This window comes from Rhipicephalus microplus, chromosome X (genome assembly GCF_043290135.1).
Source record: "Rhipicephalus microplus isolate Deutch F79 chromosome X, USDA_Rmic, whole genome shotgun sequence".
Lineage (NCBI taxonomy): Eukaryota > Metazoa > Arthropoda > Arachnida > Ixodida > Ixodidae > Rhipicephalus > Rhipicephalus microplus.
In genome coordinates this window covers 299,652,753-299,796,931 of record NC_134710.1, presented here as the reverse complement: position 1 = coordinate 299,796,931, position 144,179 = coordinate 299,652,753, and the positions used below count along the sequence as shown (strand labels likewise).

At 45.0% G+C, this 144,179-nt stretch overlaps 3 protein-coding genes across 5 annotated transcripts; 2 read left to right on the top strand and 1 right to left on the bottom strand.

Annotated features, from left to right (window-relative positions):
- The first annotated feature begins 8,465 nt into the window (after positions 1-8,465).
- LOC119161395 (cholesterol 7-desaturase nvd) lies at positions 8,466-24,296 on the top strand. The gene is made up of 4 exons (XM_037413833.2): positions 8,466-8,595; positions 10,055-10,243; positions 13,498-14,093; positions 24,132-24,296. The coding sequence occupies exons 1-4, from the start codon at positions 8,466-8,468 to the stop codon at positions 24,294-24,296; spliced, it is 1,080 nt and encodes a 359-aa protein (XP_037269730.2).
- Positions 24,297-32,315: 8,019 nt separating this feature from the next.
- Positions 32,316-46,846, top strand: LOC119162376 (cholesterol 7-desaturase nvd 1). Its single transcript, XM_037414777.2, has 5 exons — positions 32,316-32,512; positions 37,785-37,911; positions 39,138-39,326; positions 44,233-44,837; positions 46,512-46,846. The coding sequence occupies exons 1-5, from the start codon at positions 32,360-32,362 to the stop codon at positions 46,674-46,676; spliced, it is 1,239 nt and encodes a 412-aa protein (XP_037270674.2). The 5' UTR covers positions 32,316-32,359; the 3' UTR covers positions 46,677-46,846.
- A 20,413-nt stretch (positions 46,847-67,259) lies between these two features.
- On the bottom strand, positions 67,260-126,521 carry LOC119161394 (cholesterol 7-desaturase nvd 2). Of its 3 annotated transcripts, none has more exons than XM_075881510.1 (7): positions 126,448-126,521; positions 100,646-100,856; positions 96,948-97,086; positions 90,941-91,129; positions 90,221-90,474; positions 73,197-73,541; positions 67,260-67,530 (listed from the first exon to the last, which is right to left on the bottom strand). In XM_075881510.1, the coding sequence occupies exons 2-7, from the start codon at positions 100,778-100,780 to the stop codon at positions 67,369-67,371; spliced, it is 1,224 nt and encodes a 407-aa protein (XP_075737625.1). In that variant the 5' UTR covers positions 100,781-100,856; positions 126,448-126,521; the 3' UTR covers positions 67,260-67,368. The 3 variants fall into 3 exon arrangements, with proteins under 3 accessions (XP_075737625.1, XP_037269728.2, XP_075737626.1); XM_037413831.2 differs by lacking the exon at positions 126,448-126,521 and adding an exon at positions 119,625-119,747; XM_075881511.1 differs by lacking the exon at positions 126,448-126,521 and adding an exon at positions 101,023-101,222.
- Positions 126,522-144,179: the final 17,658 nt, after the last annotated feature.

The following is a 144,179-nucleotide window of genomic DNA, read 5'->3' as shown; positions in this document are numbered from 1 at the left end:
CAGGAAAGCTACCTCAGTAGCAAGCAACATAAGTGAGAGTTACGTGACACATGAATCCCCAGCTTTGTTTATGAAATACGCCTCTCCGATTTCCCGCGCTATACCGTGTCACTGAATCTAGCTTTAACTACGGTATTCCAAACAAGGGCGCGCAGCCACACTCTCTACAATATGATGATTGGTTAGAGAATGGTTGTTAATTCCTTTAGAGAAGCTTTGTGATCTACAATTATATAAATAAATTCTAAATAATACTTCCCACACGACAGCGCAGTGCCGTCCACCACACGATGTCCACACTGTGAAAGAAAATGATCAGATGTGTGCTCATCTAGTCATTTTTTTCCACCTCACGTGTTGTCGTAACCGCATACATATGTCTGTTTTCTCCAATGAAGTTTCAGTTGTTAGTGTGCGCTGTGTCCACGTGTCTTCCTTTCGCACTTCAAATTTTTTCGCGCAACTAAGTTAAGATGAAATACCAACTCGCCCAGCAGAACGTGCTCCTCAATATAATGTGTGTAAAATGTTTTAGAACTTTATGCACCCACTACGCAGCCGTGAGGGAATACGTGCAGTAACCAGTGTGCCTTGTGTAATGGTTGGCTGTCTTTAGACCGCGAAGTCACGTTGGTAATAACGTGTTGTGATGCTTGATGACAATGCACGCTTGTATCATGCAATATAGCTGCGATAATAAATGTTGTGTTGTGAAACCTGTATGCAGGATACATGTATTTGTTAAGCATGACAGTTATTTTCTTTGCATTTACAACAAGAGGAAGTTATTCATGCTTTATTTCCAAGCAGATGCATAGCTGTGTGGTAGAGCGCTTGCATGCCATGCAAATTGCCTGCATGATTTCGATCATCACTCAAACCCGAAAATTTACAATATTTGTTTTATTTGCATTCTCTAAATTTTCGATCATTGACGAGACGATTTTTCACGGAGAGCCACCGATGCCTACGCCGGAATTTCTGCAGAATGAGCTCTTTACCACTGTTACGGTAATGATGCATTATTGGCAAAATGGAAAGCGTATTACATTTACAAAGTACATTTTTAGTGTCCCGTTGGCAAGAAATATTGTTAAATGCCTCCGTTCCCACGCGCACAGAGACCTATAGACACCAGTTTTAGCAATCGTTCTATAGCTCATTAGTCACAATACTTGTACATAACAAGCTAGCATACCAATCACTTTACTTCTTAAAAGTTGATTATCAACTCATTTAAGTTATTCAATGCACACGCAGTTCATACGGTCAATAGCAAGTGAATATTTCGTTTTGACTGACTATGGACGCTCCGTTGACATGCGAGAAAAGTTTTAAGCATAACACACTGTGAAAAATATCTTTACAAAACTCAAATTGGGTTCTTTTATGCTATTTATTTTTGTCAAGTCGGAATCGATAAAGCAGAATATTTACTTGCACTGTACTATTTCTCAGACCGTGTTGACCATAGGTTCAAGATAAGAATAATCGCATGCAAGACTGACGTGTTTCAAAATGATTTTTACAAAAAAGAATTACAAGATGGAACCAGCTGCCTTCTAGCATTGCCTCTACACTCCCAAATATTTGTTTTATTTCATGTTAGAATTGTTCCGATTTATATGTTAGAACATGTTCCGATTTATATATGAATTTCTCTTGCAGATTGTGATTCAAGTGACTGATTATTTGTTTGGCTGACTATGTATTTTTTGTATTCTACTTTTCGTAAATGCTCCCCCAATGTAATGCCAATTGGTGCTGTGGGTAATGAAATAAATAGATAAATAAAAAAGTGTCGATAAGTAAGCAATAAATTTAGGCACAAAGAATGTATCTCTTCAGGAAAAGTGGACTAACAGTGACATGTGCCCACCACAAACTTTAAATATGATGCCAAGTTACATTCTAGCAAATAGTTGTTGAGAATAACTTGAGATATAATGAGGATAACTTAATTGTACAAGAATGTTCAGGGGGTATGTACTGCCTTTATTTTGGAGATGATAGTGACTGCATGCTGACCTTTCAACAAACAGGTATATTTCTAGCTGAAGAATGATTTGAGCAGCTATATTTTTTGCCGGTGACACAGGCTGAACTAATATAGATGAATCATTTGAATGGCTTTATATAAAAGTATTCATATAAGGCCATATATGAAAGCATCCATATAAGACCTTATATGGATGCTTCTATATATAGCCATATATGGCCATATACAGCAGCACCCATATATGGGGATATAAGGCCCATATATGGCTATATCAGGATTTGGACATATCAGGTTATATACGGCCCATACATGGGGATTTGATATATGGGCCAGATATGCCCAATTTCTGATGTAGCCATATATGGGGATTTTTATATAAGTCCATATATAGGATTTTTGTAAGGGTGATCACTGCCATGGTGGCGCGGCAACCATATGCGCCTGCTCTCTCGCCCTCCCTTGTTCGCTCATGATATAAGCGTGTGCGCAGATTGACCATGGCCAGACAGGCAATGTTCGCCTTGCAGAAAGAGGAGGATGGCACATACTTCCCTATAGATATACATATATACATACACTTATCCGTAAATGACCATTACGGTAGCGGTGACGGCAAAACACCAGCCAAAACTGTCCATATAACTGCTATCGCAATAAAACTTTGTATGTATCGTATCACGGAAAGTGTTATAACGGGCGAGAATACAAACACGCACACATAGTTTCACTTTCTCACCCACAATGTGGTCGCTAGCTTCGGCGCACTCGTCGACCATCTGGGGGCCTCCTGGCGCTGTTAATTGGGGCGCAACTAAAGCAAGATTATAATCTCACCCGAAAGCAGTCGTCGAAGGCATTCATTGAGCCTCGCAAGGCTGTTAGTTCGACGAAGTTTTCGTCTGCAGCAGACGATCTGCCTACAGGAGCTGCGGCGGCTGCAGCGCGGTTGAAAATGAAATCCTCAAATTGACATGGCACGTGAGAAGGCACTACTCCAAGATCTCGAGACCAATACAAAGATTTTGGAGTACCCGAGCACATATGAAAAATAAAACAGAATTTATATGTACGCCCTTCATTGGCACTCGTTTAGAGGTTAAAAAGCCACCTATAATTCAACCACGTAGGGATATGAAACCAACGGCATTCGCCCTTTGTTACATAAAAGGCAAGCGCTATAAACAAGCAAGCCTGATAGTGACAGTCCGCGTAGATTGGCGGTTTCTTCTTCAAGCAAACTTGTTCGTGAGAATTTAGCGCGTTGCATTTTTATGTTCTCTAGCAACAACGTGCAAGGTATAAAACGACTACGCTTTGGCATTGAAGAGCGTCTCGTTTACGTGCATCTGTTATGTCGCGCCTGTCGCAATACCCTGTAGTGTAGCTTCTATTTCAGTCATCATTGCATATCAACAAGTGACGAAGATCGGTAAATATCCTGATGTCTATATTTTTTTTGCTTTGGGTCTTCAATACCTCACTAATTTAGCCGCAGGCTTGTACGTTTTGGAACAAAGTGTAAATGTAAACATTCGACCTGTTGATGAACTGAAATAGCCTTTTCTTTTTATCTTTGTCTACCCACGCCTACACTCTCAAAAAAATGTCTCAGTTTACAAATGAATGCAGGAACAGCGCAACCTAGAAGTAGTTACTTCGTAACTAAGGAAGCGAAAAAAGAAGGACAGAAAAGAGCGCTGACTTTCAACAAAGATTTAATATCGGAGTGATATTACCACTCTTATATTAAATCTTTGTTGAAAGTCAGCGCTCTTTTCTGTCCTTGTTTTTTCGCTTCCGTAGTTACGAAGTAACTACTTCTGGGTTGCGCTGTTCCGCCTTTCAGTTATGTCCTACCAATTTGCCCAAGTTTCCACACTTCATAACTTCTCAGTTTACAGATGAACTTGCTGGTAAATTGGTGCCGGAGGATCTCTTTTATTAAAAAAACAGCAGGCTCTGTTTCACGGAAGCTCTGTAGATTTATTTTTTGTATTACCATACACAGCACGCTTTCGTTATTACGTGCACGCCATCTTTCTGTTCCTAAACACGGCAACTCTGTTATCCTTAACGAAGCGTGACTCTGTAATTCGGAATACAACATTTTCGTTGTTTGAAAAAAAAGGGGGGGTTGCCGGAGAATGGGCTGCCCGTAATTTATTTAGTTATTAAATAAAAACAGATACTTTCAAATCTCCTGTCCCCTTAAAGGAAAAATTTAGACACAGTACAAAGCACAAGAATAGAGCAACGTAATTTTCTTTTCTAGTGTTAGGGGGTTTTTAAGGGTCTAAAAGTTTCCTTCAAGTGTTGTGCCAACTATGCCAGCCACAATTTTTTCGAGGTCTCCTGTCAAAATTTCTGTTTCTCTTTACATTTTCTTGTCGGGACTCAGAGTGGAGAACAGGTGGTTCCCTTCAATAGGCTTATCTGTACTTGACTTGGAAGTTTATTTTTTTCGTTATTTCAAAGAAAAGGTTTGCTGCACTGACTATAAGGTACAGTTAGTTTTGTAGGTAACTCAATTTGCAAATATGAACGGAGGCTTTTGTTAAAATTGTGGGCAGGTGTGAAACATCAGTAGTGTGAAAAGCTGATGTTTTATAGGACAGCTGATGCTTTTTATGTTCTGGAAGCAGAGCGTTCTACATATTCAATATACACACCGAGGATTGATGATGTTCCATATTGCATGGGCGTTTGTACGTTTGACAATGCTGTTTCAACTTACAGTATAATGCTGTTTGTATGTACTATGCATACGAAACTCCTGCTGCGGCAGGCTAAATGTATAATGGCGATTTATTCAACAAAACATAACTCATTTGCACACAATGAACAGATGTCGTTAACCGCCTTGTTACATTTTGAAGGTCCTCAGACTGCCACTTCAGCCCTTCGTTTACTCCTGAAAGGAGTGTGAAAATAAAAAAGTGATGTGAAAATTTCCGTTGAGCAACAGCGTACACACTCGGGATTCTCGGCATATGTATATGACCCTTGCTGCGCACACTACCATAATTCCACAAACCAGGGGTACTGTGCTACAGGCATTGCCCGACTGGCTCTGCTCACGTTCACAGTTAACAGCATCATTTTCATAAATTCTTGTTGCTATCATAGGGTGAATATAGCACTAAAAAATTGGAAACCGCACACGCCAAAGACCATCGTGTGTGTGTGTGTGTGCGTGTGCGTGTGTGTGTGTGTGCGTGTGTGTGTATGCGCGCGCGCGCGCGAAACACACACACACACATGATATGTTTCGTGCATCAGTGCACGAAACATATCAATGCAGAAAAAAAAACACTACCTAACGAGCAGCGCCAGCTAGCGTTTTGTTTGCTTGTGTTTTGTTGCTCCTTGCGTTAATTTTGTATGCTGCTTAGCACAGGCCCCACGTGGACGAGTTGTCGACCTTGGTGCTCGTATAGCATAAGCAGCTGTTCTGCCGAACTATACAGGCTCAGGGTACATCTTCATTTATATTAGTGCATTATACCCTTTGTTTTCCCCACAAAATGAGTGTACACAGCGGTCCTCTGCAAATTGGAAGATTGAAGCGCGTCACGGTTACTCGGCGCTGCAACGGCTGTAAACACCTTTGCGCAAGCCCTGTTCCTTATTTTACAGCTGTATAGATGACTGCATGGGTTTAATTATGGCCACCAAGGCTTCGTTAACGTACACCCAAAATTTGAATACACAGGAATTGAGGATTTTCATCTCCATTCAAAATGTGGCCGCCATGGCTGGGATCTATTCCCACGAATGTCGGGTCAGCAATTGAGCACCATAACTACTACACCGACACAGCATTTGAATTCGATGGCAGACCGGGCACCGGTATTCGTCTAACGTAAACGACAAACACGAAGTACAGGAGATGGATTCGCCTGTATTCATGCAAAACACTCCTCTTGTACACCATGTTGAATAAACTAGGAGTATACAGGTGCGCTCTTACATGATACACGAGAGGGCCAGCGAAGGCCAGAGAGAGAGAGAGAGAGAGAGCGAGCAGCGCACACGCGCCGCTTTTTTTATAACCCTCGGTCCGTGAACACGCCCTTTTATAACCCCCGGTCCGTGAACACACCCGTGAACACGTCCGTGAACACGCCTCAGCGACGCCGATTCGCGTTCCCTGCAGTGCACACAGATACCGCTCGTGTTCCTGCAGGACGCGTACTGCGCTTGAACGGTATGCCAATGAGCGTCCCTGGGAGGCCATGTCCTTGCTCTGCCGGTCATGACAGGACGTTGGGTGCTTCGGAAAAACGCATACAGAAACACACGTGTGCACGAACGGAAGACATAGCAGCGCAGGGCGCACCACGGAAGGCACACTTTCAGCGCGCGAACGTGTCACTCTACAAAGGTTTGACGACGAGGAAAGAGCAGAAAGTGACAAGTTCACCGAAGCCAGCAATAGTGCTGTACGGCTGCCGTGTGCGTCCACATTTCGTTTAGCAGTAAACAGACCAGTACATACAGTGATAACACCTGACACAAGAAACAAACGCCCACGAAAAAGAAAAAAATGACAGCATATCCCCGGGGCGAGTGGTGGAGAGTGGGGCGAAGCATTCCATCCGTCCATTGGTTCTTGCTTCCGTCGGTCCATGCATCTGTCTGGGTAACCGTCCATGCGTTCATCCGTCCGTTCAGCCATCCGTGCATCCGTCCATGCATCTGTCTGTGTGTCCGTTCGTCCATCTAGTCAACACTCCAAGAACCACCATCTCGCATCTTTTCATGATATATTCCGCATATAGAAGCACCGCCATCCAGCGGACATTACAAGGACTAAACGAGAGTTGGCACACGCACACTTTCTTACTGCTTGCGCTTCTTATCTACTTACCACCTTTGACCACCCCGAGTTCATGGTATATACTAGTTCACTGTATTCATGGCACTGCGGCCCAACGCTCGCTAAACATTTCTAAAACCTAGGAGGTTACGCTCAGCGAGTATAACCTAGCAACCCTTTCTTGTCAGATAGTGCGCAATGTGCATGCCAGTAGCTGCTAATTGGGAATGAGAGACAGGAGAATTCGGCTTTTAGTTAACGCGCACGCTCCGAATTGTTTATTGTTCAACAACGCACAGGAGAAATCTCCCACCGGCACCACTTTGCAGATCAGAGCGTAAGACTGGTTACGCACTCCGACTACGACGAGGGACGAACGGGTGCCGCTTTAAGGAGCTTCACCCCTAAAAATACAAGCACTTGCTTGCAACATTCGTGATGACAGGATCACTGACCGCCAGCAATGGCGCACAGTCTACCGCCACGGCATGGGGAAGCCTCGACGTATCTATTTTGGAAAGCATGCAGCCGCTTTCTCCGTGAAGAGTCCTGGCTAACCCACAACGTGCGGGCGGCATCTTTGATAACACAGCGCCTAAAAACAATCACAAGTTAACGAATCGCTACGCGCGAACAAGAACCACAAAATATCGCACGATGTCTCACCACCGCCGCCGACGAGTCCTTAAGTGTAAATGGCGTTGCTTTTGGCTTCCCGGATGCTAGCGCACCACGTCACAAAATACATCAGCTTGACGCATAGAGTTTCCCAAAATTAACTAGAGGAGACTCTGGCGCTGCGATCGTTGAGCGACCATGGGAATGATGGGTAGTACAGACATTTGCCTAGTCTTCGTACTTGCGCCTTCGTTTATTGCTGTGTTTAGGTTTTGTTTTGAAAGAAAGATTCAACCCTTTTGAAGTTCGTGACCCAATTCGGAAAGGTAAGTCTAAAAGAATAAGGTGGTGAAGCGCAACCGCTGAACAATTGCGCATTTTTGTTTCGTGAGAAAACAGCTTCAAGCCACGCGAACGCACGCGGAGCCAAAAGCAGGCCAGAAGTATGAAGTTAAGACAAATGTGTGTACTACCCACCATTGCCATGCTTGCTGAAGCGCCATGCGTTGCAGCTCCCATAGACACTAGCACCAGAGTTCCCTCAAGTGTATATTAGAAAACTCCAAGGCTTGACGTAATTGTCTTCTCTTTTACGGAATGAGCACAGGAACGACAACTTGGAGTTTTTATTTACGGTCTTCCCCACCGTTTTATTAAAAACACAGCACGAGAATGTTGTCATACGTTAACTTACGCCATTTTTCGAGAAACAGATCACAGTCTGTGGTTTTCACGGTCAGTGCCGACGTTGAAACACGGATATTTTTTACAGTGATAATAAAACACTGTCTCACATTGACCAAGCTGCTCGCAACACTGCCGTACACTTGGTCATAGCATAGTGATGCATTGGCAATCCTGCTTTATTCGTGACTCTTTTTGGGAGCGCTTCATTAAAAAACTTATGGACGCGACATTCTTCGAGAAATTGCTGTTGTGGTGCATGTGTTTCGATGTTCGTACGAGGCATATTTCACCCGCAGTAACCACTAGAAACCTCTTTAAGCCTATTTTGTTACATATTTGAACATGCAGCTGATTCCTGGCAGCATACGGCATCCTCAAGAAGATCTGCCACCGGTGTATCCCAATGGCTGGTTTCCTATAATAGAGTCTCAAGAGCTCAAGGTGAAACAAGTAAAACGAGTTGATGTGCTTGGTAAGTTGGAGTGTATCAATATCTATTTACCACGCAGTGATGTCTCACAGAAAAAGATAACCGTATCAAGAAAAAAGATTAGCGCAGCTAGCACAAATTCATTCAAAATGGAAGCCCGTATTCACAAACCACCTTCGCATTTACCTCACATTTAACTCAAGTTCCTGCACTTAAAAGCAGAGAAATGGTAACAGGCTAAAAGATAAGAGCACGATTGGTTATTGCATACACTGGCCTACTTTGTTGATCAATCGCAATATAGGCTTAAAACCGATAAGGAAATCTTGGGGTAAGGTTGAGGTTAGTTTATGAATATGGGCCTGGGTCTCAGCGGAGCTGGTAGGCCCATTTTACCTTCTCTTGCTAACCATCTGCACAAAATGAGTCGGTGGCCATTCACTGCGTACGAGTTGATCATGTTGATAAATATATCTACGACACATGGCTAACCTTGACTATAACAGCTCTGCAATAATAGCTTTTGTAGTAACAACCGAAAAGAATTTCAACAATCAGGTACCGCTTTTTTTCTCAATCGTTGGTTGTTATTCGTTCACACAAAATTTGATAATTTAGTTAGTAGCCGTTTCCAACTAAGAATTTATTCCACAGATCAGGGGAATCATTGGTGGCATCCTTTTGATCACCAATAAACTAGACTTGAAGGTATTTTCCTGGTTCAAAACTGATTAACTGCAGTGACAGTACGCTATCTCCCTTCTCTCCCTTAGTGAACGCCACCATGATATTTGCCGACGTTTTGAAGCCATCGTCTTGACGCGTGCGGCATCGTTTTTACCAATTGCGTGGCTGTGGCATGTGCAAGCATCGCAGGCCTATTTTTTACCGCTCTTTTGATGGCATGGCAGCAGTTTTACTTCGCTACCGCAGCTTCCTAGATTCTGTTGGTTTTTTTTTTGTTTCAATGGCAAATGATAGTTCACATACCGTGACTGACGAATGGAGCGAAGCGTTCATCAGCCCGTCCGTGCTTCCGTCCGTCCGTTCGTTCTTGCTCCGTCCGTCCATCTATGCGCCCGTCCGTCTGTCGTGTGTCCATCCGCCCGTATGTCCGCGCTTCCGTCCATCTGTCCGTCCGTCTTCTAGCCTGTTTGTCTGTCCATCCGTGCATCCATCTAGTGAACACTTCAAGTACGGCAAACTCGCATTTCGCATCCCCTGTGGCACATACCTGCTCCGCGCGTCCATCCATCCGTCCGTCTGTCTGCTAGTCTGTCTGTCCATCCATTCATGCGTTCGTCCTTGTGTCCATCTAGTGAACAATCTAAGTACCACCATCTCCCATCTCGCATCCCGTGGCATCCCATGGACAGACCCACGCCCTAAAGATCTTCGCCCCTAAAAAGTACATACATACGGGCTACCTAGGAAACTATCTGTGGGGAAACCTAGGAAACTATTTGTTGAATTACTTGTAATAATAATGATTTTCGTATAGGACTAGAGCTCGTCGCCTTTCGTACCGAGGACGGCGTGGTACACGTTATGGACGCCTACTGTCCCCACCTGGGTGCTCACCTCGGTGTGATGGGCCGTGTGGTGGGAGAGTGCATCGAGTGCCCCTTCCATGGGTGGAGGTTTGACGCAAAGGATGGCGTTTGTGCCCACGTGCCTTACTCCGCAAAAGGTATGCTTTTATAAGTTCTCCTAATGACGGACGCTAGCGTCCACGTTTGACTAACGTGTGAGTGTTCAGAGTTGTTATTTACTTCTACAGGATGTCCCACGTTGTATTACCCAGAGTTTAAAAATATGCCGAAACACGTAATCACGACGCGACCAAATGCATGTTGCTAACCGTTGCCTGGAGTTAGTCCGACTATTTTTGGTGTTGTCAAATGTTGTTTACATAGATCTGTTTAATTAACTAACTTTTGAAAGGACGATCATGGATAAAAATTTCAATGGGAAAGTTGATCGGTTTGCAAAACTTCCAAATAAATAGTTTTGAACTTCATATCTGTCAAGTAATAGTGTTTTTCTGCTAACTACAAATGCCCGCGAAATACAAAAAAAAATACCACGTGTCAAACCTGCACGCGCATCAGTGCGCACGATTATTCTAGTGCTCCTTAACGTTCCGCGTATGAACCACATGCTCACCTCGCACCGGTTCATGCCAGCGATAAGCGGTCACAGAGGTTATCGTTCTTGTGGCGTATAGTATAGTGTCTAGAAATATACTGCCTAGTGTGCTGAGCGCTGGCTATGAGATGGCCCCGCAGCTGATGACTGGCGGCCGCGCCCTTATGGTGCGCTGCCGTGCGAGTGGGTGCATTCGCGTTCAATCCTTGCGCTCTGCCAGCGCTGCGAAGCTTTCAGGAGGCCGAGCCGTGCGAGGCGAACTAATATTTTCCTGCATTTTGAGTGTTTTTTACCTAATGCTTTATTTTATAAGAACTACTCGATTGCTTTCACAGCACTGGCCCTTTGCAATACCAAATGAAGAAGATTTCGTGGCATACATTTCGCCATCCGCTACTGCCCGCAAAAAAAAAAGAGGCAGATGCCACGTAACTTGGGAATCAATGCTATGCAAGGTGACTCTGTTGTAATATTTTATTAGGTGAAACATTATGAAGTGGCGCTAAATATATGTGAGAAATCGGATGGTCAATACTAGAACCAGCGTTGGCGTTTCACGAACATCTGGCTCTTCTTGGAAAGTATTTCGAAAACCTGGCGTGGCTCTGTAGTAGAATACTTGGTTTCCACGCAGATTGTTTGGCTTCGATTCCTCTGCTACGACAGAAAAGTTTATTATTTGCATTCGTAGGGTCAACGTTGCCAATGCCAGCTTAACGCTCACGCATTAAAAAAGATGTGGCGAGAAGGGTTTGATGGCGTACGTGACGGGATTGTGAAATTATTAAAGCCAGGACCAGCGAGTCATATTCATCGACCCATCTTAACCGCCCACACTAATTTTGGATTACTATAAGTTAAGGGGGGGGGAGTGATCGTGAGGGCACCCAGACGTAGGTGATTCGATAGATAGATAGATAGATAGATAGATAGATAGATAGATAGATAGATAGATAGATAGATAGATAGATAGATAGATAGATAGATAGATAGATAGATAGATAGATAGATAGATAGATAGATAGATAGATAGATAGATAGATAGATAGATAGATAGATAGATTCTCAAAGTGGTTGCAGTACGCAAAGAAACTAATTTTAAAAATCATTAACAGTATAACCAACAGAGTTAATTTTTAATGTGCTTTGTTCTTGAGAGCAAAAATTATCACAGAAGACTCAAAAACCTTTACGCCTTAGCCTGCATTCCATTAGGATTCAAGTGAAAACAAAGAATGATAACTTGCCAATGAACAACCTGATACCCGACGCATATGATGCTTAAAACGTTGTTGGAAAGGGAGACCGACGTTGAAATGGGAGAAAAAATGTGTGAATGAAATTTGAAAGCGTATTTTAAATTTTTTTAGATAAATATCGATATTTGAAGTTATGCCCATACGGCGATTTCGTTCCCGACACCGTTCACCCAAATCAGAAAAGATAGTTCGATGGAGTCACTATCAGAATGCTTTTCTCACACGACAGCCTTTGTATTCAGCCTTGTGTCTGCCCTCTTTATCCTACTTTTTCATTCAGGAAACCGTGCTGGATCCGTTAGTACGGGGAACAAGACATTTTTTCCTTGTTCAACCAATAATATCTTGGACACAGCGGCACAATACACGTCCTTTCTTTGCATTGCTGCTTAGCTTTTAACATCTCAGGGTGTTGCAGTGTAGATATGGCGCCGTCGAACTTTACAGTAAATCAGAAGGCAGCTGTCACACACTTATATTTAACGTGGTGAGGCTTCGGCAGCAACAGGACGAGAGGAAATTCGCGCGTTCGTGCCCCCTCTCGACACGCATCGCCGCTTGTGGCATCTGAGTGCAGTCATCACGTGCGGGGCCGCCCTCTCTCGTACGGAATGCGCGCGCTCAGCACACTAGCCAGTACATTTCTAGACACTGCACTTATAGAAAGACATGTTCATCGTAAAGCCACCACCATCGTTTCGGCCCTGCCGATACAGCACAATGGGACAAATGCTATGGTCGTTCGTACGCGGAACGTTAGGGCGCACTAATACCATTGTGTGCACTGGCACACAAGTGGGTTTGTCACGTGATATTTTTTGCATTTCGCGGGCATTCGTAATTAGTAGAAAAACACTAACACCTAAAAGGTATAAAGTTCAAAACTGTCTAATCGGATGTTTTGCAAATTAATCCACAACATTCTCAAGAAAATTTTTATTTATCTTCGTTTCTTGAAAAGTTTGTTAAATAGACATATCTAGTTAAGCAATATTTGACAACACAAAAAATGGTCTGACTAACTCCAGGCAGCGGTGAGCGACATGCGTTTGGTTGCGTCGTAATTACACGCTTCGGAATATTTTTCAACTCTGGCTAAAATTACGTGAGACACCCTGTCTAAAATAAGAAACAATCATCCCCGACGAGTACAACATTGCCTCCACCAGTGATTCCTTCTTTCAGTAAACTTTTTAACGCAAAACATACAAAAGGTGAATTAAGGCGGTATATTAGGATGAGATGGTAGCAACAGATGAAAATATCTTGAAGACGGGTTGGAGCTAGCATCTTCGTCATGTCTTTTTCGAATTGCAGATTTGAAGCAAGACACTTGTCGAAACTTTGGCCTCAGTAACACCCCATGCGCAAGAAATCTTCACATACACGAAAATGAAGCAGTTCAAGTCAATTGTCTTATGTAAACCTTCTTTTAGATATATTTACTGAAAGTAGAGCACACTTCTTTTGGCCATTCAATCGCGTGTCTAGAGCAATCAGCTCTCACTCGTCAGCACGCTGCTCGCTCTTTTCACAGTGCCAGACTTCATCAAAATAAGAACGTGGACCACGGCCGAACTTCTGGGCAACGTGTTTCTGTGGTACCATGCGGACGGGGAGGAGCCCACCTGGCAAATAGAAGACGTTGCCGAGGTGACGAGCGGCCGCTGGAAAGCGTGGACGCGGTACGAGGAGACGGTCAGCTGCCACATCCGGGACTTGGCGGAGAACGAGTCAGACGTGACACACTTCGGCTACTTCCACGGGCCTAACGTGTTGCTGTCCCCGGAGGAGTTCGCTAAAAACGCAGGCGACACCGCCTGGGGTCATTTCTTCACGCATCTGTGGACGGCCAAGTGGTACACGGACGAGCACCGCTGCTGCGTCGACATCGAGGCCAAGATCCGCGTGCTGGGTCGATGTCCACGCTTGTTCGACAACGTGACATACTTGAGGCTGCAGGGACCAGCGCTGCTCATGGTGCGCGTCGAGAGCGCCTTCGGTGCCCAACTCACGGTGGTCGCTGTCACACCACTGGGTCCGTTCCGAATACGCGTGGTGCACACCATTCACTACGCACCCCGCACCAACACGATCTTTCGCTGGCTCGCCAGCAACGTATACACAAAATCTGTGAGTACGCTTAGACATTCAACGAGTATCAAACCTAATAAATAATATATTTGTACTGTCAAGGAGTTCTCTGCACCAAGCGCCCAATCCTGTCTTATCTCGTTCTAAAGACGATAGTCATTTTTGGGGAACTTCAACGCGAAAATTGCCCCACCATGGTGGTCTACTGGCTAAGGCACTCCGCTGCTGACCCGCAGCTCAGAGTTGCTCAGAGTTCAGCGACGCTGACTGACGCTAAACTCTGAGCACATGGGCTCAGAGTTCAGCGACAACATTTCGGCCTCCATTGAGGCCGAAACGTTGTAGGCCCGTGTGCTCAGATTTGGGTGCATGGTAAAGAACCCCAGGTAGTCGAAATTTCCGGAGCCCTCCACTACGGCGTCTCTCGTAATCATATGGTGGTTTTTTGGGCGTTAAATCCAACATATCAATCAACGCAAAAATTTTGGTGTATCTGTCTGTCTATACGTTTGTCTGTTTGTCCGCCCTTAACGGTACCGGGTACCCTAAACGGCACCAGACGATACCCCAAACGGCCAACCCCAGCAGCGCCCACCAATATTGCTCAAGAGTTCAGCGTTCATACTTGTGCGATTGTCACTGAAAACGCGATTGTTGCCCACATCTGAGGCATTATAACAACACGTCAACTGTTTGTACGTGTTTTTACTTACTAGAAAAGACATACATAAGTAATTCCAATGACCGCGTCGTTTATCACGCTATGCTGGCCATGCAGCGCTTGCACAAAAGGGAAAGTGTTTCCGACGCTTTGCTAAGACGACACGGTAGTGGCGCCTACTTGTCGCCTTGCGTTCTACACCTTATCAGCACTGTGACGGGCGTGCCCGCCGTGCGCTTCGTTTTCCAAGATAACTGCCAGATAGCGCTCATGTTTCACGCGTGACGTGACTTGATGCGCTCGTTCGCTTCCGCTGCACGCCCGAGGCACTCTAACGTAGCGCCTCCAGAATACCATTCACCAACTTTCTTGCGCAGAACATCAAATAAACGTTTTGTTCACTCTCTCCAGAAGCAAGACTGTACTCTTTCGACGACATTTGCAGTGTGAATGCATATACGGGGCCAATTTTTTTCTTGTGTATTCTGTATTGTGTATCTCGTGTATTGTGTATCTTGTGTATATCTTGTGTATCTTGTGTATTGTGTATCTTGTGTCTTGTGTATCTTGTGTATCTTGTGTATTCTGTATTGTGCACCACAAATACTTTGTCGGGCTAAAAGCCAACTAACATAGCGTTGCACTCTGCGAAACAAAATTTAATTATTTAGTTATTTGTTTTTTAACACCAACAGTAAATATGTGCCCAAAAAGTTGGTGTTCCTTGAAATGCAGTTGTAAAAGATTAATATTAAGTCATTTTGATGGGAACAGAACTGACTACTTGTACAGTCCTATCATCTTCGTGAGTTCCTATTCTCATAAACGTGTTCAGTGAGGAAAACAGGAACTTGCAAAGTTGATAGGACTGGACAAGTAAAAAGGCATAATACCATAGTATATTAGCTGCTCAAAAGCGCACAATTCATCCATTGGGAGTGGAATATGTTTCATTTGATAATGCACCCTATGCGCCTGCTCGAAAAGTGATACTGTGAAGCAACCAACATAGCTATTCTTCAGCGTTATGATTAGTAACCGCCCTCAAGTTCATCGGTTTATAGCCTTCGTGCTCGTAAACTCAGAAGCTCGAGAAGTGGAATATACAACTTCAAGTAGTCAATAACCGAACCTAATGCGAATCAAACTATAGGTACTTAAAATAGTGTAGCACAAACGTATGATCTATACTCATTGTAGTCTTTATATTTTATATGACAATTCATACTAATATTGTCATCAATTGTGCCAATCTGTTGTCTAAGAATACTGAAACGGTTTTTCAATGAAGGTATTTACGGCTAGAGAATTTTGCCATTTCTGTGAAAAAACCATGAGCACACATCAGTGCAACAGTATTTTGCGCCTACCATTTTACTCACCACCGATGCATCTTAATGAAGGGAACATACGCATGCTGCTCAAATGACTGTCAGAATCACATGTGAAAAGCCAAGTGCATGCGGCAAGTCAGACAAGATGAAGCATATCACAGAAAAAAGGCTGTTCAAATATAAGACGTTAAATAAGCATGCGCTAAATTCAACGTATGCTTCCTGCACAGATGCCTCAGACCTATTTGCACGTTTTTTTTATTGAATACAGCGCGAAATAGACACCCGTGTGTGGCGTGCTCACTAGCCTCACTTGTCATCTACCGTCACAGAGTGGAAAGATTCCTCGTACTTAGAAAGTTTATTTCTGTAAGCGCATATAAGCTACCCAATCATTCCACTCACAGCTCAAGCAAATCGCCTAATATGAAGGGATCTATGGGAAAGTTTTATATTTATGTTACCTTCCTTCTTAGAAGTGCTTTTCCTACACTAACTCACCGATCGATCACGTTAATTGAAAATCTGCAAATGGGACTAAGCTCTTATTCCGGTGGCCGAGTCTGACAGCATGTGGTTGAGCTCTGCACTTCTTATTTTGTTCTCCGGTAATTATTATTTGTTCTCCGTATCGTCATGCACAAAAAATTGAGGTGAGAAAAAGAAAACTCTCTAGCAATGGCCACCGGTAACTCATTCTATCGTTACTGGGTAGCGTGAGGGGGGGGGGGGTTCTTTTTTAGCTTGATGGGTCACCAGAAACATGCGGATTTCAGCATCGATCAGGTACTGGCAGCCCGAACTGGTACTCTAGAAAACGCTCGCTGGTTGCTTGCTCAGGCACATGGCGTTTCAGCTAGACATCTCCCCGAAGTGGAGCTCATGAAGTACCAAGGGCATGTTTCTAGCGTTAAAAAAAACCGCAAGATCAACATAAGGTCACGCAGCTCGCGTCCACCTCAAGCACATTGCAACAGAAGAACATGAGGTTCACTGTTCACTGGAGGTTCATAAGAATAGATATTTGAGCCAGTTGGTACGCGTTCTTCTCTGTAGTTAACGTAGTGCACATGGAGGATGAAGAATAAGAAAGACAGGACGTCACCTGTCCTGTGCTTCTTATTCATCGTACTTGTCCTGACAGCGCTGCATCAAACGAAGATAGACGTTACTAAGTAGAGTACGTAATCACGTCACGCAATCTCTCTCAGGAGATTATTTCTCATTAATACAACTATTCGTGACGTGTGTTATTGCGAACAGAATTTGTTCAGGGCTAAATAAAAAATTTCTCGTTACTTGATTGAGAGACCTAAATCTATCGGTCACGTGAATAACTTCTCAGAAAAAGAGCTGGCTGAAAACTTTTCGTCTATACGTGGGACTTCCTGTAGCGATGCGAACGTTTGAAGCTTCGAAGTTACACACAAAGCCTAATTCGTTGTGTTAATGATCAATTAGTTTCTAAAGAAGTCATTAGCACCGTTTAGGGCGCTTTGCAGTTGTTTCATTGGTTATAGTGAAGTTAAGCGTTCGTAGTCACCGATTGTCGAATTTCATTATACTACTTACGAAACCTTGGATATATTTAGAAAGCTTCCGCACATATTTGCATTGATCTGCATCTATAGTAAAAGTTCTAAAGCACATCACATGCATCGAAAAAAGTACACACGTTTCATGGTGACCCGAAATATCAATTTAAAAAATTGGGACCCTTACCCCTCCGAGGGTAGAGACTAGTGAGAAAGAGAGAGAGAGAGAAGTAAACGTTTATTTTGAAAAAGTGCCGCGAGCAATGCCCGGTGCCACCCTGAGGTGGGAGGGCTCCTTAGTCCAGGAACCCTCTTGCTTCTACTGCCCTCTTGGCCCTGGCGACGAGTTGTTGTTGATCTTCCAGGACCTCGAGGGCGAGCTTCGCCTCCCACGTTTCGGTTAGGTCTTCGTCGTCCGTCCTGCTTCGTTATCAGTCGTGTGTTGTTGCAGGTTACGTCTGGCAATACACTGGCATGCAAGAAGCAAGTGCCCCAGGGTGTCCGGTACGTTGCAAAGCGGGCACATAGAGCTATATCTCGTTGTGTAGAGACGGTGCATTAGGGCCCCATGTGTGTATGTGCTGCTTTGCAGGCGTCTCAGTATTACGCGAAAGAGAAATATTTATTGTGGTAGAAAAGCTGAAGCGTTCAAGAAGAATGGCGATTTGGGCTAGTTGGTTTGAATTCATGATAATAAGGATTGAAGCGCGAGCACGAATGTGCTAGAAGAAACAGACGGAAGTCGAGGTACGGAAAGCAAAGAGGAAGGCAGCGCTCGTGTTGTCCTCTTTGCTTTCCGTACCTCGACTTTCGTCTGTTTCTTCTAGCACATTCGTGCTCGCGCTGCAACCCTTATTATCATGAAACGTTCACATGAACCCGTTTTCGGGCCTGCTTCTCGGTGTTAGGAAACGGAATAGCTGCTTATCTCACGACACTGAGATGACAAACAATTTCATATCATAGTCTATCACACACCCAGCAACTAATTACACAACATGGGTACGGAAAGTTCCTTTTGAGTTTAGCCTATGTCTTTCAAAGTTTCCCACGGGAGCAACACACAGCTTTTTCACGAGATTCGTCGTTGCAAGTACTTACGTAACTTTTCATGCAGAATCCTTTAGAAGGCAACTTCTTGCTTGACCTTTATTTCGTGGCTTTTACCCTTTACGTGGGATTGGCCCTGAAACCAATGATTAATAAAAGGAGGAAGATTTACAATAGAGACGAAAAATGTGGAATTAGTTGGTCGTTTATCATATAAAAAATTAAGCATGGTTAGGTTACATAGCAATAAAGGTAGAAACAGCATACTAATATGAAACGCAATAACCCAGGGAGAGCTTCCAATTTCGCAAGCAGGGAAAAAATTGAAACAACCAAGGAATCACAGTCAACCAGGGAAAATTTTCGCATTTGTCTAAGCATACCTTCTTGTTGCTTTGGTCCAATGAAGACACAGTTTGAACAGCATACGTGTAATACCTTCTTCGTTTTAGCTCACCAGTATTCAGTAAGGGGGTCTATGCATTTTGTGTGGTGCATGCTTGTTCTTCTTCGCCTTGTCTCCGTGGTTCACGCCCACTGTGAGGCATTGGCGAAGAAATGGCTGGTTTCATACGTTCGAGCTCTCCACTTATCTGTTCTTTGCTTAATTTTAAACGAATAAATGATGAAAAGCAGAATATGCCCTATTTTTATCGCAAATACGTGCCCTAGCGGTTCAGGCACGCAAACGGACCATTCCCTAGACATATACAGCGCCACTGTACACTTAAACAGCTGAAGTGCAAGAAGGTCACAACGGACTAAGAAAACCACAAGGACAAGCGCTTCTTAGTACGTTCTTACCGTTATTTAACTTCATCAGTTTAAGTCATGGAATACCCACTAGCCCGCTCCCACACATTGCCACTGTAGAAACTGCACTTCATCTATGACAGCGCTATCGTACGGACACGGCCACTTGGTTTCCCCCCTTTGGTGCTGCCCACCGAACGCTGCTCTGAGAGCCTGAGTTCCCATGGTCTGGACTTTTTGTTTAGCAAAGTCATCAGGACGCTTCTGAAAAGTCGACAATTCTAGCCAAAAGTCACTGAACCATGATGATGACGATATTTTTTCTTGAGTCTTCAGTTTTTTTATTTGACAACGTGCGAGAAGAGAATACTTTTTATTTAAAAATTATTTGAAATCCATTTCTGTTTGGCGAATGAAGTTGGACTGTGCTGCTACTTCCTGTCTACGCCACTGTTCATCCGTGAGCAGCTGCAGTCCACCTGTTTGCGGGGAACCGCGATCCGTTTGTAGCCGCTTTCCCTATGGATTCGAAACTTTATTTGAAGTCTTGAGGTGCACGAGCCAACGTGCAGAGGGCCGCTGTCACACCGGGACATCTCTACCTGGAATATAACTAGTGTTCCGATTGCACGCTTAAGATCGCAGTACCACAAGCTGCTTTATCCTGTATGTATTGACCTCATTCATTGAAGCTTGTTCCGATTACAAGCATTCCACTGTTCTCACAGTTTCCTAATTTTTTATGTCTGTTTAATAACACACTATGCCTCAAATTTATATGTCCCCGAAAAAGTCACCAAGACTCCAAAAAGATAAAATTGTCACTAGCACGACTGAAAAGAAGCTACATTTAGCGACTTTTACACGTTAATACCATTGGCGAGTTGTCTTTCAAACCACCGCATCGGCTTTGGCACTAGCGATGGGCGACGTAGGTGTTTCTTTCAAAGCTCCCTTCAGCCACAGTGAGCTAAAGGCGCGGATAGTTTTACGTGGTTCTGAAGAGTGCTTTGTCATCCTTCACATCGAAGCGCTCTCATGAAGATGTAGCGTCATTGTAAAATAGCGTAAAAAACACAAAAACAAGTGGACACAGCATAAAGGCAGTAGAAGCGCTACAACACAAGGCTGGATCCCTTTGGTTGGATTTGTGGCCGATGAGACTGAATAATTTAGCGCAAGGAATGCGATGAACACAAGAAACAAGACGAGCCCGGCAGCGGCCTCTCGTACTGTGTGATGGTCAGTGCACGGTAAAAAAGAAAAGATGGTTGAAATTTTGCGAAGCCCTTCACTTCGGCATGAATTATACACTGGTGTTGGCACGTAGCACGCCAGATATTTTCATTATTCTTATTAATATTTAAAACGAACGTTTGTATTGTTTACGGCGTGTTTCAAGAAATGTGTGCACTATAATTGAAAAATTACAGAAAGAAGTTATCTGCGTGCTACCTGCGGCGCTCCCCTTACTGCAGCTGAATACACCTTAAGACGTGTACAAAGAATAATTAAGCCAGTTCAATAGAGCGAAAATTCTGTAAGCCGGGGTGCTCAGATTTAGGTGCACATTCAAAAAGCCCTGGTGGTCGACATCTCCGGATCCCTTCACTACGGTGTCTTTCATATTCATATGGTGGTTTTGCAACGTTAAACACATATCACCTAAAAGAATGACGATTGCAGCTTTCCAAGACTTTAGGCCAGCCTTTGGCACAGTGATAGGGGTGGAGGGGACGCATTCTTCCTTGGACTTCAGATTTTTTACTGGTCGATATGTATTTATGGTGACAAGCGTTGGCAGCAGCACAGTGCAATAACTCAATGTAGGAAAAATTATTAAGCCCTAAACTGCTAAAACAGTATTGAGAAAATTAATTTGTGACAGCTTAATTACGGCAGTTAGTATAAAAATAAACACAATTTCCTTTTCAACCAGTGAAACTAAGCGGTCGATTAAGATCAGTGAATTCAAGTACTTGCTACAAATTGTTCATAACCCCTTTGAAATATATCTCAAAGGTGGCCCCTGGTAATTACCGCGGGGTGATGAAATCTGGTTAATTTAGCAGACGAAGCCGAAACCGATGCACCAAACAGCGCATCTACCATTCACTTGAAAAATGACCTCGCCCTTGTCAACCATCAATCAACATACTTCGTTCGTGAAAGCACTTTCCTGCCGTGTGGCCGCTTATCGAAGCTCGCTTCCTCCACATATGTGAGGGAAACAGCGCCGTCATGAGCGCGTTTTCAAAGTGAATGACAGATACGCTGTTTAAAGCATGGTTTTGGTTTTGCATGCTAAATTAGCCAGATTTCATCGTGCCACGGTGATTACCAGTGGCGGTCTTTTCAGAAATTTTAACAGACTATTCGCAGTAAGTACTTGAATTCGCCCACTTCATTCGACCATGCACTTAGTTTCTCTGGTTAAACAGTAAATTCTGTTAATTAGTATATAATGCCGTAATTATAGTTTGTATACTTTTGAAGGTGCCTTCAGCAACAGTAAAGGGAGCGCAGCAGGTAGCACGCAGATGCCTTCTTTTTGTAATTTTTCAATGACAGCGAACACATTTACTGAAACGCACTGTACATCATTCATTCACTGAGACACATACCTTTTGCCAGCTAATTAAAGGCCAGTGAAATTCTAATTTACTCCTAAATAACAATAATAGTGGCTTATGCGACGATGTAATTTCATTTCGCGACATTATGTAGATTTTGGCCACAATATAGCTTTTCAGCTACTTTGGTGGCATGGGCAAAGTGGCAAAATATTTTTGGAGCAGGCCTAACGATATTGCCCGTAGCAAAAAATTTTTCGCCGTTTCTTTCAAAAAAAGAATCACTCCTCACTTGTATTAGATGAGCCCCTTTAGACCGGTGTAGTGCATGAAGTTAAGCAATGCATAATACGCTGGTCAATATATGTCGCAGTCACTTATGCACAACTAACTAGTCCATCAATCAAATCTCTAAAGATGGATTGTTCTCCATACATGCGCTTTATTAGATGCATGCTGCGAGTTTGGGTGTCCGGTTAAAGCAATGAGGAAGCACAAGATCCGCGTCTTGCCCTCGTTCATACGACAAGGGGCACAGGCACAATTTTGTTTTGGTTTTTGGTGCACGGGGGGGGGGGGGGGGGGCGGAGGTGACCTTCTTAAAATGGGTCATTATTTGCTCTATACGGCATGTCGAAAAACATTTTGGGTGGGGTGGGGCATGGGCCGGGAGTGCTACTCCCTGGCTATGCCACTACGTACGACAACACAACATTGCATATCTAATGTTATTTTCACTACTTAAAACGTTGCGACTCCAAAAACACTGTCAACCAAGAATCCAAGCAAATGTGTATTTTATTTATAAAGGTATGAATGAGAGCATTCATTTGCGCGTGGACACGTATTTATTTCCGCGACAAATATGTATATCTATACATGTAATCTGAATGTAACAGTAATCAGTAGATGTTCGTAAAGGTATATTGAGCACAAAATGCAGATCCAAACCTCCTCAGTGAAGCGTGGGAGACTGCGATCTCTAAGTCGGACCTCTTCGACCAGCTACAACTCGTCGCGCGGGCATGGCAGACGGTTCAAGCCAGAGGGTTCATGGAATAAGGGACCATCGGAGGCCACATTCTGTCTTTGACCACCCAATAAACGTGAGAGAGAGAGAGAAAACTCTCTCTCTCTCTGTTTGAGCACATTTATTTGCGTGTAATGACGTATTTATTTTGCGACATAAATCTAGCTTTAATATGAATCGAACGGTTATCAGCAATGATTCTGCGTAAATAATCTGGCAAACGCATCATTTTTGACTCAAACATTGCATGATTTTACAAACAGTGGGCTTTGCGGAAAGCGGTTTCATGAATTGTACTAGTATGTTTTTTTAAGCGAGCTGTTAAGCATCCACCCAGTCGGCCAAAAATGAACTCAGTAGCGTCTTGGTAAAGAGCGTTGACTTTCAAACCTAACAGCAGTCTGGAAGAACAAAGAGGCATCGCGTGCTGAACACACGATGGCAGGATACGACTATAACCGAGTAGGGAGCATGAGTGGGATTACTCCTTCGCGCGACGCGGTTCAAGAAGTTGCAAGGACGATTACTTCATCGGTGTGCAGAGCCCGCCGTAGCCTGTCAGTGAACTTTTGCTTTCTCGCGAGCTCTTTTGTTCTGGAGCAAAATTGTCAGGCCGCATTAAAAAGGGGGGAGATTGAGCAGCCATGACACACATAATTCAGCTGCACCGGCTGATACACAATGAAATTATCACAACAAATTACAGTAGTAAGCTTTACAGGAACTAGAAGTATGAAATTTTAGTATTTCATGCACAATGCGTTAATACGGCCAAATATGCATGGGTGGATACAGGAGGGAAGAGGGGGGTCGGTTTTTTTTATTTTCGTCCCCAAGTAGATGACTTGTGAGATCATTCTAAAACTGACCTTTATTTTGAAAAAAAAACCTATGTATATGCCATGAGGATTCTTTTCCATCAAAATGGTTTTGCGCACAAATTTTAAGACGTGCTTCACGCAGCTGGTATATCCATACCCACTCAATGGACCATCTTTATATTCTTACGTATTTTAAGCTGCATGATGCGGACTGATGTAGTCATTAGAACAATTATTCATATTTCTTTATAAGCCACCGTAGTATGTGTAATTGAAGGCAGTTTAACAGTACGTTCCCTGCCATTTCTTCTGCTTCGCAGTTTGAAAGGGATCTACTCGTGTGGAACCACAAGAAAATGCTGCTGAAGCCACCGCTCCAGAAAGGAGACAAAACTATTGCCGATTTTCGAAAATGGTACAAGCAATTCTACAGTGAAAGCAGCCCGACGTGGCAGGACATTAGGCTACGAACGTTGGAATGGTGAACGTTATATTGCGTGATATCTATAATAAATAAAAGCCCCGTGCACCTTTCAATAACATTTATCGGGCTATCGTTGTCGGCTCATTTCCTTTATTTACGAGGTTTCACAACAAAGAGCCGCAGTCTACAAGGTGTGACAATGAGCGTTTTTTTTATGCCATTTTGACTTTCCATATACTGCTATCGTATTTACCACTTTCAAGACCCATGGAGAAACTTGGCAAGGAGGACAATAAATGCGTAAATAGATTAATTAAAATTCTGGGAAGAATACCCCATAATTATTTTGCCATCCAATATATCGCGTTACATTTTTAATACTCTGCAGTAATTTATTTAATTATTTGGTTTTTGTACATAGAAAACACAAAGACACGGAGAAAATAGGGAGGAAACAAGCTCCCATTGCTTTTCCATTGCTCCCATTGCTTGGGCAATACTTTCTCGACGGGGGAGAAGGCTGCGATGAAAGAAGCGCGTGCAAGTGGAGTCTAGCCCGACCCTGGTTTGACAAGCTAAATATCTCAGCTTCTTTTTGCCTGTTCCAATGTACTGTACTTGTCGTACCGCCTCTGCCTTATTTTCTATTTTTTGTTATCTTTGTTTACTCAAGTACGGGAAAAGAAATAAATACTAGCGTCATGAAGGTGCATTATAGTATTTGTCGAGAACCACGCAGGCTACGCACCGGCAAGCACGCCATACATGCAATTGTGTCGAGGCTGTTAAGATGAGTATATCATCAGCTACCTTTCAGACATTGTATTGGGTGTGTCTGTAGCCGAGTGTTTTGTAGAGTCTAGCAACTGCACAAGAACGGGACGCAAAAAGGAAAAAACGATGATTTTCATATTAAAAAGTTACTATTTACAAATATAAAATCACGCTCGCCACAAGATGTTTGGTAAGTTAGAAAATGCACAAAAAGAAAATCCGAGTGCCCACGCCACCTTGAAATGCTCGCACCAAACGTTATAAAATCATACATATTGACGGCCTTTGCTTGGCTCTAAGTCGTGATTTATTGGTAATAACAAAGTGGATTATATCCTGAATGGACTGCATATACGCATCAGGCCACGTTTTGAGAAATTTCTTTGAGCCAATGTTGCTAAACTACAAAAACCACGCTTCGAATAGAATAGTGCGACATCACGCGCTGAAATTTCAGAATGGAATTCACAAAAGAAACTTCGAGCTTAATTTTCTTCGCCATTATTAATAATATATGATAGTAAACCATGAGCTACGACGGCGGTTAGCCGCTGCCGTTGCTCCGTAGTAGAGCATCGAAAGCGTTATTCGAAGGTTGCAGATTCGGATCTTGCTGGTGGCAAGTTATCTTTTCGTCCACTTTGTTTATTCTCGTTTACGTTGCATTTGCTTAAACTAACAACCCCGATACTTGCTCTGGCATTATTGTCTGTTAGTTCTCAATATTGTTGTATCTAGTCTAGAAAAACAAGCCCTTAAATTTACGCTAACAAATCCTAATGTCACTGAAAGAATGACAAGGAGATCGAAACTTGCAGCGCACTCCTCAAGCAGAAAGACACATGAAAAGAGATAAGAAATGGTAGCGAAGGAAAGGCTGGGAGATTAACAAAAATAATATACACAGGACGAGGGCGGACTAACAACAGTCGTTGCTTGACACATAATTCGCTCTGCTCAAACAAAGAAAAGGACGCACGAAATTAACGCCCAAGTATATATACACAGGCGGAGTGCGAGTTCCCACAATTATTACTCTTTCGTTTGTGAGCAGCACGCTCCTTTCGCAAACGCGGCCGCTGCAGCAAGCGAAGCCACCTTCATACTCTCTATAATTTCAACGCATACATGCGTTAAAGCACAAGGCGCAGATGAGCTCTGCAGAAACTCGCAAGGAAGTCCATAAAAATTTTGCTGAATGAAAAGCCTCTTAGTTGCCAAAAATTTTGTCCTAGTCCGCGGATTGAGGCCGGAACCAACGCCGTTCTGGGGTGGTAGTTCTACCATTTGAGCTAGGCAGGAAGCTAGCGATTGGCAGCATGAAGCTGAATTCATCGACAACTCGAATCACAAGGGCACAAGTAATGCAAATGAGTTCTGCAGAGACGAGCAAGGTGGCGGAAGGGTTAAGAAAAAAAAATAGACAACCCGCCGTTCAAACGTTTCACAAACAGCACGTTTGTGCCACAAACGGGTGGCTATTTTCCCTTTCTTCAGTTTCTACTGGCGTGGTATGATGCATCATCTTTCGCCTAGTAGAGGTCCAAGCTCATCGTAACTCTCTGGGTGACGACCTTTAACGCACGCCCTCCATGCCATTTGTTCCATCTCGCTAGTTATAACAGGAACACGCTCAAGCTAGTGATATGAGTACTGCCTACGGTAAATGGTGTATGTAAATAGCTCACCGTTAGCAAGCTGATGTATGTATACGCTCTGCAGCCGAGCCGCTATGCACCGCGCTTAGCGCAGCGATTGTCGCAGGTTCGAGTCCTGGTGACGAAACTTTCCTTCTAGCTTTTTCCTTGCCATCTGTTTGTGTATAATTTGTACAGTCATTTGCGTGATGGAAATACGTCAGTGGACCGAGGTTGATCTCCGGCATAAAACACTTGCATGTTAAAAAGACCGGCAGTTGTTTTTTGTTGTTGTTGTTGTTCAGCTCCATTGGCGAATGGTCGGCAACATTCGCTTTGCTGCAACAAATCAGCGTGAACGCAACAAATGACTTGAACGCACCTAAAAACGCTCTCCGCCGATTTCTCAAAGGAGGCCTTCCGCTTTGCAACCTAATCATACTCCAAATATGCACTCTTGCGACGAGTATACTTCGGATTGGAGTAAATTGTTCGAAGAAGCCGTACGTTGGCGAATCAAGTCGGACGTACACTATAGGCTTGTAATGCAATACTACGCTCTTTGTTATTTACCACTTCTATTACAAACGCATGTCCGACATCGAGGCCATGCTGTTACTGCACTTGTTGTGCGACGCTGTGCTTCTTTCTTACGGCCGTTTCTTCAGGTCTAGAAGGACGTACTTTTCGCAATCACGTGTTTCATCTGTTTTCGAAAGGAGCAAAGCGTGAGCACACGAGCAGTGCACCATTAAAAGGAAACATTCGCGCGTTTCAACTGTTTTTGATGACACTGAACTGATGTTTTCTTGAGTTTCTCTAGTTGCTTGTAAGACATTGCTCTGACCGAAATCTTAAGCACGGATATTGCCACGATCGCTGAAAACATTTAGGCTGAATGCACAGTTTTTTCTCTGATTTTCATTTATATCCAGCAGGTTACCTGCGTGCCTAGCCATAAGCGCGTCCTATAAAAATTTCGTCGACCGTTATTATACATCCGAATGCGAATTCTGAGCGTATCTTCCTATTGAGGCAACCCCAATTGTGTTTGAAGTTTTGGCTATTCGCAAATGTAGCAACGCAATATTCGTTACATATTGCCACAGATATTGCCAGCGCTCGAGTGTTAACATCACTCTGTGCAATGACCTCGTCGCAAATCAAGAGCAAGACCGACAGCGTTCGTGTGCTATGCACGCCACTTCTTCATTGCAGGCGCTTCGAATCAAGAAAAACACTGACGGCCTCGTTACGACAAGCGAAAGCAGCCGCATTACACGTGTCAGCCCTGCATGCACACGAGCTCCGACCAAGAGGCCAGCGCGCCTTGGAGGAAGAAAGAAAGTGAAATTAAAGGCCAGTGGTTCGTGTTATGGACAGACTCCGCGTTCTCTCTCTCTCGTACTCGTTCACTCTATCGGTTACACTTACGCCAACCCAAAACAGCGACACCGCTCAACGCAGAAACGGGTACCCAACAGCTGCGCTCTAAAAAAAAATGCTGCCCATTGCGACACTTCGCAATACGAAATGTGAGTGCACGAAGCTTTACGTGCGTTTTTCCTATCGGCAATACGTTGACGCAAAAAAAATTGAGAGGCCCGTACGTGCAGGTGGAGGCTGCTGCTTACTTTTATTTTAATATTCCTTTCAATTATGTTTTTGTGCTGTTTTTTTGCTCTTTATTTTTTCTTCATTTTATTTACACGTGCATATTTTTGTTTTTACATATCGGTGGTGCCAACTGCAGTTGCATATGATGCTTTATTGTAATTTTATTCCTACCTCTCTTCTACAGCAAAGCTGTCACGATAGGGGTTTGCATGTGTGGCAGATTCAAAATTACCACCTTTATTGACTGGCACGCGGTCAATCACCGCTCAAGCACTCGGTGAGGATGGTTCACAGGAGAAGCTGAAGCAGGCCGCCCCTAATCTGTGTTTTGCCGCCCGTATGTTCTCTTGCTAATTTTTAGTGGACCAATGTGGCAAGTAGTGGGACTTGCCTGATTTCTGCGGCACGTATTTCTACTGAAAACACTTACACACCTTTATCTTAAGATGCGAATGAGTTTAGTAAGCAAGGTACTGCACGATTCATGGCCTATCCCTCAGAGTGGGTTGCGTCTGGATGATGAGAAACCAACGAACCAAGTAACGAACATATTCATCAGCTGATCTGTAATGGTTGAAGAGTGAGAACGATACAAGTATAGAGAACTACAACAAAGAAAGAGGTAACAAGTAATAAAAACGGAAAGACACAGAAAAAAGGAGAAAAAGAAAGACACAAAAAGATAGAAAAGTGGAGAAACAAATTGGTAGATATAAAGACAAAGATAGATGAACAGACAGCCTGAAAAAACTAATAAAGAGAAATTCAAACATAGCCATGTACAATAATGATATCTGAGGTTTGACGTCCGAAAACAACAATAAGTTTATGCGAGACGCCGTAGGGGTGGGTTCAGGTAATTTCGATAATCTGGTGCTTATTTTTAACGTCCACTGCCATCTCACAGTGCACAGACATCTACCAGTTCACCTCCATCGAAAGGTGACCGCCGCGGACGGTATTGAACCAGCAACTTCATAGCCAGGTATCGTATATAGTATAGCCGGGGGTGAGAAAGAGTTTGGTGAGAGGTTAAAAACCTATCCAAGTCGAAGCCAGCCAGATGTCCACCAGCTGTGCTGAGAAATAGCCTTGCTCGACTTAGTGCAAGCTGGATTAATATTTTATTGTTTTCATTTTCGTGCATGTTTTTAATTTTATTCATTGCTTCGAAAGTGAAGGTTGCAGTGTAATCAAAAGGACCTCGGCAAAAGACGAGAGTCGCGTGGCACGGGAAACATGCGCATACGGTGAGGGTATGTATCGCAGGAACGGGCGCAAAGAGCTACGCTCTATAAATGAGGCTTGCATCCATTACAGGGCACGCTACATCACGTTGTCTTCAGTTAAATAGCGCTTATTTGTTTGCTTACGCACTTCCCAATAAGTGTGCATTTGTTCAACGCTAACGTTTCTGATTTTTGCGAGGCTAAGTATACGTTCACTGACTTTATGTGATAAAGGGATCACTGGTCGCCATTGCGTATCTACTAAACACATAAGGCCGCGTCCTAAATATGAAATCCAGCTTCACCAAAAAGATGAACTTGTTTTGTGAATTTATTTTTTTAAAGGGATTCATATTACCTGTCAGTTGAACACCTAGCTTTTCTAATGAGTCAGCGTAAAAATGTATCAATGTACAGTCACTTAATGTTCCCTAACGCTTCACTTAGGTACGATGGCCTGAAGAACTGTATTACAGCCTTTGAGGCGTTGTTGATGCTATAAAACATGCGCCATGTGTTAAGGACTCCTTCCTCCAAGAACGGTCGTCTTGGAGGAAGGTCATCGAAATGACTGGGTGTACATATGAAAGTACATCGGTGGGTGTCAAATACTTGACAGTGGCACCGAAAGAGTTGTCTACTGCAGTAGAAAACAAAATAAACCTAAAGCGGGCAAAGGTCCCCGTCTGCTTAGCCGCCACTGGTAAGCAATAAAACGCCCTCTTGATTGACTAATAGGCCACCCCTGTACTTGTGAAAACGGTTACACTATTTTGTCAACTTTCTTTTCCCGTTTTTATGCTCTCTTTCATGTCAATTTCGTTAGAGTTCTTGCTGAAAGAAAACAAAATAGTGAATTTGATGGCTTGTTTGGTTTGTTAAGCCCTATATTACGGAGAACTAGCAGACGATGATGCCAAGAGAAGTATAACAAGGAATGTTATTAAGGTAATTCCATTGCAAATGTAAAAAAAGAAAAGTGGATGACAAATGACTTTGCATAGTTATCTTCTCATCCACTTCTCTTTTTTTTAAATTTACATTGCACTTACTTCTAATAGCATGTGCTATATTTCTGTTGGCATCATTGTCTCTAAGTTCTCAATAATGTAGAGTTCTGGCTGGTGCTGAGGTCCCGTATGCATTTATAGAAGCTTTCGACGAACTTGTGTGCTTTTAGTTTTGGCCACTTCCTGCACTTAGAGCTGCTACAAATATGTCATTCATAGAAACCACCTCAGCTGGTCGGTGATTTCAACTTTTTATGTACCCATGGTGGGGTCAAAGTTTCGAAATTAACCCTAGGTATCTTCATGCTGACAGGTTTCATTTTGAATGTTCATTGTGGGGTGAATGCCACCGTTGTCACGCGTGATTATGCATGTTAAATTACAAAAAAAAAATTAATGCTGCAGAAACGCCTGTTCTTTAGCAGCACGTGATAATATCTTTATGTAGTAAGAGTTTATTATTTATTTGTTTTTTATCCCATTCACGAGTATTCTCTCCTAATATTTGGCGTATCGTGTAAATGAGGCTCTGTGGTTAGGTTTTGTTGTTTTTATTGTGCATTCCTTTTGTTCATTTTTTATGCCATTGACCTGTTTTGGTAAAGAGATGTGTATTCTTGACTGTTTGAATGCAAACATCCACGTCAGCTATTACATACATCAATCTTCCGCGGTGTCACAAGACACGCACCCCACAAATATTGACAGTGTGAACCACTAAATTTGAAATATGCTACTTTGGATGCGCGAACGGCGGGCGTCACGATGTGTGCTACATTATCTGGCGTCGCTCTAGAGTAAATCAACATGGCGTCCGCGAGCTCTAAAACATCAGTGTAAACTGCCGATTACACTCTCGTAAATTTCAGCTCAATTACGAGAAGGCTAGGCATACTCATGGACACGGAGGGCTCTCTCTTGGTCATCTTGACGCCACATAATATCAGAAAGTGGCTAGTGCAAGTGCTTGATCCGAAAATGCGTTGGTAAGACAGGGGTTTCACCCAATTAACGCTTACTTGGTAGCAATCTATATTAAGAATTCTGGATTGGTTTTAGGTAAAGTACTCGTGTTTTTTTTTCTCTTTCAGGAATATATCCGACCATTTTGGGCACATACGACCTGAAAGAAAGGCGAGCACACAGGTGACAAGGAGTTGCCTCTGGTTTGCTTTCGGGGGTTTAGTGCAGGGTCAACTGTGACTCCACTAGCAATATTAAAGCAATTAAAACAATAAAGGAATTAAAGGAATTGTCGTACCACCAGTGGCATCATATATTTTTGTAGTAAGCCCAAACAATCCTGCACTACATGCATAAAAGTAAGTGAAGATCGATGCATCAATTTACTTACCGTGTGTCTTATTTGGATGGAAGAATGAAAAATTTTCGTATCTGAGTGTAAGCAATCATACAGGCGTGTCCAACTAAATAAAACTTGAACTCTCATTTGCCCGCAGATCACTGCTACACGTAAGTTTTAAAGGGTACCTCATTCAAAAATGAGCGGAGGATGGTGACGATTGTCACATCGTCAGTGTGGCGACACGAATAATACCAATGCTGTGGGGAGCCGACACAATCAAGGACGTGACTGCTACGTGGTGTAACGATCACTGCACCACTCAGCAGCTGTACTTCACTAAAAAACAAATATATAGGGGAGGAGGGAGGCAAAAACAGAGAGTCAACAGCCTCAGTTGTGCCTCGGGATAATATTGCGTCCACGGCACTTGCGAAACAGCAAGTGCTACGGGGGATCGCGAGAAAAACAAGTGGTCAGTTCAGTGACCACGCGCTTAGCAGAATAACGAGTCTGAGCGGTCGCTTTTTCTGGCACGCAGTAACGACTCCGTCATGCATAAGGCACCGATGCACAGTGACACGTGCGATGAGGCTAGAATTTCGCTGGCGCTTCGTCAGTTTGACTACGTCCTGTGGGTTGCCCTGGGAGGCACCCTAGCATGGATTGTTTGCCGTCTCTTATCATCGCGTGGCTCTGCAAAAAAGGTAACGTACAGAATTTAACGTATCTTTCCTGCTTGTCTGGAGAATACGCACACACACAGAGGAAGACACACACGTGCACTACAGACTACACATTCACACATAGAACACACCCACAAACGCACGCACGCGCTTGCGAGTTGGGAGAGGGAAGGGAGTTCTGTTGATTGATAAAGTCTATAGTTAATTTAGTAGGTGATCATTGTTGATTGTTCAAACCCATTGTAACCCACTTCGCCAAAAGTTTGGGAATCAGTGGGATACTGGGGTCAATGTTATTGACAGAGCCCTGGAAGATTCCCAACAACTGGCCTATATTTCTGGCAGGTATTCACCTATCATATAGAATCAGGTTGTAGACAAGATAGCTTGTTACCACATCTTTCGGCGTTGTTGGGCGACCACTCCGCAGTTAATATGCAATAGTAAAATGGCATGTCTTCGAAGGAGAGGGCAACCTTTTGAGCTTGCTATTGCATTGTTTCGGACATTTGAGCGGAAGTGTCTCTTGTTAGATTATCCTGAAGAAACAAAAGCTTCATGACGCCCGGTAAGTCCACTTACATGCAACCTGTTTATACATTCGCGGTCTCACATTTCGCCTCAAATCGAAACTAGTTATGAGAAGCAGGTGAAATTTATACTTTCAAGAGTACTTAAAAGGTATGAAGTTTTTGTTTCTATTTATGTTTACGTTTCCATTCTGAGCGAATTGTGACACAGCCAGGAAATTTTTCGCTCACCCTAGTAAGTAGCTGAACACTGTCTTTATGCTGTACATCGAGGATTGCTCGAGGTTTGGTATGCAAATGAGCTAGTGTTGTGTGTTTGCTTCGTGTGCATTTGTCTTACCTCCTGGGGCTGTTTCAGTAGTATGAATTCATACCAACTTGCCCAGTTGTTGGTTCTGGATGGCTTGCATAGCCACAACACGCCTATTTAAAAGGTGTCGAAACACGCCCGCGGCTTTCTACCTCTTTAATAACAAGAGTACAGCTAATGAATGTATAAAAATCAGGTGAAGCTTCCACTTACGCAAAGCTTGAAATAGCAACACTTGGTGATTCTGAAGACTAATCTGATTGCTTCTAGGTCATTTCTAGACATCAGCTAGGTGAAGATTAGTTGGTTCCTCATTGATTCAGAGCCCAGAGAGGTTCGAGTCAAACCGCAGAAAGTTTCAGACATGATACGGTTTTCCAGACTCCAGAGGCAGAAACTTGCGCTGCAACCAAGCATTCACACCTTTCATAGATATATGTGCACGTCATCTTTGACGTATATGCCTTTCATCACTCCGGTGGAAGGCATATCTTCTCGCAGTCACGGTCACCTTGCCCGTTCCCTAGCATTAGACACATATTTAATTGGCCGTGCGTAACAAGCCTACGTACGCCACACGGCTGCGGGAGAGAAGTGTGCATGCGCAGTAACCAACGCACCCAGAGATGCGTGCATACGCCCCTAACAGGACGCTGGGTACGTAACGCATCCCTTACTACGGTGCGCTCTCGTGAGATATCGTGGAAATCAGAAACGAGAGCGCATGATTGTTGTAGGGGTGTTTGGACGCAGACAGCAACATCGAACCAGATGCAAGCAGCGTGTATACTTCACATTGAAAGGTCATGTTTTTGTGCCAGACATGGTATATTCAAGAGATTTGTTCCGGCGTCGTGCGAGTATAGAAAGACATAGCCGGTGTCTCAAGGGACCGTCTTCTAGCAACAGTCTTCGATAAGCTATGTGCGGGAAGGTGACTCGCTCTGTCACGGCTTTCCGTGAATGAGTCAGTGAAAAATTAAAACAAAAAGAAGGAAGAACACCAGGGTACGCGCGTTTATTTATGCTCCAACAATGCGCGTTGAGCGTTGTGCGAGGTTCAACTCCTTCAAAGTGAACAATACCTGAAATGCGACCACTTGCAGTGGGGTATGCTGAACCTCATACACAGCCTTGCTGGATAGAACGCTGTGTTTGATTCAGCGTAGTCATGCCCCATCAAACGCCCTAGCGCACCGATAAGGTTGAACGTACAAGGCAAAGGTCAAACATGCGTTCAACTCACATGCAGGAACGACGCTAAAATACACCCAGCGGACACCACTGTCTGACTTGTATGCTGGTAGCCGTTACCCAGGTAATTGGGGGGTTCTCCCTGCAGATCACAGAAGCCGCGTTATTGCTGGGACCTACCGTTGTTCTGACGTCGGTGGCGCTGATGAGCATACGAAAACACTTGCATTTTGCATACAAGTTACCTATGTTAAACACATCAGAGGACAATAAACTGAAAATGTTGTCTCAGAGTTCGCTGTCAGCGTACGCAACGTATTTTGCACAGCTTACGCAAATGTTGCGGAAGCCCCACTACAAGTTTCTATTCTCTCGTTGTATACGTGCGCATGGTCGTAGGCTCACCTCCATCACTTCGCAGTAATTTCTTGGGCTGACTGCTCTCTTTTTCATTTTTAGTCGACGAGTAGTGGGTAATGGAATTCGCCCAATTTCTGCTGCACATATTACTTTGCGCTGCTGAACTGTAGTTTTGTTTATACTTAAACAGGGGAACATACCCACTTGATGACGACTGTTTTTTTTTATTTTATGTGGGCCAGTGTAAGGCTAAGTATTAGAATTTCGGGGGGCACATACCCGTTTATGACGATGATAGATTTCGCGTAGGTCGCACAAATAACCTTTAGCTTCGCCATGTCGCTTTGCGGCTTTCAGTGTATTGCAAGCATCACTACGCTAGAGAAAGTGTTGGCAGCATTGTGCAAATGAATTACGACTGGTTTGAACATCGCCGTTTCAAAACAGCCCTCTAAATTACCAATGGTTCATGGTCCCGTCACCTGATGCGCCAGAATACTTAGCTGTTCTAGCGTCTGTTGCCACTGCGACCACCGAGCATACTCACATTTATTACTCAGAACTTGTGATTGTGACATTAAGGCGACAAGACTTTCGAACCCCCAGCAGACGCTGACATACACCTCGTATCATGCCACCGGCTGTGCCAAGTAAGAGCTGCTGGATAGACTACTTGCTGAGTGGCAAAGCTCCAACATAGCGCAGTGCCTACTGCAGTCTGTGTAGGTCCACTTGAAAAAAACGTCTTTATTGCAATAGGAATTGCTTTGTCAGTCACGCCACATTTTACGGTGACTGTTATGTTCCTCGTAAAGTATAGGTCGCTAACAGAGCCCAGTGTCATACATTATACAGCTGTATGTGGAAGTGAAATTTTTGAAGGACTGCAGGTCACGGCTGAAACATGTGGTGAAACGAGCCTATACCGTTTCTGTGGTGCGAAGGCGCATGGGGTACGTTGTAGATGGGGCTGGAGGGGGCTTTTCGTTGCTTCATCAGGAATCGCGAACTTTGTTGAAAACTGCATGGTCACTCGCAGTCATTAAAGAGATAAACAGAAGATTCATACTTTAGTTTGCGTTGTTTTTACACCAGTGACGCTGTGTTGAAGAGATATATGTCGGAATGCTGCTTTGTTTGCTACAGAAGCCATGTTCTCTTACGCCAGTCTTTTACCGAGTGGCACTAGATCATATCCTCAAAGGGTTACCTTCCATCGTGTAACATTGCACTTTCTAGCGATCGCATTTATACTTAAAGCTTGTTGCAAGGGTTTGACGTTTTTTTTTCCTTAGAAAAATGGAAGGCCCACTAGAAGTTTATTAGTGGTTTTGCATTTAAGGGTTCGTCGATTGCCTCTGATAAAATGTTACACCACGTCAATGCAAAAATAAGATAAAACTGTCACAGAGTGAGGTCTTTTCTTCTGTTTCTATTTTTTTTAAGTATTCAGAATAGATTTAGCCGATACATTTCTTTATAAAGTAGTAATTGCTATATTATTATCTGAGGTTAAACGCCCCAAACCGACAATATGATTATGAGAGACACCGTAGTGGAGGGCACTGAAAATTTCGTCCATCTGGAGTTTTTGACCGTGCACCCAAAGCTATAAGCACATGGGCCTAAAAAATTTTTGCCTCCATCGAGAAGCAGCCACCACAGCCGGGATTTGATCCTGCGACCTTCGGGTTAGCAGTCGAGCGACACTACCACTGAACCACTGCGGAAGGGATTCTTTATAAAAAACACATTTAACATCATAGAATAACCAAAATACCTAAATTGGTCATGCAGAACGTGAGTTTGTTGAATAAAAAGCTGCAGACATTGAAGTTTTTACATTTCAGACAGACAGACAGACAGACAGACAGACAGACAGACAGACAGACAGACAGACAGACAGACAGACAGACAGACAGACAGACAGACAGACAGACAGACAGACAGTTACCAGTTCACGGGCCCTGTAAGTTGAATTTGCGGAATGCTCTCTTTCCTCTCCTTCTTCCAATCGCCTCATTCCGTTCCCATGTGCATGGTAGCAAACAGTTAATCTGGACTGTGAACTGCTTTAACCTCCTTACTTTTACTTCTCTGCCATTTATTCTATTCGGAATACCTATGTCAAGAGCCAATCTTTTGCAGCGACACAAACGTGGTATTACAGATCAACTTGCAGATACCAAATTTAGGCTTTTTTTATTATACGCACAGTTTAATAAATGTGAGCGAAATTGTAATTGGTGCCACGGCAGCCCGACAATTTTTTTGCCCTGATGTTTTATGCGATGCACCATGCGATGCCGTGCCTTCGTTAGCATAGAGCTTCCTAAATATTCACAATTTGGAAATCTGGTGCTAGTGTCCATGGGGGCTGAAACGCACGGCGCTTCAGCGAGCATGAGAGTGATGGGTAGCACACGGATTTGTCTAATCCTCGTGCTTCTGGCTCCGTGTGTGTTCGTGTAGCTTGGAGCTGTTTTCTTACAAAATAATAATGGGCAAATGTTCAATGATTGCGCTTCACCACCTTATTGTTTTAGGCTTACCATTCCGAATCGGATCACGAAGTTCAAAAGGGTTCGTTCTTTCCTTCAAAACAAAGCCAAAACACAACAATAAACGAAGCTGCAAGTGCGATCAGCCGCCCGAAAATATGAAGACTAGGCAAACGCGTGTACTACCCATTATTCCCGTGGCCACTGAACGATCTGAGCACCAAAGTCCCCTCAGGAAACTCTATGATAGCTTGGACACTTGGAATGAAATGAGCCAGTTACTTCCAGGAAATAAATAAAAGCATAAATTCGCCGGTTCACGCGCACCTCCGTATTTTGTGTTAAACTATACGCAATTGAGGAATGTTCACTCCCCTTCAACTTTGTTGTGCTTATAGAAGCAGCTCGTCAACAGGCGTCGCTGCATCTCATCTGAGCTTCCCCCGGTGTTTCCAAATGGATGGGTTCCACTCCTCCAGTCTGCAAACCTTCAAGTCAACGAAGCAAAACCTGTTACCGCGATTGGTAAGCGAGAAACGCCTTAGATTCAAGCCAAGCCGGCTTCTGTTTTCTCATTCAAGAGAAAGTTTTCGTTTTCTAAAAAAAGTAACTCTGTGCCATATGCCCAGAAGTGTATTCTTGAAAAATTTTACGTAAAGAACAAATTAGCGGCAGACAAGAGTTTATTTTTGTGACCTGCTTACTGCAGCGCAGTAATCGGCGTAAGTGAAACTTTCATAAAACTGCGAAGCAAAGTGTCAAGCCATAATATTAACCTATAGTAGCAAGCAGCGCGAAAAAAACAAGGCGTAGAAAAAGGAAAGAAATGACATGAACAAGTGCTGTAGCAGCACTTGCTTCCGTCATTTCTTCCTTGTGTCTGCGGCTTCTTTTTCCGCGCTGCTTGCTACCATGGATTCATACTGACGGGCCCAGCTATGCACGCTACCACACAATAACAAGCTCACAGTTGTTTTACACGAAGAACGCGTTCCGTAATTCGACCGCAATTGTCAACACCTCCAAAGGCAAAGAGTGTTCGAACTTAATATTCTGAAGCAGTCATTTTCGATGATACACGATGTTAGATGTTATTGGCGTATTTAGCGCGTCGATTTATATGGAAGAAAGCGTGTGTGAAGCAGTGTCAGTAGAGCTGTGATCTCAAGTTGTATGTGCTGCGCTTTCGCTAAAGAGCAGGCATTGTGGTTTTGACAGTGAAGATGTGGCAATCACCAGCGCCTGTGTATATTGCGTGGAAACGAGGATAGCCGGTCCTGTAGCGCCCTTTGGCTTGTGTCGATTGTTGGTCAGGTGCGATAGTTGTGTATTGACTGGCGGAGTGTACCTCCACGAGTCAATATAGAACATAATGAGCGTAAAGTACATAACTCCATATCGTTGTGTAGAAAGAAACCTTAGCGTGGGCTTACCTTACTGAACGCTTTTTAGTTTTGTTGAGAATTTGGTTGAGCTTATGCCAATAAAAACCGCTCCGCTCAAAAAGAAACACACCGCAACCACACGTCTAGGCGCGCAATAGTTTCCGAAGGTGCCTTGCTTTAATATGTTTTTACCACCACAGTTACCCCGCTTTGCCACATTCTCGCACAAATATTACTGTTGTCGCACATCTGCATGCCTGTTAATTTCTTGGAACAATTTTAGTTTGCTTAGGGTTCTTGGCAAATGTCCTTGTTTCGTAAATATGGGTTTTCACTTTCGTATACCTCTCGTTCTGCTGCCAAAAGGTCAAGACTTCGTGGTGTTCCGCACTGAGGACGGTGTTGCCCACGTGCTGGACGCCTATTGCCCTCACCTGGGAGCTCACCTTGGGGTGATGGGCCGTGTAGTGGGAGATTGTATCGTGTGCCCCTTTCATGGATGGAAGTTCCAGGGTGACACCGGAGCATGTACGCACGTGCCCTACGCAAGCAAGCGTAAGCCTCACACAATTTACATAGCGCGTCACTCTGTTAAGATGATTAACAATGTAGCACACTGAGAGTTTAAGAAAAATGAGTTCGAAAACCTGAGAAAATATGGGTCACTAGGTGTTTCCCTACTTACACGGAAAACTTTTAAGCGCAGTGGCAGTCAACATAAAAAAGAGTTGAAGTGGTGGCAAAATAAATCAATCATTGAAAAAATACGCTAATTAATTATTATGGTGCTAAATGGTCCACTGAAGTGAAGTATTAATTTACTTGCTCAAAAGTTATTGCAAACTCACAGACAGTAACGCCAAATAAAAGTATAGGGATGTCGTTAAAAGTAATTGTAATGTAATTGTGAAGAAAGAAAAGTTGACAAAGAGATAACTTGCCGTGGGGAGACACCAAACCTACGGCCTTCAAATAACGCGTCCGATGCTCTACCAACTGAGCTACCACGCAGGCTATCCCCCCCCCCCCTCCACTTTAAAGTGTATGTATGTGCACTTCAGCGTGGCACACCTGTTACCAATGCAGCAAGTGTAGAACACTCATTCTCTGCCTGCTGGCGTTAAGTAGCAGGTAATCTTATTACGAGTTGGAATTTAACCAATAATCCCTCGCATACCACCTGAAGGTATTAAGTTAGCTACAACGAGACCTTTGCTCTGAATGAAAGAAAGAGTAGGAAATTCAAGGGATTCTTTTTTTTCGTTAGAGACAATACTAATACGAAACGATCGAAATTCCGGCCGAGGAAAATATAGGGATGTGATTAGGAGTAATTGTAATGTAATTATAAAGAAAGAAAGCTGGATAAAAAGATCAGAAAATTTTAGAATAGTGATATAGTCGGGGTGATGATAGTTTTGGTTTTCCTAGAGGATGTTTTCAGCAAGTGAATTACCTTTAAGCAATCAAGTGACAGTGGTTAGAGACAAAGTTGTTGTTTTAAACTCACTACAAATAAATAAGTTTCTGTAAGACAGTATATCAGAACGGCATGCACTATAGTTATACCAATATGTATGCAATCATTTCTTTTATTTCAGAAGCTTTTTGATAAAAAAGTAGTATAGAACGCAAGTGAAATGTTCGTTTCGATTTGCAAGAGATTTATTATTTGTACTATAAAAAGAAGCGTTAGGCTTCCAAGTATTAGTGTGCAGTTGTTTTGTCTACAAAACAACGCTCACTTAAGCACCCTACACGTTATCTCTTGCTTACTTCATAAGCAATTGTTTTTACTGACTTAAATATACGTTTAAAAACGAGAACTTAGCAAGACTCAACACAGTTTGGTCACAAGTGTGAAACTAAGAATGCGGCAGCAACAAGGCGTAGTGCTACGCGAAGTAAGGCTAGCACGCCCACTTTTTTAGCATGAAACATAGCAATACTCTAAAAAAACGCTGGCTCAAGAAAATGCGGCATCTGCCGTGAGCGAAAACACCTTCTACACACACATGACTTACACACAAACTGACGTCAACACATTATTTCAACGTATGACTTCAGTCCATGACTTGAACATAGACACTGCAATGAAAAGAGATAACGTAGGGAGAATTGCGTTATCGGCTCATCCCTTGTAAAGAAGCGCCCCCCCCCCCCCCCCGCACTCTTCATGCGCCATTTGCACGACGACGGCTTGCTCGTTCCATCACTGCTTGAGCCACGTTCGTCAGCCGTGAGGTTTCACTAGGGCATAAACGTACGATGCATGAGGCGATGTTATCGATTTTGATGTCACATGAGAGGGACCTGAAGGCGCAATAAGCAACTGGAGTGCTCATATCATTTCTACCACAAAGAACTACACGATCTCCCGCTAAAGGTAACCATGTTTAGATACGAAGCAGCGGGCGCTACCACTTACACTGGCGACGGTACTGACGCTGGCGCTCAACGCGGCGTTGCGAGGGAGAGAAACAAGGGGAGGCACAAAGCACGCAGTGATGGAACGGTGCTTCCTGCTGGAACATGCCAATCATTGCTGATTGGCCATGAGAGACAAAAGAAATCACTTAGATACAGAGACCCGCAGTCCACTTTCAGTCACCACGCATGCTGCGAAGTTTTCTTGTTTAACAATGCACAGCAAAAATCTCGCACTGGCGCCAAATTGGAGGTCGAGATCCAGTGCCTATATGAACAGGGTGGCCAGTGAATAGTTGTGCTGTTTGGGCAGTCAAACTTTTCAATCAAGAAACTCTCTAGCAGACGCTGCGTGCGTCAGCATTGTGAGGTCAACAATGAGGAGCAGTGAAGGCGAGAGAGAGGGGGAGGGGTCAGACATGCACAATGGGGGTGTAAAATCCGCGGGAAGGGATGCCTAGAGGAGATAAAAAGACCGGAGTGAGTGTCGGCTAGCAGACACTGCCTGTGTCTGCGTTGTCACGCAAGAGAGGGGAAAGCGTAGCAACGGAAATAGAGGGAAGGGGACGCATTTGCATGGTGGAGCACGGATACCACCGGACCAAGCTCGCTCATAAGATTCTTCGCATGTAATAATCATGTCGGCAAGTAGTCCATTTGATCCTATTGGCATCTATGGTCGCTAAGATTTTTTCGCAGTTTACGGGAGGCCTTGTTTTTCAAAAGCGCTGGCTTTGGTGGCCATAACTTTGAGCTACTACTTTTTCTGAGCCGCGTTTGATCCTCCAAGTATTGTGGCTCTAGTATCTGGATCGATCTAAGGCCTGTGTAGGACTGGAAAACATCCAGAGCAGCGGTAGTCTCAAATTGCTTCTCGGTAATTTTTTTAGGAGATGGCAGCTCGTAAAACGTCACGCACTACGTCACGCCAGCTGGCGAATAAGAGTGTTCCGCAATTGGTGTCAAGTTTGCGAGCGCCGCTGGCTAACGCTGATAAGTGTTTTTTTTTTTTTTTTTGCACGAAAATACCCATTATAGAGGACGAGAATATGACTACCACTGTAGCTCAATCAGCAGAGCATTAGACACATTGTGTGAAGGTTGTAGAATCGGTCCCTACCGGTTGCTAGTTCCTTCCCGACAACTTTATATTGTTTGCGCTTCTATCCGGTTTACCTCAATACAGGTAAAGACTACGAATATTATCACCTATACTTTTTTTGGCCTCACTGTCTGTTCGATTCATTAGGTTGTGTCCAAAAAAGAAACACAAACCCTTGACGATTCTCTTTGGCATGTCTTGTGTAGAAGCACAACTTTCATAAAACTCTTCTAAATTATGGGACTTGGCGCTAGTGCCTTACAGGTTGACGGCATATCAGTTTCGATGGGGACTTGCGTTCGTTGTAATGTCCCTAATTGTGTGTTCACTACGTTTCGGTCTTACACCAGGAATATCATCAGCTGAGTGAAGGTGCAACTGGCTTGATACTATGCGCTTGCTCTATTTGTTTAGTCAAACATAAGTTTGCAAGCTATGTATCTCCTCAAGCGTAACATTTGAGCAACAGACGACGCCTGCCAGTTCGTCGAGTGCGAGTCAGCCAAATGTCCAGCCTGCCAATGGCACTTGTACTCTTGCCGCACCATGGTTCAGGCCCACTTGCTGAATGCAGGGCTACATAACATGTTGTGTACTTTACGGACAGCGTTTAGTAAAACCGAAAAAGCAGTTTTGACAACAAATATTCTACTGAAAATATTCCTTGCTCTTGGCTATTGATTAGGCACGCTTGCGCGATAACACTTGCATGTAAAAAAAAGCTGGCCAAATTGTTTGGGCTAATTATTAGATAGAACTGGAGTAAAAAAGGATAGGATAGACCGTCTCGAGTGAAATGATTGCATATCATAAAACAAGAATGTACCAACTAGCCCAACATAATGTATATAGCTGTTCTATTGCATGCACTGATCAGTTTGAAGCTTAACTGGCACAATGCCCTGTTGTCTTCAAGTGTGATATTGCTGATCTAAACAGCTGTGCTATAGAGCGCTTTAGCGACGCTTGTCCCATTCGGGTGGTCCAACGTTCGGCAAGCACGTTAAGAGTGACCCTTTCCAGCTCAGAGTGCTCTGAGCCACTCACTTCTGACTTCGGAAACTTAGCAAGATCTTGTGAACCGGTTCCGCTGTTCTCATCTTGGCGTGATGTCAAGAGCCCTATCTGCAGGCTGACGGCAAGTGCGATGGCGTCTCAGGACGAGAGCACCGTGTTCGTTTACAGCAGAAAACGAGATGACGTACTTCTTCCAGCCTTTGGGTGTGCTGTCGAGCGGCTGCATGCGGCACTCACGGACGCTATTTCTCTAGCTCTGCCTCCGCTTTGTTGAAATTTAAGTAACTAAGTAATATTGCCCCGCTACACGTACCATAAGCAAATAACACTGGCAACGTGCATCCTTGCGGTAACCGCAGGAATCCCTAATTTTCCTCCTACCTCCATATATACGGCCTTTTATGTGTCTAACATGCCTACGTAGCTTATCGTAGCTGCCCTTACGTGCCACTATCAGAGACTAGCGCTTGCGGGACCCACCGTACTGCACCAAACTGGGCTACTCCCTTCGCGGACAGCCCCGCTTACGATAAAAGCTCAATGGCTCAACCTCTGTATTCCCCTACTCCTTTCACATATGCACCTGAAACATCAAACCGATAACTCGGCTGAGTGGGCGTGGCACCTGCAATAGCACGCTGCAGGTCACTCCTACGTTACCTGTAGACACCTCTCGGCAATCTCCCCCGTTGTTTTTTAATTATTTGCTTAATGTGTTAATTAACTTTCCTTACTTTTATCGGCATATAACGTCTTTATGAACAGTGTATGCCGACACAATTTCCTGTAGTTTCAAGAAGCGCGCAATGTTTTTGTGACACTTGTATTTTAGTTTTTATTTCACAAAAGTCATACGGGACCACAGTGCTAATCTACATCCCTTTCGTGTGTTAAAAAATAACACTTTTGTTCCAGTTCCGACATTCGCAAAAGTAAAGACGTGGACGAGCCTAGAAAAGTACGGCCTTATATTCATCTGGTATCACGCTGAAGAGGAGCAACCCGAGTGGAGCATCGACGATTTCACCGAGCTCAGCAGTGGGGTATTCAAACAGATGGCGCGCCACGAGACCAAAAGCCAGGGCCACGTGGAGGACATAGCCGAGAACGTGGCAGACACAGCACACCTGAACTGTGTCCACAAGGCCTCGTGGCTGCTGTCGGCCGAACAGTACGCACGTGAGGCGGCCAAGCCCGACTCCTGGATAAGCCGCTTCATGTCGGTCACCTGGGAAGCGGCATGGTCACCCGCATACTTCAGTGCCTCGGCTTCGTTCGCCTTCGATATGTCCCTCTTTGGTTGGAAGCCTCGCATCCTGCACTGCCGTGGTGTCATCTCCCAGTGCGGTCCATACCTGGTTGTTGCACGCATAGAATCGGCGTTTGGCTGTTTCGTGTCCATGATGTCGATTACTCCCGAAGGACCATTTGAACAGCGCATCGTTCACCGAATTTTCGCTAAACCAAGCATTATTTCTTGGATATGCTGCATAGGGATGGAGTGGGGATACGCAAATATGGTGAGTCGAGCCTTTTTATTAGATCCCTATGAACAGAATAGTAGAATTCAAGGTCACGAGCCTGTCGTGGGTGACGTTTTTTGGGAAATAATGCAAGCATGGACCTAAGTAACACTAGCTGGTGTTAATACATTAAGCTCATTCGACCTTGTTCCCAGGCGCTGCAGGAATGTGTGTAGTGCATGAGTGGATCAGTGGTTAAGGTGCTCGGAAAAATGTTTGAGGAGCGCATTGTGTGCGTTGTCAGTGAAGATAAAAAACAACCAGGGGGTGCAACTTTCCGGAACTCTCTACTACAGCATCCCTCATACTTGTAACATAGTTTTGGTATGTAATGCACCACATATTACTATTGGAACGTGTATAGCGTTATTTTAGTTGAATCAAACATTTTTATGCATCGTTGTTGTAAAACAGTCCCCTATAATTATTGGCCATCAGTTAAGTGCATAGTAAACGAACGTCGCCTAGAAAAAACATCACGTGACTCTGAAACTAAACCCCCTCTCCATTAATTTATAGGGTATGTGTTAAAATTGTAAGCATGCGCCATCATAGGGCACTTCTCGGACCAGTTTAAGAAAAAAAAATGTTTCAATTGCTTGACGCCCCCCCCCCCCCCCCCCCCACTCCTGCCTCCTAACTTGGCAGCTTTTCTGAAAGACCAAGGTAACATTCACATATACAGAGCACAAAGCATACAAGGGAATATGTTGGAGGTAATATGAAAACAATATTGGCAGTCAAAAGTTGTTCCAGCTATAGTTTTTGAAACGCAATTCATACCTCATAAGCAACCGCAAGCGTCAGCATGCAGTGAAACACTTATGCCCACAACAATTGATTGATTTGTGGGGTTTAACGTCCCAAAACCACCATATGATTATGAGAGACGCCGTAGTGGAGGGCTCCGGAAATTTTGACCACCTGGGGTTCTTTAACGTGCAACCTAATCTGAGCACACGGGCTTACAATGATTCCGCCCCCATTGAAAATGCATCCGCCGCAGCCGGGATTCGATCCCGCGACCTGCGGGCCAGCAGTCGAGTACCTTAGCCACTATACCACCGCGGCGGGGCAAAACGTCAGTCGAAAGATCCTTACACGAATGAATGAAGTATAGTGGACAGATGTGAAATTAAGACAAATGCCATCATGCCACCCAAGGGAGTCTTAAGTGTAGCACAGGAATGAAAATGAACTGATGTTCCACTCATAAAATGAGCTTAAACAGACGACACACAGTGTTCAGCTGCTAGGAAAAAACATGCCTCCTTTCCGGAAATCCACCATATCTCTTACTTTAATAATGTGGCTCTAATATACATGGCTTTGGCACCATTACATTACGCATGAGAAAACGGCCCTCGAAATCATGTCACGAAAATTTCTTCCGGGCATTTGTTGTGCGTGATTGGCATACGTTCACCCAAATATGGCAGTGTGTATAACTGAAAATGGTTATCGCTCAAAAATAAAAACTAAGAGCACACACCGATATTTGCGCACATCTCTCCGTTACTTTTTGTGACCTTTGTGTGGGTGTCCCGTGAAAATTGCGCTATACAACCCCCAAGTATGCCATTGAAACTCATTTATTTTCAGAACGCACGCAGAATGAATTTAAGGCTTCGAAAAAATATTATCATACTGCTGTTTCTTTTCTGATTTCAGCTTGAAAGAGACTTCGTTATCATGAGGAACAAAATTGTTCTCAAGAATCCGGCTCTTGTCAAAGAAGACGACGGAATATTAACATTCAGGAGATGGTACAAGAGGTTTTACACCAGAAATAGCCCGACATGGCAAGATGTCAAAGAGCGAGCTCTGGAGTGGTAATGACTTCGCCCATTTGTACTGGATTTGATTGAGGTATTTGGATGTATTTCAGAGCATGGACAACTGGTGATTGATTTGTAGAGTGTCTCTTTATTTTATGGCTGAATGATAGATGATGTCTGATATGAAGCTTGAAAAGTTTATGTAAATAAATCTGAGCATAATTTTGACTGCTTTCTTTTCATGTATGCGATTTCTTTATTACTTCGCCTGTTGCGCAACGATGACGATGATATTCGTTGGCGTTCTGTGTTAATGTGGCCGGCGAAGATATATCAATAGCCACACCAAGCCTTAAAATCATTGTATGTGTGTATGTAGGTATGTCGAATGTCATCCACCCCATGCTTATTCTTCTAGTTATTTCACTCTCATGGTTTGGCTCCGCGGTGGGTGTACCTGTTCCAAGAACACATATTCCTTTACGACATTCAGCGTCTCTCCACTTATCGCAAAGTGCTGTTATCTGCCGAGACTGTGGCAGAATACTTTAGTTTTGGGCATAATATTTTCAGGGCTAGTTTTCTGGTTTCCGTGTTCAGTGCAGTAATCATGAGCTGTAATTCGTCTCCTGAGTTACTCATTGAGGCAATGTCATCAATGAATCGCAGGCTACTAAAATACTCTTCATTGACGCTTGTGACTATAATGATGATGATATGTATTGCGACGAGCGTGTTCTCCGGGAGAATTTCAGCAGGAGGCGCACAAAAGCAAGCAAGACAGCTGCAGCACAGAAAACAGGAGGCCGGGTGCTCGACACACGAATGTCGTCGTCTTTTCTCTCATTGAGAAAGCTGCGATGTTGTGCGCCGGTACAGTATGTATGTATGTATGTATGTATGTATGTATGTATGTATGTATGTATGTATGTATGTATGTATGTATGTATGAATGAATGTATGTATGTATGTGTGTGTGTATGTATGTATGTATGTATGTATGTATGTATGTATGTATGTGTGTTGTATGTATGTATGTATGTATGTATGTATGTATGTATGTATGTATGTATGTATGTATGTATGTATGTATATATGTAGGCATAAAGACCACTTTCAAAATCATAGTACATACATGTATGCTGGTAATGGCAAAATCGCTCTCTACTAATGTTGAGCAGCAGCTGTTACCCAGGATTTCCAGCCCGGGAAGAGAAGGAAGAGGAAGTGATTTTTTATGGAACTCATCCCGCTCGTCTCAGTGTTTTCTGGACTTTTCACTGCAGTTGCGGGGTGCATTGCCCCGCCCGTTGCGGTAATAGATGTCCAACTCCGGTTCGACCACGGCCACTGCCTCGAGGAAGCGAGGAAACACATCCAGTGAGAGCAATGACACTGAGCTCTACTCCGCATCCTGCGACGAGTCCTCAGATGACGGTTTTCAATTTGTCCTGTGCCGTGAGGCCAAGCTGTAGATCGTCAGTTCATCGTTGCTGTCAAGTACGGTCACCGTGAAAACGGCGCCCACGTGATGGCCCTATTCCATTCTGTTTGTGCCAAGAATGCTACCGAAAGTCTGGGTGTTCTGAACAGGCAAGCGCTTTCACTCTACTTTTAGAACACACTGCCGAACGAGAGACATACGGCTAAATACAAGAAGAAACATCCTGGATGTCGATGTGCTGAACCCGAGTGCACTGAGCACGCTGCAATAAGTAACAAAACTGGGAAGCATTGCAGTTAGGTTCATCATACCCACTGATGGCGTGACCACATAATGGGTCATTTACAATATTAACAGGAAAATCCCAAACGCAGACCTTCCAATGCTCATAAAACCAGCGAGTCAAGACAACGTCATTCTCAGCGCTGGACGCCTTGGTAACACACGTTGTGTGAGAGTAACGTTCAAAGGTGACTGTATTGCCGCCTACATGAAGGTCGGGCACTTTCGTCCACAAGTTCGACCATTTATTCCTAAACCTGTGCAATGCTTCAATTATCCCAAGATCGGCCATGTAAAGGGTGTTTGCAGGAGCTCCACAGCGTGCCCCCGGTGCGCTGAACCACACGCGGAAGACAACTGTAGGGCAACCACACTGAAGTGTCCAGACGGTCAGGGTGCTCACAAAGGTGCTTCGAAAGAATGTCCGCATAAAAAGAAAGAATTTTCAATTCTGAAGCAAATGGTACGAGACAGCTCAACTCCCAAAGAAGCCGCTGAAAAAATATGGCAAAGGCGACGTTGCCGTTGAATGTCTTCACTTCGGACAGTGAAAAGTTCAGGCAGTTAGTCGACGCATCAGCTAAAATCGCCAGCTGCAGTTTCAACTCAGCAAACGTAGATGTTGAAAAAGAACAAAGCGGCAGATCAGTCAGCTGCTTTGTTCACTCTGCAAAAGAGTGACTGCCACTTACGCGTTCACAACGCGCAGAGGAACTGCAGCAGAAGCCGTCTTCTTCAGAGCAAGCTGCTGCGATGGAGGACTTTTGAAACACAGATTAGCCAATGATGGCTCTGCTGCGACCCTTAATTAACGCCATTCGCTTGCTGTTAAGCAACATGCACACAACGTCAGCTAGAAGTGAATTGTAATTACTGGACGCTTTGAGTACATTGCTCGCAGCACTTGAATAAACAAAGGCTCACCAGCCACTGTCTTTCAGGGAAGAGGTCCAAAACACAGCGATTCTTCAATGGAATGCCCGAGGACTGAGATGAAACATCGCTGATTTTCGTTGGTTCGTGTACACCAATAATTTCTCATCATTGTCATCTGCGACCCGAATTCGCCGAACAAAATCAGACTTTCTGGTTATGAGTCACTCATGTCGTCTACAGCTGCGTACAATAACAAAGTTCTGATGTTTATTCATCACCACCTCACCTACATTTATCATCTGGTGTCCCCCCTACGACGACAATCTATATACGTATAACAGTGAACAAAAGACTTACTGCCATGGTTGTGGGAGCCTGGCTCTCTCCGTCAAGCCGTTTTGACCGTACAAGACTACAAGTTATCCTGTCAACGATTCCTCACCCATGCAATATAATCGGGGACTTAAACGCTCATCATACAATCCGGGAAAGTTCGAAGACCAATGCTAAAGGGAGAAAGTTGGTGTCCTTCACCTCAGACAATGAACTCTTGCTAAATGACGGTAGTTTAACGTTTCTTCGTGGTTCAAAGTATAGCAGCTGCCTTGATGTGGTCTTTGTCTGAAGAGGCCTTGTCAGGCATGCTGAGTGGTTTTCAGACACATAAACGCATGGAAGAGACCACAATCCCACTTACATCAGAATTGAAGGATTGTTCCATGATAAGACGCACGATAGCGTACAAAGAGTGGACTGGTTGAAACTTCAGTCTCGCATGGAAGAGCAATATCAAGCAAACAGATTCCTTGACATAGAGGAGATAATCAGAAGCACAATACACGACACTTCGTGTACTCTAACATGCTCTCCAAAAGTAACAGAATTTGACATCAAGTTACAACGACCTCGAGCAATCCGCCTGCGTGCTGAACGAAGATACTGACGCAAGGAGGCGATATAGGACATACGGATCGTTTGACGTATACAGAAGAAGATTCAGCACCGGATAGATAAGCTAAAGCCACAACTTTGCAGTACTTTTTGAGAGTCACTTGACCCACGAAAACCTTAATCACGATTGTGGACGACAGTGCAAGGTCTCCGCACAAAAACCACTAAGTAGTCACCATTCAGGGCTCTCGTACTTTCTGAACAGCAACGCGACATAGACGTTGCAGAAGACATCTGTGCCAGATTATCTGGGCCACTTGCAATGCCCAATAGCCTATTGCCCTAGACCAACTGTCCATAAACACTAAATTGCCGCATGGATACGCCTTCTTCTATCGTTGAACTCAGAGCAGCAATATAGCATCGTGTGGACGCACGTCACCATCAGGGCCCGATAGCATTTCTCATAGGGCCCTGTGTCATCTTGATGAACGTGCGAGAATCCTGCTCCTGGAGTTGTACAACAAATCCTAGCAAGATGGGACATTCCCGACAAGCTGGAAGACAAGTCGCCTTGTTCCACTTCTGAAGTCAGGCAAGTCACCGTTGGAGCTCTCATCCTATCGCCCGATCGCATTGACCAGTTGTGTAGGCAAAGTTATGGAGAGGATGTCTTGGGACGCCTGAAGGGATACTTCGAGTGCAACAACATCAAGCCAGATGCCATAGCAGAATTTTGGCGTAGTCGATCGTAGATCGACAACGTAGTCACCCTGGTCACTTACGTCCAACATGAGAAAAGCCGTAAGCTTCTCTGCGCATTTTTGTTCCTAGACGTAAAAAGGGCGTTTGACAACGTTACGCGTGAAGCAGTTCTCACCGTTCTCGAAGAGGTAGGAGTAGGTGGTCGAATGTATCGCTGAATACGTAGTTGTTTGTTGATGCGATCGTTCTTTGTGAGCACTAAAAACGGTTAAACCTCTCCCCATTACCGATACCGTGGCGTTCTAATTAGCACTGTGCTGTTTAACCTTACTCTAATTGCTATTACTGAGCATCAGCCAAGCACAATCAGACTATAAATGTACGCCGATGATATCTGCGTTTGGGTATCGGCTGTAACATGCCTGCAGTTGCGAGCGGAAATTCTAAAAGCTGCCACTGAAACATGTCACCTGTTCAATGTCAATGTCACCCAGTTCAATGCTACAGTTGTACATGGTACATTTTCTCGGTTTTCTGTGGTACAGTTTACCGGGATTGACCAATGCAAGCTAAACAAGCCTGCGAACGTTACAGAGTGTTCAGTCTCAGACATTCAGGATTTGCCTCGACTTGCCTCTTACTGCGTCGACAATGGCTTCTATAGCGATTGACGATGACCACCTCATCACGACACATATTGACGTTGAGACACTCAGGACACATATATAGCATATTGCTCAGACACCCTGCCACCACCTAGCTAGCCTCTTTACCAGCAGACAGACCACGTTCGTGCTGTTGCCAAATGGTACCCACGTATCGCGACTCTTTACCAACATGATTCACACCCGGCGGCAGGCCTTCGACTCATCTTTGGTGCCTGATTCAGGCTAACATCAGGCTAACTATACCTGGCATCTAGAAAAACGCAGGTATGTTGTCCACTGTGTTTAAGCAGCTTGCTCTGCTTTTGTTATACGAGACGTGTCAAGGCTGCATACACGTATACACCGACGGCTCTGTTTTACAGAAGCGTTCGACGGCATCATTTCTTATACCAATAAAAGATACAACAAGCCAATTCAAAACCTCCCACCTTACGACATCAACGGGAGTGAAGCTCACAGCTCTTCGTGTCGCATTGCAATTCCTCAGTGAACAACAGCCACAAAAATGAACATGTTACAGTGACTCAAAGGCGGCACTGCAATCTCTTCTATCACCTTTATACTGCAGCCCGTATGAACAACTGGTATTCGAGATTGCAGAAAAGACTCACCATTTCATAGCCTTTGAATGGCTTCCATGTCAATGTGGAAAATTTTTCAATGAACTGGTGGGTTGAGCTGCCCGTTCTGCCCACACTGGAAGCGATCAAGTATCTATTCTGCTCTCCAGAACTGACACTGCACGAAAACTCCGCATGCTTGCTCACAACCGTACCATTTCACAATGGAATGCGTCACATTTCAGCCATGCACGATTATGTACCTTATACCCAACTCTCCGTCTTCGAATCCTCCAGAAATTCGTCGACGAGAGGCTACTATGATGTGCAGATATTGGTTGGGTGTCGTATTTACCAATGCGTACGTGTTCCGCATAGTAATGGCCAACACTGCTGCATGCGACCACTGCGGCAGTGACGAAACTTGGCACATTCTGTGTGAATGCTCACAATAATTCTCGCAGAGACAGTCACTCAGCAATGCACTAGATGAACTGGACAACCAGACTCTTACGGAAAAAAGAATCCTGTGCTACCGACAGGACTTCATGTCACAGAAGAAGGCTGTGAAGGTGCTCCTGTGCTTTTTGCGTTCAACCGGCCCGTCCAAGCGACTGTGATCGGAACGCCCTGCATGTGTGCGCATGTGAATTTTTTTCAATTTATTTGATATCTCTCTATCTCTATCATCTTACCCACCCTTATTTACCCACCCACGTACATGGTAGCAAACCAGCACTTCTAGATTAACCTCCCTGTCTTTTCCTTTTATGTATTTCTCTCTCTCCCTAGAGTGCCCGGCGCCTATCTCGAAAGACGGGATCTCGAACTTAGCAGTGTAGGCGTAATAATAGATACCCGTTCACTGTACGATGGGATATCAGTGCTTGAGAAAGGACCACAAAAAGTCGAAACTTTCCGGAGCCCACATCTACCGAAGTTCTCATAGTCTGAGTCAGTTTGCGACGTTAAAGGGGTCCTACTACACTTTTTGAGCATGGTCAGAAAACGCTGCCGATTGGTAGTGGAGGCTCCCTAGAATACGCGATCCAAATGTTATATCGCAGCACATGGCCTGAAATCCACAATAAACTATCAAAGTCAGCTAATAATTGCTTTTTTTTTTCTCGACAAATGACGAAAGACGCTCAAAAATAACACATAGATTCCCTATCTATCAGCCATTGGCTGATTTTAACAAGGCGTGCTCTTTTGTTACAAAGATCGCTGCGAGAGACCGTCACTTGTCCACGCGTGCACACGCGATCGCACTGAGAAAGCCACGTATTCAAAGAAGGAGAAAAGAAAAAATGTGCTCAAGGTCACGAGAGGCGAGTGACGTTTTTTGTTTGCCCCTCCCATCACTCCCTGCTAAGCTTCCAGCGCTTTCGTCGGGACGAGAAAAGAGAGAATGCGATTGCAGTGTGTGACAAATCTTTGCAACTTCGCTCGTACTAGAAGGACTGTTAAATTTTTTTGCGGCTTTTGATTTGTGAGGCAATTCGCTTTTCGAGTGAAATATCTTCATGGTTACACAAAAGGGTGTTTCAGGGCCCCTTTGAGCCCCATAAAGCCACCGACATATCCAGATTTTTTTTTTATTTCAACCTCAACTTTTATACCCCACTGCCACCAATGTATGTAGTAGTGGCTCGGGCTCTATTCTTTTTCAACCATGAAATATTTTGAGCTACCATTTTAGGCGGTCATTCAGTGACTTCAAGCCAAATACAAACGCCGATATCGTTCGCCACACCCTGACAATCACGTGACAGAAAGCGAAACCCCGTTTCTGGTCCATACCATGCGGTCTATCGTACAGAGATTTTCAACAGTACCGCACTAATTACTTGAGTTAGTGCCCAAACAAGTTTTGAGAAAGGGGTCGCTTCCAAGTTCTCAGTGTTTTTTCGCAATACAAGTATAGATGCAATGTCTTTGACCTTCTATCTGCAACTTTCAGTAGTGACGTTCTAAAAGAGTATAATAGTTAGGTTTCAAAGGCATGCATGAACCTGTAAACTTGATATTCATTTTTTCGCGTTGAGGCCGAGTCATCTGGAATCAGAGGGCGGTGCGAGTAAGTCACGCTGCCTCCATGAAAAGGCACCACGTTGCGTGACCCCACCACGCGCATTGAGTTTGGGGGAGAAGAGATTTTCATGAGGTTTCATTTGAAAATATACAGGTATATTTCAGCTCATTCACCTATCGGACCTTCGTCACGTCATGGCTTCATGCGCAAGGAAAATCTGAAAACTTTAAGCCTCACAGGTACAAGAAACAATGGCGTGCATACGAACCAGCGCACAGTATGGTGCGCTCTTGCGAACATGAACTACGCCCATATTGGGAGTTTGGCTATTGTCATAGTTTCCCGGCCGTCATTTCATGCTTACATCAACCCTCTGTCGCGGGAGAGCCAGCCATTTTTTCTACAAAAATTTTGATGGGCCTCGCTTATCTCAATTCCTCCAGCTTGAATAACAGTGCATAGAAATCCACCAGCTTTGAATAACAGTGCATCGGAAAAATAACACGCAAGAAATTGAAGTAATGTTCAAAACTTTCAGAGAAGAACAACGCTTTGTGTTATGCAGCAAGGCAGTAGAAGTGGTATGGGAATACGTTTACTTCGGACAGGTACCGCAGTTCCGAACCATGAGGCTGAATTAGCAGAAGAATAAGAACGGGGTACAAACTTTGAGGCTTGCGAACTGAGTTCAACTTCAATTGAAGAGGACGCAGTCAGCCAAGGAACGAAATTAGCACCCTTCAAATAGTTAAGAAAGAGAGGTCACAGAAGCTGCTGGGTTGGTACATTTAGCGGTGAAGCATTTTGGGGTCTAGGCTCACCCGTTGTTCAGCGGTGACGATGACGCTGATGACGATGAGGAATAGGTGCATTCTAGACCACATATTCTCTTTCTATCATGGCTGAAGGCGACTGTGAAAGCGCTCTCACCCGCGAAATGCAAAGTGTCAACGCCGACAACAAGCTTCTACTCAGGAGGTGAGAGCACGGCATGCGGTGGCTCAACGGCTGCGCAGGCAGCAAGCTACCCCAATGACGAGAGCCCAGGAAGTAGCGGGAAAATTGCAACGCCGAAAACAAGCTGCTACTTCTAAGTTGAGGGCACTGGAAGCGGTGGCACAATGACAAAAAAGACATTGTATGTACTCTACACACGCTTTGTCCCTCATTTACTTCCGTGCGCAGGCAATGTCACAGGTGATTTACTGTAAGAACAATTCCCACTGCTTCAATCTCCCGTTATGATTCATTTCGTAGAGATGCGTAGATTTTTCGGAACTGAATTTGAATTATCTTTGCCTGCATTTTGAAGTTCGACACGCATTTAAATTTCTGGGTCATTTTCATTTATTTCTGCACTCATATTGTACATAAGACTACTATGCCAATCGCTAGCACACACATGCTACCGTGGCTGCCAGTGTGATATAGGTCATGTAAAGAAGAAGTGAAACTTAAGGCCTTTCGAAAAGCGCCGTGTAAATTATTGCACGCTTTTTACAACACAAAGTATGAAAACGCCGCCAAAACGCCCTTTCATACGACGCCGCGTGATGGTGAGCCGTGCCTGTTTGAATGGCTGCTGCAGAGTTCTTGTATGTGAGGTAGCACAGTATATAGGTCCCTCTTACAACCATTGTTCCCCACCTCGGTGGTTTAGTGGCCAAGATACTGGGCTGCTGACCCGCAGGTCGCGGGTTCAAATCCCGGCTGCGGCGGCTGCATTTCCGATGGAGGCGGAAATGTTGAAGTCCGTGTGCTCACATTTGGGTGCACGTTAAAGAACCCCAGGAGGTCGCAATCTCCGAAGCCCTCCACTACGGCGTCTCTCATAATCATATGGTGGTTTTGGGACGTTAAACCGCACATATCAATCAATCGCAAACACTGTTATGCAGTGAAGAAGCACTCTGATGTTGTAGGTGACACTCCTGGCGTCTTTGCGAGTGGCGATTAATATTACTTGCAATAATTGCTACTTGAATAGTTTGCATCTGGGCAATAGAGAATCTTGTGTGTCCAGTGGTTGCAGCTAGAATGAGACGCATGGACGACAGTGTCTCCATGGAATTGTCTTCATCCGTGCATCTGATTTTTGGTGAATTCACTCAACATAATTTCTGTTGGTCCCCTTCGCTGCCGTGGCGCATCGTGGAAATACAACTACTGGCCGGAGCATCATCAACTCCTAATGCATGGTTGCTAGCGGTGTTTGCGAAACAGACACCCAAATTTGCAACAGAAAGGTACCTACTCAACCCATTGAATTAGGTTGCCTCATATTCAGCGCCACATTGTCCTTAAGCAGGCTGGTGACACCCTTTGTCCAAAACAATAAAAACTTGTATACCCTTAAGAGTGCAATACGGGTGTTCGCGTGAAAAGCACCTTTATGAACACTCTTATTGAACACTTATTTTAACAATTAGGGTATTCGGAAATAACACATTCTTGCAACGCTCCATTTAACCCTTATCTTAGGGATGTTAAGAACAAAACTACAAATGCACAAACTTTCTGGTCAGTTTTTCTTATATTTAATATACATTCACTGTCCTGATAACAGCGAGGCTCCTCCTACTAGCTGCTTGTGGTTCTAGTAATGAATCGAAGTAGGAAGTAAAGTAATGCAACGGGAACGCAGCGTTAATCGATAAAGCGCACAAACTACAAAGATGGAGGACACAACAGGGGTGCCACTTATACAGTAAAGACTGATCCTTTTGTATTTATTCTTCTTATCTATGTCATTTGCCACTAACTTGTCTGAATCAAGGTAATGTTGCGCACAGTGGTTTAGCCATGCGACACTCCTTTCCTCCCCCCCCCCCCCTAAGATCGAAGCTTTTATGCTGGAGGTAAAACGTTTTTCATTTCTGCAAAAAACCATCCACACAGTTTTGTCAGACAGAACGTCCACGTGAACGGGCCATCAGGTCCCCTACAAAAATGGTCATTGACGGGGTGTATTTTGAGCAGGCAAGTTTTATTCAATTACTGTTGCGAATATTCCTCTACATGTGTCCTAAAGAGTGCGTCATGAAAATTAAAAAGAGCACATCAACCACAAAGAAGAATGCGAAAAAAAGGCGTTTTGGTGACTGTAACATAGCGTTGCCCATAATGACGGGAGCCTTGTTGACTAAATTGTGAACAAAGCTCTCCTCAAGCAAGCTGAAACGCCTTGTTTTGTTTCTTTTTTTGTGTGTGGATGCTCTAACTTTACTTTTATGTTACTTCCTGAGCAGACGTCCTTCGGTCAAAACATCGACTTCGCAGACAGCAAGAAATCAACATTACTGCTAAATTTTTAGTAACGGTTGTTACGACCGTCTTCAATATTGAAGCTTTTCGGCCTTTGTGAAAGGGACGAAAATATTTCGACGCATTCCAAGAGAGGGTGTGCTGTCAAGACGGGTTGGTTTTCTGTCAGCAAAACGTGAAAAGGGGCCAGCACCAGTCTGCGCAAGGAAGGCACACGAGCCAAGAAAGGCCATTGTGAGCTCGACTCTATGCAAAGCTTTCCAGGCAAACGAGGATGTTCGCAGCTAAGCCACAGCTTCTAGCAAACAAACAGGAATGGAATGTGGAGGTGAAGAAAATGATAATGCACTATGTGCTGCAGCCCTTGCGGGGTCCCGCCTCGACGACGAGGGATTAGTCGACCACTCCTCCTTCCCCCTTTCTCCATAGGATCAGCTGAATGGGATGACATATTTTGACGATATGCGTGCCCACCACTACAATGTCCTACCCAAACAGTCAAGCAAATTTGACACGTGTACTGGCAGCCGGTTTTTCGAACCTCACCCAGCTTCCAGAAGAATCTTGGAAGCCAATGTCATCGGGCGTGCGCGAAACTTGGTGACGTGTGTTTGACACGTGTACTAGCAGCCGGTTTTTTTTTAACGTTACCCAGCTGCCAGAAGAATCTTGGAAACCAAAATCATCGGACGTGCGCGAAACTTGGTGACGTGTGCGAAAACGTCGGTGCAGTGCGTTTGTGACCATATTTGGGCATCGTGTAGACTGTGCCCTCTCCACATGCATTGTGTGGTGTCTTTCCTCTCCTTCGTGGGTGGAGCACCTAGACCATGGAGTCCCGTATTGGCTGAAGCCGCGGACAATGTGCCCAGGGTTGGCAACGATGCGCTCTATAAGCCGAAGACTTTCGTGTATTCTAAGTTCTACAGTTCAACAGTTCTCATGTACAGTTCTGATCACTTGATCACCTCCTTTCTAATTCTCAGTTACTAACCATGTAAATATATTGTCGTCGTTTGTACGAGCGCCTCATCTGACTTGTTCGACGATGGGTCCAAGGACGGGGGCCCGCTACCAAACTGAGACCCGCAGGACCCGGAGTCGCAACACGGTCTTGTTCGAAGGACTGCAAGCTAAGTACATGATCTTATCGAGTAGTGTGATGGCCGATGCGTGCAATGTTGCGTGGAGCAATGTCTTTCCCGAAATTAAGGTGCTAATAAAATATCGTCTGCGTGGCGATGACTTCGCAGTTCCAAAAGACCCATATTGCTAAGCAAAAGCGATCCGCTGGGCTTTTTCACCAATCTTCACGATTTTGGGATGGTGAAGGTGCGCTAAATATTACTCTTGAATATTTGCTTCGCGCGCTATGACTAAGAGCTCCTGCTGACCTCACTGCATTGTCACAATGTTCACTGTAATTAAATTACACTGTTAAAGAAAGAGTATCCGCAATCTCACGGACTACAAAGGGCGCACCGTATAATCCAAGATGGCTGCGGGAGAATTGTAAGCCCATGAACTCGCATAGGAAAAGATAGGACGCATAGACATACGTCTCGTGCCGATTTCACAGGATGAACTCTTGATCGTCGAATGAATGTATATCGTACCAAAGTACTTTACCAAACGATAGGAACTACTAAATGTTCGCTACCTCATTTTTTTGCTGCAGTGCGAAGGGTGGTGGTGTCGACCATGCATAAACGACGCCTTGCGTGATCCTGCTCGTGCTACAGAAAACTGTGGGAACTCGAATTGGCGTTTAATCTGACGGCACTCCGAGATCATTCGTGCTGAGCCTGCCTTATGAATTTGTCGCAGTAGTGGGCCACTAGCGAGTACCGCGCAATCACGGCTACACTCGACCGAATGTTTAACGTACCGATGGTTTGCAAATATATTACACCGTTGCCATTACTTGCGATGTAAGCACCATGGAGTTACTTCTTGAATGGTAAACGAGCATCTAACGTCCCATTAGGTAGCGCTTGCGTCACAGACTCTAACACTGGGCACTTCCTTGCACTCAGATGTTGCAGGTTCCATCAGCGTGATCGCAACAAAGATATCAAAACGAATAGACTCGTACGCTTTTCGCAACATCGAAATTGTTAAAAGCCGTCGAACAACAAACAACGCCATTCGGCTGGCACCGGTGAAGTGCAGAATAAGTTAGCAGAGAGGCGTGGACTGTTGTCATACCCGCACGTTTCATTGCTATAACCATTTCACTTTGCTGGTCTAGCTCTGGCGTGTTGGAGACAATTGATTGATATGTGAGGTTTAACATCCCAAAACTACCATATGGTTATGAGAGACGCCGTAGTGAAGGGCTACGGAAATTTCGACCACCTGAGGTTCTTTAACGTGCACCCAAATCTGAGCACACGGGCCTACAACATTTCCGCCTCCATCAGGAATGCAGCCGCCGCAGCCGGGATTTGATCCCGCGACCTGCGGATCAGCAGCCGAGTACCTTAGCCACTAGACCACCACGGCGGGGCGTGTTGGTGGCAAGCGGCGCTCCGTAACTTAACCTACTGTAATTGGCTACAAGCAATGCGCAAGAAAAGCAATGCTTTTATTTTTAGCTCCCTGAAGGATATCATAAAATAAGTGCAATCAGGGTGTTTTACGAGCGTGAAAAAAAAAAAACATTAACGTACGCGGGGACGTGAAGTGCAACTCGCTGCTTGTGAGCTATAGCAGTTCAACGTTCCTCGTCGCTGTCACTCTCGGTGCGTTTTACGTCCAGTGAACATTCCTCCACTTCAAGACGGTTGCTTTGAACACCACTGCTGAAAATAATCTGATGAATTCTGTCCACCGAATGACTTCGAGAACACCAACACGGCATCACTCACCACGTGCATCGGGGCATGGACAACGACTGGCTCTGGCCCCCGGTAAGAAGCAAATTGTTTTCAGTGTGCTGTCATCAATCAATTGACGTAAAAATGCAGCGCCGCAGCCATTGGCCAATGTTTGGAAGAAAAAATCGCGAGCCTGGGCTACTTCCGCGTACAATAAATGCTTTGGAATTCACGCACTACAAAAGCACTGACGAATGCTATACGCACGCAAAACAAGGTGAGTTTCAACTGCAAAGGTAAGAAGATAACATTCAATTATCCAACGAGGCTGCGGAAAATCTCGCAAAGCTGATATGTCTACAACGCGGGCTACAATCCTATACGTGATTTGCCACGTATATTCATGAAAACTTCGCGTCTAGCAACAACTAATCAGGTATATCGCGTCACAGATGGTCCGGGTATATTCACTGTTGCACGAAACATACAAAGTGGTCTGTGTTCATTTCCTGCCAACGCGTTAACACTGAGGCCAGCACAGCCGAACAAGGGAGCGTCTGCCTACTGATCACCTTGCTGATCATCCTCGAGAGGACGCCCCTGAATTCCGCTAAGCGGCGCGACAGTCTATGAACATTGGTTAGTTCCCCAAGTATTACGGCTAGGTGGCGTTAGCCACCGCCCAATCTAAAGTGTACAGCCACATCCATCCATCCATTCATTGCGAATAACGCAACAGATCGCTGTCGCAGAAAGTTGAGGCCGCGCAACAAGTCAAGGGCGGAGCAACCGTTGCACTACAGTGTCCAGTATATTTCTAGACAATGTAGTTGCACCGGATCTAACCGGATCGCAAGCGCCACAAAGTCTCGTTGTAGGCAACCTCGGCTGCCTGGACCACCGCGCGTTCGCAGTGGGCGCAGTGCGTAGAGAAGTGAAGGCTTATTGTTACATTTCACTGCGTGGGATGGCAAAATACATGAAAATCACTCCCGTTTGGGTGCGTGTGGTGCGCGTCGCCTCTCGATCGGTCTAGTTTATTAGTTGGTGTTGTGTTGTTTGAAATGTACCTGTGCTCTGTTCTGCTTATTATGTACCTGTAAATGTACCTGTGCCAGTGCTGCTTATTACTAAGATACACTATACTGAATGGGATACCTGCGGATTCATATCGTGGATCACTTGAAGGGAAACAGTAAGTACCGCTCTCACGTTGCTGCGGTCAGCGCTTTGTTAACAGTGTCAGCGCGGAATAACGCCTTCAAACATTTTTTTCTCAACTAGTTGGCGATATGCGAGCAGTTGTTTACCGAGCGAGCATATTTGTGTGAATTGTTTGACGGGGTTGATGAAAAAGTTGTGTGAGTGCAGGCAATTGTTTGCTCGTTTGGAGCACAAAGCAGAGTCCGCATGCGCGGCTGTGGTTAAGCGAGGAATTTTACCAGAATTGTAGCCACGATCTTTGCCGGCAGTGGTGCTTTATGCCCCGCTCATGATGAACATCTATTTTAATGTAATTGATTGATATGTGGGGTTTAACGTCCCAAAACCACTATATGATTATGAGAGACGCCGTAGTGGAGGGCTCCGGAAATTTAGACCACCTGGGGTTCTTTAACGTGCACCCAAATCTGAGCACACGGGCCTACAACATTTCCGCCTCCATCGGAAATGCAGCCGCCGCAGCCGGGATTCGAACCCGCGCCCTGCGGGTCAGCAGCCGAGTACCTTAGCCACTAGACCACCGCGGCGGGGCTATTTTAATGTAATAATACATGTGTGGGGACGGTGCCTCTTAGCTCTAAGCATCAACCGTGTCTAATATGCATATGCTTGGGTACTTCGGTAATTAATTTGCTCTCTTCTTTTATCACACAAAAATACCGAGGATGGTAAACGAGGACGTGGTGTGCGCGTCGTTTTTTTTGTCTTTGTTCGTTTTGTGCGCTAAAGATACCGTGATAACTCGAGTTGATGCCTGGGGTGACAACATAGCATATTGCTTCGTGTTAGGCGCATCTGGCGAAGCTCACCTACGTGCTAATACATTCCATTTCGTCAAGTTTGTTCTTAGCGATGTTTTCGTTCATCCACAACTTATAGGTTGCGTGACAAATGGCGGCAGCCGTGCATGTGTAGCCAACCATTAATCTGGACTTGCATCTCAACAGAGCTTTCATCTGCGTGCGTAGCTCAATTGCATGCCTTACCCGAACTGTGCAAACACTAGTTTGAGCCTAAGTGCTGACGTTCGAGCAAAATTGATTTTATTCCGCTTGTTTCCACCATGTGTAAATTTCCTAGTATTCTTTTTACTCAGAGTTTTATTCGCCTCGCCCCACTTTGGCGTTTAACTTGCTTATTTCGAAGCATATCAGTTTTCTTTTTTGAACAAACACACTTTAATAATATACATACTACACAGCATCCATGCATAAAGTGTAACGATAGCTAGCAGACTTCTCTGAGAGCAAAGCCAATAAATGATGCTTTTTTTCGATATCTGAGCTTCAGGAATGAGTTTCACTGAATGATTGTTGTGTATTACAAAATTGGGGTCATGCACCTTCAGGATTCAAGCTGCTGCGTAGATTTTCAGATAATCGTACACATTGTGTTGGCGCGGGGTTCATGAGTAGTGCTTTGTAAGTATCGGCATTTCCACTTTATTTTTAACACGCAGCCACTAGCCAGCCTATGCTGCATCAGAAAGGTGTTCTGCTTTCGTAGCTTACTAACATCATTGAAACTAAAGACCCTAATTTATCAGTGTGCACTGGTCATTGAGCGAAAAAAATTGCGATTTATTACATTATCTAATCGTGTTTATGCTATCCACCTGAAGAACACTAGTTTTATTCGTAATTAAACTGATTACTACACATTACTTATTTTACATGTTAAGTGCACTGAATACCTTATGAATGAGCGTACCATCATGTATACATGCTCAGCAGCATTGTGCTTTTGTGCAACATAAATGAAATATTTATATGTTGCGCGTCGCTTTGTGTTTCTTAAAAAATTGTATGAATGCCATGGTAGACCTGCAGAAACACACATTTGCCTGTGTGAATGCGTACTTAAGCCTGCAACATAATATTCACTTAGACTTTGTTGATGCATACAGCTAATGAAACATTAGCGCCTTGGAGTTGCACCTTTCTTATAGCCTGCGCGAGCAAGCTACAACGGGGAAGTAAGGTTCATATCTGTAAGTCAGGACAGTTATAAAGATTCTGCCACAGCGTGCTCTTTAAAGAGTTTATTGTGTAGCATACCCTTTCTAGCATTTCTCAATTCAGTGGAGCCCGATGCCAATCATTATGCTTGCTATGCGCTCCAATTATACTTACGCCTAACTAAGAAAGCAGTTAGTCATGGAGAGTGCAAACTGTATGTCGCACTCTGTGAAACATTTGGTCATTCATTGATATGTGGGCTTTCAAATCCCAAACCACCATATTATTATGAGAAACGCCGTATCGGAAAATTCCGGAAATTTAGACCACGTGGGGTTCTTTAACATGCGCCCAAATCTGAGCACACGGGCCTACAACATTTCCGCCTCCACCTTAAATGCAGCCGCCGCAGCCGGTATTTGATCCCGCGACCTACGGGTAAGCAGCCTAGTACCTTAGCCACTAGACCACCGGGGCGGGGCTTTTGGTCATTCATTCTTGTGTATTTATATTATTAGGTTTCTGGGATTCAATTGACTCTGCAGAAAGAATAGTCAGGCCCAACTTTTATCGAAAGAACCAGTCATCTTAGCAGCTCAAGATCATTCTGCAAGCACCACAAGCGAGCTGTGGTTTTGCAACTAAAATTGTCTGAACAATGATATTCTAAAAACCGGAACTTTAGGCGAAATGCCTATTTTTCCTGGACTGCATTTCGAGCCTATTTATGCATATAAACACAAACTAAGTGGTGGCAAACCTTTTATTCGCACATTTATTGTGCCTATAAGTGCCCATTTTGAAGTTCGTGCCTATATCAGCTTTTCAGCACCTAAAAATGCCTTTTTACGTTCACCGGGTAGAGGTTTCGCTCAAATGAGCTGTTCATATGGAGGGAAACAAGCAGCACTTGATGTGGCCATGTTAAAGACAACATGTGCCTAGAGCGCTAGTATTTTTTCTTCGTTCATGTTTTAGCTCCTGGTAAGGTGCGGATAGGGTTCGACGTAAGATCGATGCGCATACGCTGTGTCATGTCGGCAAAAACCGATCATAGGTCGATGCACTGCCACAGCCAACGTATATCTAGACGTGGCCAACGCGCTCCGATGCATGCACGGTGCCAGAATTCTCCAGGTGAGCGAACGCCGGGACAGTCCGCTGCCCGATAATGTTCTGCTTCGCTAGGAGCCTGGGAGATGACGCTAGAAACTTTGCCCCGGTAAAAAGGGGCTTTATGCCCGGCTTCTCCTCCCCGTCTCGGTGTAGGAAAGCCCCGTGATGTAGGAAAGTAGCGGTGCGCATTTATCGTCGCCACAGCATCGTCAACCTCCTCCCTTATCACCCTCTTTTGCGGCGCCGCTCTATGCGTGTCGCGTGGTTGATATCTCACGATTACCCGGTTTTCACAGATTTGAAAACCGTCGCTCATGTGCTTTCAAGAATTTGCCAGCAGACCGCCACGGTCCTTAAGGCCCCTGGATGTTCTCGGAAAAGTACCGTTTTTCTTTTAACTGCCGCCGCCACGCCGAGCACCCTCCTCTCCCACCTTCCAGCTCTCCGCTACACGGGCCATCGCCCGGGAAACACGCGCGAACCTTTTGCTTTTTTATGTTTATTTTTTCGTCGTACCCGGATCTCGTCACTATTCTATCAAGAACTCACGTCACACTGATAACGAACGTGCTGTGCGTGACTTGGAATTATACCGGACGCCCAGTGATAGTGAAAGGAGGGGCACGATGGATAGATGTGTGGCGATGGATAGACGGTGCGCGCACTATCAGCTTGACGTGGCATTCTTGATAGGAAAGTGGCGCGGGCCTGGTTATAGGGCCGGCGTCCGCATGGTGGCCGTTTTGGAGAGGATATAGATAAGGTTTGGACACTTGGGAGAGAAGGGTTGTACACTTTGGAGAGGAGGGTTGGACACTTTGGAGATGATATGAAGGAGAGTGTCGCTACTTTCTCTATTAAGGGACTTTAACGGTTCTCACTCAGTCCGACGAGCCATCTATCAGCACGCTGCAAACGAGAACATAACCGGTCCCTCGCCGACAAGCGCTCGCTTCGCGTCGTTCACTCACCTAAGTTCACTCACCTTGCACCGTGGACGCATGTGACGTTTGTCAGCTCTCCGATAACGTCGCACTAAAACGCACTTTTACGTGAGTGGGGCTTATACCCCAGCAAGGCACAGCAAGGTTAGCATCTATCCCTCGAGCAGGCTCCCCTAAAAAATTTCCACTGCTTGGTTCGAGAGTAGTGCAGCATAGCCGTTGTGGAAGCCTGGCTTCAGTGTACTGTAGGGAAGCGAGGAAAGGCTAACGCTAGTGCACCCCCTGCCCCTTGAAGATCCCCATCGATAGGTTCGAGTGTATCGCATCTCGGTGGTTGCGTTTGGGAGGCTCAAGTAAAGTGTAGCTATAACATACTCAAATCACCCGAAACTAAGCTAGGCTAGCGTTGCCACCTAAAGCCTACACGTAAGTTTGGTTGGCATTTATGTTCTTCATAACGGCAGCTGTCGGAAATCTGCCGAGCAATGCGGAATAAAAAGGAGCCGTAAAGCGTACTTGTCAGGCAACAGAACAGTGAATCACTGCGCTACTCCGTCGATCGAGAAACGTTCCATGTGGAGGAGAAGATATTGGAGAGGTCAACAATCAATTCAATTTGGTGTCCATTTTGAAGCACGCAAAAGCATAAAGCTCTCAACATTCCTTACGCAACTGCCAATTTCATTGAATATCTCCTGAACCTGCTCAAATAACATGCATTTAGTGCTCATTCTACGGGCACACATATTCATTTTTTTACATTTATATCCGCATCTGTGAACTCGCGTGCACCTATTACACAGAATGCAGCCATATGCGGATGCTTCACTGATACAAGCTACTTTCTACTTTATCGCCTACACTGCATAGTAATCCACAAATTCAACTTCTCTAATAACATCATGCAATAAAAAGTGTGGACTAAATGGTAGAAGTACGCACCAGGGACACAATATCGCTGTCGCGTTCAACGCTTAAAGGCAAGCTTGCGGATTCCCAGTTTTTTCGAATGTGCAGGAAAGGTTCACCCCATTCCTGATAGACCAGTCGCTGACAGCTAGGGTTGCCTGAAAGCTTGAATCTGTCTTGGAAAGAATCCCGGATTGTCTGTGCTAAAGCAAGTGTCGAAAGGTTCGAGTGATGCTGATTCTGATATTCTCGATGCAAATAAAGCACTGAAGTGCTAAGTGACAAGTACGCTTCACTAACTTCAGTGGACGTCGAACGTTCTTTTTGGCATAAAAAAATTCTAACTTAAAGCAAGCACAATCTATGCCCGAAAACCGTGAGATGATGCTCGTTAGTCGCTGTTTTCACAGCCTTTCCCACAGTGTCAAATTACCTCAGTTTTCACATAAATCTGTAGAAATGATTATGCGTCTTGTTAATTCTTTTCATGAAAAAAAATAGCTTTGCCAAATCACATAATTTGCCTGCTGCGTTTTCTAGGAGTTCAATATTTGTCCTGAACACGCTACTGAAGTAATTAAGAATTGTGCCTATATATGCCAAACAATAGTTTTTATAGCCTATTTATGCCTACCTGGCAGTTTTTAGGGCCTATTATAGGTGCCTAAAACATTCTTTTTTCGTGCCTAAAGTTCCGGTCTCGCGACATTACATTAATCCAACCCCAATTACATTACCTTGTTGATTTTTATTTTTGATTTATATTTTTTATTTCATTGTTTATATTGTGACTTATAGAGGGTTGTAAATAAGTGTCCAGAAATAGTACCGCTCATGCTTACTCTTTGTACGCATTTTCTTTTTTTTTTGGGGGGGGGGGGGGTATAAAGGGCATCGCTATATGGGGGATGTCGGCGGAGAAACATGGCGACACCGACAGCGAAAATCAGCCGAGAGTGGGTATATAATTGCTATCACAACAAAAGACTGAAAAAAATACAATACAAATGGCACCACAACACAGCTACTTTTCTTCCCAATTAAACGTCCCTGTATCACCAGGACAAACTTTTTTCTTTCACTTCTTTCCATGTCGGACTGTTTTTGCTGTAAAACTGCGTATACCATTCTCTGAATTCTTCAATGCTCTTATCTTCATCCACCAATACTGGCGTCTTGAATATTTTTCGATTCCATACTGCGATGTCTCTGTCACTCTGCAAACGAAGTAACAAGGATTTATTTTCTCCCGGTTATTAGGGAACACATGTCTGCTTGGTTAATAGACAAACTGCCTAAATCACACGCAGTAGAACTGACTATAACCAAATACAACATAAGTCTGGAGAGGCCAAATATTCGCCCAATCATCTTACCCTCAAATACTAATTTTATTTTACCCCAAGTTAAAGAGGTAATTATCACAAGAACACCCAGACGTAGGTGATTATACAGATAGATAGATAGATAGATAGATAGATAGATAGATAGATAGATAGATAGATAGATAGATAGATAGATAGATAGATAGATAGATAGATAGATAGATAGATAGATAGATAGATAGATAGATAGATAGATAGATAGATAGATAGATAGATAGATAGATAGATAGATAGATAGATAGCATTACCAGCAAGATGGCGCATTGAGCGCGCGTATAGCAACATCGTCACGGCGCGCCTCCCACGCGCACTTTGCGCGTGGGAGGCGTGCACTGGGAGGCGCACACTGGGAGGCGCACACGAGTGAGCGTCGACCCCCTGCAAAGAGCAGGGGGTCGACGCTCACTCGCGCGCCCTTATCTCGCGGTAGGAAGGATAGTACGTCTTGGCTGGCGTTTCACTTTTACCTGAACGATTCGTTTTCAGTTACCGGGCGCACAAAGGTCACTGCAATCGTTGCACGCTCTACATTTGCGAAAAGAGCGCACTTTTCAGACACAGCGAAGTAACAACTGAGATACTTATTAGCGTTCATCTGTACCTGAGAGTACGTTTCGTGGGTCATTTGTGCGTGAGAAACGCGGGGCACGTTTCGATCTGCAGGCCATTCTGCACGTGACCTTCCAACTTGTTGCTTTCATGTTCATTGTTTTGCCTTTGTGGCAAAGCTGTGACTGTTTTAGGGATCTCAGTGCCAACAAGCACTTAACGTAATTAGCGAAATTAGTTTTGTTGGTCTGAGTTGCAGAGCCTATTCTGCTCGTAATCTTATAAATCCAGTTTCACGTGCTCGTTTTATTAATAGCTGCTCACACAATAAAAAAGACAAGTGCGTTAGAATCTAACAGAGACTGCAAAAACGATATTAAGTACTCGTTCGCATCGGAAATATTAAATAAATCATTTCCACATGCCAGTACAGCTGTGAGTACTGCAGTATGGCCGTGTGTGCGCTTTATATGGTAATAAGGCAGCCTGCAGTGACAAGTGAGGCGTTTACAAGAAATGTGCGATGTAAAATGGGCAAAGATGGGACCAGAGACACATCTTGCTTGTTTTTACCTAGCGTGGGGCGCAGAGAAAGAGAGTTATATTTGTTTGAAGAAAGTTTCTTAATTAAATCATCACTGTAATCAAAGTCAAGACACAGGTCTCAAGCATCGGTATACATTATAGGGCAAATTAAGCTGATAAGTGGGGATCTTAATGCTTTCGACCCTTTCGGACCACTTCAGAAATGCATTTGTAACACTACCACTCAACGCGTTCCTCCTAAGTTCCAGTACCTCTAGAGGGGATGGAAGATGAGATGTGTGTGGATATCGACATTGGTAAAGAAGCCTATCTCAAGAAAAATAAATAGTTACCAGTTTACATACATTTAAAAACAAGTGATTTGTTTATTTTCGTTAAAATCAATGTGACAATTTCACTTTTATTCCGATGAACCATAGAGGGAGATATAAAAACGATTTACTTTTAATTACAAAAATTTGGGTGTGGGTTTCTCCGCAGAGCAGTCTTTTTTTCATTTATTATCGTTGAAGTACCTGAACAAAAACGTAAACGATCCTTTTAACTGGTGTCCCGACAAGTCTTGGCTGTTTTAGTAACGAAAGTGCGAAACTACGTTGTTATGCATAGCCTCCAAAACTTTGACATGGGTTACATGCGTCCACATAACTTCTACATAAAGGAGGCGTTTGTTGTCCCTCTGCCATAGCAGACATTGGCTGTTTCTTTTTTAGATTAAAGGGCTAAAACATCACATGTACTAGATGTTTTTTGGTATATACATGTGAGAACTAGCGTTTTTTCGTTGCATGGATACAAGGCTGTCAACTGCTTCCTTTAAGACTCGCTGGCAGCTTCACAACAAAGATGAGTCAAGCCGCAAGAGCCCAACAGGGGTTTAATAAAATAGAGAGAAATAGATGAAATAAAAAAACAGGATGGTTAATCAGGTAAGAGAACCGATTAGCTACCTAGCGCAGGGTTGAGAAATACAAACTAGATCAATATATATATATATATATATATATATATATATATATATATATATATATATATATGATTTTATGCAGGCCGTTACAGTCAGAGTCGTTCGGAGACCACTTGAACGCAGACATGGCAGTAGCACCTGAACATCCTAATCTGTCGCAATAAGTGCGGTCTATTCTACGGGATTCTTCTTTCCGAAATAGATAGGTCATCTGGTTAATCGAGCGCACTCTAATATGACTGCCACTGCGAATAGTATTGTGAACATTCTCACAGAATATTGTCCCGCAGTCGTGACGCTGACGAAAGTGGAGACGGCTTTTTCAAAATGAAACTGTTTATTTGGCCGAACTTGCCTGTAAACGGAAAGACAGATTGCAGCGGCGAGGAGATTGTCGGCCGTCGATCATCTGACAAGTGGCGAAGCGCGTCGCCATTTATACACGTGCCGTCGAATATTCCAGCCTTTTCACCCGTCGTCGCACAACCTCTGGAATAATCTTGAGTGTTCGCGTGTATAATAACTAAGAACCTTCTCGAGCAATGTGCACAGTTTGCACTGAGCATTTTGACAACCTCTGTGGGCAAAAATTGATTAAAACAAGAGGAAAAAATAAAGAACGCGCGTGGCAATATTGGTAATTGTTTCCTCGCCGCTGCACTAGTCACAAGCTGCAGGGTCGATAATTCCTATGTGGAACGCGTATACGCGTAAGTAAATGCGACACCCACCTGCAGAGTCAGGTAGCATTACCTCGGTGAAGTCCCGAAGGGAGGCTGCGAGTTTGGTCTGGGGAATGTAGCTGTTGATGCTTAAAGTGTCGCACATATCACTGCGAATAGTCTTACTCCTGTATACCATATACTCCTGTATGCTATATACTAAAGAAGCATTGCTTCACAGGCCTGAGTACTACGCCATTGGCTGATTCTACTATGGAACACTCGGTAGCTATTGGGACCAAAAAAAAAGAGAAAAAAATACATACAGTCCCGAAACACGCGTTAATTACCTTCTTGTCCCGTGAAATACCACTCTGCTCAGCTTGCAGCACTTTAGTCGGTGCGAGAGAAGAGAGAAAGCAATGGCCGCGTTCGACAAATCCTTGTAACAACGCTCGTACATGACGGAATCTAAATGTTTTTGTGGTGGTGAATTCATGAGGTAACAAGTTTTCTTTGTGATTTCATTCCAGGGCTACTTTGAAAAGTGTTGCAGGACCCCTATAAGAATAAATGCCACCTTCACCAAAAGGCCACGCAGACATAATTTGCATAGACGATCCATAAAATCAGATTTTCCCATTTCTGTGACGTCAAGCAATATTCGGCTGTTTTACGTCCTCGGTGTTCCCACAGAGCGTCACAGTTCGTGACGCTGATTATAAATTGAAGGCTTCAATGCACAGTCAACTTTATTCAGAGATTGTGCTATCATCACAGCTTTGCCAAAGGTGATATATTAGGCAGCAACAATGTATATTTTCAGTTTCGATATGCGTAACGTGGTACGACAATTTCTTGAGGAAGCAGTGACAATTCTGCGGTCAGAATAGTACTGGTCCGGCAAGAAAACTTCGCGCACAGCAACAGACGCCCAAGCGTATATTCTTTCTCCTCTTTACTAGAATGGTATTTGCATTATCGCAGAAAAATTACCTACGATTCGAAAGGAAGCCCGTTTTTATTATTCTCTCACATATGTGGTTGAGAAGTATGCCTTGACTCTGTAGGTGGATTTCATATTTATTCTTAGTTTACAACTGGCTCTAGCTTACTGTTTTTGGTAAGTCAATAAAACCAACGACTCAAAAGACTGATCAGCTAGCTCAATGTCTATTATGACAATTAGGTCTGTATTAAGTAAACACGCATTGTAAATGTTACGTCCAACAGAACAAAGTAACAAAGATTCAAACAAATATGATACACTGAAACTGTAACGGAACATTGCAACAAGACGTCTTTGTTTTTCATGGGTGGTTGCGGTAAAAGAAAGGGTACATTATTTTTGGATTACAGACTTCTGGACTGAATCGACTGGACACAACTAACTTCTTAGCGAAGCTTTCCTGAGCCACAGATTTCCTTGTAGGCTGGAGCAGCGGCTTAGTTCGCGAAAAGTACAGCAACGGCGAGTGCACACAAGTACGGGTGTGCACCAATGAGACCCTCAAGGGTGCCGTTTTCATATCTGAATTCGTTTTCTCCCTTTTCCGATATGCGACGTTGTCTTGATCATAGGCTCTTCGGCAGCCAGTGGTTTCTCATGCGGCAATCTCATTTTCAATGAGGTCAGTTATCCTTTCACGTTGCCACATTGCACTATTGTCCTTCACTGCTGATGCTTGTCATTGTTTCACGCATGGTAGATGTTGTTGCCCGTGGCAACATAAATGTTGTGCTGCTAAGCACGTTCGTTAAAATACAATTACGGCATAGAGGAACGAAGGAGTTAGAAGGGAGCATTGCACTATGAGAAAGAAAGAAAGCAAGAAAAAAGTTGAAAGAAAGAAAGAGAAAGAAAAAAAGAAAGAAAGAAAGAAAGAAAGAAAGAAAAGAAAGAAAGAAAGAAAGAAAGAAAGAAAGAAAGAAAGAAAGAAAGAAAGAAAGAAAGAAAGAAAGAAAGAAAGAAAGAAAGAAAGAAAGAAAGAAAGAAAGAAAGAAAGAAAGAAAGAAAGAAAGAAAGAAAGTAGTAGGTCAGGCACGCAAACGTCCAGCATCACTTGCCCACATTTTTATGATGAAGTAAGAGCTACTATTTTTTCTTCCTCTCTCTACACCTCCGCGTTGGAAAGCATAGTAGCGGAACTGGATCCACACAGGGTCCATGCATACACTATTTATACATGATAACATTAAGGGGCATTCAAAGGTAGTCACTTTGAAACAAAAGGGTCGTTTGTTCAATATGAGCTCCAAGTGGTGACAGCTATGCATGTGGTGATTTAGGGAATGTCAGGGGCTAGTGAACCAAAATGGGATACATAGCGCTTAGGAAATTGAAGATGGCCATGGTTATAACTGGGAAGTTAAACTGAGCTCCATAAATCCCACTCGTTTCTTTTTTTTTTTTTTGATCTGAAAAAAAAATGCGAATATCCGTGCAGCTGAGGCACGGTGAATCAGTCGTCGTGCAAGAAACACGCAACACGAGACACAAGCATGCCCACGTCCGCACACCTCAAGGCTAAGTTTCATTCTCATAACCAATTGGCGAACAATCAACGCTTGACGGTTTGCTCCGTGAGCGTCTCGTGGCTATGCCGTCCCATGGCGTGGAATGGCTCAGCGTTGCCAACCATCCTCTCAGTGACGAATCAAGCAACGTATCCTCAACGGGGACGACGAAGGGCATGCGTGTGCCTCCTAATTTCGGAGTAAATTATTCAGCGACTGGAAGTCACATGCTCGTATTGTTTGATGCACAAACTCACCATGTTGCTGATGCCACGTTCTGCAACCTGACACCAGAGCCAGGACAAAAGTCCAGGTCTCCCGTAACATCGGTGCACCAAGCGCGTTTGAAACGGAGCCTCCGGAGTCGCTGAAACAACCGCGATGAATTCTCCGAAGATATTCTGTACAGAGGTGATCGTCAATGCCGGGCCCAGCTGCTTCACGATGCCGCGGCATTGAGCAAACTCAGGCTTCCATCCTAACAGTGACATTTGTATGAACCACGACATATGCGCCTCCTTACCAGTCACTGCGAATTTTGTGTCCCATTTGAGCTGCATAAGGCGACATAGCCACGAATCTCTTGGTCGGCTTGCGAATTCCTGCAAAAGACACGACCACGTTTTGTAGACAAATAGAATGAACATTATTACAGGGAGTTTCATCTGAATAGCACCAGGTAAGAAAAAAATATACCTGAGCGCTACACCTCTCTAAGTAGAGCAGTATTCTTCTGAGCGATATATAGCACGTCAGAATGTTTTTTTTTCCGACCCGCCAAGCTTGGCAATTAACAAGAACTTTTTTATATAGTTACTCTAGAGAAAAATCTTCAGTACAGAACTCACAACACTTAACCAGAGAAGAAGTGTTCAATCTGCGATAAGGTAACTGTACTGCTTAATTTTTACGTGCCTCTTCTAAAAGTGCGCGAAATTCCAAAAATACCATGTGATTTCCCCCTAACGCGAGGCGTTTTTAGTGCCCTCACATGCAAGCTCAAAGAATTATTGAATACTGTTTACCGATAACGTGTTCGGGTGACCTTCGTGTGTGAGCAGTCTTCAATAATTCCTTGAGCTTATACGTGAGGACCCTAAAAATGCCGCGCGTTAGGTGGCAATCGCTCGGTATTTTCTTAATTTCGTGCACTTTAAACAAAGCCTGGAAAAAAATTGCATTTGAGTCATTTCAGAGGCCAGTGCTGAGCTCAGTGTCAAAGATGAGGACAACGACGTACTGCGATAACAAAACAAAGTTACAGTTTTGCCGAATTGGTGAAACACTGAATAACAGTAAATTATAATGGTATACGAAGTCAGCCTGGCAGCTGACTCATATCGCATCTGGTCACGCGTAACTCAACAGTAAGCTGGCGGAGGAAACATGGTGGCTGCAGCAAGTGAAACGACCTTTGCATGCTCCTACTGCTTTAACGTAAACTGAGGAGTGACTGCTCAGGAAGTACATCCTTCTCACAATAAAGTGTGTACGACTACGCCCGGCCACTCAATGTATGCAGTTCCGGCCCAAGCCATGTAGCCACTCCCTCCGTTTCCCCCACTCCAACGCCCTCGAATTCCGCATGTGCCTTTCGAGACGGAAGATGGCCGGAGCACTTTAGCGCAATCAACGGCTGTCCTTATGCAGTGAGCGATGTTATCGCCCTTGCACTTAACATGAAACCCGAAGGCAGCAAAACCTGAAAGCTAAGGCAAAAATAAGCCTGCAGTGCCCTTTTATTGGTGTTGCAAAATAGATGAATTGAATAGCAATCACTTAAACGTATATTGGAGTACATATGCTTCATGTGGTCCGTACATGGCTGCGAGACAGGCTATGTATGCGATCTCGTAATTTTCTGTCAGACTGTTAATTAACAATAATCAATAATGCCGATATGAAGCAAGCTCACGTGCACTGTTTAAAAAAAAAAGATGTGCTAAATAATTCAAAGAATAGATGGCCGCGGAATGCAAGCACACAAATACACAGAAAACCACTTGCTTGATTTTTGTGGCCATGCTTTTACAGCGAAAGTTGTCATGAGATTGCAACAAGGATCGCGTGCACCGTAGTTGCCCGCCGCCACCACCACCGCCGCTGTCAGTGTCACTGCCAACGCCGGTGTCCGTGAGCACCATCGCACAAAGTGAGAAACAACTAAGTTACAAAAAAACAAAGATACAATTAGATTCGAACTCTGGTCCCCTGCGTACGAGCCCAGCATTCTACCACTGAGTGACGTCAATGCCTGGAACTCCGTTGCAAACTGACCCTATGCAGGTGTAATGTCGACAAGGAATCAAAACAATGTGTGTAATAAAAAGATAGATAGATAGATAGATAGATAGATAGATAGATAGATAGATAGATAGATAGATAGATAGATAGATAGATAGATAGATAGATAGATAGATAGATAGATAGATAGATAGATAGATAGATAGATAGATAGATAGATAGATAGATAGATAGATAGATAGATAGATAGATAGATAGATAGATAGATAGATAGATAGATAGATAGATAGATAGATAGATAGATAGATAGATAGATATCACAGAGCTATGCGAGACCTTGAAACTGCTTTTCAAAAAAAAACATATGCAGGTGTAATGTGGTTGAACTTCTGGCAATATAGTCTTGTAACAAAATGGTTCATTGGGCGAATCGGTGATTCTTGGTGAAATAAAGTAGAAGCGCGATACCTAGACAGAAACAACTAAACACAAACAGAGCAATAAGCACACACAAAGCATAACAAAGCAATAAATATTACATGTGCTCCTATGAAACAGGCATCTTGCCGGGTTATCTTCAATACTGGTTCTGGTTTCGGCTGCGCTTTTACAACAGCCTACTAAACATTTCATTCGTTTTTCTGACTCCTATTGATATATTCAAGCGTTGATCGGCCCCGGAGTAATAAATGAATGAGTTACAGATGATATTTACTTCACAGCATCATAAATTCTACGTCGTTTCAATAGAGAGTTTTGGAATAGTCCTTCAATCGTTTTGGGGCCCCCTAATATAGCCTCAAGGCCGATGAGAATGCGCGGGACCGAAATGGGGCTCGGGTTTTGCGTTGGGGACGCTATTTCTCGAATTTAGTGGGGATACTCAAGGCCTGTCCCAAAAGCTTTCCCGTAGACAAAAGTGAAGGTACCCACTGAAGTGACGACTCTCGACCAAGACTAGTGACCTAGAATAGGGGGATCAACCAATACGCTGACGATCATTATCTAAAACTTTTCGCTCCTGCTTGACCCAAAGCGTGCATACGCAAAAAACTTTAGGGCCCCAAGCTTTTGGGGCCCCTATTCAAAAACTTCATAATTTTACTGACGTCTGTGTTCTAAGGTAAGTGCTTATGTTACGTCAGACCATTAGTTACCATTTGAACGCCAGTGTCGTCAACGTTTGTGGTAAGCCCGCGATGAGCACACGATTACTTCACTTACAAAAACATACCTATGAACCTCGTAATACTTGGTTCAAGTAAAAAAACTGCTGTATAGATGATTACTCGCCTACTGCTTCACATGAAATCTCTTTCCACAAGGCGTGCGGTATGCCGAAGTTTTTGCGTTTTTTATTTTGAGTATGAATAACAAACTAGCGCAGTCACCCACTTTAGTTCGCCTAGAGGTTTTGAAAGCCTTCGGTGAGAGATATGCAGAGCGTTTAAGAAAGCAAATGGCGAAACCACTATGTTGTGTCCATTCCGCACCATGGTGTAGACATTGTGATCGGAATAGAATAGACAGAAGACCTCCAGATGAAAACGCCGACTATTATCTGTTGCGCTGACCACGAGCACCATCGACCTTTCGCGCCTGCAACGCCACTTGCGCCACTCCTCGTCATCCATGGCAGCGTAGTGAGACGGCGCTAGGACTTTGTTTTGAGTGCGCAGCAGCAGTCATTTGCGTGTTTGATGGGGCGAACATGCTACTCTCGCGTAGTGTCAAGGCATCGTCATAATAGTCTCAACGCTGCTCAAAACTTTTCTACGCTTTCAATGCCTTGGGATTTGGGGGAAACCTGCCCCTTGTTGATCTGGGACCTATAGTAGAAGCCATGTGACGTTATAAAAATTGAACTACTGGCGTTGAACTGGATGTAGTTTAGGCTTGAACGCGACGCCTACAAGGTGAAGTTTCTACGAGCGCCTTGATGAATAAACTGCTGGGTTAGCGTGCCATCTGTTAGGGCTGTAAAATATCTGAGCGTTCATGCAGAAGTGTTTGCACTGTCTAAAGAATGTCAGTTGACCTTTTTCGAAGCGTCTGTATACAATAAAGCCATGTAGCCAGACGTGACGTTTTTATTGTAAGCGGTTATAGCCCGCTGCTGGTGTCACAAACAAGCGCTCAAGAAAGCGCGCGCCTCCAAATTCCAGCGACGGCGACGATAGCAGGCGCCGCTCGGACGCGCCAGAATCCAGCGTAAAAGAAGAAAACAAGCATCAATGGACTCCTCGGGTGCGCCGTCTCTCCCCCTCGAAAAGCGTCATCGCTACGCTGACCAACCTCCTCGCACATATCACCGCGTAACCTCCAGAATCATCGAGATGGAAAGTGCGGAGCTCTCCCTGGTATCGTCACGTGTCGCGAATAGTTCGAGAAGAGTCTCGGCTTTTTCCCAGCTTTCACTGTGCAGCGCGCCGAAGAAGCTTCCAGAACCCAGGGCGAACGTATATAAGGGAGCAGCGGATGGTTGTTATAAGCGGATGAAGAAAGTTTTGCGCCAGCGTGCATAGAGCAGGAGATGAAGAGAGAGAGCAGGAGATGAAGAGAGTTTTTCCGCGGTCAGGCCAAGGCTTATGTGTTTAGTGAAAAGCAGATAAGATGAAGAGGTTTTCCACCTGCGGGTGAAGGCTTATATTACAAGCAGGAAGAGAGTGTTTACCACCAGTGGGAAAAAACACGTTCTGCAGTCGCGGCGTGTAAGTGGCCGACGTGCTAACTGCAAAGGAATTTTCTTACTGGAGTGCGGACATTTGACGAGGCGAGGTTTCCTGAAAGAGAAACTTCGGAAGCAGCCCAACGATGACAGCGCTGGACTTTGAGTGAGTGTTTCCTAAGAGAAAAGAATTCCACATTTATCCCCAAAACTGCGGGCTTAGTAAGCTGACGAAGGTGGAAAAGCTAAAACTGAACACGCTCATCTGCAAAAGCATTAAACAAGTCCTTGGTTTACCTCAAAACACCAGCACTTCCCGTCTCGATCAACTCGGCATGCACAACAACATCGATGAAGTGATCGAGGCCCAAACGACGGCCCAAGTGCTTCGCCTCTCCTCCTCCAAGGCAGGCCGCCAACTTCTAAGCGAGGCCGGCATGTACCTACATCCCTACCTTGAACGTGCAGTAACCCTCCCCAGAGCTGTCCGCGCTACCTACATGGTAAACCCATTTCCGCGAAATGTTCACCCGCAACACAACAAAGGAAGACGCCTGGCCCGCGCTCGCGTGATACTCAACCGTACCGCTGTGAATCGCAACTCCACCGTCTTTGTTGATGCGGCGCACTACAATAACTCATTCACCTTCGTAAAAGCGGTAGTAGATGACGACGGAGCCCTACGCTCAGCCGCCTTGGTTAGCCTAGAAACCAGCGCCATAGCTGAGCAGGTTGCTATATCCTTAGCGATGGTCAACCCCTCACACACCCATGTCTTAACAGACTCTCGCGCCGCCATTCGGATGTACGAAAGCGGCAACATCGCTCGAGAAGCAGCCAATATTCTACAAACACGCAAATGCAAGGGCTTGCACTACTTTTCTTGGTTTCCTGGCCACAGGGGCAAAGAGGTCAATACACAGGAACCCAACCTCCACGAAATTGAGCGCGAGAACTGACCCGCCGCGACGATCAATAAGCCTCCAGGAGCGGGGCGCAGACGTACAGTTTAATGATCCTTTACTCACCTTCCACGAAATCACCTCCTACTACCGAAACGATAGAAGCCAATAACCTTTACCACATGAAAAGCTCGAACGCGTGCAAGAGGTAGCTTTTCGCATGCTACAACCGAGATCGTACCCATCACGGGGCCGACTCAGCCGTTACAACTCAGACATAGTTTCACATAGCCCTGACTGCTGAGAAGTGAACTATTCACTCGAACACATGCTCTGGCAATGTCCCGCGTTACTTCGAGGACCTCTCACCAATGAGCACGACTGGGAGGAGACACTCAGGAGCGCAAGTCTCAGAAACCAACAAAATGCAGTCCAGAGGACTCAAGAACTTGCGGAACGCCACCAAGTTCCCGCACCGACTGAGGCGTCACCTACAGTAGCAGCTGCTAGAATGTCCCTCGTGGACACCCCGGTTGCTTAAACTCCCCAGGACCATTTATTATAGTTCTTGACTGACTGACTGACTGACTGACTGACTGACTGACTGACTGACTGACTGACTGACTGACTGACTGGCTGGCTGGCTGGCTGGCTGGCTGGCTGGCTGGCTGGCTGGCTGGCTGGCTGGCTGGCTGGCTGGCTGGCTGGCTGGCTGGCTGGCTGGCTGGCTGGCTGGCTGGCTGGCTGGCTGGCTGGCTGGCTGGCTGGCTGGCTGGCTGGCTGGCTGGCTGGCTGGCTGGCTGGCTGGCTGACTGACTGACTGACTGACTGACTGACTGACTGACTGACTGACTGACTGACTGACTGACTGACTGACTGACTGACTGACTGACTGACTGACTGACTGACTGACTGACTGACTGACTGACTGACTGACTGACTGACTGACTGACTGACTGACTGACTGACTGACTGACTGACTGACTGACTGACTGACTGACTGACTGACTGACTGACTGACTGACTGACTGACTGACTGACTGACTGACTGACTGACTGACTGACTGACTGACTGACTGACTGACTGACTGACTGACTGACTGACTGACTGACTGACTGACTGACTGACTGACTGACTGACTGACTGACTGACTGACTGACTGACTGACTGACTGACTGACTGACTGACTGACTGACTGACTGACTGACTGACTGACTGACTGACTGACTGACTGACTGACTGACTGACTGACTGACTGACTGACTGACTGACTGACTGACTGACTGACTGACTGACTGACTGACTGACTGACTGACTGACTGACTGACTGACTGACTGACTGACTGACTGACTGACTGACTGACTGACTGACTGACTGACTGACTGACTGACTGACTGACTGACTGACTGACTGACTGACTGACTGACTGACTGACTGACTGACTGACTGACTGACTGACTGACTGACTGACTGACTGACTGACTGACTGACTGACTGACTGACTGACTGACTGACTGACTGACTGACTGACTGACTGACTGACTGACTGACTGACTGACTGACTGACTGACTGACTGACTGACTGACTGACTGACTGACTGACTGACTGACTGACTGACTGACTGACTGACTGACTGACTGACTGACTGACTGACTGACTGACTGACTGACTGACTGACTGACTGACTGACTGACTGACTGACTGACTGACTGACTGACTGACTGACTGACTGACTGACTGACTGACTGACTGACTGACTGACTGACTGACTGACTGACTGACTGACTGACTGACTGACTGACTGACTGACTGACTGACTGACTGACTGACTGACTGACTGACTGACTGACTGACTGACTGACTGACTGACTGACTGACTGACTGACTGACTGACTGACTGACTGACTGACTGACTGACTGACTGACTGACTGACTGACTGACTGACTGACTGACTGACTGACTGACTGACTGACTGACTGACTGACTGACTGACTGACTGACATCATCACCTTCCGTCCACATGCATCGAATCAAGTCGATGTCCAAAGTACGTGGGATCTGCCGAATTTTTCCGGAGAGTTTTTACTTGCCACGTATGCGAATCTTTTTAGAGAGACATGGTGACTCTCTCGGTGGGTCAGAATTGGCGCGCTTTAGGAGAGTCTCCTGTTTCTCTAAGAAAGAGTGAAATGACTCTTTCGCGAAGGATCCTACTACCACTTGTGGGTGAGTCAGACGACTCTTGCTGGTGACGCTCCTACGTGTGTCAGAAGAACCCGATTGGCTATGTTAACTCATTGAGCCACAGTTTCAATTGGGCATCTGCAACAGCCCCGCAGATGCGTGCTACTGCTCGAAATGACTGGCACCTTACTTTCGCAGAGCTGGTTCAGACACCCAACTATCAATGGGGCTCTTCGATTTTCGGATTGCTGGGTTGGTTCTGGTGACCCGCAGGCTGCCCGCGGGCTCCCTGACAGCTACCGCTGCATGCGGTTCTCATAGGAAATGACGTAAGCTGGCTACGCGCCCGCCCGGCGACAGCCCGGAGGTCGCAAAATCGAACGCAGGGCAGCCAGCGTAAACGTAAACAAACTCTACCGTCATGGCAGCAAACAAAACAATGCGCCGCGTGTATGTTGGTTTTTTCTGCATTGTCCGCTTGGAAATACGTAGCTAAGCTCGCCAAAAAACTGAAATAATATCGTCGAGCATACGCATTTGGGGTACGACTTCGTACGCTCGCACGATCACTCGCCTCGTCCACGAACGAAACAGCCAGCTGGCGCACACTGCCTTGAGTACAATGCAAGGTGAGCTGCCACGACGGTGATGGCTTGACAAGCTCACGTCTGTTTAGTACATGTATCAGTCACTGCACAACACGATGCGAAGTCACACGAAAGTGATCGTGTCCCCAAAAGAGCTTGAAGATATATACCTGCTCAGCTATCGCGTATCATACGTCGCAAACACACGTTGACCAACTTACATTTCTGTCTAAAGTTTATGATATGCGCAGATATCGGTACCACGAGTGCGCGTCGTATATAAAATAAACATTTGCATGACACGTTCTCGACCCATTTTTAGAACTTCCCTTGGCATGTTTTTCAGTCCTAAGTGGCACTTAACGTATTCATTTGATTGATATATGGGGTTTAACGTCCCAAAACCACCATATGATTATGAGAAACGCCGTAGTGGAGGGCTCCGGAAATTTCGACCACCTGGGGTTCTTTAACGTGTACCCAAATCTGAGCACAAGTGCCTACAACATTTCCGCCTCCATCGGAAATGCAGCCGCCACAGCCGGGAGTTGAGCCCGTGACCTGTGGGTCCGCAGCCGAGTACCTTAGCCACTAGACCACCGCGGTGGGGCGGCACTTAACGAATGTCATGTATATCGCCTTTGATTCGACCTACAAGGTCATAGTACGGACTGCGCGGCAGTAATACGAAGAGGTGAAAAAAGACAAAGCCAACAATGAAATGGGCCACGAAAGGATGTATACATTTCTGATTCCATTCTCCGTTTTTTTTTTTTCTCGCGCCGATTGTATAATATCGTACCACATATGCTGGCTCATAGATGGAAATGGGCTCGCACGCCATTCGCGACCAGTGAGCATCACCAACAGTCGCGATATAGGGCCTTCTATAACCATCGAAGATCAATCGTGTAGTCAGGACAGAGGTTCTAACCCCCGAATGCAGAGATGTTACTTGGCTCGCGACTTCAACTTAACTTGAGCAAGTCGGCGCGAAGCAAGCAGCGGACTTCAAAACGCCCAAGTCAGCCTTCGCGTTTCATAGATGCTCAGACTGTCTTGCTTGGTCAAGTCAAGAACGAGCTTGAAAGCAGAAACACGCTGCTTGCCTGCTAACGAGGGTATTAATGAAATTGTTCGCGTAAGGCATGCATTACACCAAAAAAAGACCATACGTTTTAAAATAACTATAAAAACGAAGGGCCTCAAGCATATTCTTGCCATTTTACGGCTAACGAGCGGCACGTGGTGCCTGCCAACACAGCGATGCGCAGTGTTGCTTCTGTAAAGCGTTCGTTGTCCGCTGGTTTTAGTGGCCACCCAAATGCGGTGCGTTTCTTCATGGTTGCTTGTTTGGAGGCGAAACAAGCATCGCGTTGGGTTCTTTCGTCGTTTTTTTTTTCCTCAATCGAACGCCATGGCATGTATTTGTGCTGACCTGGCTCACGAGGTGACGCGATTTTCACGGTATTTGCCTTTCTGTTCGCCTGTGTGCATGCCTATAATGGGCTAGGTCGCAGTTATGAAAAAAAAAGTTCTGGGAACAATTGTGATTCGTATCTTTTTGTTGAGCTTGGTAAACAAGAGAAAAAGCGGGGGTCAGGACATTGCCCTCAGCAAAATTCTGTCTCGCGGGGTGCAGCAATGTATCGCTGCATCATGGTGACGCGGATAAAAAAACCCGTGATAGGGGCACCTCTTTTTTTATGTGTGTGTAATTTTACGTAGCGTTGTGCTACAAGCGATGCCTTTCTGAGCGAGAAACAGCGCCCTAGACGGGACGAAAGGATAGACAGGGCACACGGACACAGCACGGTCAATTTTTTTTTTTTACCGAAAGAGACGGAAAATGTCGTCGTGTTATAGAAAAACAGAAATAGCCTTTGCGGTTACGGACCACTTCGGGGTTGTCGACACCGGGGCTAATAATACGCACGTGTGTGTAGTCGACACAACCTGTAACGCAAAGGAACTCATCCACTTCATAACAGTCCGCCGGTTGCGGAAAGCGCACCAGCATCGCGTTACAGGTGCTTTGCGATGAGTAGCGTAACTTTTCCGACTGCACGGCACACTGTCGACTACGGAATGCGAACGAAATTTCCGGTGACTGGTTGGAATGTGCCAGCGCTGTAAAACCTGAGAGCCATCAGTAGCTGTAACACTGGATTCACGGGCTGTCTTCGGTTGTCCCCACTTTCACGGAGCGGCAACATAACGAGCAGCTGCCCCACGGCGTTCTTCATGAGTCTGTACCTAGCGTGGAATTGCTGCTCGTCGTACAACTCCATCGGATTTCCTTGGTCACGTAAAGCGGTTCCAAGAATCTTCGGCAGGCAATGCACCTCAAAAAAATGCTACGCTTATGGCGAGGCTAGCAAACTCAAAAGCGGCCACCTTTCACGCGACGTCCATTCGAGAGGTGGCCATGTTGGAATAACGCGTGAAGTCGCTTTCAAGCTAGCCCCGCAGCTGACTTGAAACTTGTCCTGACTTCGACCGAGCCAAGTCGCCTTCAAGTCATCCGCAAGTTCGAGAACGATTTATGGCGACCGGCAAGACTGTCTTGAGTCAAGAACGAGTCAAGTACGAGTCAAGTAACATCTCTGCATTCGGGGGTTAGAGGTTCACGTACGCAAACATACGACGGAGCGAGCTAGCTCGATCACAATCGTCTTCGCTAAGTGCACAGAAAGCAGGCACAGCTTCACAAACGACTACTACGAAAAAAAAATTAACTCCAAAGTTGTCTCATGCGTGCGTACGAACGTGTACTACGTACATAGCTTTTATGGCATGGGCACGACGCAGTCAACAGGCAACAGTTCACCGCGTTGTTCACAGGAGGAAGCTTCACGGGAAACATAACAAATGCGATGAACAGTAGCTTCAAACACTCGCCGCCACTCGTAATTGCCTCATCTCGCAAAACGGAACAGGCTTTAGAAGATAACGCCACGCGCAATGACAAGCGAAGGCGCAGTCCTCAAGCGCCCACATTACAATCCATCGAGTCCTCACAAAGATGGCACCGAGCGCGCATCGTACCTTTTCGGCGTCTGCTAGCCCGAAACCTCCCCAAAACCTTCCAGAAAACATTCACGACTAAAGTGTCCTGGAAGGAAGCGTCTGGCGACCCCGCGGGTCGCCAGAATGTCCAACCCGAGAAAAACGAACGCCAACCGGAAGTGCGCCGCGGGGGGGGGGGGGGGAACAGCTCGAGAAAAACGAGCACGCTCTGGCTGGCTCTGGCAGCCCGCGGGTAGCCAGAAGTGGAAAATCGAAGAGCCCCACTGTAATTCCGACGACCGCAGTACACTCATCGTTAACAGGCGCCCGTTGTCGATGTCCGCAGCTTCATGAATATTCCTCACTCCAAGCATCACTTCACGCACGGAGCCTGGCGTGACCGCCACCGAGGATGCGCATGTTCGCTCGAACTCAAAGCTACAAGACAAGCGACCAGCGCAAAAGACGGAGAGAGCAGCGGAGGCACCACGCCACCGCACCAGCGCCGCCATGCCGGCACCGGAGTGAGCCAAGTGAGAAGGCGGGCCAGCTGAACGACGCCCAGCGGCAAACGTGCGATTTGTATAGCAAATAACTTGACGCCTTTGACATCGAAGCCAATCGAAATATGCTTCAGAGAGTTCTGTGACTCCTATAAAAATAGCAATGCTGATTTAGGTGCAAAGCAGCTTATGGGCGAGTTCAATCCGGTGTGTGGCGTCACCACCTTTACTGTCATGTGCGCCCCTGCCCCTCTGTTATCTCCTACGCATCCCCCTCTCTCACTTCGCAAGAGCAACGCAGGCAGCATCTGCGAGCCAGGTTCGCTCTCCCTCTCTCTCCTCCAGTCATCTCTCCCAGCGATGTTTACATTCTGATTGCACACGCCCACTCCCTGTATCATTCTTTCCTCTTTTACGCCCCCCTCTCAGGTCGCAATGGCGACGCAGCTACACAACTACTAAATTTAAAGGCCGACGGACTACCGCAGTGGCGTCAGATGGTAAGGGTCCAGTTATCTTACTGAGCATGCTCAGTAAGATTTTTTTCCCACATCTTTTATTCGGCCCTGCGACAGCTGCGACAGCGGGAGCGTTGGTTCTCCTAAAACGTGAACGAAACAGTGGCTTTCCGCCGCATTCGCGACGTAACTGGGCCCCCACTCTCTGACGTCACTGCGGCAGCCGTTCGGCCTTGAAATTTAGTCTGTGTTGTACAGCCAGTGTCTACTGCCATAAACTCGCTCCCCTTATCACTCCTCTAGACATCCCTGCTAGTGGCGTTTACACAACCACTGCGCATGCGCGTCCCCTCCCCCTGTCTGCTTCCCTGGGTTCCCCCTCTCGCCTCACAACGCCCACGCAGGCAGCCTGTGCTAGCGAGTTTATTGATTGAAAAAGCCGACTGCTCGCGCTGCACAACCATTCACTAGCCACCCTATATGTATTGGAACTGGATCTTGACCTGGAAGGTAATGCTGGCGGGGGATTTCTTCTGTGCGTTGTTGAACAATAAAAATTTGTGGCGTGCGCGTTAACTAAAGCCCGACTGCGGGTCTTTGTGTCCAATATGAATATTCTGTTTCTCAATACCGATCAGCAGCGATTGACCTGTTTCAGTAAGAAACACTGGTCCATCACTGCGTGTAGTGCGCTTCCCAGGTTTCTCTCCTGTGCAACGCCGCGATGAGGACCAGCGTCAATGCCACCGCCACTTTGAGCTAATATTAGCACCCACCCACCGCTTCGCATTGACGCATGGCTTTTTTTAGCGAGAGATGGTGTGTTTTTCTCCGTCTACCTTCCAAAAGGGGTCAATGGGGTACCCGAATCGAATCGTCGTGTCGTGGCCTCCATTTGACTCTTTTTTTTCTTGGAGTGCGTGGACTGATTGTAACGCAAAATAACTGTCGAATTCACATATAGAATTCGAAGAACTGCTCGGTAGTTCAATTGGGGAAAAATTATTGACTGCCATATATTAGTTTGTCTGATCAATGAGGCTATATATATATATATATATATATATCACTTTCTACGAAGTCCGGTACAGGGAATGCAGTGAAGCGCAATTGAAAATAGACTAGTCGAAAACGACTGACGTATATGAAGTGCACTCAGTAAGAATATAAAGAACGTTTTATTCTACCTTCTTTTATCGCTTACCATGAATGTGTTTATCAAACAGTGTTTACTGGTTTCCATTTGTGGCTCCCTCAGGTACCGATTCAGCTGTTTAGGTACAATGTGCAAACATGTATCGATTTTGCCTCTGTAGGGTGACATGTTCCAGAGATGGTCGGCATCTTCCGTCCTGACTTGGCTGCAGAAGAGCCGCATAGATTGAGGCACTATTCGGAGAAATACGTCAATGCTGATGGCTGTGGGCAAGCTGGGACACTTCTGCTTCCCTATGCTTCCTTCTGGTTCCCTATGCCTCTCGGCTTACACGGATGCAGCCCACTGCTGCACACATAGCTTTTCGCTGACCGCTACTGGCTCAATACGCAGGACAGGCCTACTCACCTGCGTTCCAGCCAAGACGAACTCAGCGAACAAGACGAAAACTCTAGCGGTAGTGCTCGCCTTCAAAAACGAAGAAGTCAAGTGGCAGAAATATATCATCACGGACTCTCAATACTGTGTCGTCATTTCACTGGTGCAACAACCTCGGCAAGGAGCAGCGCTTCGAGATAGGTAATAGTGCACTTGAAGTTGTAAAAGACTATGTCTACTTAGGGCAGGTAATAACCGCAGAGCCGTACCACGAGATAGAAGTAACTAGAAGAACAAGAATGGGGTGGAACACATTCGGCAAGCACTCTCAAATTATGACAGGTAGATTGCCACTATCCCTCAAGAGGAAGGTATATAACAGCTGTATCTTGCCGGTACTTAGCTATGGAGCAGAAACACGGAGACTTACAAAGAGGGTTTAGCTTAAATTGAGGACGACACAGCGGGCAACGGAAAGAAAAATGGTAGGTGTAACCTTAAGAGACAAGAAGAGAGCAGAGTGCATTAGGGAACAAACTGGGGTTAAGGATATCATAGCTGAAATCAAGAAGAAGAAACGGACATGGGCAGGGCATGTAGCGCGTAGACAGGATAACCGCTGGTCATTAAGGGTAACTGACTGGATTCCCAGAGAAGGGAAGCGGGTTAGGGGGAGACAGAAGGTTAGGTGGGCAGATGAGATTAAGAAGTTTGCGGGTATAAATTGGCAGCAGCAAGCACAGGACCGGGTTAACTGGCGGAACATGCGAGAGGCCTTTGTCCTGCAGTGGACGTAGTCAGGCTGATGATGATGATGATGATTATGATGATGATGATTTCACTGGTGGTAATGTACCTGCGTGCGTGGCCCATCTTCTAGGTCCAACTCCAGATCAGGAGCACCGCGCCATATGGTGTTCGGGACATATAGCACAAGCGGCTAATGATAAAGTGGACAGTTCTCCTCGAGTTATTACTAACGAAGCGACTGTCTTTTGTCCAGATACCTGCCTAGCTGCCATGACAGTCCCTCACACTTGCCGGAATATCTTAGAACACCAGCATCGAAAACAACATTCTCCGCTACACCATCGGATATTGGTGCAAAGGAAGTGTATGAGAAAAGTGCAAGAGTGGAGAACTGGAGGCCTGGCTTTCGGGCGAGGAAAAAGGTTCAATTGGGCTCCTCAACTATAGTGCACTGGGCTTCTGAGGGCAGAGTCATGGACTAGGGACCCCGCCCATCTGATTCTCCATCCCTGCTTTTCTTTGATTGATATGTTGGGTTTAATGTCTCCAAATCATCAAACAATTATGCGAGACACCGTAGTGGAGGGCTCCGAAAATTTCGACCAGCTGGGGTTCTTTAACATGCTCCAAAATCTGAGCACATGGGCCAACAGCATTTTCACCAGCATCGAAAATGCAGCCGCCGCAGCTGGGATTTGATCCCGTGACCGGTGGGTGACCAGCCATGTACCTAACTAGACGACCACGGTGGGGCTCCCTCCTTTTCAAAAAGCAATTTTCAGTTCAACACGACTCTCGATCCAAGTATATTTAGTAGCGACAAAGACGCGGCTATTTCGATCGCCCTCTTGTTGTCTTCTTCCGCGCCATGAGATTTTTGATGGATTGAGAGAGTGCAAATACGTGAAGGAGCTTTCCTGTCTGATAACGGGAGAGGGCACGTCATGTAACGTGCAGCTTTGCTGGTCATCCACCTTCACAGATTTGAATTGTTCAAACTTTTTTGTTTTCCTGCGGTGCAAGAGAAGCAAGTTTTACAGCAGACCCAAGGAATTCTCGCCGTCAACCGATATAAAACCAGCGAATACACAGTGACCTAATGTGCATGCGTTTTCTGTTCTGTAGAAAAGATCAGACTGGAATGCTGCACGACTTTCAGTCCTATAGTTTAAAACATCAATGTTTTGTCGGCATAAAGAAAAATGACAGAAATTTCTAAAGTATTACTTATCCACGTGATTTCCTTAAGATGATTTTCCTCCACCAATTCTCTCTTTTCAGGGTATTTTTCAAATCGTTGTTTGGGGAACTCCAGTGAGCCGCCACTGTGGTCTAGTGGTCATGGCGCTCTACTGCTGACCCGAAGACCGCGGGATCGAGTCAGGACAGCGGCGGCCGCATCGGGATGGAAGAAATACTCTAGAGACCCATGCACTTAGGTTTAGATGCACGTTAAAAAACACCAGGTGATCAATATTGTATCAAGGTTTTGGGCCGAGAAACCCCAATGCTGATACATATTCATAATCTATCGGCTTATAAAGCAACAATCTTTCTCTGAAGTTCATAGAGGTATCAAGTGATTCCTTGCAGTAGCATTGCTTCACGTATTCGTTACTTCACGGCATGTGTTGTTCGTCAGTTAAGTTGCCGCTGCTGGCCGAACTTAAAGTTTGTCACTACATCTTGCAGAACCGGCACAAAGACTGATTTTGTGGCTGTAGGAGCAGCGTTACGTCAGCGACGCTGGTTTCAATGCCCGAAAAAGCGTGCTTTAACACCTATCACATTTCAATTCTTGGGATGTGTTCAAAAGTGGTTTATTATTATTATATTATTATTATTATTATTATTATTATTATTATTATTATTATTATTATTATTATTATTATTATTATTATTATTATTATTATTATTATTATTATTATTATTATTATTATTATTTTATAACGTGGGTTTTGACGTTCCATAAGCACTTTACGATTATCAGAGACGCCTTAGTGAAGAGCTCCAGTAGTTTTAACCTTCTGGTGTTGTTTAACCTGCACTGACATCGCCCAGTACACGGGCCTCTACGATATTGCCTCTATATGTAAATGAAACCGCCGCGGCCGAGATGAATTCAGCCCGCGGTATCCGGGTCAGCAGCCAAGCACCGCAAATTACAATTCAAAAGTCGGGGCATGAGACGACACTTATAACTAACTATTCATCATAGGTAAGACACTCTGCTCATATCCTTTTTTCTTGTTTACATGCTTTGTGCTTCTCGTACCGCTGCTGAACATTTTCTTGTATACTTTTATGGAAATATATAAAAACAAATAAAGTACTGACCTTTTGCTGCCCACCCTGTTTATTCCCCGGTTGCAGTAACACATTACGGACACGTACAGCAGGTTTTCAACGTTTTTCGAGGCCAGACATAGGTCACTCACCGGTAAAGACAGCAGACACGTGGCTGCGTGGAGACTATTCATGTGAGCCCCGTCGGCCACCTTCTGGGCAATGTCCTGAATGTGCCCGGAGCAGATCTTCTCGTATCGTGCCATCTGGCGCATCCTTCCACTAACCACTTCAGCTGGATATTCGATCATCCACGAGGGCTCCTCTTCTTCCGCATGAAACCAGACGATGATTAAGCCACACGACTCTTGACAAACCCATGTCTTCACCTTCACGAATGATGGCGCTGAAACGAGGGGTGAAATTCAGTACACTGCGCTCTTGCCGATTAGCCAAAGTCAGCAGCCGAGCTTTTGGGGTTTTTCTTTTGTTGATAACATAAATGTCTGAGTTATAATGGCCTACTTGTAATGAATTAGCCTAATATGGTTGGTAAGCCACCCTCCGGGGTATGCGCTGCTCTATATACCGCTTTCAGTACGGGATAACCAGCTGAGTTACATAGGCTAAACTAAATATTTCCATGTTTTATTTTACGGGTCTTCCAAAGTTCGAAAATGTCAGCGCATGTGCGGATCAATTTGTGCAGAGCATCATTTCTATGTATTAGTACTTTGAATGATAACTGTGTAGGCTTTTTTTTTCAGCCTCATTTCACAAGTAAGCATTATGCATATCGAACTTCAAATGGTTCTTAGCATGACGATTACAAAATAGTGGCTATATGTTCATAAAATGGCCTTCATCCTTACTTTGGCTGGCGTACGGTACATCTGTGCAAACTCCGGTGTCCGCCTGGAATTTCCACCCGTGGAATGGGCACTGGATGCAATCGCCCACTACTCGCCCCATCACTCCAAGGTGAGCGCCCAGATGCGGGCAATAGGCATCTAACACGTGTGCCACACCATCCGGGGTGCGAAACGCAACAAGCTCCTGGCCTTGAAAACAAGAAAAGATGATAAACAACTGTATTCCCACTGTGCATATACGTTTAACGCGCCTATGCATCTCATTAGTCTATCGCGAATTTTATACAGAACAACAGTCCACTCACCGCGCAAAAATGTGGCACCTACTACTGCCTTGATCAGCGGTGCTGTATAAAGCAAACATAGTTAATTCGATGCCTCTAGATTCGGGAAAGAGACGAACAATTGGCCTTCAAAAATACAAAATACAATTTACGTGTGCGATGTGGTTTCCACAGCAACACCGACATTGTGTTTGCATGTCGCTCACTTAATTTTTTAGCGGTCGTCATCCCTGAAGCGCACGGCAGAGTATGATGATGTCACAAACTACCTAAGAAGTGCGTCCGCAGAACAGCTTTGATAGTATCGAACGTCAGTAAAGGAGGAAGAGGAGGACGAGAAAAACGGAAAGAGAGGCAGGCTAGCCAGTTCTCAGACCGACTGGCTACCCTATGCTGGGGAAGATGATGAAGGGAGAGAAAAGTTTGTCAGCTGACCGTATACGCTGCTGTGTACGTATTTTTCCTCGATACTACACCGATTCTTTTTGTGCTGGAGTCATGCACTAGTTTTCCACCTCAGCTCACTGCCAAAAGCTGACAAACAATGCAATTCACATATTGCGTACCTTGATATAGCAGTCCTTGCCACAATTTGCGAATCGCGTATTTACTGACACTTTGATATGTGGGGTTTACCGTCCCAAAACCACGATATGCTTATGAGAGACACAATAGAGGAGGGCTCCGGAAATTTCTATCACGTGGGGGTCTTTAACATGCTCACAAATCTGAGCACACAGGGTTACAGCATTTCCGCCTCCATCAGAAATGCAGCCACCGCAGGCGGGATTCGATTCCGTGACCTGCGGGTCAGCAGCCGACTACCATAGCCACTAAACCATCGCGGTGGGGCTTACTGGAACTTCACGTAGCCGTTTGCGAACCTTATTTTACACAACGTGCAATCAACTCCACTCGCCCCCAAAAACACTGTCCCAAGCCTGCAATAGTTCGCCTGAAGCTCCTGCGAAGATGTATAGCGAGCACCTCCCGAAGGAATCCGGGGCAAGGCGACTCCCATGGTTGCTTCCACGCTAGCCGTTGGTGGCTATAGTTTGCGCCATATTGGCTTCTTTATGACACCGTATGGTGACCGGAAAGTTCATGTTGACTATCTGGCTTGTTTCTGGTTTATTTCGTACTTGTGTTTCAGCGCCTTAAGTAGCCATTTGTTATTTGTAGATAAGGCTACGAGAAAGCTAAAGATCAGCCATTGTTTCCAAGCTTTTGAGTAGCACTGCGCGATGCACGCTCTTTTTCTGAGATGACTGCTGTGCATCGAAGTCAACCCCAAGCAGCGAAGACGGAGTAATATATCCGCATATATTTATGAGGGGTTCACACCTGTGACTAGCACTAACCACGCGACCAAGTTGGTCGCAAAGCAACTTGCGGCAAACGATTGGAAATGGCAGCTTTGATCACAAAACCCCTGCTTTTTCTCCGTCGCCTCTTAACGCGATAGTGTTAAAAGGCTAGTTTCGTTGAAATTCAGGCCTCAGCCTCTTTGGTTGTGAACGAAAAATCATCAACTTTGCGTGACCACAAAATCAAGCATCTTTGCGTGACCACAAAAATTGAGAAAGATGCAAATAAAATAAATAATAACATTCTTGCGTCTCAGGGGGGACAAAACTCGGGTCACTTGAGCGCAAGCGTATGTTCTACCACACAGCCACGCCTCGGCTTGTGAATACAGTGAAAACAAATTCCTCTGCTTGGAATTGCAGTGAAAATAGCTTTCATGCTTTACAAACACACGTGTTTTGTAAACATTCTTCACAATATAACATGACATATTGCTACATTAATGAGTGGTAAAAGCATGCATTGCGATTGGGCGTCAGAACGTGTAATTATCATGACGACTTGATAATTTAAAGCCAGTCATCCACAAGAAAAGGCACACACACACACACTTCTACACCCTTAAGGCCACGTAGTGGGTGCATATCAAGTTCGAAAAGATTTTATCCTCTAATTGCTTGAAGTACGCACTAGGAACGGAATATTGCTATCGCGTTCAACTCCTAAAGGTGAAGCTTTAGTGTCTCCCTATTTTCCTTCGTCTTTTTGGTCACGCTACAGCAGTCACGAAACTCTGAATACATTAGATGTTTCGAAACATGGCGCCAGCTCAGTTTATGGGGCGATGCAATGGAAGCAGACGCGAATTTCGTGTGACGATGGGTATAGGTCACAGGTGTGTCTGAACATCGGTGGCTTTTTCACTGCCAGTCGTAAGTAGACGCAGGTGTGAATGAGCTTGTAGGCAAATGCGCGGCTAACATGCTGGTAACGCTGCCCGTCAAATACGCGCCACTTTCTTATGCGCAGCACGGGCTCCCGTGTGAGCTTGTCAAAATAGAGAGAGAGACAGACTTCCCTATATTTGCTGAACGGGTAGTATGGTCACCCTATACTAATATATTTCGGTCTATGGCTTCATAGGAAAAACTATACCAGAATTTCACGGGGCAATAGCGTGAAACATTCATTCACTTCATAGAGATAAACTATACTTTTAGGACTGTTGCCATTTTTTTCGCAAGTATAAGCTAATCATTATCAAAGTAAATGAAAGCCCATTTCATCATGAATTTTATGCTGGAAATAAGCCTGTGAAAATCAGTGTGATATGACGACTTGATTTTTTGCGTATTTCGGTCGTATTAGTGCAAACAAACTTCTCAAAATTTCAAGTGATAAGACTTTGGATCCCTCAGGACACAATATGAAAACATATTGCAAATAAATAATGACGTACACCCTTAGTAGACGGCGTCCAAACCTATAACGTCATGGCGAGCTTGAAGCGGAAAATTTTAGAGGACTTTGCCAGCTGTATTTTATTTTTGCGTCTTTTCTCTCTTAACAAGCGTCTCCTCGAGTTACCAGTGCCGCTCTTGATATTGGGACAATTGCTACTCACGAATACACGAATTCTTTTCCATTTCGTGTCTCATCAACGCGTCTACTGTACCCGCCACAGCGGTATATCGTTTATGGTGCTATGCTATAAGAGTCCCCCAACATTCGCAGCTTTGAACTAGGTCGCGGCGGCCGCATTTTCGATGGAGATGAAGATGCTTGAAACCCATGAGCTTACACTTAGGTGCACGCTAAAGAAGCCCAGTTGGTCAAAGTTTCTCGAGCCTGCATCTACGGCGTCCCTAATATTCACATCGTGGTTTTGGGGCATTAGCCTAAACCCCAGCAATTATTATTATTAACGTCCCGCCGAGTGGTTCACCACAATGTTTCAAAATGCTTCAGGATAAAAATCCCATTCAATTGAAGCTTGCGCGTGCGCTGTATAGTCATAATGACTACGAACAACTGCGAGAAATAAACTGATACAAGGGAGACACACGCATGAGCGCAGACAATCAACTGGAAGCTTTTTTAAAAAAACACAAAGCACATGATAGAAAACCACATGGATTATTAGAGGCTGACTGTTACATAATCTATCTCTAGTTTATGCAACGTAACGTATGGCCTGTCAGAGCACATATTGCCATATTTATGAATAAAAAAGCCCCAATTACTTCCCGCGTTGATTTATCTTTAGGCCGGGACAGCATTTTCTTTGGCGCAGCAACGAGTGAGATTTGCAAACTTTACAATTCAACCAGAAATTCGGCGAAAAATGCGCCTTCAGTGATGCCCTGTGGTCAATTGAACAATTATTTAAACACCTCCAGGTTTGTCCACTTTGCACAGCAATCAGTCCTTCTAAATTTTATGCTGTGATAATAATTTAAAAATTTGCAACTACTTTAGGACCAAGAAAAAGGGTGAAAAAGGGTGCTATTCATTCTATGTTATTCTTTGTTATTATTATTTATTGCTAAAAAAGAAACGTTATTCATAAAATTGTTTTTGTTGTTGTTGGCTACAAATATGGCTTTAGACCTGAATGAAATAACTACTTAAGCTTCTTTTAGCTTGATCGCTGGCTCCCTTTCGAAATTTCCCTAAAGCAACCCTGGTAGCTTCTGTCACTTCAGCCCCCAGACAATCCGTCTTCAGACCACCATACATGTAGTGCTCATGGCCATGCTGATATCCTTCGCAGACCATGCTGTTATCCAGTGGGACAGCTACCTAGCACCAGTGACATTGACGCTATCGTTCACCTGAAGAAGATGAAGCCAAAAAAGACGAGGTCTATACCCACGCGACAGCTTTGGTATCTCGGGAACGCCGGCAATAAAAAGGCAGTTTTCCACTGCGTGAGCAGGAGCACTTCTAACTGCACTCCAATTGCTCCCGCAGCCCCTTCCAGTGGCCGCGGGCAGGAGCGGAGGTGTTCTGTTCCACGGGTCGATCAGAATCACTTTTTCGGTGCCGACAGCATCCGAGAGCAGTTTCTGGTGCTCCGCAGCCAGCGGCTGAGTAAAGAGAGCGCGGAGGAAGTCACATGACCTTTCTACGTCGCTTCTGGTTTTATGACCGGGGCGGTGTTGGCCAAAATGGCAGAAGGTAACAGTGATGCTCCCCCAGGGCTGACTGCATTAACGCGGGAAAAGTCTGGTCACATTATGCCTGACAGCATGCGCACCCTCTGCTTGCCCTGCACTCGGAGAAGCATGATTGTTCTATTCGGGAAAGAAAAGCACACGTCTCCTTTGCCTCCGTGTGCTGCTCCGCCTGCTCATTCTATTGCTCATGCTCACCCAATAGAAAGCGATAAAGGTAAAGAACAAGTCGGGTTGCATTTCGGTGCTGGAGCAGCGTCTCGCTGCCACTATCTCTGTCTAACACAATCATTCTGCACGTTAAATTCTGCTACTTGCACTGCTTATGTAGCCGATATATCATACGTGCACGCTAGATAAACAGTTTAAAGGTAAGCATATTTGACAGAGGTCTGTCTGACTGAGTAAAATTGTACGAGTAAACAGACTTTCCAAGCCTGTTTAGCCTCACAAAACACAGCGAGAAGATGTATCATCATATCAACTTCGATGCCGCGTGGGTCACCGAAACGGAAGCTAGCCACACAAAAAAAGTTTTCTTAGAGTCTTCATTTCGCAAAACCAAACGACACCTCCAAATATTAACCGCTCAGCTGTGGCCCTGCCAAGCGTGTGTGTGCACGATCTGCGGAACCAATGGAGAAAACAACGCAGTAACAAGAAAGACGGTAAGAATGATGGTGGAGAGGAAGACAACCACTAACTGACCAGAACCTGAATACCAAATGGTCTTGAAACATTGGGCCACTATTTAGTTTCTTTATTGAAAACAATAGACTAGACGAGGCAGGTGGGGGAGTGATTGTTAAATGAGAAGAAGAAAAAAGTGAGCCCCGTAACTGTCTCTCAGGCGGAAGACACCTCAACAGTAGCTGACGAGAGAGGGAGTAAGGGGGAATTAAAATGATAGGATTAAAAGGTATAGAGATAGAGAGAGGGGAAGGAGAGAGCGAGGCGCGGCAGGGACAGCTACGTACGGAAGTGAGAAGACAAGAAAGATGAACATGGTCGCAGGAGTCCGAGGACGGGGCACCAATCGGCGAGAGCTCTTGTCAGCGTCAGCAGATGGCGTAGGGCGAGCCAGTCGGCTAGAGCTGCGCTGTCGTTGGAAACAGCAGGGCACAACCGGTCAGCACAAAATTATGTGAGTGAGTCAGGACACGAGGCTGGAGAGTCTGTTTATTCGTATAAACCATTGGTATAACGCCTAGTTCAGCTGTTTACAAGGCGAAAACTCACCGAATGCTTGGAGTGCAACTACGTCGTTGAGGCCAAGCGCAGAAGACTCTAGCACCGGAATCCACCCATTTGGGAAAACTGGTGGCAGATTTTCGCTATGGGCAATGTAGGTACGTATTGAGTGTTGTTTACTGTGTCTCTGGAAACAAGGGTGAAATAATGGTTCACCTGTATTCAATGAAGACAAAATGCACACAGAAAACATCATTTTATTACGCTAGAAGTTACACGACCATTATTTATATATGATAGCATCGAACCGTCTTCACGTGGTTTCAAGGGGGCCTACAACAATTTTCGAGCATAGTCAGAAAACGATGCCGAGGGACATAGGTCAGCAAACTCACTCATGTGTCGACTCACCCAGACTGAGATCGAAACGCGAGTTTGAATGTGAGTGAGTCCGTGTTAGTGACATTTCGGTGAGTGTGAGTCTGAGTGAGTCTGGTTTAGAAAAATTGAAACAGTCTGAGTTAGAGTGAGTCCGGTGGAGGAAAATATGGGCTGGTATGAGTCCGAGTGAGCCGTACGGGCATGATATATATGTCAAGTGAGCCTGAGTGAGCTTTACAAATAGTTGCCGACCCATAATCCTGTATACTAACCTATCAGTGTAACTAACCACCCTATATCAGCTTACGTTTATACCCGAGTGCATTCACACATAAGGCAATGTTCAGCATTCATTCGGCACCTCAATTTTTACAGATCCGAGGCGTGATTTATGAGGGGGGGGGGGAGGTGACATTTCTCCGCAAACCCTTCAACGAAATTCTTGAAGGAAATATCTCGTGTGCGCCACATATTTCACAACAACATGCTTCGTAGATTCAAAGCATTGAAAACTCATATACGAAGGTACAATATTCAAAGGCGTATTGTAGAGCCTCGATTGAGTTATTAGCATTGAATACCATACACTATGACCACAAAAGTTTAGGTTACGCCAGTGGACTCTTGTGTGAGTCACTCAGTCTCAATCAGACTAACTTCAAGCCATGAGTTCGAGTATGAGAGCGTTGGGCTAAGTACTAATCTGTTGCGTATACACGAGCCCGAGTAAGCTCGGTTGGAAAAAAAATCCAGTGTGTCAGATTCCGAGTGAGTCCGGTTGAGGAAAATTTCAGTGAGTCTGAGTACGAGCAAAAAACATTCCTTGAGTGAGTCTGAGTAGTTTTTAATATTTTTGCCCACCTATGCCGATAGGTAGTCGAGGCTCCTGAGAACACGCGAGGCAAGCATCATAGCGCAGCACGTGTTTTGATATTTATGATTAATTTTCAAGGCCATCGAGAATCTCCCTCTCTTGACAAATGATGCCATAAACCCAACCAACGTACACGGCCATTGGGAGATTTGAGCATTCTGAGATGCATGGTTATTGCGCCAGCTACGGAATGGCGCCACATGCCAGTGCTTGAGATCACCCTGAAAGTAAGCGGCGTGTTTTAATAAAACAAAAGCAACAGTGCTCAAAATCATGACACGCGCGTGGGGTATATTCGCCCGGGACATCCCTCCCTGCTTAGCTTCCAGCATGCTCGTCGGCTCGAGAGAACAGAAAAAGCAATTACAGCATGTAACAAATATAACTCTGGTCATACCTCACAAATTTTCCAAATTTTTGCAGTGGTTGGTTCTTGAGGCATTAATCTCTTTTACTGAATCTATTTGATGGTTATGTCACGTGGCCATAAACTACTGCATGCAAGTCAGCATCAAGTGCCCTTTGACACAGAGAAAAACTTGGATGATGCTTGAGCTTCACTTTCCGGAGTAGAACGTGATAATGCAATCGGGCCCCGTGTGCTATCGCCTTCAATAATGCCGCAAAAAAAGATAGTTTTTTTTGCGCGAAATAGTGGCTGTTTCAAGCTATCATCGAATGCCTACTGCTAGTAAAGTTGCGATGTGACTATTACGCCATAGGTCTTCTTTTTACAAAATTTCAAAGTACCCACTACACACCCTTATGTTATGCCGCACACTGCGCTGCACACTTTGTAATGAGTGGGTAGCTTTAATGCTCGTCGCACAATTCACTTGTTTTGACTCCTCGTGCAACTCCACGTTTGTGCCACTCAATATTATATGTGGTAAGGGGACTTTTGTCACATCATGAAATTCTCACACCATTTTATTTACGAAGCAATTTAACCTACAGGCATGGCTTCGTGGTAGACCACCTGCTTTCCACGCGGAAGCTTTTTGTTTCATTCTGACACACACCAAACATTTTTCATTTTTGTTTATTATTTACATCTACTTTGAATTTTCGCTCACAGACAACGCTGATTTTTTTTTTGGCTATATAGCTAATGACGCCACCAATACCAATGAAATTGATGCAAAGAGAGCTCTTTAACGCTCTCGCATTAAAACATCGTGAGGCATTTCCCTATGTGAAGGTAGATATACAGTGAACCTGCTGAACACATGGCAAAGCGGTCACTAAAAATAAGCACCTTTAGAATAGCGTACGCAAACATAGCTTTCCTTGTGGTTGGCCGCTATTTCCATCACCTAACAGGGGCCCACAAGATGATAGCGCATGAGACATACGCAGAGGTGAAAAAACAATAGTGCAAAGGTTTACATAAGCTACCCTAAAGCTCTCTAATTTTGAACGAAAGATCTCCTTGATTGTCTTCATCGGTGGCCCTCCAAAAGAAAGGTACGCAAATTTATTGTTCTGAAGGGTGGTAATTGATTTTTCTTGGAATAAAGGACAGGCTGTTCACACCAACATGCCAAGCACACACGCGAACGTCTGTAACCACACGCCGCCATCAAAGAAACAACGAAGTCATACATACACGAAAGCAGAACCATTCACGAAATTATAACAGCTGATTCGTGGGCGCATTACGTTTTCTCACCGCCTGCTCGGGGCACCACCGCACGCGATCACTATGGGTCAGTGCCCGGCCACTGCTCTGTGCCCCAGAGAGGGGAGGGTTGGCACTGGAAGTGCCCATCGGTTGCAGCAGAATAAGCCTTATGCTCCAGCAAGAATGACTACCGCCAGCTCAGCGAACCATTGGAAACTATAGGTCATTCAAGTGTTAACAGACACACCCTTAAAAACATCCGGTTTCTTCTACCGGGGTGCTTTAATAGCATCCGTGGGCAAGAAGAGCTTCAGAAAATAGCCCACGCATTTTCTACACTTTCATTGTCTTTTTTTGGCAAAATTTATTCAAATAAATTTTTTTTAGCTACAAAAAAGTGATATGATATTCCTTTGTACTTTACTCACGTTCCTTTTATCTGAAAAACTAAAGGGAGCTACCCTCACTCTTGAAAAAGCTTGAGAACGTGCTTTCAATTTTAAAGTTAGAAGATGGTAAATGAAGTGAATGGAAGTTTTTTGGGGTACAGCGCTTGCAATCTTGAAACCATCTATAGTCGTTGCTGTTGACGTTCGACAAAAATGCAGACAAACAGCCATTTACAGTTTTGCTGGAAAAAGACACACTTTGAACATAAGCTTTCCATTTTTATGCTGCTAAAAAGCTATATTTTCTCGTAACTCTTTCCTTGTGGGTGTGTGTCACATGGCTAGTCACTCCATGGAAGCTTTATTTGCCGACAACCGATGACGCGAACTGACCCAATGTGTCAGTTCGCGTGATCGAGCTCCACCGCGTGATACCTCTAAGTGACAGTATGTCCGCAAAAAAAGTTTGTAAGCTTACCTTGCCGAGTTTCTTGAGCGAACGCTGCGGTAATATATACCACCATGTAGTGCCCATCGCAGCAGTGAGTATCGCCGCGGCACCAAGCCCCCATGTTTTCGGCGACAGCAAAGCCACGTATTCGGTTGGTATCATACTGTAGTGTGTTCAAGCCCAAGCCCGGTCACCCGGTGTCGAAGTGGAAGGTGAACAAAGGAGGACACGGTACTGACTGCGAAAATATAGTGTAATAGCAATTACATGGATGCTCTCAGCTGCTTTTTGCCCTGGCTATCATGTGCCATATATATATATATATATATATATATATATATATATATATATATATATATATATATATATATATATATATATTAAATAAAATCAAATACACCAACCTGCGTGCTGTCTGTACGAAACCACGTTTACTGACGAAAAACAGTCCGTAGCTTCGCTGTCAAATGCTTGAATGTCGGTGAAAGTTTCCTCACCGTGGTTCGATGGCAAGTTGCGTCAAAGTCAGGGGATCTGCGCAACTTCATTCGTTTCCTTGTCAGCCAGTAAGTGGCTGCCGAACCGCATATTTATTCGATGTATACAGTACGCATGCACCCTGCTCAGAAACCAACTTGTTCGCGGTGTGTGGGACAAAACATAGTATAAAGACGACAAACAGGCCGTCACTGCCGCTGCCAAGCGCCTATGGTATATCATCTTTCAAGAACACTTATGGGAGTAAGCATTAAGGCAAGTTGGTATGAATACATTGTTGAAAATTAGGCTGCGCAACCTTAACGCTGACATAAGGGTAGAAAAGTAGACAAAGACAAGCGCTGCTTCTTGTCCACTTTTCAATACATGTGTCGGGTGGTGCTTGATGTTTCAAACAAAAAAGTTAGGTGGTCTTCCATTGTAAATGCACGGCCCCATTTATAAACGAGCTAGAGATCTAAAGCCATTCTTTTGTCACAACTGCTTGAAATGTTTCATCGCCTAGATGCAAGCAGGTCAGCAAAAACACGGCGTGCAAACGTGGACGCAACAAAGGATATCAGGGCATCACAAATGACATGACTACTAAAAACTGGAGACGAGCCCATTGACGGGAAATAAAGAAGACACGAAAACTTGTCGGCGCATGCCTACGAAATATGTAAACTAATTTATCAATCTGGCGCGCGTGGTGGTGAAAAATAACTGTTGAAGTATATGATTTCATATTTCTGCATAATAATTGTCGGTGGGCTCACGCATGTACGGTTGTGCGAATACAATGACTCAATCATCAGACGCTGAATGATTGATTGATCTGTGGGGTTCGACGTCCTAAAATCATCTTATGATTATAAAAGACGCCGTCGTGGAAAGCTCCAGAAATTTAGACAACCTGGGGTTCCTTAAGGTGCACCCAAATCTGAGCACATGGCCATAGCATATTCGCCTCCATCCAAAATGCAGCCGCCTTAGCCGGGATTTGATACCGTGACCTGCGAGACAGCAGCCGAGTACCTTAGCCACTAGACCAATGTGGTGGGGCCATCACTCGATGCTTTTGTTCATTCCTATACAAGTACAAAACGGTGCCTTCATCAAATTTCGACGTTCACTTTCTCACTCGGGCATGTGAAGAAAAATTAGGTCAGCCTCCGGTTAGCGATCTCTTATAACATTATCTTGTTAAGGAAGCAACCTGTCTGCCCAACTTAGAAGAGGCCACAACTGATAGGGTTCTTATATACTGCACTTGCATGCACGGCAATTGGTGAATTTGCCCGCAGGTCGCGGGATCGAACCCCGGCTGTGGCGGCTGCATCTTCGATGGAGGCGGAAATGTTGTAGGCCCGTGTGCTCAGATTTGGGGGCACGTGAAAGAACCCCAGGTGGTCTAAATTACCGGAGCCCTCCACTACGGCGTCTCTGATAATCATAAGGTGGTTTTGCGACGTTAAACTTCACATATCAATCAATTGGTGAATTTGTTGGTGCGTTAACGTAACAAATATTGGTCCGCTTCTTACCTATTACTCTCTCATTATTTCTCTCCAGAGTAGCGCAAATCTTGCCTAGCTTGCTGTCAGCCGTAAAACCAACATTAACACCTTATCTATTTCCAATTTTCTTTAGCCGGTGAGATACGCAAAAAATGTACGATATACCGATGACACGTTTTATCATATCACTTTTTTCATTTATGCCCCAACCGGTCATATGGGACTTCTTTAAACGTTCCGCAACCGTTACCTACATATAAATGACGCGTACGGTAACCTGTGCGTTAGGGCTATCACTTCTTTTGTGCTTACGTGACTTCGTTAGGGCCAACATGGAACAAGACATGTCTATACCATCTTTTACAAGTTTTGATTGCTTCGTCGAGAACATTAGGGGCTTGAAAAACTTAGAGATAACTGCCACCTTACGTACCTTTTATGAAATGTTCAGGCAATGTATTCATATTGTATTCCACTTTTCTGAGACGATTACTTAGTAAAGTTCCGGCCCCTTCAATTTATTGAAATTTTGGCGCTCACTGAGGTTACCACATTTTAAAAATTATGACTACTACGAAAAATCAAGTAGTCGCCTTCGTAGCAAAAACCTTAATAATGGGATTACCTAAAGCACCTTCCAGACGTTTGTCTATCTTGGGGAGGTGCAAATTACTAAGAACTGAAGCAACCTCAGAATGAATACATATCTCTGATTTTTGTACATAAGCTTCTTTTTTCTTACATGCCAGCATCGAGTTTAAATACTCGGAAAGAATTTCTATACAACCGTAGAAACGCTACATTTTTGTCTGTAAAAACCGTCTCCTTCTCTTGTTCATTGATACAATTATTATTATAAATTTAAACGAGTCATCATGTGGCAACGAATAATAAAGCTCCTCAATATCCATAACAAAAGCTTCAGAGCCGAGTCTCGTCTTAATAGAAGTGAACTGGGAGGCAGTCGGGGAAGGCACGTTTTGTTGCCGTCCTAACGCTTCCACGCTGTGTGCCCTAACGGATGAAAGAACCTGGCAAACGAAGGCCGCGTTATCGGAATAACTTTCTTGTGGCGTTCATGAGCATGTCATGTGTCGTTGCGGAAGTGTGAGAATAACGAGTGCTGTCGAGAGAAGTGAAGTGTATTTAATGTAGGAAGTCTACATGAACGGCTCGTCATGTAGGCACCTTTAGTTCCGGGGCTGCAAATATACCTATAAACAGGTACGTTCGCTAGCATTTCTGATTGGTGGTTAGCCCCAAATGCTTTACATCAAAGTAATCAACTTAGTCTACAGGTAAGTACTTCCCGGTGGGCATTCGGTTGAGCCTCGTGATGTTACACAGACAGCTCGTATCATTTTGCAGCGAAAGCTTTTATGAGATCACAACTCGTGTTTCGCGCAACGCTATAGATATCCGCCAATGTATCCGGTGTCCACAGCCACATCGATCAAAATTATTAAACAAACCTAGTGCCAATGACACAGTGGGGATCGAACCCGGGTCCGCTGGGTACCAGCCCAGTATTCTACCACTGAGCCACGTTGGTGCTTAGGACTTATTTGCAAACTTGCCTAAGACAGGCTTGATATCGTGAAAGCAATCGCGTTTATTGACTTACAAAGCGTTTTAAAACAGCGACAGAACAAGCAGCCATTGCACAATGCGAATAGCGTAATGAATGGGTCGTCCAATGCTCCAACCCATTACAAAAGCTTGTTTTTGTTTTCAGCTATAAACTGTGGTGCATACCCACTTCAGGCATAACTCCTTATCGTCGTCAGCCACTGCATAAACAATTGGCACAAATTTCCTCGAAATAGTTTAGCGGATACCAAGCTTCTCAGAAAAATGACGCAAAATAGCATAGCGAATGCAGGCCTACAACTCTGAAATTTTTATTGTTAATGCAGTAGTGAGCATCAAGCAACTGTGCTTGCAGCAGTTACCCAATGAGTGTTTAGAAAAGGCTCTGAAAGGCCGGTAGCTTTCACTGTGACTGTACCGCAACTTACGCGCAGGCCAGGCTTTTTTTTTTCAGAAGCGCTAACCAGTGAGCAGTTGACAACCTGAAAAGGCCAAGAAACTTGTCTAGAAAGCTAGTATGAGTCGCTCGAGCACTCTCTGGCGCCATATATGCCGATATCTAGTTGTGGGCAGTCCATACCTAAGCATTCAACCTAAGCGCCTTTGCATGCAAGGATTGGGATTTTTTTTTAACCAACTGCAATGAGAAAACGCCGTCAGTGCAGTCTGGAGCGTGCCTTTTAGGCGTTTTAGACAAATGTGCTGACCAGTGACCTCTAATGTACTACGTTACGCACCCGCACGGCGACATACCTGACTCCCCAGGGAGACGAGCACTCACTCTGGTCTTTGCCTCTGTGATATGTTGGTCGCGGGGCACAATCCTTAGTGGTAGCATTTTCGATGGAGGCAAATATGTTTTAGAGCCGTGTGTTGAGATTTAGGTGCATGGTAAAAACCACAGGTGGTAAATTTACTGCGGCCCTCCACTATGCGTCTCTCACAATTTTAACTGTTTTAGGACTTCAAACATCCAAAAATATTGCTCTTCGGGTGAGTTGAAACAGCGTAATAAATGAGTGCAACGCAAAAGAAAGCAGCGTATACCATGGCCCAATGGAGTAAACTAAAATCAATTGACCAAAATAATTAACTACACAGAATGACTACCACAACAAGGTAAGATAAGTTAAAATAGTGCAAGCAAACCATGATGGCCAAAAACCGAACCTTTTTTGTCACGTGACCTTGTGTCGCTTTGCAAGACGTAGCCCGTTGAAGCCGATCGCTTTACCAATGACGTAGTATGTGACATTTACCTTGGGGTCACGCGAACCCCAGCTGTTGAGGTGCAAATCGACTCTCCCTATTTGCATCGTCTAGCTCCCACAGGGCGTCTAAAGTCCCTAAAAAACTAAAGTAGCGCCAACCGCACTCCTTCGCCTCTGCCTGCTCTCTCATCAAAGCGTCTCGATGAACGCGCCCCCACGCATCGAGGCACTCTATCTCATAGCAGAAGCAAAGGAGCGCATCGTAGCGCTCCATCTCATCAGCTGCAGTAACACCCCAACGGGTTTATCAGGAAATTACGAACACAGGCATACCCTCTCACGGCGCACAGGGCTGGGTAAGCCAGTGTCGTAGAGGAAGTAAAAGGAAACACGCGACCGAGGACAAACAAGATGGCGCTTGCACTACCATGGCTACCAAGCACGGGGGAGAGAACTAGCCTGCACACTGACACAAATGGTGCTACGTTAGTGACGGAGCATTAAGGGGGCTTGGATGTGCGCGGCTTTGCTAAGGGTGGAGCCGCTCTATGACGGAGTAGTCGCCAGCAGAACCGCTTCTCGGGTAGCGCCAACGCTATTTTGTTGCTTCGCGCTCACGCGGACTCTCGCACTATAGACACGAAGGCCGCTTTCGTTACGCTGTCTCAGTGCAGAACATGCTGCGTTTTGTAATACATTAACAATGCCAAAAATGACTCGAGAATGCTTCTGTTTCCCAAGGAACGAAAAAGACGGCTTCTGTGGGCTTTGAAATTCAGGCGCAACAAGTGCCAGCCGTCTAACTACACTTATCTACCCTATTTCAGTGGGCACGATTTTGCAGATGTACAAAATCGATTCATGGCCATATGCCAGTGCATCCGCACCACTGTTTTTAAGACTCAGACGTGTGATTTTTTGTGTGCGGAGTGAAGGCATTATCATGCTTTCGAGAAACGGGGGACTTTCTGATATTGGATCCCTGCAAGCAAACGTGCTTCTTAGAGCGCTGTTTATCACCGAGCATCAGGTGAATTTGCAACTCCTGTTTTTTTTTCACTTTATATCAGGGGTGGGCGAAGAGTAAAGTTTCATCTGGAATCAAATTCCAATGGAATAGTGCCAAATGGAGGCCAGATGTAGAAAGTATCGAATACAAAAGACTCTATTATTATAGAAGAAAGAAAAAAAAATAAATGTTCTCAGGGCCTAAAACACATAACGCAGTGAGTGCTTGCTACCGTAAAACTACAATTGCAAATACGGTTCATCTGAGCGCGCTCGTCTTCATGGGTCTCAGTCCCATGCCTTCCCTCAGACTCAAATCCCTCTTGAAACGTTCCATTTTCTAAGTGTAATGTAAAAGCCGCAGAAAAGAAGAACACAAACACAGCACTGAGTCTCCGTCTTTCGCGCTAGATATAATAATAAAATATTACAAACTTGCCCGGCAAGACGCCTTCCTTGAAACGTGATACCAAATAACCCGTAGCCAACTTTGCTTCGGCAATGGTGAGTCTGATCGCTATGAGTCCTCTGAGCCCAAAATCTTCGGACATTTGTTCAAAGCTAGATCCCGCCACCTTGGTATAGTGGCTAAAATACTCGGCTGCTGGCCCGCAGGTCGTGAGATTGAATCCCGGCTGTGGCTGCTGCATTTTCGATGGAGGCGAAAATGGTGTATGCCCATGTGATCAGATTTATAAAGAACCCCAGGTGGTCAAATGTTTGGCAGCCCTCCACTACAGCGTCTCTCATAATAATATGGTGGATTTGGAACGTTAAACCCTACATAACAGTCATCAATCAATTGTTCATAGTTGTGTGTTAAAACTTTTTCATTCTTTAAAGCTAGCTTTGCTGCAATGCACTTTGTCCCACTTATGGCATCTACCTATTTAATGAAAACATATTCGAGCAATGTTTGTTGGCGCTACGACGTGACAAGCCCCAGCACGGGCAGCTAAGTCTCCACTTGAAGCAAGGTAGGTGCCGTCATTAAAAGGGCGAATCTGCATCGCATCGATGCGCACTTGCAGATTAAAAAAATAATCTGGGATGATATGAGTTTCTGAACAATTCATACCCGCGGTGTGGCAGTGGCGAATACACAACGTGGGTGTAATTATTCGAAACTTCGAATATTAGCCGTTCTAAAGTCGAATAAATTAATACAAATAGGTGTATTTTGGTATGAAACTCAAATAACCACACGTACCTGCTCTCTATAATAAAATAAGGTGCAGACTTGAGTAGCCTTTCTGAACCACGAAACGGAATCTTAAATAAGCGTATTACGCCTATCCTAACAAACTCCTTCGCTGCCGACATTTGTGCATGGATATCAGTGTTGAATATAATTCTAGAGGTCACGAGACAACATGTGGTGTGTTATATTTGCATTTCTTTGTGGAACACATGTCACTCGTCTCAGTGATTTTCTGGTCTGGGCTTTTTTCTGCAGTTGTGGGGCGTATCGCCCCCTATAATGCGGTAATTGATGTATAACCTCACGAGTTGACGACTGACTCCGGCTCGACCACAGCCACTACCTCGAGGAAGAGAGGAAACAAATCCAGCGAGAGCGATGACACTCAGCTGTACTCCGCATCCTGAGATGAGTCCTCAGATGATGGCTCTCGACCTGTCCCTTACCGCAAGGCCAAGTGACGGATTGTCAATTCATCGTCGTTGTCAAGTACGGCCACCGTGAAAACGGTGCCCCAGCGGTGGCCCCTTTCCATCCTATTCGTGCTGAAGAACGCTATCGAAAGTCGCCGTGTTCTGAACAGGCAAGCGCTTTGACTCTATTTTGAAAACACTGTGCCGAACGAGATCAAAGACGTACAGAGAAATACAAGAAGAAACATCCTGGCAGTCGAGTTGCTGCACCCGAGTGCGCTAAGCACGCTGCAACAAGTAACACAACTGGGAAACATTGCAGTCAGTTTCATTATACCAGCCGATGGTGCGACCGCATCAGAAGTCATATACGATATTAACACGGAAATCCCAAACGCAGACCTTCCAATACTTATAAAACCAGCGAGTCAAGACAACGTCATTCGCAGAGTTGGTTGCCTTGGTAACACTCGTTGTGCGATAGTAACGTTCAAAGGTGACTGTCGTCCCAACAACGTGAAGGTTGGCCACTTTCGTCAACAAGTTTGACCATTTATTCCTAAGCCTGTGCAATGCTTCAACTCTCAGAAGATCAGCCATATAAACGGTGTTTGCAAAAGCTCCACAGCGTGCCACCATTGCACTGAACCACACGCGGAAGACAACTGTAGCGCAACCACTCTGAAGTGTCCTAACTGTCATGGTGCCTACAAGGCTTCTTCTAGAGAATGTCCACACATAAAGAAGAATTTTCTATTCTGCAGCAAAAGGTACAAGACAGCTCAACCCGCAAAAAAGCTGCTGAGAAAATCCGGCGAAGACAATGTCGCCATTGAAGGTCTTCAAGTGGGACAATGCCAACTTCAGGCAGTAAGTCAACGCATCAGGAAAAATCGCCAGCTGCTGTTTCCAGCACGGCAAATGCAGTCGTTGAATAAGAGCAAAGGGGCAGATCAGTCTCTACAGAAGAGTGAGTGGCCGCCACTTACGCGTACACAACGCACAGAAGAACCCCAGCAGTAGCCATCTTCTTCAGAGCAAGCTGCGGCAATGGAGGACTTGCGGAACACAAATCAGCAAGGTACCACTCTTCTGCGACCCTTAATTAACGCCATTCGCTTGTTGTTAAGCAATATGCACACAGCGTTAGCTAGAAGTGCATTGCAATTACTGGAAGCTTTGAGTCCAGTACTCGCGGCATTTGAGTAAATAATGAATCACCGGCCTCTGTCTTTCAGGGAAGAGGTCTGAAAGGCAGCGATTCGTCAATGGAATGCCCGGGTACTGAGATTACGGGCCGCCGATTTCCGTCGGTTCGTGTACACCAATAAGTTCCCCATCATTGTCATCTGCGAGCCAAATTTGCCGAACGAAATCAGACTTTCTGGTTATCAGCCATTCATGTCGTCTACGACTACAGACAATAGCAAAGTTCTGATGTTTATTCGCCGCGACCTCACCTACACTCATCATCCAGTGTCCCCTCACGACGACAATCAACATATGTATACAACAGAGAAGACGAGATTTACCGTCACGGTTGTGGGTACCTAGTTCTCTATCAAGCCGCTTGGACCATACAAGTCTACAAGGTATCCTGTCAGCAACTCCTCACCCATGCATTATAATGGGCAGCTTCAACGCTCATCATACAATCCGGGGAAGTTTGAAGACCATTGCTAAAGGGAGAAAGTTGGTTTCCTTCACCTCCGACAATGAACTCTTCTTGCTAAATGGCGCTAGTCAAACGTTTCTGCGTGGTTCAAAGTATAGCAGCTGCCTTGACGTGACCTTTGTCTCACGAAGCCTCGTCAGGCATGCTGAGTGGTTTCCAGACATGAAAACACATGGAAGTGACCACACTCAAACTTACGTCAAAATTGAAGGATCGTTCCATAATAAGATACGTAATAGCGCTCAAAGAGTGGACTGGTTGAAATTTGAGTCTCGGATGGGAGAGCAATTACAAGCTATTAGATCCCTTGACATTGAGGATATCATCAAAAGCACAATACACGACACTACGTGTACTCTCACATGCTCTCCCAAAGTAACGAAATTTTACATCAAGTTAGAACGACTTCGAGTAGTCTGACGGTGTGCTGAATGAAGATACCGGCGAAAGGAGGCAATATAATACATAGGGGTTGCTCGACGTATACAGAAGAAGACTCAGCGCCAGATAGATAAACTCGAGTCACAACGTTGAACTACTTTTTGTGAGTCACTTGACCCACGAAAACATTTATCACAATTGTGGATGACAATACGAGGTCTCCGCACAAAACCCAATCAGTGGTCACCATTCAGGACTCTCGCAGTGTCTTAAAAGTGACGCGACGCGACATTGTCTTGGCAGGAGACTTCTGTACCAAATTATCTGGCCCACTCGCAGTGCCCAATGGCCTATTGCCTTCGACCAACTGTCCAAAAAACCTATATTCCCGCATAGATAAACTTTTTTCCATCGTTGAACTCAGAGCAGCACCAGCTTTGTGTGGGCGCACGTCGGCACCAGGGCCCGATATAATTTCTTATAGGGCCCTGTGTCATCTGGGTGAACGCGCGAGAATCCTGCTCTTGGAGTTGTACAACAAATCCTAGCAAGATGGGACATCCCTGACAAGCTGGAAGACAAGTCGCCTAGTTCCACTTCTGCAATCAGGCAAGTCACCGTTGGAGCTGTCATCCTATCACCCGATCACATCGGCCAGCTGTGTAGGCAAAGTTATGGAGAGGATGATTTTGGGATGCCTGAAGTGGTGCTTGGAGTGCAACAACATCTACCCAGATGCCATGGCAGGATTTTGGCGTGGTCGATCATCGATCAACAACGTAGTCGACCTGGTCACTTACGTCCAACACAAGAAAGGCCGTAAGCGTCTCTGGGCATCTTTGTTCCTAGACTTCATAAGGCGTATGACAACGTTACGTACGCATGAAGCAGTTCTCACCGCTCTCCAAGATGTAGGCTTAAGTGGTCACATGCATCGCTGGATATGTATTTATTTGTCAATGCAATTCTTCTTTGTGAGCACTGAAGACGGCAAAACCTCTTCACTATATAGACACAGTGGCGTCCCCCAGGGTTGGGTACTCAGCCTAGTGCTGTTAAATATTACGCTAATTGCTCTCACTGAGCATGTGCCAAGCACAGTCAGGCTATCAATGTACGCAGCTAATATCTGCGTTTGGGCATCGGCTGTAACACGCCTGCCGTTGCGAGCGAGAATTCAAATAGCTGCCACTAAAACATTACGTTACCTCCGAAATTGAGGCTTGGAAAATTCTTCCGAGAAATGCACCCTCGTAGCTTTTAAACGTAAGCCTATAAATAAGGACGCCATAAGCATCAATGGTCTAACTGTACCATACGTTCAATCGCACAAGTTTTTGGGCGTCATAATTGACAGGAATTTATCATGGAGCGATCACGTTTCGTATATGATAAAAAATTGTTAACAGACATCTGTAATCTACTGAAGTTCTTTACAGGGAATACTTAGAGAATGTCGCCCAGTGCAATGCTACAGCGTTACAGAGTACTTTTTCTCGGTTTCCTTTGGTACAGCTCACCGTTATTGACCAATGCAAGCAAAACAATCCTACGAACGTTACAGAGTGTTCAGTCCCAGGCATTCCGGATTTGCCTAGGCTTGCCTCGTAGTGCGTCGACAATTGCTTCTATAGCAATCGCCGGTGACCACTTCTTCACGACACATATTGAGGTTGAGGCACTCAGGACACCTATAAGGCATATTGCTCGGACACCCTGCCACCACCTAGGCTCTTTACCAGCAGAGAGACCACGTTCGTCCTTTTTTCAAACGGTAACCACGTATTGCGACACTTTGCCAACACGCCTCACACGCGCCGCCTGGCCTTTAACTCCTCCTTGGTGCCTGACTCAGGCTAAGATCAGCCTAACTGTACCTGGCATCCAGAAAAAAGCAAATATGACGTCACTTGCTCTTAGGCAGCTTACTCTACGCTTGTTATACGAGGCGTATAGAGGCTGTATACACGTATACACCGATGGCTCTGTTTTAGAGAAGAGTTCAAGGGCATCTTTTGTTACAGAAATAAATAACACAAAAAGCAAACTCAATACCTCTCACAATACGACATCAACGGCAGCGGAGCGCACAGCTCTTCATGCCACATTGCAATTCCTCAGCGATCAACAGCCTCAAAAATGGACAATTTTCAGGGACTCAAAGACGGCACTGCAATCCCTTATATCAGCTTCACGCCGCGGCCAGTGTGAACAACCGGTATTCGAGATTGCAGAAAAGACTCATCATTTCATTGAGGAAGAGCATGAAATTGCCTTTCAATAGCTTCCGAGTTATTGTAGAATAATTGGCAATGAACGGGCCAATTTTTGAGCAGCCCGTTCTGCCTATACTGAAAGCGATCAAATGTTTATTCCGCTTTCCAGAACTAACGCTGCACGGAAACTCCGCAGGCTTGCTCGCAAGTGCACCACCTCACAATGGAGTGAGTCGCATTTCACCGATGCACGATTTTGTCTCTTAGATCCAAGTCTCCGAATTCCTCCAGAACTTCACCGACGAGACTTTACTATGCTGTGCAGATTATGGTTGGGCGTCGCATTTACCAATGCGTACGCGTTCATCACGGGAATGGCCGACACTGCTGCGTGCGACCAATGCGGCAGTAACGAAACAACTTGACACAATCTGTGTGAATGTTCACAATACTGCTCACAGAGACAGTCACTCTGCAATGCACTAGACGAACTGGACAACCAGACTCTTTCGGAAGAAAGAGTCCTGCTCTACCGACAGGACTTTATGTTGCAGAAGAAGGCAGTGAAGGTGCTCCTGCGCTTCTTGCGTTGAATCGGCCTTTCCAAATGACGGTGATCGGAACGCCCTGCATGTGTGTGCATGTGTATTTTTTATAATTAGTTTTATATCTGTCTATCTCTATCATCTTTCCGACCCTTATTTCTCCTCCCCTGTACACGGTAGCAAACTAGTTGTTCTAGGTTAACCTTAACCTCCCTGTCTCTTCCTTTCATTTATTTCTCTCTCTCTCTCTCTCTTGCCGCAGTGTTTCATATAGTGATTTATACGTTCAACCGTGCACAGTAACTATTAAGCTATTTATTACATTTGCTCTAGCGTGTCGTCTTTGTTGTCATCGCCTGCTATAGTACCGAGCACGTGCTGCCGGCTCGTTACCTGTTAGGTGCGAAGCTCCTAAAGGCGTGGGTCTAAAGGCGTTACCTAACTGCCATCGGTAGTTAGGTAACGTGCTGTCGACGTTTTGTCAAAAGATAATCTTGAGAGCATTGCTTGTAACGTATAAAAAGCTAGATCACTTACTTTAGAATTGTTTTTCTTTTAGCGAAAACACACAAGATTGGATTACATTTCGAGTAAATATTTCAGAATAAGGCACCTGGCAAGTCGTTGTATTCTGGTTAGTTGAAAGGAAGGCGTTTATGTGCAAAAATTAGGGTTATGTATTAGATTTGGTTCTAAAGTTGTCCCGTTTCTTAGTGATTTACACCTCAGCAAAACAGGTCACTCAGTGCTTCAGGTCATTCCAGTATTAATTTTTTCTCGTTATGTATCCGATTACTTGATTTTTCTAGTATAGTGATGATTTTGAAACTCCAGTAACCTCAGGGAGCAAAACCTTTTGATTAAATAGAGGGGGCCTGAAGTTATTGAAAAAAGCCTCAGAATCTTGGAATACAATTTCAAGACATTGCGTTAACGTATCAGCAGAACCTCGTAGGCAGGCAGTATTTTCTAAGATAATGAAAACCACTGTTGAAGTTCTAGTCGAAGCACCCAAGAGTTATACAAACCGGTATAGCCATGTCTTGCTCTATGTCGGCCCTAATCAACTCTTGTAAGCACAAAAGAAGTGATAGCCTTAACGCACAGGTTACGCGTCATTTATATGCAGGTTCTCCTGTTGTTGTAGTTGCTACGGTCGCGGAACGTGTAAAGAAGTTCCATATGTCAAGTCCGATCACGGTTGCAGAAAGAGATGAGAGGAAATGTGTCGTTGATATATCGTACATTCTTTGAGTATCTCACCGGCTATTTGCCACGATATCGAGCAGAGTCACCGCCTGGCGGCAACTGGCCGAAGCGGTGAAATGTGGATTGCTCCGTGTGTCGTCTGCTAGCTACGTCGTGTTTCTATGTGCGTGTACGCCATGCACGTCCTCAAACTGTGGTTTGTCCCGTCATGTCAGCGCGAGTGTGTCTGTTTCTACGTATGCCTGAAACGACGTAAGAAAGCATTTGGTGTTTCTCGGCTGCTAGTGCATTGTAATGAGATCGCTGAGTGGAACTTTCCAGAGTGCTGTTCATTGCCGTCGCACCCTTCATTCACCAGAATAATTTCAGAATGGGTGCCGCTTTCTGTTTCAAGCACATCACAAAATGTTCTTGGCATCTTGCCAAACATGAGGAATACTAAATGTTGTGTAAATGCAGCGTTTTATGGCGACTCGGTTGAGAAATAACAGGCTCTAAGTCATACACTTGTGCGCTGTCGGCCGTTGTACAACTACGGCACTGTACTTTATCGATTATGCGAGGAGCCTTAGTTGTGTTTATCTGGTCGCGGTACCACTACATAGAAATATAACTATATTTCTATGTAAATATTACCATCACGTAAGCTGTGAGACTTCGGTACTTACACTGTACTTAAAACATAGTTACCATGTGAAACTGTCCACTTAGATTTAAGAACGTTTTAAAGAGCCCAGGCGTTCAAAATCATTCAGACGGCGTGCCTTATATATAATGTCGTATAATTTCACAAAAAAATTCTTTTTTTTATATTGCTTTTAGCGTTTGTGTGGCATTGTTAGTGACCGAAGGAAGGCAGTGGTAATTTTTTGTCCGTAAAAAACATGCTTGTCTCATTAACCAGGCCTCTGTTCTAGCACCGTCATTCACGTAATACATCGATGAAAACTTTGTGCTGAACTCTTATATAAGAATTTTACTGGTGAAATAATATGTGCGTACACGTGGTAAACGCCGTGTAGCGCTAAGCGCCGTCAGCCACTAAGCTTTCCTGACTAGACTTATCGACTGTCCCACATTCTATGGGGAAGAGATTAGAAAAAAAATTATATGCTTATAAGATGCGAACTGTGGTACTGAATGAATCGCACAGATATGCGGGCTTTCTACAGTCTTTCTTTCTCTTTTTTAGTATGCAGATAACCAAAATTCGAATAAGTAGTTCAGTCACGCTACAGCAGTGCGTAGCAGGCAGAACACAAGCTAACCACGTACAACCAACAAAACAAAGGCGTGATTTAGTGCGAAAGCGTGAAGCGAGTCATCCAGTGCGACAATCCCTATGAAAGGCAGAATGCGCTTTACTCGCGGGTAATGTTAACGTTGTATAGGCGTCGTGCACCTATTCAGTATAGAAGAGTGTAGATATTAACAGTAAACTGTAGTCAACGCATTTTTCCCGCCGACAATTGGCTCAGACCGCACGCAACGAAGCGCCGCTGCGTGTATTTGTAAACGCGGCGCCGACCACCTATCCACACTTGCGCGGGACAGTGCATCCACCTATATCGCGATCTCACCGCGAATAGAAAGTAGAAAATACATACGCTGTAAATGTTGATTTTACATAACGTCCCTTTAACTTGTGGCCTCTTCTACGTAGGTAACATGGGCCGTTGCTTTAACCAGAAAAAAATGTAACAGATCGCAAACTGGAGACTATCCTTATAATCTTTCTTTTCATCACCGAGAGTGTAAGTGAACGCCATAATTCAGTCAATGCGCAGTTCGTACCAATGTAGAAATGAAAAAACGTGTCTGGTGATTGAGGCATGATATTTCGACAATAGTAGTAGCGCATGTGGGTGAGCTAACCATTAATTCATATGCATCAAGATGAAATCATATGCTTTAACAGTTATATTTCACATCCACAGAATCGAAACTCTCCCATGGTGTATGACTTATCCACAGGTTCACCTCATGGTTCCAGGCATACGGTCAAAACCCGGCTTTCGTCTGCAGTGCTAAAGCAGCTTTCTTTTTTCTTGTTGTATGAGAAGGACAGTGAACATAACTATGTATATACTGACACTTCAACTCCTGTAGATGGGTTTGCAGGGTCGGTGACCATTCCTGGAACAGCGACCACCACGATGATTCGGCTATCCCACCAGACGATATCGACAGCTGCGGAACTTGCTGTTCTACGTAGCGTGCTTAAAGTGATTCAACACCAACAAGCTAAGAAATGGAGCGTGGTCATGAACTCCAAGGCAGCACTACAGTGTTTGTTATTCGAATTACGCCGGGTACCTCATGAACGACTATTGCTGGAGATTAGAGAGCTGCTCCACCACCTCTTCGACGGAAGACATGAAATCACATTTTAGTGGCTTCAAAATCAGTACAGCATATTGGGCAACAGCTGCTGTATATCGATCGAGCAGCTGCCCGTGCAGCTGCTCGATCGGCACACGAAACAATGTAGAAAAGTCTATTTTATTCTCAAGGACTGATGCTGCCGCAAAAATACGACAGATTGCTAATGAAGATGTAAAATCCTTGCGCAATACAGCAAGTTTATGGCACACACGACTGCATAGGCTGGACTCGTCTCGTCGAATTTGGCCTTCCTCTGAACTCTCTCAACTTGAGACAACGGTGTTTTGTCGACTGTGGCTTGTGGTCGCTTTCACCAATTTTTTGCTTGCCGAATCAGCATGGAAGACAGTACTGCTTGTGATCGTTGCTGAAGCGATGAAAGGATAGCGCACATTCCAAGGTATGTGTAAACTGGTAGCGTAATTTCCATCGAAGCCCATGTATCCAGTAGTTGGTGGCTCTTTGCCACCGTCACTATCAACGTATAGAGAGAACAACTAACCGCAAACAAAAAATAAAAAAATATAGACCAAGTCCCTGGAGTCCGATGACACATGAACCATCATGAAAAATAAAATGCGAAGCAGCAGCGGTGCACGCGCGTTCAACCAGCTGAAACGGGCGTCAACGCGGGTGCTGAAAGAACGGTTTGAAGCGAAACTCGGTGTTGCGTTTACTCGAGTAAATATTTCTTTCAAACGCGAAGACAGGGGAGGTGGGTTGGGTTTGGTGCAAGTTTCATCACAGACAAACGAGCTGAAAGAGTGTTTCCTCTCGACGTCCAGTCAGCGTAGCGGGTGGTGAAGACAATGCAGCGAGAGAGAAGTGTGTTGTGGGCGGGTAGAAAAAGAACACCACCTAGGTATGTTGGGAGGAGCCAGCAGCCGCTGCTGGGACTTAACGCGCAGCTGGGACTTAACTTACTTGGCATCGTTCCTACAACTGCGGAAGGGGTAACACGGTGCAGCACGTGGGCAAGGAGACATGGTCATACTGCGTTACCAAGGCTAGTCAAAGAGCTGCTTCGCATCTAAAAATATGACGTCCCAACATAAAGCAGTAGAAACATTTGCATTTTCCCCACACTTCAAGCATGCCCGACTGTACTCGCTTGACCCTACACTAAGTCTTCAAGTCCCGTCGAGGCTTTGCCGAGCAGACCAGACCCTGTTATGTAGGCTGTGGTTGGGTGTTGCGTTTACCAACGCCTACGCTTTCCGCATTGGGATGGCCGACACCGTAGCCTGTGGCCACTGTGGCAAAAAGGAAACGATCCAACATATTCTTTGTGACTGCCTAGCGTATAGTAAACAACGACTATGCCTTCGCAAGGAACTCAACAAATTAGATGATCAACCTCTGTCGGAGCAGGAAATTCTGCAGTATCGACAGGATGCGACTTCACAGAAGAGGGCCCTGAAAGCGCTATACACTTTTTGCGATCGACCGGCCTTACTGAATGGTTGTATCTAGGACGCCCTTCCTGTGTGTGTTTTCGTTTTCTTATGAGTGCGCGTGCGTTTTTTTCCCTCTATCTACCCCCTTTTTCGTGCCCCTACTTCCCCGCCCCCAGCGCTGGGTAGCAAACCAGATGCCAATATCTGGTTAACCTCCCGGCATTTCCTTTCTCTCTCTTTCTCTCTCTCTCTCTCTGCATCTTCCCCTCATGGCACGGAATTGTTTGTTTTTTTTAGTATTGGCAGACCTTTTGCGTGTCGTTATAAGTGCTCTATTTTATTGCGATTCTTGACTCCCTCATTGCGTACGTGAATGAAAAGAAAGACTAACAAGAAAGATTGAGGAAGCAAAGTTGTTTTATTAGCCAAATGATGTACTTTCAATATACACTGATAAATTCGGAGATGAAATTGTGACAAAACTGTTCGCGAGCGCAAAAGTATATTATTTCGAAGACTCATGTTGTTCAATCGTGGAAGATCACTGCAGCGGGACAGTAGCCTTGAGAATGTCGTTTCGGCAACCTTAGAGTACAGCGTCTCGTTGCTTAGTGTGTCGCATTCACTGTCATCAAAAGCGAGGGCACGCCAGCCGGCCGCCAGTCAAGGCAGTCTTTAGTCACAGGAGCGGCTATCTACACATTCTGAGAGCTAGTTCGGCTCTGAAATGTTATGCGCAGTTAACAGCAGATAAGCTAATAAATAAACTACGGAAGTTACGCCTAAAACTACCTCGCAAAAGTGAGCGATGCCTCGTTAACCCGGCAAAGCGCCGGACTAAACACATGCCTTCATAGCAGATTGCCTCGACATGCCCCCCGTTTATGGCACTCAACCTGAAAATGAGGCAATCAACAATTTATGGACATGTCAGATAAACTTAAAAGTAAATTTAACTTTTATGTATAGACAATTACGACTATTATAAAAAATATTACATCGAGGTTTTGGTTTTAAATACTTTGCCCCTCCTCAACTAGTCATGCTTCCGCCGTCGGCGAGCAATTGACGTTTGTGGCAAGAGGTTTTCGAGACTTTTCGGTTCACGTTTCACGACCCGTATAATTTGACCATGCCCATTCTGTGTCACTGCCCTATACAGCGCACACAGACTGCCGCTAGTTGCTGAGTTAGTCCGTCATGATGACAGACCCTTCTCAAAACAGTCAGTGCTCGAAAGCCGACACGATCTGTCTTCGCACAGAGAATCAGTCTGGGCGTTATTGAACTTTTTGATCAGTAGTGGCCTATTTAATTGGCATAGCACACCAACTTTTTTTTGCGTCTGCTTGTCCTTTCACTTTCCTTCTCATCTTTCTTCCCCTACCCTAGATGCAGGGTAGCAAACCGGATGCTACAACTCTGGTTGACCGCCTTGCCTTTGTTTTATTTGGTTCTCTCTCTTTCACATCTACGCGTGCCCGATTGATAGGTTCGTTAGCATATTGCGTGGGCATGCACAGATAAATATTTGTTTGCCATGTGCTGACTTCCTGATTGTATGCGTGTTTGCGCACCCTGCCTTATAGACTGAATACGTACAAATCAGATCAGCTTTCTATTATATATATAAAAAACAAACATCATATTTATTCCTGTCAAGCTTACACAAACGACAACTAGCCTATTCAGCTCGCAATTTCGCCGCTGATTAGAAAAGCTAGCATTGACAGTGCTGCTACAGAAAAGTACAAAATAAATAACAGTTCGGCACTTACTCTGCAAGTAGGGAATAGTCAGCCAGCCTTAAAAAGTTTGAAATTGTGGTTCTTCAGTCTGTTAATTCGATGCTGCAGCTTCTGCCGCCGTAGAAGATGGTTTCACAAACGCGCACACCGAAGTTCTAAATTCCTTTTTAAATAGTGAGCATCGCAGACAGAAAACCGGTTTCCCGCGACAGAGGCGTATCCAGGAAGGCCCTTGCATAAAGAATGAGCAAGTGAACTGTTAATTTGACCGGTTTGCGTTTAGACGGTCGAACCAGTACTCCGTGGACGAAAGAAAATTATGGAAAGAAAGTCGGCAACTGCAAGCTCCGGCATCCACCAGAAGGTAGTCTTACTAAGGAGCACTGTGGAAGGACAGACCGAGTCCAAAGTGAATTCAATCGTTTTACGTCCGCCATGGTCTCCGAGTACTAAGTTTGAATCGCTGTATAGTGTACACTGCCTACATTACGCGTGCAAAACTAAAGCAATTAAGCTACCTCAGAGACACATAAATGACCTTTAAGGGTATTGGGGCACAAAATGAAATACTCAGCGTATTCCATGCCAATTATTGAATATATGAATACTTAACTTTCACGAATTCTTCGACGTATGGTTTCAGAAGCACAAAGCAAATTTTATTGGTTGATTGATTGATATAATCCCGGCAGTGGCAGCTGCATTTCCGGTGGAGGCGGAAATGTTGTAGGCCCGTGTACTCAGATTTGGGTGCACGTTAAGGAACCCCAGGTGGTCAAAATTTCCGGAGCCCTCCACTACGGCGTCTCTCATAATCAAATAGTGGTTTTGGGACGTCAAACCCCACAAGTCAAGTGATTGATTGATATGTGGGGTTTAACGTCTCAAAACGACCATAAAATTATGTGAAGCATTGTAGTGGAGGGTTCTAGAAATTTCGACCACCTGGAGATCTTTAACGTGCACCCAACTCTACGCACACGGCCTTGCAGCATTTTCGCCTCCATCGAAAATGCAGCCGCCGCGATTCGATCCTGCAATCTGCGGATCCGCAAACGAGAACCTTAGCTACTAGACCGCCGCGACGTGTCCGAAAGCAAATTTGTTTGCTACTAAACAGTCACGTTCGGTGCGGATGTCAATAGCTTCTCAACAAACCCTAACTAGTGCTCACTAATCACACGTTTCATTAACTACTTTACGTTAGCTCATGTATTGTATGAATTACATGAGGTGACTTGGCAATGCGTGTGAAGGTCAGAATGGGAATCTGTTCACCTCATTTGTGCCTGGTGCCTGCGTAGTCTACGCATGGTAGTGGCAAAGCCATGGTCGATAATGAAGGTAAAGCCATGACGATCGAATGCAGGCCGCAATAACATGAATATAGGAAGCTGAGTATTGTTCTGAGCTTTTTGTGTACTAATTGGAGCAACGCTGACAAGCATAAGTGGCTCAAGAAGCGGTGAAAATTGTTGTATATATTTATAATGAAAACTAAGGATTACTCATATTGCGACATATATAGCCGCGAAGCGTGAGGTAAAAGTGTGGTGATATGCCAATTACTTGCGACAAAACACCGTTTTGTGTAATTAGGCGCACACATAAATGGACCAGCAATGCATTTTACGGCAAACAGGCATTACCTCAAACACCCGGTATATACAAGAGCCACTAAAGAAGACACAGTTTTGCCGCAAGGGCCAACCAATTAATGCAATCGCAAAAAATTGGTATGTAACGCTGAGAACGGCTTAAGATAGAAACGCGCAGCATGCTGCTCCCGCAAAAATGAGGCACGAAAACAACAACACACACAGGACGAGAGCTGGCTAGCAACGTTTACAACTCGACGCTTAACGCACTGTTAGACGAAAACGACGCGTGAAACGTTATCGCTCGTACAGATATGAGTGCGAACTAACGAGTGTCTCAGTCGTTATTTCACTGCGTTTAAAAAGCATGCTATTTTTGCAAACTGGGCCTGCCCAGCGAGCGTATTTAACGTTGTGGCCCTGGCAACTAACGCACTCATTTCGGTGAAAGGCCAAGGCACACTTGGCCTTTCACTTTCATTTCAAAATTTTGGTATATGTGGAGCTAGCGAAACGGCCGCCAGCACGCGTGAGCGTAGCAAGAAGTCATAGTTTACATGACACGCATATCATGATTATCATATTTTGATGTGCCCTTTACCTTCATCATTTATACGTCACCGGATACCAAATTTGGCGTATGTGAAGGTAGCGAAACGGTCACGAGCGCATCATGAGCGGGGTATGTTGTCAAGCTCTTGCATGATATGCATGTCATGGTTTTTATGTTTGCACAACTCATACCTTTGCGTCAGACATTGACGTCACATATAAACAAATTTGGTATATTTGAAGCTAGCGAAAAGACACGACCGCACTAAGAGCGTAGCATGTAGTCACGTTTTACACGACACGCATGCCATTATTATCATGTTTGGATGTCTCATTTACTTTCGTGGTGCGTTCGCGTCACGTAATACCACATATTTTAAATGCGAAGCTAGCGAAACGGCCGTGAGCGCATTATGAGCGTGGCATGTAGTCATGTCATTATATGACACGCATCTAATGATTATCATGTTGGCACCGGTCACATATTTTCGACGTCCACTCATGTCCCGTAACACCAAATTGCATATATGTGAAGCTATCGAAATGGCCGCGAGCGCATCATGAGTGTGGCATGTAGTCATGTTGTTAAATGACACGCATGCCATAATTTTCATGTACCTGTTTGTCGCTTGTGTTCGCCATGCAGTCATGTCATACCATACCAGTTTTGGAATATGTCATATGAACGAAACGACCGCAAAAGCCACAAGACCATGAAATGTGAATTGTGACATTCATGTCATGATTTCCATATTATGACTAGCCACTCATGCTCGTCGGAAAGTCATGTTATGCCATATACCAATTTTGGTATAGATAGTATTATCGAAACAGCCAGGATAGCTAAAAGTCATAGGCGGATAGATAGATAGATAGATAGATAGATAGATAGATAGATAGATAGATAGATAGATAGATAGATAGATAGATAGATAGATAGATAGATAGATAGATAGATAGATAGATAGATAGATAGATAGATAGATAGATAGATAGATAGATAGATAGACAGACAGACAGACAGACAGACAGACAGACAGACAAACAGACAGACAGACAGACAGAGAGACAGACAGACAGACAGACAGACAGACAGACAGACAGATAGATAGATAGATAGATAGATAGATAGATAGATAGATAGATAGATAGATAGATAGATAGATAGATAGATAGATAGATAGATAGATAGATAGATAGATAGATAGATAGATAGATAGATAGATAGATAGATAGATACGCTCAAAGTTTTCAAAGGTTTCTAAGAAATGCTTCGCATTTGAAAAACTCGGGAGCACGTGCGCAGAGGTCAGCGACTGTCGAAGCACACGTGAAGTGGCGTCACAGTCCGGTCGAGGGCGACAGAAATTCACTGGCCCAGCGCGATCGTGCCATTGCGTTGAGCTCTTGGCTTCAGGTTCCTTTGACTCTGAATATTGTGCCAGTACACACGTACCGCTACACAATCGCAGTGGTGAGTCTCCGTCATGGATATACAGTTAAAAACCTGGTTCACAGGTCGGCGTTTATCATTTACACCTTTGGCATCATGAACTACTTCTAAGCCTAAGCTAACGGGGTTGCCTCTCTTTTAAACTTGCTCATAATAAAGCTTTTTTTCGGTGATCTGGATTCCTTGAAGGGGCCCTGCAACACTTTTTGAACTTGGGCAGAAAACGCTGCTGATCGGTAGTAGAAGCGCCAGAAAACACGCCAGCCAAATGGTATAGCACAGCATGAGGCCTGGAATTCATACTAAATTATCGAATCAAGCTAAACTTCATTTCTTTTCTCTCGACAAATGACGGAAAACACTCAAAAAACACACGTAAAATGCCCATCTATACGCCATCAGCTCATTTCAACATGGCACGCTCGATCGTTACAGAAAACGCCGCCAGAGGCCGTCGCTTGCCCACGCGTGCACGAGCAATCGCACTGAAAAAGCCGCGTCTTAAAAAAAAGAAATGAGTGCTCAAGGTCATCAGGAGCGCGTGACGTTTCTTGTTTGCCCTCCCATTCCTCCCAGCTTAGCTTCCAGCGCATCCACTGGGACGAGAGATAATGCTATTGCAGCGTGTGACCAATTTTTCTAACTCCACTCGTACTGGACGGATTCTTAAAATTTTTGCGGCGTCGAATTTGTGAGTCAGTACGCTTTTTCAGGAAACTAAATCTGTGGTTACTCAAAAAAGTGTTTTAGGTACAATTCAAGTTAGTGCTTTATAATAGTAAAATAGTCTATCGGCTTTGTTTGAGAATAATGTGTGGAAGTTTGAGTTTAGTAAAAAAAGGTAGTGGTCTGAGTATTTGAAAGCCCCTGCATCTGCAAAAAAGAACTGTATCAATGTCCTGCGAGTGTTGACGCGAACTTTTCCTTTTCTTGCCACTGTCATTTGCCACAATCTGCAACGAAGCTACTCCCTGACCCTCTTTTTTTTACTTTCGTTCACATATTTTTTTTTGCGTCACACCAGCACTCTCGCCACCTCGCCCTCAAAGCTCCAGAGACTGAGCACATTTTGTTCTCTATATTGTTGCGTTCAATACGACGACGTTCAAGGTGATAAGTTATAACAAGCAACTCATACAACTAATCCTCAAAGGGGCCCTGGAAAACGTCTTGAGCATCATCAAAAAGCGCTGCCGAATGGTTGTAGATGCTTCCAATCATAGCACAAAACTTTATAGCGTGAAACGCTTTATAGTGCAAAACGCAAATTTTATAGCGCGAAACGCGTCCTGTATCTCACAATAAATGACCAAAGTCAGCTAAAATTTGCTTTCTCGTCCCTCGACAAATGACGAAAGACGCTCAAAAATCACTCGTAGAACGCCATCTGTGGGCCATTGGCTGATTTGAACATGGCGCGCTCGGTCGTTACAGGAATCGCCGCGGGAGGCAGCGACTTGTCCGCGCGTGCGCGCGTGATCACACAGAAAAAGTACTGTATTCGAAGAAAAAAAACAAGAATAAGGTGCTCAAGGTCACAGAACACTATGGCGTATTTTTTTTGCCTCTGCGATTCCTCCCTGCTTAGCTACCAGCGCTTTGGTCGGGACGAGAGGTAGAGTATATATATATATATATATATATATATATATATATATATATATATATATATATATATATATATATATATATATATATATATATATAGAGTTATCTTTTCACCCACTTTTCTTTCTTCTCATTTACATTACAATTGGCCTAATAACTTCCCCTATACCTTCCTTGGCATTATTGTCTGTTAGATCTCGTTATTATTGTGTAAAACACGAAAAACTAGCCCATAAGTATACACTCGTTTCCCTTATTCATTAACGAGGGTCTCGTACTGGCAGACTTGGTGCCTCTAGGTTGTATACGGTGGACTATTGGTCAGCTGCCAATTAGTAATAAGTTCACGTGCTACGTGATGCCAAACAGGCTCATAAAGAGTGTACCACATTCGCCGCCATGGCTACTAGTGGCGCTGACTGACACTCCCACGTTTAAATTGACATGGATACCCAATAAAGTGGTTGGGGGGATGGCTGCCGTGGTAGCTCAGTGGTAGAGCATCGAACGCGTTATTCGAAGGTCGCAGGTTCGGATCCTGCCCACGGCAAGTTATCTTTTCACCCACTTCTCTTTCTTCTCATTTACATACAATTGGCCTAATAACTTCGCCTATACCTTTCTTGGCATTATTGTCTGTTAGATCTCAATAATATTGTGTAAAACACGAAAAACGAGCCCTTAAGTATACACTTGTTTCCGTATACATATATATATATATATATATATATATATATATATATATATATATATATATATATATATATATATATATATATATATATATATATATATAACGAGCTCTAACAGACAATAATGCCAAGAAATGTATAGGGAAAGTTATTAGAACCAATGTAGTGTAAATAAAAAGAAAGAAAAGTGGGTGAAAAAATAACTTGCCATGAGCAGGAATCGAATCTACGACCTTCAAATAACCGTTCAATGCTCTAACCACTGAGCTATCACGGCGGCTATCCCCCCAGTCACTTTCCTGGGTTTATATGTGAATTTAAACGTGGGAGTGTCAGTCAGCGCCATTCGTAGTCATGGCGGTGAGTGTGAACCACTCTTTTATGCGCATGTTTGGCGTCACGTAGCACGTGAACTTATTACGAGCGGACAGCTGACCAATAGTCCCTCGTATACAACCTAACGGCACCAAGTTTGCCAGTACGAGACCCTCGTTAATGGACAAGGGAAAGAAATGTATACCTAAGGACTCGTTTTTCCGTGTTTTGACACAATACTGAGATCTAACAGACAATAATGTCGAAGAATATATCGGGGAAGTTATTATCCCGGCAAATTATTTTTTCACCCACTTTTCTCTCTCTCTCTCTCTCTCTCTCTATATATATATATATATATATATATATATATATATATATATATATATATATATATATATATATATATATAAAATAAGGGAGAGAAGTGTATACCTAAGGGCTCGTATTTCCGTGTTTTTAACACAATATTAATGAGATATAACAGACAGTAATGCTGTCTGTTATATCTCATATATATATGTATATATATATATATATATATATATATATATATATATATATATGCTAAATTGAGTTGCAAACACAGCCTGACGCTATCGCGAAAATAAAGTAATCTTGTAAAATGTACTCACTGGTAAATGGTTCTTACTGCGACTACATATGACTGTGGTAACCAAACGTGTACATCATCGACATTCCTGGCGGCACGAGGTGCAGGGCACTCTGACATTCAATTAAATACTGAGTGACATATAATTAAGAGAAAGCACACCATTCTACTCATACTTCAGGCTTGCATAAACCGCAGGTTCATATTAATTGCTTTTCCATCTGACGCTCATAACAAGAATACATGAACCGCAGCTGTCAAAACAGCGCTGACGAGAGGTCGCATGTGAATGTGTTGGAAGTTGCATAGAGAGAAAACAGCGCAAATTTAAGCGGATGATGGGAGTACGAAAATACATCAGCTGTTGGTATGCGTGTGTCTACCCCTTTCCCATTCTTCTCAAAGAGCGCTATTAAATGCGAGGCATTCTTTAGCTAACCAAAGGCACTTTGGCCGTTTCCGTTCTTTGTTTAGTTCTTTCTTCCCACACACACACACGCACACACACACACACACACACACACACACACACATATATATATATATATATATATATATATATATATATATATATATATATATATATATATATATATATATATATATATATATATATATATATATATATCATAAAAAGATCGTTTTTGGAGTGTCCTACATGCGTTATGCAGTGAGCACTGCTCAAAAAGAATATGAACTTATTATTATTAGTCTTATGTGCCCGACCCTTGACGTTTGCCTTTTCCGAAAAGGATGTGCTTCTAGGCGTGACCAGGCCCATCGAGCCCGACTTGGCCTCGAGTTTATCCGCTTTTTACCATGTTATTATTTATTTGTGTTTGCGTGTGAATTTTTGTTTTGTTTTTTATTTCTTTTTTTTCTTTTTTTCTTCCCTCCTGCCTTCTTTTCCTCTATGTCTCCCCTTTCCGAATGAGAAGGCAGGCGTTGTGCGCCTATAGGCGACAGTTGTCAGCCTGTCCCCTCCATATTTCTTCGGTGTCTTCATCTTTTCTGTGTATGCAAAAAAATAATAATTTAAAAACGCCTGTGGCAAAAGCATTCTATTTGAGACATACACAAGTGTGGAGCTGTAAGAATCAGTAAATCGATCTGCTTATGGTAGATGACTGCTCTGAACGAGTTTCACGTCTTTGGCGAAGACTGAAAAGACATGTTCTTCGCTACGTACTGATTAGCAAGTCACTTCTCACATGTGCATCAAGTAAATTATATGTCCAATCTGTGTGTGGAAGCTTCTTCGCGGTGCTACGCATTAAATCTCGAGGGGGTGTCTCTTACTGCTTATTGGCTACATAAACACGCGGTCGTAGGGAGGAATGAAGAGGCTTATGGCATTTGTAACCACAATGAGTGTGATTGCCCAAAAAAAGGTACACGATGGACCACACTCATCTACTCAGATTCCATCTCCTATTGAGACCATGACACCCATACAACTTTCGATAATAATCTTTGTTGTGTGGATGATTCCTTGAACCTTCACAAACAAGATGGCGAAATTTTTTCGCAACTGGGTTGAGCACTTATTATATGATTGAATATTTTTACAAATACGCAAGCGGACTTTGAGAATGGCAACACTGGCACACTCTGGTGCCTTGACGTAACGAGCAGCTAGCTGTGCGACGACCTGTATTCCGACAGATGGCATTGTTCTAAAGTACAATAGATGGAGATATTTTAGCTTTCTTCTGCTCGGCACTGAAATTCAATCATTTGCAGCGGCTCAAACTGCGGCAAAAGATGACGGCAACGCTTCTTGCTGCCAGTTGCATCACAGACGCCAGGGCAACATGGCGGTGGTCAGCAGTGGATAGGATTTACAGCCAGCCACCTAAAGGGCCTCTCTCGCCCTCAAATACTAATTTACAGCCTAGTTTTTATGTCTGTATAGGCGTAACAGACAATCTACTTGTATTTTTTGGCTGAAAACCACAAATTGCTGTGTGACCGCGAGCATCTAGTCCAGCGTGTTGCGAGCGGATCATAGAGAGAAAACAGCGCGTTCTGGCTTGCTTCGTTGTTCGAAAACACTAATTTAACAGCTTAGACCTGGCTCTGTGTTGGTGTACAAACGCTGATACTGTCAAACACGTCTGTATACAGTTCGATGTATGCATCTTATGGCTCGTGTGTTACACTTCCCTGACTTCTTTGTCTCGCATTCGTTAGGCAGCACTATTACTGGACGCTGAAGGACTTTAAAAATGATTTTGGAGCTTTAAAGGACAGTTTTATTCCTGCTGAATTAACAAAGCGACGTGAAAGACTTCAAAAGAGAATGCAAATAGCACCTTTTGTAAAAAAAAAAAAAAACAGAGGGTGAGCTTCTCTACGGGACTAACTCATTGATCTCTGCTGACCATTATGGACCAAACAGATATTCATAACTATAGACATTTTTGGTGTTTTCCTCCATTTTGTTGAAGTCTTCGTCGTATTTTTTTACTTTATTATCCTCTTGCTTTTTTCTTTATTCCTATGTTTTTTTCTACTATCTCATCCCTGCTTCCCAAAGAGTAATCCAGGCTTTGTGCACATATATGTGGCAGTTCTCAGCCTCCTTTTTATATCTCCTTCCTTTAATGGCCTTGGAGTATGCAAGAGAAATAATATAATTATTACGTGATCGAAATGAGAAGTGTGATGATGCACGTTGAACAAAAATAACTTCTCTTTCATCTGAAAACATGTGCTATGCAACAGTGTCACTCATTAGATGACGGGTGACGTATAACAAAGGAATTTTTGTGATAGTGTCACCAGAATTTCCTAGAAGAAAAAAGGAAAGCCTGGCATTCAATTACAATCATGTCTGCTATACGTTGGGTAAAAACTGGGTCACCCACGTGTTCATGCTGATCTTCCACTGCAAAAATATACTCTGATTTCTACATCGCCTGTGAGAAATGCGGTACGAGAAAATAGTTTGTGAAATATGAAAGAAACGTACCAAATCCTGTCTTGCAATTAAATGTGGTCTTGGGTGCAATGCAGGATGGCCCGAGCTTCTCAGGCAGCCGAGTTTGCTAGGAGCTCGCTTGCTGTGTCTGGGGCAGGAATACAGTGCGTAGCACGTGATAGCAGTGTTGTGTTGTTAAAAATGGCTAAACGAACGCGCGTGGCGTTGGAAACGCATGTGGGACATTTGAGGAGGTTATCAAAGAAACACCACGTGTGAGCACGTCAGCGCCGCCACTCACTCAACATTTTAGCAGTGCAGCGACGACAGCGTGATTGTCGGGCTGTGTTTTAAAGGCGATAGTCTTTCTTGGGGACCTTCGAAAAAATTTTGGTCTGTCTGTATGTTTGCACATTTGTCTGTCCACCCTAACGTTACCTCAAACAGCGCTAAACGGCCAACCCCATCCGCAGCGCCCTCCAATAGTTGTGCAATTGTCAAATAAAAAAAGCAAATATTGCACATATCTGAGGCGCCATAACAACAGGTTTATGTTTTGTATTTCTGTCTACTAGAAGAGGCACACACAAGTAACTCTAAGGACTGTAGCGTTTATCGCGCGGCGCTGACAGTGCAACGCGATGCTCAAGAAGGTGTTTTCAACGCTTTGCTACGACGACACGGTGGTGGCACCTGGCTGTCGCTTTGCATTCTACACCTTATCACCTCCGAGACTGGCGCGCATCTTTCTCCGTGGTCGCGCACGCCTCGACATTTACAGTGTAACATGTAGATTCGGGCCAATTTTCGCCAAATGAGCTTGCGCCTCCCACAGGCGCGTTCGTGGGCGTATGTCCTCTTTCACACAGGTTCTTTCGTTCCACCTAAAGCATGAAAATTTCCACCCTCGAAGGTAGCAAGGGTACACAGGCAGCACTCTCGTGCTGCTCGTTTCGCTTCTATTAAGTATTGCACATAAATATAAGGACAGCTGGTCACTAGAGGCACTAGGATCTTTTCTGCGACGCGGCTGTTATTAAATATGTTGTGAGCGCGGTGAAATTGAATGCGATACATCGCAGCCGTTTGGTGATATCGCTTTTACTTCTGCGTGCGTGTGTGCATAGTTTGCGCGATAAAGCTAATAGATTAATCATGCCGCTTGGTGTAAATACTGCTCCTCGGCAAGAGCAAAAGTGGTAGGCGTGTACGATATTCACCGTGGGCGTCTGTCAATCAAACTGATGGACGCGTGAACTCGGACACAAACTCATTGATTCTGAGAAGGAGTGAGTTCAACTCGTGGCTGTGATGGTGCCTGCGTGACTGTCAAGCGTTTGGTTCTGTGAACGCTAAACGGCAACTTCTTTGCATATAAAATAGTTTGGTGAGCTTACACTACTGGTGCAAGGCTGAAGATATAGAGGAGTTTGTGATAACCTAGCTTCTTGCAGCTTTTTAAGTTGGTTGTCAAATTATGTGCGTGGTCGGCTTTGAAGTGACGATCACATAAGTTCTGTCCTATTTTTTATTGCACTAATTGGCTTGGACTTAACGACCATCACACTGAGCTGTCTTGTTCTCATTGGTAAGGCTTTAATTAAAAGGTGATTATATCGGGCCCCATTACGAAGGCCATAATCAGCATCAAGCTATTGATTTGGGTGCACGTTAAAGAACCCCAGGTAGTCTAAATTTCCGGAGCCCTCCACTACGGCGTCTCTCATAATCATATGGTGGTTTTGGGACGTTAAACCCCACATATCAATCAAATCAAGCTATTGAACGTAATCCTGATGAGCAGGATAGTAATTATCGTCATATTAGTAAGGGCTGATTAGCATGGTTTTACTTAGCCTACTTAAGATTAACGTCACATTAATTAGCATAGTTTATTTTCTCACCAACTGGCATGCTTCAGTTAGCCAGGTTCTAGCTTTACATGGCTTCATTAGCGTGGTCTGCTTGAGATGTGGCTCAATTACCGCGGCCGTACCATGACTTGGCGTAATTAGCTTGGTAATAGCATTTTTTTAATAACTAGCCAATTATACCATCCAGCCATAACAATCACAGCATATATACAGGGAATAAATGATTATGAGAGGGGCAAAGCTTCGAAAGGTTTATCGGTATAAACTGTTAATCGTCTGTTTGTCTGTCTGTCTGTCCGTATACACCTGCTGCTTGAGTCTTTAGCTGGGCGGTCACGTCCTACGAGCTAGGAGGGACATACCCACGGCTTTAGGACCTTCGCCCCTAATAGCTAATTAAGTGGTGGCGGTGATGGTATCTATATTTCTCACAAAAAATGAAAAAAGGAGGACACCAATACAGAGACTGGTTGCGCTATTTCAGAGGAAGTCAGCGGTGATCCCTTGGAATACCGCAGCCTCCACCACGCACTGAATGAGCCGCACCGGCCGCACGTGCTCGGGTGCTAGCGAGCGATGACAAAAATGAGGGCGCGCACCAGCGGAGCAGCGCGTAAGAATGCACAGGCTGACCATGATGATTAACACGTGACCTGTAGTTTACCTGCGGTCGCGATGTTGTAAGAAGCTAGACCAGTACTGATCCCAGAGACCACCGTGTAGATAATTTTAAAACAGACTTAGTACAGGCATTAAAAGCTTCAAAATTATTTTAAACACTCCTTGCTTCTTAAAAATATTATCATGAAAGCTTTGTGACACTGCTATTGCATGGATGCACTTCTGCTCTCATCAGAACGACAAACAAATGAAAGAAGGTGCCTCTGGTTTGAAAACACCGCCCAACTTAGTCGACCGTCCTTGACGCGATGGCCATGGTTCCATCGTAACAAATGAAACGCAGCCCGCTGAGGGGTGGATTTGGCTTTTTCATACTGTTGGCTCGTTAATAAGGGGGTGTCGCCAGAGCTCCAAAAGATGCCGAGTTACGTGAAACTCGGCCGATCCTGCATAGCGCCCCTTGTCTCATGTTTGATGCCGTAAAGGTTGACATCCTTGTTACAACGAGTATGTCGAAAGCACGATACTATTTAGCACAAAACAGGCTGCAGTGAAAAACTTTGACTATAGCGATCAAGTGGTCAGAGTGCATAATTGTTGTTCTCACTGCCAAAAGTGTCATAGCATAAGCACGAAGGAGCACAGATAAAATACGTAATTGACCGCATGGTTGCGTGCAGAAGCTGCAGTTACAAAATAGGAAACAACTGTTCATTGCACTGCGGCGCAAGTCAAGAACACCTCCACTGCAAGGTTCCCACAGACTAAAATTCTTATTACCGAGGTATTTCCAAAGCGCTTTGCAGCCTCCCGTGCAAATATGGAATGAAATACCGAAAGTCGCAGATTCAACCCCGACCGTGGTGGTCGCAATTTAGTAGAGGCGAAATGGTAGAAAAGTGTGCGCTGTGTGAAGTCAGCGCGCGTGAAAGAACCCCAGCTGGTGAAAATTTCTGGAGCTCTCCACTACGGCGCCTCTCATAATCATATGAGGCTTTCGGGACGTAAAACCCCAGATATTATTCATATTACATCGCATTATTCATAGCATCTTTTGACAGTAATCAATGTGTGTGTGTTATGGTGAAAATACACAATTTCATGTTCAGGTATTTGATTAAAGTGACTTAACGCATCTAAGTATAAATCAATAATTATCACGAAATCATGCTAGTTATACGTTGGCGCACAGACTTGATAACACGGCTCTATTCCGTACGAATGCCTACAAACATTATGGCGTGAATCTGAACGCTAACCTTCCTTTGCCTTGGTCGGAAGCGATTTCACCATCGAGAAGATATTAGAACCATGAGGCTGCCAATCTCCATTCCGCAAAGCAATGACAGCGCTGCCACGTTTTATTAGGATAGCAGACTGATTGGTCTTTTGGGATTGCAAACACGCAACTGTTAGATCCACTGCAGCTGTGACTTTTTTCTCCTCCTTTATAACTTTCCTTCCCCGTCTCCCCTTCCCCAGTGCAGGATAATCTATTAAGATCAACCAAGGGTAACCTTCCTGTCTTTCTTTTTTTCTTTCTTATTTTCTCTCTCTTCCTTAGTACTCGCAGATCACAACCGCTCGTGCGACTGCATTCGTCTTTGCTTTTTAGTCAGATCTATAAAATTTTGCAAATGATAAAAGACATGCACCGTACCAGGATAATGATTTTTCACAGTTACTTACAGCGGTTAGTGATGCGCGATGCTTAATGAAGAAGCTGATCTCGACTGTGCAAGGGAACTTGGCTCAATAATTGAGTACAGAGCTCACAATTGGCTTCCACAATTGGCTTGGAGTACAGAGCTCACTAATTTTGAGCTGCGACCCTTCGCACAATCGGTCTGCGAGTCCAGGAGAAATTATTCTCTCTATGAAAATGTCAACTTTATTCCGATTTTTCTATCTTGTGGCGTTTTATTTGTGGATGCTTGGTGATCTGCATGTAAAACATCACATGTTTCAGTCGAAGTGAGCCGCTTTCTACGTAAGATTGACCTCTCACTATCTTACCCTCCCTATAATAAAGCTATCGCTCACTCACTCTAAAGGTGGATTTTTTAGCGTTAAAAATTTAGACGTGGCCAGTTGTTTCCCACTTCAACATTTTAAACTTAAAAAAAAAGTACGGACAATGAACCACTTCATGCGCATTTGTGCTGTTTTCGGTTTCTTGCTCCGCTAGTCGAAAGGGAGAGTATTTAGCACAGCACCCATCAATGTAATCATCATTGCTCTTGTGGCTTAGTTACCACAAACTAGCACTTGCCTATGCTGAGATACTTGCGCCCTTCCGTGAGGCGTGACGTGCTTACTGATCTGCGACATTGGAAGGCTTGTGCGGCACTATTATCATTCTTATGAAGACCCGAGTCGTAAGAGGTTTTCACCTGAAAGATTCGACGTGCTCGTCATTCAAATTGCCAATAGCGCCATGTGTTACACGCACAATTGAGAAGAGACATTATTTCCTCCTGCATATGCCTGTCCGGGCTGCTGCAGTGCTTGATAGTGTCTGCTATAAGATCTTACAAAACTTCAAGATAACCTCGTGTGTAGAAATTAAATACAAGGACACAGAAAATATGGGAGGGACAAGCACGAACTTTCAACTGAATTTTATTATTCGTTAACATTCAAATATATAATTACGAAAGAACGTAGTCATGAGGTCAAAACTAAACAGCTTATAAGAAGCAGCTTACAAGAAACTCACGCTCACTATCAAATAAGAGTATTGACGTGACACCAACACAAGCATTGCCTCTTGTAAAGTATAAAAGGCTTCAAACAGTCCGCTTGATACCAAAGCCTGCGAACTGGTGGAAGCCTCTTATAATTCTGCAAGAGGCAATGCTTGTGTTAGCGATACGTCGATTTCCTTTTTTGTTAGTGCGCATAAGTTTCTACATGGCTTCTTGAAAGATGTTTGGTATTGACCATGTGACCACGTGGCTATAGTGTTCTTTCGTAAGTACATATTTGAAGGTTGACGAATAATATAATTCAATTGAAAGTTTGCACTTGTTCTGCCCATTTTTCCTGTGTTCTTGTCTTTAATTTATTAAACCAGCTTATCTTGAAATATGAACGAGCTCGCCCAGCTGCAAGTTTTACTTAAAGAACTTGTTTGTTTGTTTGTTTGTTTGTCTGTTTGTCTGTTTGTCTGTTTGTCTGTTTGTTTGTTTGTTTGTTTGTTTGTTTCGAAAAGGGGTATATTGGCGTGTGTCGTGACGGCGGCTCTACGATGAAAACACAATCGGGACAGAGCAACGGTCAAGCAGAAGCCGGCGACGATCAGCACGAGGCGAGCGAGTGGAGCCCAGAAACCAGTACCCAAGCGGTGGCGATGTTGCTTGCCAACGATGCGTTTTCTTATTCACAATTTGCCCCTGCCAAAAAAGAGCCATCCTGGCGACCTAAGAGTCTGGAGGAAGAGGGCTATGAAATGGCTTAAGGCGGGCGACGTAGACGATGTCACGTCCACGCCGGCGCATGTCATCAGATGGGGAAAGTGGCACAATGGGAAAATCCAGCGGCGAGGTTTGCTCCAAAACGCGGTAAGGGCTGTTGCGCCTTTGGGTAGCGTGGTGCGGACTCGGGCCATCCGAGTCCCCGGAGAGGACGAGTAGAGAAGCCGGAGAAGGAGAAAAAAATGTTTATATACAGTATTTACATGGTAGCGTGGTACAACATGAAAAGAGAATCACACACGAGCGCCTCTGCGCTAGCGTTTTTATACATCGTCCGCCTTCCCAAGATCCCTTGCAAAGATAATTTATGCGCAGGATACTCCAATGAGATCGTCGTCTTCCTCTCCGGCCCCGAAGAGGGAAAGCCAAACACCGCCTCCCTCTGAACCTAGGAAAGGGGGCAAGGCATGCCCAGTTCGCTGTTTGGTGAGGGAGACCCCACGCGCCAGCGTGGCACCACAGTGAGATGACGTGGAATCCCATGCGCAAAGTCGCTCCCTGATGCAGCCAGGTTGACTCAAGCAAGGCAGAATACCCCGTACAGCTGCTGGGTCGACGCTGCTTCGGAGTGTTGCTCTCGGCGGCTGACAAAAGCTTGGCCAACGACTTTTGTGTCAAGAGGAGCCGGCGACGTGGTTTTTCCCGATTGTCCGCGTCCGTCGCCGTCCCGGTGCAGGGTTGACTCATCAACAGCTGCCAGGTGCCAGCAGGCCGCGAAGACCACGTGGAACTTGGGCGAGGCACAACAGCACCCCCGCCGCCAGATGATACATCGGGAGGTCGAGTTGTTCCATGCAGCTCGGCCGGGTCGATGTCGGCGACGTTCCGGCAAGGCTCTTGCTTTCTCGAAGGGCCTGGTCAAACTGGAATGCTCCAAGAGCTGGCCTCTGCGCCCCGCTTCGGTGAAAAGTGGGTGACAAGCTCCAAGAAACGACCTTTGTCAGCCACACACAATGCGACAAGCACCGCGTGCATGCCACTCTCATCGCCAGGCCTCAGATTTTACAAAGCAAACATCTTATCTTAATAACTTAAGCTCAAGGAAACAATGTGCATACCAATCGGGACAAGTGTCCAGTAACTCTTTCATACGTAATTCCATTTGGAATCGAGATAACATTATAATCAAGCTAAACAAGCAAACTGTAGAGCTCGGGACAACGAGGGAGTCAGTAAAAAATTTCTCTATGCCCTCACTGTAACACATTGAAAGAAAAAAAAAAGAGTACACATAAACTAGGTAAAGGTAAACAAAAAAATCAAACAAACCTTCCGCGTCTTTTGACGAGTCAAAACGCTCGACTTAGGGCGTCTGCATTTGTATGAAGGCCACCTCTCTTGTAGCGCACCTCGAAATTGTGCTGCTGCAGTGCTATGCTCCATCTGAGCAAACGACCATTCTTAGGTGACATTTGGTGTAACCAGGTTAGTGGAGAGTGATCAGTTTCTATAATAAACTTAGAGCCAGCAACATAGCAGCCTAGTTTTTGTACGGCCCAAACAATGCAAGCACATTCTTTTTCCGAAGTGCTATAAGCCTCTTCCCTGCTGCTCAATTTGCGACTCAAATACAAAACCGGCCGCTCCTCTCCACTCTGGTCCGTCTGACATAGCACTGCTCCTAAACCGCGTTCGCTTGCATCACACTGAATAGTGAAAGGTTTTGCAAAATCCGGTGCCCTCAAGACGGGTTTCTCACTCAATGCGTGCTTCAGCTTCTGAAAAGCGTCTTCCTTTTTAGAGTCCCATTGAATGTTCACAGGTTCGGTCTTGCGTAAACTATCTGTCAAAGGGCTGGCAATCTCGGAGTAATTCGGGACGTAATGCTGATAGTAACCTGTGAGGCCGAGGAATGCTCTCATCTCGGTCTTAGTGCTGGGACGACGATAACCGACCACCGCGGCTACCTTGAGTTCGGACGGTCGACGACGCCCATTTCCTACAATGTGCCCTAAATAGCTTACTTCAGCACAGCCCAAATGACATTTCTCTCTCTTTACCGTAAGACCTGCATTTTTGATCCGTTCCAAAACCATCCGAAGGTGTTCAACATGGTCTTCCCATTTGTCCGAAAATATCGCCACATCGTCTAGGTAAGGCAGCGCAAATTTCTCGAGCCCGTGGAGAACCTTATCCATCAGGCGGCTGAAACAATACGGCGCGTTCTTGAGCCCAAAGCTCATCATCAAAGGACGAAAAGTGCCCAGGGGTGAGATAAAAGCAGCGTATCGACTCGCGCGCTCTGTCAAAGGGACCTGCCAATACCCCCTAACAAGGTCTAACGTAGAAATGTATTTCGCCTTAGACACTGTCTCTACCCTCTCTTCAATGTTAGGAATAGGGTAAGTCTGGTCGATTGTTACAGAGTTCAGGCGGCGATAGTCCACGCATGGCCTTGGATCACGGCCCGGAATCTCAACCAAAATCAAAGGCGAGGTGAAATCACTGTCTGCTTCGATGATAACACCTAGGTCGATCATGCGGCGAATTTCGGCCTCTAGTATCTCTCTCTGTCTAGGTGACACCCGATACGGCTTACAGCTGATCGGCTTGTTAACCGTCAGCTCAATGTCGTGCTTAATCACATCCGTTTTGCCTGGCTTCTCGGAGAAAACGGTAGCGAATTCCTGTACTAAAAGCTCTAAATCTTCCTCTTGAGCCTTACTTAGGGTGTTCCCTGTGTCTACCCTATCTGACAATGTGCTGCTGACCGTGCCATCGGAAAGACAAAGGATTTCCGCGCCCTCGTCCTCAGGAACATTGAGTGCAAGGTTTACTACTGCTTTTCGTCGCATGTAGGGTTTCATTAGGTTACTGTGATACACTTTGGGGCATTTCCGGCCCCACTTTACCTCGTAGTTGGTGTCTGAAAGCACTGACATCACTGTCGCTGGTCCCTCCCATTGTACGTCCAGCTTGTTTTTTCTTGAAGGGCACAACAGCATCACCTCATCGCCCACTCTAAAGACTCGCTTTCGAGCTGACTTATCGTAACGGGCCTTGGAAAGCGCCTGTGCTGCGCGCATGTTGCTCTCCACCACTTCGCGTGTAGTCCCCAGTCGCCCCAATAAATCCAGTACATAGGAAACCACATTAGGGTCCTCCCCATATCCAGTCCATGACTCTCGTATCAAGTGCAGCGGACCTCTCAAGTTCCTGCCGTAGACAAGTTCAGCCGGACTAAAACCCGTACTCTCGTGTGGGGCCGACCTCAGAGAAAACATCGCAGCTGGTATACACCCCTCCCAGTCACTTTTATGCTCAAAGCACAAAGCTCGCAAAACGCGTTTCATGACCGAGTGCATGCGTTCCACAGGGTTCGACTGTGGATGGTGAATAGAGCTATGCGCGATTTTTATCCCGCAGCGTTCTAGGAATGTAGTCGTAAGGCAGCTTGTGAACACACTTCCGTTGTCACACTGTATCTCCGAGGGAAAACCCACCCGAGAAAAAATAGACAACAATGCGTCCACCACGCATACTGAACTCAACTCTTTCAGTGCGATTGCCTCCGGGAACTTGGTGGCAACGCACAGCGCGGTCAGGACGTACCGATATCCTGATTTAGATGGAGGCAGAGGCCCCACGATGTCAATCACGAGCCGACGGAAGGGTTCTGTGATTATTGGCACTAGTTTCATTGGTGCCTTCCATTTGTCTGTTGATTTTCCTATCCGCTGACAAGTGTCGCATTCACGGACAAACATCTCTACATCCTTCCAGCACCCGGGCCAGTAGAACTCCTGAGCCAGCTTAGCTTTCGTTTTCTTTATACCTAAGTGGCCCGCCCAGGCGTTGCTGTGGGCCAGGTCGAGAATGTTCCGCCGGTATTTTAGTGGAACTACCACTTGGTTGTAGACCCGCCCTTTAGCGTTCTCATACCTGCGATGCAACACCTCGTTTTGGGTGTAGAACGAAACGTTCTTTCTAGAGTTACCTTCCTTATGTATGGCATCTAGCAGCATAGAGAGTGCGAGATCCGCCTTTTGATCGACCACTAGCGTTGCACGGTCGGTTCTGGCTAGCTGACACCAACTGTTGGACGCGGGTGTTAACACCGAGCCTGTCACCAAGTCCTCGTTTTCGGGCGTTAGAGATATTTCCTCGCTGTTGTCGACCATAGCCCCAGTTTCCGTCTCGACAACTCGCATGGCAGACTCATTTTCCGTCGCAACTACCTCAGGTTTTCCTACACTGCCCTCGGACGTCTGTTCCCCAGAGGGTGAGCTGCTCAGCTGTTGCGTCAGCTCGCGCGCCTTCGAACGGGTAAGGGCCATGCAAGCTATTTCGGTGGCAAATGATTCTCCACGTGTTTTTAACATTTCCTCAGACTTATTTGAAAATAGGTAAGGGAAGTGCTCCGGAAGGTTGGCTGAAATTGCTGCTTCCGTACACAATTGGCCGAAAGGGCCCTCGATTACAACCCTCGCTATCGGTAGGCAGACGCTTTGCTTTTCTGCCACTTGCCGAATCCAGGCACACTCTCCTATATAGTCTTCGGAAGATACGCAACTTGGATGCGCTACATCCATTGTGGCCGCCGAGTCCCTCAATACCCTACACATTCGGCCGTTCACTGAGAGTGTCCTCATGTAAGGCTTCAACAGCTTTAAGCTATCCTCTGACTCCTGAATTGTGGCAAATGCCATGTGCCTCTTACAGCTCCTGGCCATGTGGCCCTTTTCTCCGCAGCTGTAGCAAACAACTGGCTTCCGCGCTTCTAACGCATGCGCTATGTCACCAGGCGCCTTTGAACCTGATGAAGGTGCCGCCTTAGTCCCCTCACTGTCCTTTCCCTGCTGACTGTCTGATAACTTGGAATTCTCGGGTTTCCAGTTATTTCTTGCAAACCTCTTGCGTCCCTGGTTTCCCGACCAGCTTTCTACCTTTTCATTTTTTTCCGAAGTTCGTGGTGTACTGCGGAGACTACGGCGTGAGCAGTAATCTTCGGCGAGTTCTGCTGCCCTGTTCATGTCTACGTCTTTCATCCTATCCTGCACCCAAAGCCTTACCTCCTCGGGAATTCCCCGGTAAAACTGCTCAAGTACCATCAACTCAATGACCTTGTCATGGTTGCCATAGACTTGCGCGCTTTTGAGCCACTCTTCAAAGTTGGCTCTAATTTGGTAGGCATAGTCTGAATGAGATTCGTTGCCCCTCTTAGAGTGCCTGAACCGCAGGCGGAAAGCCTCTGTCGATAGGCGACATTTTCGTAGCAATGCAGCCTTTACCCTGTCATACACCTCGGAGTCCTCTTTATTCATTCTTGCGATAACATCGGACACTTCGCCTGGTAGTACGCATATCAGTTTTTGTGGCCAAGTCTCCCTACTAAACCCTGCATTTTCGCATGCTCGCTCAAAATGCACGAGGTATAATGCAATGTCGTCACCCGCCTTGAAGGTGTGGATTAGATCCTTTATCTTTGATTCTCCACCCCCTGAATTTCGATTTCCCACGGACATACGAAGCTCCAGTTCTTTCAGACGGATTTCATGTTCTTTATCCTCGCGATCCCTCCTTATTTCCTCCTCTCTCTGTTCACGGGCTAAGCGCTCACGCTCCTCTTTCTTTGCCAAAATGGTTTCTCTGGCCTCAATGGCCTCTTCTAAACTCACTTCCTCTTTTCCCAAGTGCTCCAAAATTTGTTGTTTTCTTTTAACCGAGCCGACCGAAATATTCAGCTCCTGACAAATTTCGAGGAGTTCTTGGACCTTAAACTTCTCCATCTTAGATATGCACACCGTTTCTCTTCTAAGGTAATTTTGCCCACGAGCCACCCAATTCTTGGTCTGCGAATCAAAATTTACCACAATCACCCTACCACGTTACCGACCATCTGCGCTAACGAGTCTGGCGAAAAGAAGAGCAAACACGCGGCACTCACCACTTCGATGCAGCCGACGCAGGCGAATCCCATAAGCTGCCAGCCACTGTTGCGCCTTTGGGTAGCGTGGTGCGGACTCGGGCCATCCGAGTCCCCGGAGAGGACGAGTAGAGAAGCCGGAGAAGGAGAAAAAAATGTTTATATACAGTATTTACATGGTAGCGTGGTACAACATGAAAAGAGAATCACACACGAGCGCCTCTGCGCTAGCGTTTTTATACATCGTCCGCCTTCCCAAGATCCCTTGCAAAGATAATTTATGCGCAGGATACTCCAATGAGATCGTCGTCTTCCTCTCCGGCCCCGAAGAGGGAAAGCCAAACACCGCCTCCCTCTGAACCTAGGAAAGGGGGCAAGGCATGCCCAGTTCGCTGTTTGGTGAGGGAGACCCCACGCGCCAGCGTGGCACCACAGTGAGATGACGTGGAATCCCATGCGCAAAGTCGCTCCCTGATGCAGCCAGGTTGACTCAAGCAAGGCAGAATACCCCGTACAGCTGCTGGGTCGACGCTGCTTCGGAGTGTTGCTCTCGGCGGCTGACAAAAGCTTGGCCAACGACTTTTGTGTCAAGAGGAGCCGGCGACGTGGTTTTTCCCGATTGTCCGCGTCCGTCGCCGTCCCGGTGCAGGGTTGACTCATCAACAGCTGCCAGGTGCCAGCAGGCCGCGAAGACCACGTGGAACTTGGGCGAGGCACAACAGGGCCCTCGTACTTTGGGATGAGTTTTGAGGAAAGGTCGGGGGTTTCGTAAGGAACAGCCAGCCATACAAGTGATCCCGGGGAATAGCTGTGGCTTCGTGAAGAGTCGGCGTTGTTTTCTTTCTGGCGCTGCTGTTCTTCTGAGGTAAAGGTGCGTGCGAGTTCACAGAACTCTTCCACTTTTCGGGCAGCTTCGGACACAGATGGGCATTCGGATGCGTCAGGACGGTATGGAAGGAGAGTGTCGATGGTGTGAAAAGGTTTGCGTTCATAAAAAAAGAAAGGTGAAAATCCAGTGGTAGACTGTGCCGCGGGGTCGTATGCGAACGTGATGAATGGAAGAATGCGATCCCAGTTGGTATGATCAGATGTCACGTACATCGCGAGCATATCACCGAGGGTGTGGTAAAATATCTCCGTGAGCCCGTTAGTCTGCGGGTGGTAGCAGTGGTCTTGCGATGAACAACGTCGCATTCAGAAAGCAGAGCCATGACGACTTTAGATAGGAAGGCTCGACCTTGGTCACATAGTAATTCTCGAGGTGCACCCTGTCGTAGTATGAAGCGATGGAGGACGAAGGACGCTACGTCCCGTGCAGTGGCACTTGGAAGAGCGGCGGTCTCAGCGTAGCGTGTTAAATGGTCCACAGCGACTATGATCGACAGATTTTCATCGTATGTTATCGGTAGGGGGCGATTGAGATCAATGCCGATCTGATCGAAGGGTTTGTCAGGGCACGGAAGCAGCTGAAGCGAACCGGACGAGTGGAAATGCGGTGATTTGGGGCGCTGACAGTCAGGGCAGCCCATAACAATCTTTCGAACAAAATTATACATTCCGCGCCAGTAAAAGCGATGGTGAATGCGTTCGTAAGTTTTGAGAACTTCGACGTGGCCACATTGGGGATCGTCGTGAAAGGAGGCACTTATTTGTGATCGCAAGCTGCGGGGGACAACCAAGAGCCACTTACGACCTTCAGGGGCGCAGTTGCGTCGGTGTAGCAGCCGATCACGAATGGCGAAATGAGCAGCTTGCCATCGGAGAGATCTTGATACCGCAGTGGTCGACGATCCAAAGACACAGTCAAAAATGGAAGCGATCCACGGGTTTGTGTTGTTCACTGGCAAAGGAGTCAAGGTCGAGAGATGTGACGGAGTTGGTACCAGTGGTTCCGCAGGCCGAGTCGGGAGGTAAAGGCGAACGGGACAGGGTGTCGGCGTCAGAGTGCTTGCGTCCGCTGCGATAGATGACGTGAATGTCGTACTCCTGGATTTGCAGTGCCCACCGAGCTAGGTGGCTCGAAGGACATTTCAATGTGGCTATTCGACAAAGTGCATGGTGGTCTGTTACCAGGTCGAATGGGCGACCGTACAAATAAGGGCGGAACTTGCGAAGCACCCACGCTAGCGCTAAGCACTCCTTTTCAGTGACGCTGTAATTGGCCTCAGCTTTAGTGAGCGTGCGACCCGCATAAGCGACGACGTATTTGCAGTAGCCCAGCTTGCGTTGGGCGAGGACAGTGCCAAGACCGACCCCGCTAGCGTCTGTGTGAACTTCCGTTGCAGATGTTGGGTCGAAATGCCGAAAATGGGAGGAGAGGCTGGCAGACTACTGTCACACCTGTCCCGTTATTAGGGAGGCGATCGCCGGGCTAATTCCAAGGGCCGAAGTATCGGCCCCCCGAACCGCACCACGAAAGCGTGGACAATATAGAAGTGGTCCTTTTTGGTGCGCCAGCGGACGCCGGCTGTGGCCCAAAGAACAAGTCAGAGCCGAGAGTTGATAAACAAAACAAATATTATAATCTCAAAAATGGCAGATCGAAAACAATACACAAGAATGCACACTCCACTATAGTTACATACAATATGTCACCAATCAAACCAATCAATCAACGTACTACACAATACAATCAGCCACACTCAAAACAACGGACACAGACAACAATACGCACTACAATGCAGTCGCATGCATTGAACAACCAAGACACTTAAGGACTAAAGAGATAGAAAACCTATTCAGTCCAAAGTCCTTGGAACAAAAGTCTGAATGATACTCTTCCGAGAATCACTCACTCAAAGTCCAGCTTGTTGTCGTTCCGTAGCTCTCGAAGTTTCTCTTCCAGGAAACCTCGCGTCCTCAAATGGCCACTCTCCAAGCTTCAAGCTTCTTCGCCGGAAATCCGTCGGCTTCACACACGCAGCTGTTGCCCGCGTCTTCGCTCGATAGCGGTAAACCCACGCTCTTGCCTGTAGCTCGAGCCGTCCCTACGGA

Coding starts and splice junctions, on each gene's coding strand:
- LOC119161395 (XM_037413833.2), top strand. CDS start 8,466: ATGCAGCTGATTCCTGGCAGCATACGGCATCCTCAAGAAGATCTGCCA. Junction 10,244..13,497: donor CGTGCCTTACTCCGCAAAAG/GTATGCTTTTAT, acceptor CTCTTTTCACAG/TGCCAGACTTCATCAAAATA. Junction 14,094..24,131: donor GCAACGTATACACAAAATCT/GTGAGTACGCTT, acceptor TCTGCTTCGCAG/TTTGAAAGGGATCTACTCGT.
- LOC119162376 (XM_037414777.2), top strand. CDS start 32,360: ATGCATAAGGCACCGATGCACAGTGACACGTGCGATGAGGCTAGAATT. Junction 39,327..44,232: donor CGTGCCCTACGCAAGCAAGC/GTAAGCCTCACA, acceptor CTTTTGTTCCAG/TTCCGACATTCGCAAAAGTA. Junction 44,838..46,511: donor AGTGGGGATACGCAAATATG/GTGAGTCGAGCC, acceptor TTCTGATTTCAG/CTTGAAAGAGACTTCGTTAT.
- LOC119161394 (XM_075881510.1), bottom strand. CDS start 100,780: ATGATACCAACCGAATACGTGGCTTTGCTGTCGCCGAAAACATGGGGG. Junction 97,087..100,645: donor CGCTCAAGAAACTCGGCAAG/GTAAGCTTACAA, acceptor CCTTGTTTCCAG/AGACACAGTAAACAACACTC. Junction 67,531..73,196: donor AACGTGGCATCAGCAACATG/GTGAGTTTGTGC, acceptor CTTCGTTTGCAG/AGTGACAGAGACATCGCAGT.